Source organism: Suricata suricatta, chromosome 2, assembly GCF_006229205.1.
Source record: "Suricata suricatta isolate VVHF042 chromosome 2, meerkat_22Aug2017_6uvM2_HiC, whole genome shotgun sequence".
Lineage (NCBI taxonomy): Eukaryota > Metazoa > Chordata > Mammalia > Carnivora > Herpestidae > Suricata > Suricata suricatta.
In genome coordinates this window covers 89086671-89230849 of record NC_043701.1, presented here as the reverse complement: position 1 = coordinate 89230849, position 144179 = coordinate 89086671, and the positions used below count along the sequence as shown (strand labels likewise).

Here is a 144179-nt window from a genome sequence, read left to right as displayed (position 1 = left end):
TCATGACCACCTTATGATCAAGAGCTCGAGGATTTGAAATGCGTGGCATTGAATATCCAGGTGACTGACCACGGCATATCAAAGAGAAACTAGTGCCTGTGATGGAACATCAGTAAACCTTCCACTTGCTCTTTGGTTCTGTGAGTTATAATGAAAGTTCAATTTGGAAGAGACTAAAGAGAATATTATATATTGACCTTTAAAAAATCTTTTTTTGTTCCTTCTAAGTTTGTCTTATGCAAAGTTACTGTCCAACTCCTATGGCAAAATGTATATAATATAGTTAATGAAATTTCTTAAGATCCTTTAAATCAAATGGCCTCCACTTCCTCTCTTTTACCTCGAGTGGTACCACAACTCAGTGAGGGAGTCCTGGGACTTGTAACTTGTGAATTAACTCCTCCAAGATTGGTATGTGTGGCAAGGCTGTAAGAATGGCAATGAAATTTTAGCTTCTGTGAGAGGGTACTTATTTCCTTAATTTTCCATCTGCTTTATTTTCCAGGACAGAAGGAATAAGAATATTTTTGTTCCCTTTTAATTTTGAGACTCTATTTATTTTTGAAAATAAAAAAAATTCAGAGAAGCGGAATAATAAAAATGAGGAACATTACTAGCATTTTTATAACCAAGAGATAGCCACTACTAAACTTTCTGTGTATTACCTTCAAGATACATTTATTTGTAAATGCCATTGACCCTTGAGAAACATGAGCTGTGTGAGTCTATTTCTGTGCAGACTTTTTTTTACAGTACATAAAATTCCTATACATAAATACAGTACCATAAATGTATTTTCTCTTCCTTATTTTTCTCTTAATAACATTTTCTTTTCTCTAGCTCACTTTATGGTTAGAATACAGTATATAATACATAAAACATATAAAATATATGTTAATCAACTGTTTTATCAGTAAAGCTTTTAGTCAACAGTGGGCTATTGGTAGTTAAGTTTGGTGGGGAGTCAAAAGTTACACATGAACTTGACTGCAGAGGGGTTGGTGCCCATAACCTTCACATTGTTCAAAGATCAAGTGTATTTTAAAATTTGTATTTATAGGGGGGTCTGGGTGACTCAGTTGGTTAAACATCTAACTTTGGCTCATGTCATGGTCTCATGGTTTGTGGATTCAAGCCCTGTGTTGGGCTCTGTGCTGACAGCTCAGAGCCTGGAACCTGCTTCTGATTCTGTGTCTCCCTCTCTCTCTGTCCCTCACCTACTCGTGCTCTGTCTTTGTCTTTCAAAACTAAATAAACAATAAAAAAATGTTTAAAAAATTTTTGTGCTTACATGGACATGAAAGTGTTGGCACATTGTACAAACATGATCAAATAAATTTTCCAATCATCTTTCTAAATCCTTTTGTAATATTCTATGGCATGGTTGTATCCTCATTTATCACATAACTCCTCTGTTATATAATATATTATGTATAATTCAACTTTGGACCATTTAGTCAGTGCTAATCCTCTCCCTTAAAAAATACATTAAATTCCTATGCATAAATATTTTCACACTTGTCCTATTTTTATTCTTAACATAAATCCTTAAAAATTGAATTCTTAGTCCATGTGTGTATTTTTTAAAAGCTTTTGGTACATGTTACCAAATTCATTTTTCAAATGTCAACAAATTTATATTTCCCATCATTGTTTTTACTTTTTGTTCAGTCTGATTATAGAAAAATAGTATCCCATTCATTTAATTTTTATTTCACATACTTTTAATATATTATGATAGGTATGAGACTGGGACCTAGTGATATATGTTTTTTTTTTCTAAACGATTATCTCAAACCAAATATTTAATCCTATTCCCTCCTAATTCAAGTGCTCCTTCATTTTATTACAAGTATATATGTTAGGGTGTATTTCTAGATTGTTCTCTTATATTCCAATGACCTGTTTAATTCTTATGCTCATGTCATATTTCATTACTTAATAATAATATTAAATGCATTTTAAATTATATCTCAAATACACTTCTTTAACAAAATATTAAGATATATTCTTATTTGTTTATTCTTTTTATTTATTTATTTTGAGAGGGAGGGAGAGAGAGAGAGAGAGAGAACGAACAGAGAAGAGGCAGACAGACACAAATCCTAAGCAGGCTCCATGGCTCAGTGAAGAGCCAACATGAGGCTCAGTCTCCTAAACCGTGAGGTCCTTACTTGAACTGGAATCAAGTGTCAGATGCCTAACTGAGGCAGCCAGGTACCATTTATTTATTTGTTTATTCCTATAAGAAACTCTAACTGGGATATTGAGTGAAATTGTACTAAATTTATAGCCTCACTTGGCTCAACATCTTTGCAATATTGAGTGCTCACGTTGGTCATCCCTTCATTGAGGCAAACTTGTTATATCAAAATATATTAATTTTCAACAGGTCTTTCACATAGAGTCTGTTCCTTTTTGACATATATTACTGGGTATTTTGTTTTGCTTTATTCGGAGTGCCTTTTTTTTTTTTTAACTTTGTATTTCAGCCCCAGTTGGTTAGCATCCTCTGGAATATCAGTTTCAGGTGCACAGTGCAGTGATTCCGCAATTCCACACGACACCCGGTGCTCATCACAGTCGGTGCGCTCCTTAATTCCCATCACCTCCTTGACCCAACTCTCCCAGGCCCCTCCCCGCTGATAACTCTGTTTGTTTCCTATAGTTAAGAGTCTGGGCATGCTTGGGTGGCTCAGTCCACTGAGTGTCTGACTCTTGATTTTAGCTCAGGTCATGATCTCACAGTTTGTGAGAGCAAACCTTCGTGTTGCGCTCCTCACTGACAGCACAGCCCCTGCTTGGGATTCTCTCTCTCTCTCTCTCTCTGCCTCTATCCTGCTCAAACTTTCCCTCTCTCTCTCAAAATAAACTAAGTTTTTAAAAAGTCTGTTCTTGGGGTACCTGGGTGGTTCAGTCGGTTAAGCATCTGATTTGGGCCCATGTCATGATTTTGCAGCTGTGGGTTTGAGTCCCGCATCCGGCTCTGTGCTGACAGCTCAGAGCCTGGAGCCTGCTTCATATTCTGTGTCTCCCTCTCTCTGCTCCCTCTCCCCAGCTCATACTCTGTCTCTCTCTCAAAAATAAATAAACAGTAAAAAAATAAAATTTAAAGTAGTCTGTTTCTTGGTTTACCTCTCTCCCTTTGATTTGTTTCTTAGATCCCACATGAGTGAAATCATATGGTTTTGACTTATTTTGCTTAGCATAGTATTCTCTAGCTCCATTCTTGTTATTGCAAATGGCAAAATTACATTATTTTCTATGGCTGAGTAAAATATATATATAAAATATTCATTCATCAGTCGATGGACACAGGCTGTTTCCACAATTCAGAATTATAGATAATAATAACTGGTAACATTGAGAAGCATGTATCCCTTTGAATTAGTAGTTTTGTATTCTTTGGGCAGTGTACCTAGTACTGAAATTGCTGGATTGTAAATTAGTTCCATTTCTAACTTCTTGAGGAAACTCCGTGCTGATTCCCAGAGTGGCTGCACCAGTTTGCAGTCTCCCCAAAAGTGCCAAAGGGTCCCCCTTCCTCCACGTCATCAGCAACACTTGCTGTTTCTTGTGTTGTTGATTTTAGCCATTCTGACTGGTGTGAGGTGATGTCTCATTGTAGTTTTATTTGTATTTCTCTGACAATCAGTGATGCTGAGCATCTTTTCATGTTCCTGTTGGTCATCTGTGTATCTTCTTTTTTAAAAAATCTTATGTTTTTGGTTTTGTTTTGTTTTGTTTTTTTTGAGAGACAGAGACAGCATGAGCAGGGGAGGGGCAGAGAGAGAGGGAGATACAGGATATGAAGCAGGCTCCAGGCTCGGAGTTAGCTGCCAGCACAGAGCCTGATGCAGGGCTCGAACCCATGAACCGTGAGATCATGACCTGAACCAAAGCTGGACGATTAACCGACTGAGCCACCCAGGCACCCCTGTATGTCTTCTTTGGAACATTGTGTATTCATATCTGCTGACCATTTTTAATTGGATTATTCGTTTTATGGGGTGTTGAGTTGCATGATTTCTTTTTTTTTTTTTTTGTCTGAGAAAAAGAGACAGAGTGTGAATGGATGAAGGACAGAGAGAGAGAGAGACTCAGAATCTGAAGCAGGCCCCAGGCCCCAGGCTCCCAGTCATCAGCACAGAGCCTGATGTGGGGCTCAAACTCACGAACTGTGAGATCATGACCTGAGCCAAAGCCGGACGCTGAAGCCCCTGAGCCACCCAGGCGCTCCGAGTTGCATAAATTCTTTATATATTTTGGATACTAACTCCTTATCAGATATGTCATTTACAAATAACCTTTCATACTGTAAGTTGCCTTTCAGTTTTGTTGACTGTTTCCTTCGCCATGCAGAAGCTTTTCATTTTGATGAAGTCCCAATAGTTAATTTTTTCTTCTGTTGCCCTTGCCTCGGGTGACATATCTAGAAAGAACTTGATATGGATGATGTCAGAGAGGTTACTTTCTATGTTCTCCTATAGGATTTAATGGTTTGAGGTCCCACATTTAAGTCTTCAATCCATTTTGAGTTAATTTTTGTGTATGTAGTAAGAAACTGGTCCAGTTCTGTTCTCCCGCATGTTGCTGTCCAGTTTTCCCAACCCCAATCATTGAAGACATGGTCTTTTTCCTACTATATATTGTTTCCTACCTTGTCAAAGATGAACTAAACATACACTTATGGGTTGACTTTGGTTTTTTTTTAATTCTCTTCCATTGATCTTTGTGTCTATTTTTGTGCCAGTACCACTGTGTTGATCACTACAGTTTGTAATAGAACTTGAAATTGGGAATTGTGATGCCTCCAGCTTTTTCTTTTTTTCAAGATTGCATTGGCTCTTTGGGGACTTTTGTGTTTCTATACAGATGGTAGTATTGTTTGTTCTAGCTCTGTGAAAAAAGATGTCAGCATTTCTATAAAGAGCGGATTAAGCGTATAGATTTCTTGGGGGTAGTATACACATTTTAACAATATTTATTCTTCTGACCCATAAGCATGGAATGTCTTTCCATTTCTTTGTATCCTCTTCAATTTCTTTCAACCTTGTTTTAGAGTTTTCAGAGTATAGGTCTTTTATCTCTTTGATTAGGTTGATTCCTACATATCTTACTGTTTCTGGTGCAATTGTAAATGGGACTGATTCCTTAATTTCTCTTTCTGCTGCTGCATTTTTGGTGTATGAAAATGCAACAGACTTCTGCACAACAATTTTGTATCCTATCACTGTACTGAATTTGTGTATCAGTTCTAGCAGTATGTTGATGGAATATTTTAGGTTTTCTATAGAGTATCATGTCATCCCCAAAGAATGAAAGCTTGACTTCTTCCTTCCTGATTTAGATGGCTTTTATTTCTTTTTGTTGTTGGATTGCTGAAGTTAGGACTTGCAGTACTTCATTAAATACTAGTGGTGAGAGTGAACATCAGAGTGGGGTGTTATTTTTTTTCCTCAAAGCATTATTTGATTAAATGTAAGAAAATTACTCAGGGGCACCTGGGTGGCTCCATTGGCTTAGAGTCTGACTGTATCTCAGATCATGATCTCGTGGCTCATGAGTTCGAGCCCTGTATCGGGTTCTGTACTGACAGCCTGCTTCAGATTCTCTCTCCTCTCTCTCTCTCTGCCCTTCCCCTGCTCGTTCTCTGTTTCTCTCTCTCAAAAATAAATCAACATTAAAAAATTAAAAATAAATCAATAAGTGAAAGAATGTTATTCATGTAGATATATTTGTTTTGTATCCACTTTTTGTATTTATACATTGGTTTTAAACAATTTCAGTTGATTCTCTTTGGTTTCTCAATGAATAGTCATATCCTAAGTAAATAATTTTGGCATCCTGTTCTATGTCTCCCATTTCTATGAAAAGCTGCCACCCTCTCTCCACATTATCAAATGATCAAAAAGTTTAAACAGAAGCACAGACCAGAGGACATATGTGGACTGTGACCTTGAAGGGTTATCCCTTGTATCTTTCTCATGTCCAAATGCCCAGCATCAGTGATGAATTATTTTTTAAAGAAATTAAATAAATTCTATAGCTCTCATTTGATGTATTTTTCAAATATATTTTTTTTATCTATTAGAAACTTTCTGCTTATAGTTCAGAGTAGGCTTTTTATTTTTCTCTTATTCTTCAAGGCTTAATAAGTTCCTTAAGGATTTAAGAAGACACACAGCAAGCTGGACAAAAATGGAAAGGAAATCAGAGAAATCAGTACCCCCTCTGCCCTGCATAGAGTTTAGCATAGTGTCTGGGACAGACTTGGTTCTGCATAAATGTTAAAGAAAAACCACTAAAAGTCCTGGAAAAAAGCAGTGCAACTTCTTAAACTGACTTGGATTACTAAGTCTAAAATTAAAAGGAACTTCTAACACTATCATCTTCACTTCTGGGAGCAAGAGGGAAATGTCACTAACTGAAAGACTATCATTGATAAGAAAAGCATATAAAAACTCTGTTATCACTTTAAAGTGACAGCATTTGAGGGGAGCCTCAGTGGCCCATTTGGTTAAACGTCTGACTTCAGCTTAGGTCATGATCTCACCATTCATGAGTTGGAGCCCCACATTGGGCTCTGGGCTGACCTCTCAGAACCTGCAGCCTGCTTCAGATTTTATGTCTCCCTCTCTCTCTGCCCCTCCCATGTTTGCTCTCTTTCTCTTTCTCTCAAAAATAGATAGGCATATAAAAATTTTTTAAATGTTAAAAAAAATTGGCATACTGCTGCCACATTTTCCTCAGCCACATCTATAAGAACAAATAACAGCACTAAACAGTTACTGGGTTTAAAACTGGAAAATTACAACTGATGACAGATAATCAATTTCTGTTCCAAATCTGGAAAATATTTGTATTCATTTCTCCTTAAGTTTTATGAGGAAACTCTATTATTATTACTCCCTTTTTAGGCATCTTTCTCAAAGTGCAGAAAATTAACATAAGTACAAGGTTCATTGGACTTTGACTATATCATATAGCATATTTAATTCATTTCCTTTTATTGGCGCAACATAAGTTACTACTACTTCCATTATTTAGGAAATGTAGATAAATGATTCGCACTTCCATTTTGAAAAAAAAAAGTTATTTGAGTCAAGAGTTAGTTAAGAAAAATAAAATTAAATCTGACTTTTAGCATGTTTTACTATGGCCCATTCCTTTAGACAATTAATGCTTAGGCTTGATGATCATGATTTATTTTGAGATGTCAGTTTTAAGATCGTGAAGGAAAAATGTTCAAGGCAATGATAATGTCCCACTTTAAAGTTCTTGTGTTTCTGCTTAAGTGGTTATAATAACACATGCTGTAGAAATTTTCTATATTTATTTTAGAATTACTGCTATGTGCATATGCATTATTCTTGGTAGGATGGGCTTCTTCATATCTAGGGCGTCCCACTATGATGACTGATTATGTTCCAGCTGGTCTTTCTCTACTTAGGAATGAAATTTTTCACTAGAGTAAATTTAATCAGACAATCTTGTTAAATGTGGCACTGGTCCCAATCAGTTGAAAGTTTTAAAAAGAAAAAAATAATATATGAAAAAAGACAAAAGCTCCCGTCTTTAATGGCATGAACTTCTCCAGTGTGAGTTCTGAATTTGGACAGACTTTGAATCATGTCTTGAATTCATCACTCACTGGCTCAGTGACTTCAGAAAGCTGTGGAATACTTCTAATTCTTGGTTTCTCTAAGTTGGAGAATAGTATTAATAACTGCATGTTAGGCTTATCATGAGGGTAAAATGAGATACAGCATGTATGTATTTAGCCAAGTGTCCCCAGATGGTAAGTAGCAATAAATATTTCCTTTTATTGTTACTATTATGTTTCCTAACCAGCATCAAAGAATAATTTACAAATCAACTGCCTGCATCATTATCTCTTGAGATAACTTATTAAAACATGAGTTCTAAGTCTCTCTCAGTACTGTTTCAAGATCTGAAGGCTTGAGTCCTAGGAATCTGTATTTCTCAAGAAAATCCCAGGTGATTATTAAAGTTTTAAAACCATCATTTAACCCTGGAATTTTCTTTTATTATTTTTTTTAATTTTTTAAATGTTTATTCAGTTTTTAAAGACAGAGACAGAGCGCAATCAGGGGTGGGGCAGAGAGAGAGGAGAACACAGAATCTGAAGCAGGCTCCAGGTTCTGAGCTGTCAGCACAGAGCCCAACATGGGGTTTGAACTCAGGAACCATGAGATCATGACCTGAGCTGAGGCTGACGCTAACCAACTGAGCCACCCAGGCGCCCTTATTTCTAATGCTGTTTTCTTATCACATAGCTGTAGTTTTAAGTCACTCTTGAGTAATTCTATTGTTTCATACTCACAATACTCCATCTTCCTAGAGGACAGTAAATGAATATTGCTAGATATGTATTTAAAATGCCCATCCCCTGGGGTACCTGGGTGGCTCAGTTGAGTGTTAGACTTTGCCTGAGGTCATGATCTCATGGTTTGTGGTTTCAAGACCCGAGTTTGTGCTCTGTGCTAACAATTCAGAGCCTGGAGCCTGCTTCAGATTCTGTGTCTCTGTCTTTGTCTGTCTGTCTGTCTCTCTCTCTCTCTCTCTCTGCCCCTCCCTGCTCATGCTCTGTCTCTCTCTGTCTCAAAAAATAAATAAACGTTGAAAACAAAAATTTTTAAATGTCAATCCCCTCCTCTCCCACCTTCCCAAGCTCAGGGCCTTTCGTGACAGCTTCCAACTTCCCTGGAGTCTCCCCGATCTCCTTTCCTCCCTGCCCACGACCACTTGGATCTCTCTAATGCACTTATTAGGCACTCTTCCTATCAAAACTTTGAGCAGTTCACTTTTCTCTAAATGGTAACTTCTAAGACGCTGAATGTCCGAATTAAAGTCGTCAAATATAGCCCCTATCTCTCTTTTTGGCCATGTCTCCTGTCTCTGACACAGTATATTCCAATGAAAGAGAAAAACTCATCATTTCAAGTAACTAATTTTGCCTGCTTCAGTGCCCTTCCTTCAGTCAAGGAATGACTTTAAATTTCTTCCCGTTGAAATCACTAAGATCCCGCTCGAACATTACTTCCTCCCAAGAGCGTTTCCAAATCTTTCCAGCTGGAAGAGATTACCTCCTTGAACCCCTTAGTTAATAACACTCTTCCAACACTTAGATTTTTCTTTTTTGTATTATGTCCCCTGTTAGGTTTTTATTTCTTACAGACAAAAACACATCATCTCTTCTTCATCCCTCATGGTGCTTGACATAATTCTGGTCTTAAAATGATCATTCTAAAGTAACCACTGAATGAATGAATGAATGAATAGTAGTAACCTGTTGTTTGGCCATAACGGTTTTCTAGAGACACTCAACTTATAAAATATTTACCTTGTGGCCCTGTTTTTTTTTAAGCTTATTTATTTATTTTGAGAGATAGCATGCATGTGCAAGCTAGGAAGGGTCAGAGAGAGTGGGGAAGAGAATCCCAAGCACACTCCATGCTGTCAGCCCAGAGCCTCATGCAGGACTTAATCCCATGAACCAAGAGATCATGACCTGAGTCATGAGTTAAGAGTCAGAGTTTAACTAACTGAGCCTCCCGGGTGCCCCCCTATCTTTTGACATGTTTAATTACTCTGGGAACACAAGGCAATTCTTGCTTTATTGAATGTATATGGACCTTGGAAATCATCCATCCAACGCTAGCACTGCAGTTTAGGTATCTCAACCCACAATGACTTGCCCAAATCATACTGTTAAGGATGACAGTGGGTCCAGTTGGACTAGTTGAACTAGTTCTCTGTCCCAATGATTTATACATTTATTTTATCATGAATTAGTATGCTTACTTTACAGTTAGGTATAGTATATTGTATAAGCTTGTATAAGTTTATTGCTTCAGTAATGCTGTATCATCAACAATCACAAAAGTTTACTGGCACACAACAAGAAGCACTGATCCTCATGTGTAAGATTCTGTTGACTGTACTCCAGCTGAACTATGCTGGGTTCTGCTTGAGGCTGCAATTCATGTGGGCTCAGCTGCAGACTGACAGCTGGGTTCAGGTTTTCTACATGTGACTTCATATGGGGACCACATCAATGGGGCAACAGCTACCTGAGGCATTTCTTTCTTGGTTTGTCACAAGGTCTCAAGAATTAGACTGATCTGTGACATTATCATCTTTGCCCACATTCCATTGGCCAAAGAAAGTAATTTGGTGAAGCCCAGTATAAATGCTTCTGATGTTAATGGGGGGACCCCAAACTAACAGTGCAAAGTGTATGGATGCACAGGAAAAATAAGAAAAATTGAGAATAGTAATCTACCTACCACATGTTTCTTTATAATTAGATTTTACTATGTTTACATTTACATTTTATACCTGAAATATGAATGTATGTCAAAAGATACGATTATATGTATTCCTTGTAACAAGGGCAACTTGAAAAGAAAATAGGTAAAAATTTACCAATATGAAAATTTAGTTTCTATATCTCCATTACGAAACTGGAAAAAAAGTATATTCAATTTTGTCTTCATACTTGACAAAGCTTTTTATGATTGACCTACACTAAGCATTCTCTATTACTCATAGTTCTGTCAGCGTGAGAAATTACAGTGATTTCATTCATGCTAACAGTTTAAATAAGTAAAACTCTACTTAAAGATATTAAGGGATTTGGATTTTGCTTCCTATTTGCACCAGCAAACAGAAGAATGAAAATGTATAATTTTTAATCTGCAGTGATAAAACTTGTGAGAAAAGTGCTTAAAAGACAGAAAGTTCTAGGTGTGCTTGATTGGCCTAGTTACACATATGACCCTGGATTTGAGCTCAGGTCATGATCTCCCAGTTCGCTGAATGGGACTCTGTCAGGCTCCGCACTGACATCATGGAGCCTATTTGGGATTCTCTCTCTTCCACTCTTTCTGCCCCTACTCCATGTGCACTCTTGCTTTCTCTCAAAATAAGTAAACATTTTTTACAAAGATAAATTTTTTAATGATTACCCTGGTTGAATCTCATGCATGTGGCCTAAACTCAGTTTCATTAAACTCTTCCTTAAAGGAAACCTCATAAAGCATGTTTGTATAAAAAAACATTGCAGAGTATTTTATACATTTATATTGACTGCCATGTGAAAATGATATCATTAAACAAAATACCCAATTCCTTGCCTCCTTGAGTGATTGGCAGTGATTATCTATAGTCTAAGCAAAATATTATGTAAGAATACTTTGTTAGACTCTATTCAATCTTATTTCAGAAAGTTTACTACTTTGCTATGATATTTAATAAGATCTACAACCAAACCTTTAGCTATAGATTTTCTTACTAATTCTGGGATGGTCAAGGGTGCCAGGGTAGCTTAGTCACTTGTACAGCTGACTCTAGATTTTGCTTCAGATCATAGTCCCAGTCTCATGGGATTGAGCCATGCATTTGGTTCTGCTCTAGCTTGGAGCCTTCCAGAAGAAATAAATAGGCTTGCATATTGACTATGTCATCAGAGTCATGCTTGACTGAGGAACCAAGCCCTTCCCCCATCTTCCAGTCATCCTGTAAAACTCCTGGGTTCCTGTGTGGTCCTAAAGAGGCAGATAGATGTGGTTAAAATGACTAAAGTTGGATCTCTTACAAGCCAAGCAAGAAGCAGCAGCTTGGAGTCAGATTCAGTTTGACTTAATGATGAGAAAGATAATGTGACATTTATTGCTTGTCACTTTAGGAGCTAAAAATTATAATGGCAGCAAGTATTGAGCAGTTAAAAACTATTTGACAATGAAATATAAACACAACTGAATAATTAAATTATAATTATTTTCCTTCCCTCTAAACATCAAAAGGCCAAATTCAAACTGTGTGTGTGTTGTATGTGTATATATATATTCTAATAGAGTGAAGATAGTGTCATTGTTTGTAGAATGGATCATCGTGGATAAAAATTCTCTAGGATTTTTTAATGCACAGAGAAATGTAAAGATCTCAAAGTTATTTTTATAACCCTAAGGGGTAAAAATTTTTAAATTCAGCCTTTTTTCACACTTATGGATGTACATCAGTACACATTCAAGAGATTTGCCTCTACAAAGCTTAGTTATTTCAGGAGATAGGCCGGTGAACTTGTCAGCATGATGTAGTGGTGAGAAAAACATTCTACTGTGCGTCAAGTATCCTGACTCTAGTCCCAGTGTCTGACCTTAACTCTGTGGATGGGGTTACATTGCTAAACTTCTCTGGTTCCTAGTGATGTCATCTGTAAATTTAAAAGATGGTAATGAGAGATTCCAAAGCTTTAGCCAACTTGAATTTTCTCTTATACTTTTTCCAAATACTTCATTTTCCTGGGTTGTGGTCGAATGTCCTAAGAGCCACCATCTTCACTGCCATTCATGTACTAATATTGCCAGTTAAAAGAGTCACTCTAATGATTCTTTCATCAGCTAACAATTTCAGAATTCTCTTTTTTATTGTTTTCAGAGTCCATTTGTTTGTTTTTAATTTTTTAATGTTTATTTGAGAGAGAGAGACACACACACAGATCATGAGCAGGGGAGGGTCTGAGAGACTGACACAGAATCTGAAGCAGGCTCCAGGCTGAACTGTCAGCACAGAGCCTGATGCAGGACTTGAACTCACGAACCGTGAGATCATGACCTGAGCTGAAGTTGGCCACTCAACCGACTGAGCCACCCAGCGCCCCTTCAGAGTCTGTTTGAATTCCACAGCAAAGTGTCAGCACTATGACTTTAAACTCACACCAATATTTCAACAAAGGCAACATTACCCAACTCTTTATTCACAAGATACCCTCCAAGTGGTTTGATGTTGTTTCAAAGAAAATCCACAAAGGCTCCCTTATATTAAAATTATATAACAAAAATAAGTTGCCAGCATTGACGACACCTTCAAAGGATGAAACCTGAAAGTATTTTAGGCAATGCCAGTGTCTTTGAAATAAGCATCATCCTTAAATTTATATATTGAATTTAATTCACTAAATATAAGAAATGTATGCTTGTCTTATTTAATTTTCTTTCTTCTTTCTTTATGAAACATCAGTAAATTTCATTAATTGTAGGAGGTGCTAGGCTGAGGCAGGAAAGAGTATATATTTACATTGTTTGCTCTTCTTCTTCCAACATAATGATACTATACTTATATCATTGTTTAGAAAGGAGGCTTCATTTTCTGCATATGTACGTTTTAAACTGAACACAAGATTATACTTCAGAAATATAGGGAGACTGATGTGGAATTTCTGAATTAATTTTATAGGAGGTGAAAAGCAGTAGTTCAAGCCTATTTTGTTTTCTCACCACGTTGAATGTTTTCCTCTTCTTTTTTCTTTTTCTTTTATGCATTTTATGTTTACTTTATCTTTATTAAATTTAATACTAGAAAACTAAAAATGTATATACCTTGCAAGACTCCAATTAAGAAAAATAGGTGAAATACCAAAGCATATAGGAAGATGTAGTTATATTAAGCAAAAAAAAACACCCCAATATTTATAGAAATGCCAATTTCAATTAAGATTTCTTGAAAATGTATAGGTCTCAGAAGGGATAACAACTTAAACTAATAAAACATCAGAAAAGCTGCAAAATCATGCATATATTTTTTACTTTTTATATGAATTGACACATGTTACATTAGTTTCAGGTGTACAAAATAGTGATTCAGCCTCTCTATGTGTTACACTGTGCTCACTATAAGGGTAGCTACCGTGTTTCATAATACAATGCCATTACAATATAATTGACTACATTCCCTATGCTTTACTTTTATTCTCATGATTTACTCATTCCATAGCTGGAAGTCTGTATCTCGCATTCCCTGTCACCAATTTTGCCCATCCCACCATCTTCCTTCCCTGTAGGGAAGTTTGTTCTCTGTATTTTTAGGTCTGATTCGACTTGTTCATTTGTTTACTTATTGTTTTGTTTTCTAGATTCCATGTATGAGTGAAATCATTATGGTATTTGTATTTCTCAGTCTGACTTTCTTCACTTAGCACAATACCCTCTAAGTCCATCCATGTTGTCACAAATGGTATGATCTCTTCCTTTTTATGTCTGTGTAATATTCCTGTGTGTGTGTGTGTGTGTGTGTGTGTGTGTGTGTTTGTGTGTGTGTGTGACTGCTTCCTTGTCCATTCATCTACCAAGGGACACTTAGTTTGCTTCTATATCTTGGCTATTATAAAAATGCTTCAATAAACATAGGGGTGCCTATATCTTTTCAAATTAGTATCTTGTTTTCTTTGGGTAAATACCTAGTAGTGGAATTCCTGTATCATATGGTATTTCTATTTTTAAGTTTTTGAGGACACTTTTTACTGTTTCCCACAGTAGTCAAAACAATTAACCTTCCCACCAACAGCAGGAATTTTTTTTTCTCCATATCACTGGCAACATGTGTTATTTCGTGTTATTTTGTTTTTGCCATTCTGGCAGTTGTAAGGTAATATGTCATTGTGGTTTTGATGTGCATTTTCCTGGTGATTATTGATGTTGAACATCTTTTCATGTGTCAGTTGGCCATTTGCTTGTTTTGTTGGAAAAATATTTGAGTCCTCTGCCCATTTTTTAATGGGATTATTTAGTTTTGTTTGTTTTTGGTGTTGAGTTGTGTAAGTTCTTTATTTATTTTGGATATTAGTCCCTTATCAGATATATCATTTACAAATATCTTCTCCCATTCTCCATTTTGTTTTCTTGATAGTTTTCTTCACTGTGTATATCTTTTAACTTTGATGTAGTCCCAATCATTTATTTTTGCTTTTCTCCCCCTTTCCTTAGGAAACCTGTAGAATTTTTATGGTGTCAGATGTCACATCTAGGTCTTTAATTCATTCTGAGTTTATTCTTATATATGGTTTACAACCTGGTCCAATTCATTCTTTTCATATAGCTGTCCAGTTTTCCCAGGACCATTTATTGAAGAGATTATCTTTGCCCCATTGTATAGTATGGCCTCCTTTGTCGTAGATTAATTGGTCATATAAGCAAGGGTTTATTTGTGAACTCTCTGTTCTGTTCTATTGATCTATGTGTCTATTTTGGTGCCAGTTCCATACTGTTTTAAGGACTACAGCTTTGTAGTTTATCTTAAAATCTGGAATTGTGATAGGTCCATTCTCAAGATTGCTTTGCCTGTTTCAGGGCCTTTTGTGGTTCCACACAAATTTTAGTAGTATTTGTTCTAGTTCAGGGAAAAATGCTATTGGTATTTTGATAGGAATTATGTTGAATCTGTAGTTTGGGGTAGTATAAACATTTTAACAATATTATTTTTCCAGTCCATGAACATGGAAATCTTTCTATTTGTTTCTGTTGTCTTCAATTTCTTTTATCTGTGTTTTATAGTTTTCAGAGTGCAGATCTTTTATCTCCTTGGTTAAGTTTATTCCTAGATATTTTCTTTTATTTTTGGGAGGTAGAATGTAATAGTTTCCTTAATTTATCTTTCTGCTACTTTGTTATTGGTGTATAGAAACATTACTGATTTCTGAGTATTAATTTTGTATCCTGTAACTTTACTGAATTTGTTTACTATTTCAAATAGACTTTTGGTGAAGTCTTCAGTACTCTCTATGTGTAGTTGTACAAATCTGGACAGTTTAACTTCTTCCTTAGCAATATGGATAATATGGATGCCTCATTTCTTTTTTTTTTTTATTGGTCTGATTGTGGTGACTAGGACTTCTAGTATTATGTTAACTAAACATGGAGAGAGTGAATCTTGTTGTTTTTGTTCTTGATCTTAGAGGAAAAGCTCTCACCTTTGAGTATAATGTTAGCTGCAAAATTTCCATATGTGGTTTTTATTACATTGAGGTATATTCTCCCTATACCCACTTTGTTGAGAGTTTTTATCATGAATGGATACTATATTTTGCCAAATGCTTTTTCTAAACCTATTGAGATGATCATGTGATTTTTATTTTTTGTTAGTGTGGTGTACCACATGGTCATTTAAATTTGAATACATTGTTGAATAATGTTTTTTCATCCCTCCACATTTTATGTATATGCTATCATGTTGTACATATTTTTAAAAATTTTATTTATTTTGACAGAGAGCAAGCACATGTGTGTGAGTAGGGAAGGGGGAGAGAGAGGGGGGAAAAGAGAATCCCACCCAGGCAGGGCATTGCCAGTACAGAGTCTGACATGCGGCTACCATGATACCATGACCTGAGGTAGACTCAGAGGCTTTGCCAACTGAGCTACCCAAGTGCCCCATTTTATACCTTTTATTTATAATTTTCTTCTGAGGTATATTCCTCTGCCTACCAATTTTGCTTGACATTCGGTGTTTGTTCCTATAGATTAGGAAGAATAGATACTTGTCAATTAATTTTTTTTTTTGAGAGAGAGAGAGAGGCAGTGAGAGCAGGGGAGGGTCAGAGAGAGAGGAAGACACAGAATCTGAAGACAGACTCCAGGCTCTGAGCTGTCAGCACAGAACCCCATGCAGGGCTCAAACCCACGAACTGTGAGATCACGACCTGAGCTGAAGCCAGGCACTTAACTGACTGAGCCACCCAGGCACCCCTAGATACTTGTAAATTTAACAGAATGGTGTCTCTGTCTCTCTTGCTTTCTCTCTTTTTTCTCTCTTCCATCTCTTTTGCCAGTCTATCTTTTGTTGTGCATAAGCTGTTCAGTCAGCCCTCAGTTCTTCAAGAGGAATTGCTCTCTAAATAGGTATAATATAATGCTGTGGTCTATGAAGGAGGTGAGTTAACAGTGTTTCTACATCACCATCTTAGACCAGAACCCTTATTTATGATTTTCATTCTTAAAATGCCCTTTTGGGCTCAGAGCCTGGAGCCTGCTTCAGATTTTGTGTCGCCCTCTCTCTCTGACCCTCCCCTGCTCACGCTGTCTCTCTCTGTCTCTCAAAGATAAATAAAAAACATTTAAAAGTGCCCTTTCATAGAGGCATCTGCTAGACATGTGTCCACTGCTAACTGAAGACCCAGAATATCAAAGGGCCAGCATTCTTTCAAATTTAAAGATTTGCGATGTTTCCTGGAAATCCCTTCAATAACTGTACAATTACAACTTGCATCCATATTTTTTGCACCCTAGCCTTTATCAGTGGGGAATCTTTACAAGACTTTAATGAGACTAAAATAAAGGCATTCACTTAAATTCTGAATACTCAGATTTGTCTACAGGATTTGAGGACAAGAAAGAGAGCAGAAAGGGTAGTAATTCATTTTATAGTTAAGAAAACGAAAGCAAACACATTATTAAGTGAGTTCCATCAAGTTAGAGAGGAAGCAATGTCAAGTCTCAAACATAAAGAATCTTAAGCCATTTATCTTTCAGTTTTTGAAAATAAAGTCAGGATGATTGATTCTCTCCTTAATACTTTTGGCTACATTTTGTACTTACAGAAGTACAAGAATTGTTGACCTATAAAGAAACTTTTCACCCACTCCCTAAAGCAATAATAATGCATAGAGCTAAATACAAATATAAAGACCCCCAAGTAAATAATCTGTGCAAAACTTGTTTTGTGAAGTGTCTGGAATTTTTACATCACCAAAGCCCTCATTCTTGGTAGCCTTAACCCACAGAAAATAAGCTAAGCAGTCAAATTGTAGGAAAATCTCATATGAATAGACAAATATGTTGTAAATATTTTCCTCTGCCCCATATTTTAAAAGTGTTTATATTTATATATGTACATATTCACATATGCTTACCTAAAGTGTGCTTCTTTTCAGTCCAATTTATTCTTCTCAACTCTTTCCTTTATAGACCTAAAAATTATGCCCATATCCATGGCTTTAGTTAGAAACCAAACTTTTTGTAATAGTTTATAAACCACCTCCTGACAATATAAGTAGCCCTTTCCTAAATTCCATATATTTACTTTACCAAACAGGACATGCAATTTTCCCTTCTTTGTTATTCTTCCATTAAAGACATGCCACTTCATGGAATTAAGAACTTTTGTTGAATGCAAGCCAAGTATTAAAATGAGATTATGAACACCAAATATACGTACACATCCTACCCCTTTCATTTTTTAAAGTGTGGGAGAATCGAAGAGATAATAATTCATAGGAGAGAATTATGAAACATCTAAGCAGTTCTGTCCTAAGATAGGAGGGCACTCTTATATAGGTTTTCATTTGTATTTTTCTCCCAAAATATTATTTTATCATGAAAATGTTAGGAATTGGCTTGTATATACATGTTTCACTTCTTCTTGATACTGGTCATCTATTTAAGATTCTTCTTTAGAACTATGATATTTGCAGCAAATTAATTGGACGTTACATTTAGCTTTTCTTTCCTCCATCCTAATTTTTTCTCCCTATCTCCCTGCCCCCTCTTTTTTGTTTTCTTAGTAATAGCTAAATTGATCAGAGAAATTTAGAAAGGATTTGTGTTTGTAGAGTTTAGTGAAAAAATAGCAAGAAATTTTTTTAAATAGTTTTTATTTATATTGTAGGATTTCCTGAGTGTTTAAGTTTTGTATTTCTTTACACATTGAGGATCAAAGGAAGAACAGGAGATGGTCTCCCCATCAGCAGTGTCAGTCCAAAGAGTTGGAGCTATGAGATGGAGTAAGAGAAAGAAAAAAAGAAAGAAAGAAAGAGAGAGAGAAAGGGAACAAGAAAAAGAGAAAAGAAAAAAGAAAGCAAACAGGGGACATTAATAAGGGAGAAGTAAACTGGAAAAGTTATGAAGAAATAAAAATAAGTGTTAATGTTATTTATTATGTAGCCACTGTTTTAAGTATGTCATTAAATGATCATTTAAGCCAACAATAATCTTGTAAATTGGATGCTATTTTTTACCTGCATTTCAAAAGTATGGAAACAGAGCTTACAAATATTAAATAACCTCCTCAGGATCACACAGTTATTAAGTGGCCCCAGCAAGTTCTGAAATTAGGCAATCTAGCCCCAGAAATAGATCCTTCTCAATGTCTTCCTCCCTCCCATCTTCTTCAGTTGAATCCAACATATTTTTTTTATTATTATTGCTTCCTAGGCAAGAAGAAGTTTGTTTCTATTCTAAAAATCTCAGCTGCATTATCAAATTTTTTAAAAATAATGAGATAAATATGTATAAGCTGGGAGAAAGTGAATATAACAAGGAGCAATCTAAGTACTTGACAAAAGATAATTCCTTTTATCCTTTTATCAACACTGTGATGTAGGAATTTTATTTTCCCCATTTTGCACAACAAAATAAGGTACAGAAAGTAAAGTAACTCACCTCATGTCAAACAACTGCAAAGTAGAGATGCTAGGATTTGAACCAAGGCAGTCTGGCTCTAGAATCTGGGTTCTTAACAGGGGTTGAGTTGTCCGTGAGGCACATAGACACCATATTTTAGGAGGACACAAAAACGTTTTGTTTTGAATTTTTTCTAAAATCAGAAGTGAAAAATGAATATAATAACATCGATTATATAATAAATATAATGAATATAATATTGAATATATAATAATGATTCCTTATGCCAACACATACTTAAAATACAATAATATAATTTTATGTATGTATTTATTTTTCAATGAAGGAAACAGCCCATGAAAGCAAATGCATTCACGGTCCACAGATATCTGACTATAGCCATGTTCTTAGCTGTTATGCTCTGCTGCCCCTCATTAATGTCTAGATGACTTGGTGGCTCAGTAGGTTAAGCGTCTGACTTCAGCTCTAGTCATGATCTTAGAGGTCCTGAGTTTGAGGCCTGCATCAGACTTTCTGCTGTGAGCAGAGACTGCTTCAGATCCTTTGTCCCCCTCTCTCTCTGCCCCTCCCCTGCTAGCACTCCATGCTCTCAAGTATGTACCCTCTCTCTCTCTCAAAAATAAATAGACATTAAAAAAACAATAAATAAATAATAAAATAATAAATTTCACAGTCAAACATTCTAACAGTTTAGTTGTGGAAATAATTTTCTCCCATAATTACCTACTTATTATTTAGCATTCTATTTCCCAGTTAATGGCATTTGATCAACTTTCTAACCGAAAGGAATTAAGAAATATGAATCTTCCTTTTCATGCAGATATCACTTATGACTACTAAATCCCAGACTTGAAATCATAAGAGAAAGTGCTTATAGACATTAAAATGTAGCTGAGGTCAATTTCACAAAGCGTAAGACTGGAATCAAGCAAGTTATATCATTAGGCCTCATTAATTCCATGGAGTGCCATATATGGTGGTGGGGATGGGGGGTTGATAACACAGGTCTGAAAATGCTCTGAAAATTAAAAGGCAGTTTAAATATTGCATCCTGATCTGTACTGATGGCAGGTTTGTTACAGTCTACAATTATTTTACTTCTTAATGAATATCCGTGCTTTACTAGAGAAACAGTACTGTGTTATATTCCAGAGGTCCGTACCCTTTGAATGTTTTTCAGTATTCACTGTATTAAGGTGTGTATTTCTTTTCTTTGTTATGTAAAAATACGGGTTTCAAAGAAGAGATTGAGGGCCCATACTTTGTTTTGAGGAGTCAGGCTAGAATAGTAGTTCCCCACTTTCAGCTCACAGTCAAGTGCCTATATAGAAACATCTTTTCATGCATTGTTATAGATTGCATATTTATGCCCACCTCAATTCATATGTTGAAATCCTCCTACTCCAATATGATGGTATTAGGAGGTCAGGCCTTTGGGAGGTAATTAGAATTAGATGAGGTCATGAGGATAAAGCCCTCATGAATAGGATTAATGTCCTTATAAAAGTCGAAAGAATGCTTATTCCTGTCTGTGCCTTCTGCTGTATAAGAATGAATGAGAAGGTGGGAATTTGTGAACCAGAAGAGGGCTCTCCCTGGCATCTGACCATGTTGGTACCTTGATCTTGAGCTTCAGACCTTCAAAACTGTGAGAAATAAATTCTTAATGTTTATGTCTCCCCATGTATGTTTATTACAGCAACTTGAATAGACTAAATAGACTAATACATACTTTCCAACTCACCAGCGGTGAGATCATGACCTGAGCTGAAGTTGGATGCCCAACAAACTGAGCCACCAGGTGCCCCTTAAATGTTTTTTTAAAATGTATTCTTTTGTAAACTAATTTTATAGTCAAAGATAAGTAGTTCCCCTCTCCTCTGAAATCCACCCATCCCCACCTTTGCCTTTTTGTTATTTTTGGATTCTTATCTGATTAAAGACTGTTAGCTTTATGTTAAATCTTATGTAGGTTTTTTTGTTTTGGTTTTTTGTTTATTTGTTTTGTATTTTTATTAATCCCCAGTCTAAGAGAACTGATGAATTCCTCAAGTCTTTATAAAGAACACTCTGATATTCTAAGTGACAATTTCTCTTTCCTTGGTGAACTCACTAAGGCTTATAGATACCTCTGAGACTGAGACTTAGGGGCCTATAGATGGAAAAAACAAAGCTGGAGATTGGAGAAAGGACTTAGAAGAAGTGAGGTGGATGGAGGGAATCATTTGATCAATATTAATTGGTAACAATTTTCTAATATTCTTATTATAGCCTTTTCTTAGAAAGGAACATCTTTTATGTCCACACAGTGATATTGAGTCAGTATAATTAGTAGCCCTAGTGGTAGACTCTTTCTACCTGCTGTTTTGTTGCTTTGTTTTTGCTCTAATAATTTATACAAGCATTTCACAAACTATAATCCATAGAGCTTTAGTCCTATAAAATGTTCTGCCAGGGAAAAATATTAGATGTTCAAATACTTTTGGTAAGTTTAGCGTACTCTGTCTCAACCCGCTCCCCACCATTTCCATCTCTAGGCACTAAACCACCTCCACTGAGATTTATTTCACTGGGAACATTAGCATAAGGAACATTAGCATATTAAAGGCTCTGATAAGTGCCAAAGGGTTATTTGTTTTGCTTTATTTTAAAGTGATTTAATTGCATTCAACTCAGCTTTTCTTAAATTTCCCCCCCTGGCAACTTTTTCCCCCCCAGATAACCTCTATTAGTATTCCAAGATAATATCCTTCCCTCAGGACAAACTTTGGGAAACTGTGTTCCATATATTACGCAACCACAGTTGTCAAGATTACCCATTAGAAAGTGCTTGAAATCAGACTTGAGCAATTATTCAGCAACCATTTATTCATGGTCTTTAGGTGAATAAGAGTCAAAGGAGAGGAGGTTGGTGGCTCTGTTCCTCCATGTGCTGACTCTGACTGTGGGTGAATCCTTTCACTTTGTGGGCATCAGTTCCCTCCACTGTAAAGTGGGACCCTGATATTGCTGGGGCTGGACCGTCCTCAGTATGCAGTGGGAAAATCAAGCAGCCCATTAAGTGCCTAGTGTCCAGAGCAGAACTCACTGTTTTTTTTTCCCAGCCATCCCTTACCCTGCTGCATTCACAAATGAACAGTTCAAAATTAGCAACAACAACAACAAAATTCCAATAAAAAAATTTTTCCCGTCCAAGTTTTTATAAATTCTGAGAAAGTCATCTTCTTTACTCATCTTGGGTTAGTGGGGTACTAATTTCCATGGCTACTGAAAATGATTTTACAGGAGACTAATTGCAAAGCAGATCGCTTTTTTGAATAAACGTCCTTGAAAATGTCTCTTTAATTTCCATTTAATTGGAACAGATTCATCTGCTGTCCTTATTCATGCAAAACTCCCTTTGACATAACTTAGTTCTGAACTAAATGAGGTAAAGTAAATGATAAAACCTGCATCACTGCACCGACACATGAATACTGGGCTCATGCTCAGGCTCCACAACTGAAAAAGCCAGGAGAAGGGCACTCTGTGGCAAAGCAAAGCCGGAGAAGAAAAAAAGTAGAATTACAGGCCATGTCATGGGCATTCGGAGACAGGATTTACACAAGACAGTAAAAGAGTCCATCTTGGCTTGAACATCCTTCTACGTTAACTGTATTCATTCACGGTGTATATGGTACATGCTTAGTTCAAGCCAAGTTCAGTTCTAGGCAGGCTTGTAAAGAAAATAATCGTCTAGACCACTGGGATGCACCCTCCCTTCCAGAGCTTACATCTTGTGTAGGTGAAGGAGAGGGGACAGGTCAGGAAGCAAACAAAAACTAGGGGCACATATGTACGTATGTGGGAAATTTTTAAACAAGCTAAATCTATTACAAAAATAAAACAGATTAACGTGCACCAGAGACAGTGAGTTAGGAGATACATGGGGACATGTGATGAAAGACGTCTCTAAAGAGGAGTTTTGCTGTTACTGCATCTCTGCTTTAGTTTATGTTTTTCATATGTTGATGGGACAGACATGTTATCTGCGTATTTCTCATATAACACATTGCGTGTGGTACACTGTGATAACGAATGGCAAACAGAGAATTTAATATGAGGACATAAATTTAAACTGCAGGCTAAGGGTTTTAGTTTAGTTACTCCTGGACATATCCCAGTCCTAAAGTGTTAAATCCCTAAATGGTTTTGTTCCCTGAAGTCTGGATTTCCTTTGTGTCTTACTCTGCTCAGGCTGCCATTACAAAACACCATACAACAGAGGGGCCTGGGTGACTCAGCTGGTTAGGCATCCACCTCTTGATCTCAGCTCAGGTCTTGATCTCAGGGTGAGTCTAAGCCCTGTTGGGCCTTACCCTGGACCTTAAGCCTACTTAAAACACAATAACAAACAAACTACAGAATAGGTGCCTTAAATGACTGAATTTTATTTTCTCACAGTTCTGTGGAAATCCAATATCACAATGCGAGCTTGGTCCTGTTCTAGTGATCTCTCTTCCTGGCTTGGCTTTTCACTGTGTGCTCATAGGGTTTACTTGGGAGGTGGAAGACAGTAGAAAGGAGAAGGGAGAAGGGGCTTGTGGGGAGGGAACAAGGGAAAAAGAGAGGGATGGAGGGTGGGAAGAGAGAGAGGGTGAGGAAGGTTAGGAAAGAGATACTTTTCTCTTTCTCTTTAATCCCTTTTTCTTTCTCATAAAATCACCTAGTCTGTCTTGAGGACCCCACTGTCATGACCTAATCTAACCCTAATTACCTCCCAAAGGCCTAGTCTCTCAAGTGTATCACAGTCAGTTAGGACTTCAACACATGCACTTTGAGGGGGACATCAATATTTAGCCCATAACATTGTTTTAGCAACTTTAAAAATAGGATGTTTACTAAATCGTTCAAGTCATTGCTCAATTATGTGTAGAATAAGCCATGAATAAGATAAAGTCCCTCTTGCCCTAAAGCTGTAAATCTAATTGTAGACACCATTTTGCATAAATTAGAATGGCAAATGAATCTGTTCAGTGTGTGACAGATTAGACTTTTTAAAAATGTTTTGATGTTTATTTATTTTGGAGAGACAGAGAGAGAGAGAGAGAGAGAGAGCGAGCGAGAGAGAGAGAGAGAGCGCACCAGCAGGGGAGGGGCAGAGAGAGAAGGAGACACAGAATCCAAAGCAGGTTCAAGGTTCTGAGTTGTCAGCATAGAGCCTGATGTGTGGGGCTTGAACTCACGAGATTATGACCTGAGCCGAAGCCGGACACTCAACTGACTGAGCCATCCAAGCCCCCCAGAGTAGACATTTTTAAGAGAAAAAAGTTCTTATAGTAAGCTTCTAAATGGCCCCCAAATGACCATGGCCTCATGATATTCACAGCTTTGTGCCATCCCTCTCTCATGATCTTATTGGTCTGTGTGGCCAATAGCATAAGAACTGATGATTTGTCATTTCCAAGATTAGGTTGTACAAGACCTTGACCCCTAACTTGAGCTTTCTGTCTTTTGGATGATTTGCATCACGCCATCAGCAACCATAGGGAGAAATCCACATGGTGAAAAAAACTGAGCTATGTAGCCAATAGTCACAAAGAACTGAGACTGCAAACCCCCATGTGAGCAAGCTAAGAGGCAGATTTTCCTCTACATGACGGCAGCTGTAGCCCACGACTTGCCTACACTCTCAAGAGAGACCCTGAGCCCGGAAACACCCAATTAAGATGCTTCTATGTTCTTAACTGATAGACACTATGAAGTTATACTTGTAGATTGATTTAAACTGTTAGATTTGGGGGGAGTTTGTTATTCAGTACAGATAATCAGTGCAGCTCTTTCATTGTAGATAGTTTGAGAAACAGTGGTGTAGAGTATTCTTGACTATTATATTAGATATAGAAGGTTGAAGTAAGAATTAACTTGTTCTTATTAAGCATGGCTGGATGTGTTGGGAAATAATACCACTTATGGAACTTTAACAAACTAGAAGACCTATGGATACTTCTTCCTGCTGTAAGATCAAATTATCCAGAATCCAAGCACTGATATCTCCCATTACGTCAGGAATGAGTCAAATAACAAGAGCTATTTATAAAGAACGTCATGGCCTTTTCTTCTATTTTAACTGATAACACTTATTATTTTAAGAAATCTGAATAGATTTCAGTGGAAGTGGGTGTGAGAATGTGTGTTTGTACAGGAAAAAAATATCAGTTTTAACTCTAAATTTGAAAATTAATTTTAGGTCTTATCCATCATACACATACCTGAGGCAATAAAGTTCTGCTTCTGGAATGTCTTCCTGATAATGCCTTCCTTTATTGATTCAAATGATATTCATCTTTCCTAACAAAGGTAAGACTTTCCTTCATGAATAACTTCTTTTCTGGATGGAACACATTGCCCCAAAATATATTTGATAAACCAATAAGTACTGATAATATTTGACAGAATAGAAACAGAGAGTAACTTCAATTTGGAATATAAAAGTGAACCAAGACTAAAAACCTGAGTTTTATTTAGAGTGTGTCATGCAGATACAAAGAAGATTTGTAGCTCTCTTTGATGTGCTTACATGAAATGCCTGTAGTCAAACGGCTATTTTTAAACTTGAGAAGAAATTCAGGACAAAAGGAACATTTTAAATATAAAAGGGAATTCGGGAAGATCACAAAGAAGTGAAATCACTATTACAAAGTTCAAAGACACATTGTTCTTCAAATGCCAAGAAGCTAACTTAAGTATCATTGGTGACCCTCATTCAAGGGAGACTTTCTAGGTTTTAAGGAAGTTATGGATATGAGACCATTTTTTTTGGCCACCTTTTCAGAAAATGCTGTGGTTTGGAAAACTATTCTGTTTTACTTTCTTGAGACCATTTCCTCTGTTGTGCATTCTTGTCAAATAACATTTTCTGTCTCTTTCAACTATTATGCTAGACTTTTGGACTTTATAATGAGGTCTTTTATTTTCAATTTTTTAAAATATTTATTTATTTTTGAAGAAGAAAGAGACAGACTATGAGCAGGGAAGAGTCGGAGAGAGAGGGAGACATGGAATCTGATACTGGCTCCAGGCTCTGAGTGCTCAGCACAAAGCCCAGTGTTGGGCTCGAACTCACAATCCATGAGATCATGACCTGAGCTAAGGAAACTCAACCAACTGAGCCACCCAGGTGCCCCTATAATGAGATCTTAATATGAAGATCATTGGCCTCTTGTATCAGGCATCAAATCAGCCAAACAGCAGAGACCAAGTACAGGGTTCTGATGTGTCAGTCCCCTGCGTGAGCAGGATAAGTCTTGGAGACCGGGAATTGGCTCCCCGATAGATAGGAAGGTAAAAAATTGTTCTAAACATGGGTAAGACATCAGGCTGAGTGTTTCCAGGTGTCAAGGACAGTTCTAAAAGTTATCCCTAAAGTCATAAGGATATAACAATGGCATCAAGCCAATGAGGACTAACAGAGGTGAGATCTACTGTCTAATGTCAGAGTAAAGTTCCAACAGATAAGAAAGGCACCTTTTATGGAGTTCCAACTCTTCAGTTTAAATACATTAGCTCATTTCTTCCTCACAGCGATTTTGAAAAATAGGTTTTATATACATTATATAAATGTGGAAGCTGAGACTTAGAGAGATAAAGTGATTTGGCTTCTGTTGGAGACAGTATTCAAATCCATGACTTTCTGGTGCCAAGTTCTGTTACTACTACATGGTATTTTCCCCCATGTGGTTGAGTTCAACACAGCCATTGATTAAAAATAAGAATATCAGGGGATTTTTTTTTTTTTTTTTTTTTGGTAAGAGATCTAAGGGCATCTACTACAAACACTTAATTTAATAAATTTAAAAAATAGGTCACATTGATACAAGTTATGATTCTGAAATCTGTATTTCATATACTTTGCTTTTGGTCATATAAATATCACAGCCTTAGAAATCACAAGAATGTTTTCTTAAAAAAATCAGTTAAGCCAACGAATATGAAAAATATATGTAGTTGAAGACAGCTTTTAATTTTCCTTTTGACAATAATTTTAAGAGCAAACTTTAAAGTAAATATTATTTGTACATGAAGAATCAATCAGCCCTTTTCACTTGTCCAGTAAATTTTTGTTTTCAAAAAGTAATTGCTCATAACATTGCTTAAATATTTGAACTTTGTTTATATTTGTGGTGTAAGGCAGTTTGGCAGCATTTTATCCATTTGCTGATTCTTTCATCCTACAGCATGCATTAAACACCTTCTATATGCCTTCTATGACTAAGAACACACTTGTACTCAAGATCCTAAAGAGTTCATCAAATGAAGGACAGTATGAAACATTTATACATAATTTAGGGCTATGAAAAAATAGCAGCTTTGAGAGACCATAAGGAGTTCTCCTAATTCTACTTGGATGATCCTAATGGGATAAAACAAAGTCTTTCCAGGAAGACTTTCTAGAAGAGGTATTTTGTGAATATTCCTACCAATATCTAATACACATAAATGGTTAACTTGTTAGTGATTTAGATTGTTCTAAGTAATATAGTGTCCCAGAATAATAAAACTCCATTTCTGGAGTGGATTTTTAGAAAACTTTTTGCCTTTGTTAAATAACCTGTCTTTTACATTTGAGGAAAGCAGAGCAATCACACTTGTATCTCTTGTTGTGGTTTAGAAAACAACTCTATGAGTAGAGACTGGTGAACTTTGTTGTTGTTTTATCATTTATTTTTATTTTATTTTATTTATTATTTTATTTTATTTTATTTTATTTTAGCTATTTAAAGTTGCCAATACCATGCTTTCAGTTCTAAAAGATACGCAAGGTGTCTTCTTTTAAAGGAAGGAAAAGGATTTGTATTTTGTTCTTTGCTTATCAGTTATATCTAGTCATGTATTGCTTAGGAATTAAGACCCCTGACCAACTGCATATATTGCTGTTCTACAAATGAAAAGTCCTGGGTTCTTAAAAAACTAATTCTAATGTCAACTACTAATTCATCAATTCTTTTATTGAATTAAAAAAAACAGGATTATAATAGAAGCATATTGCAACAAACCATTGTAAGTAGTAGATGAAAAATTTAGTTATTTTTAACTTCAAACCTCTGTTCATATTACTGGGGGTGCATGTAACTAATAATAAAAGATGGATGTGTATCCTTTTTTTGATAAAAAGAATCAATATGTACAGGTAAACATAGTATCCATAAAAAGAAAAACAAAGTACAGATATATATTATACATTCGCAGTTGGCAGTGATATTGCCCCCAAGTGTTGAAAGTTGATTCCTGGAGGAATGCATGTTAGGTACTACAATTGTTTTTGACTCCACAAAGAATTACAGGACAAGAACTTCAGATATACAGCATTATCTGTGGGGTTAAAATTTAATGGGAGGCAGTTAGGGATTAAAAAAAGTCTGAAAAATAATGAAATAATGAAAAGTCTGAAAAATAATGAAATAATGAAAAATATTGAGAAACATATATATGTATGTGTATAAATATCCATATATGTGTATATTAGTACACCTTTGTGTACATTATTTTTTATTTTGAAGAAAAACAGGATATATTATTCTTCATATTCTGTCTCCTGCTTTGTTCACTTGACATGATATGTCACATGTAAATCATGAATGACACTTGCAAATACTTGCAGGGGTCAGGTGGGTAACACAACAAGAAAACCAGCGATTGGGGAAGAGTGTAGACCATAGAAAAACTGAGAGCCCATGCTCCTTACCCTTTACCCCTACAGGAGCAGCAGTAGCTCCAGCTAATAGTCACCATGGAAAAATTTGGACTCAATGTCATCATATTCTCTAATCAGACAAACAATACTGGAAGTCTGAATTAAAAACAAAATTAATGTTTATTTTTGAGAGGCATTGTTGGCGGGGGAGCCGTGGAGAGGGAGACAAGATCTGAAGCAGGCCCCAGGCTCTGATCTGTCAGCACAGAGCCCGACGTGGGGCTCAAACTCACCACCTGTGAGATCATGACCTGAGCCAAAGTCAGATGCTTAACCAACTGAGCCACCCAGGAAGACTGGGTGCCCCCATGGAAGACTGAATTTTAAAAGCTGATAGTGAATTCTCCATGAAGGTCAACACTATGTGGGTCAAGCAAAACATGTCTAATAAATATACAGCTTCCACTTTGGACTTTACTGGAAGTCCAACCCATGGTTTCTCAAGAAGGATTCAGAAACCAATTACAACAAAATCCCTTGCAACAGGACTTGCGTGTGATGGTCCTGCTGGGCCCCAGTTCAGGTCTGCTGAGTTAGAAACTCTGTGCATCAACCCAGGAATCAGAATTTTAAACAAGGAGTTTCTTTTACAATATCAGGTTTGAGGACCAAGGACGTTGCATACTTTTTAACAGCTACATAACTAGAATTGAACTCCAAAAACATGAAAGTTTCATACTTTGTTAAAACCATGTCCTTATTTATACCACATTTTCTTTATCCATTCATCAATCAATTGATGGACATTTGGGCCACTTCCCTATTTTGGCTACTGTAAATAATGCTGCTGTAAACATAGCAGGGTTAGGTGTAGGGTTGGGGTTAGGGTTAGAGTATGATGCCAGGAAGCTCCAGGAACGGATCCACGCATCAGTGCAGTGGGTACTCAGAGGGCTGAGTTGAGGGTGCATGGAAAGGTGCAGGCCAAGCTCAGTGTTTGGTTTGTATCCCTTTGTATTAGTGTTCTTGTATTCTTTGGGTAAATACCTAGTAATGCCATTGCTGGATTATAAGGTAGTTTGATTTTTAACTTTTTGAACAAACTCCATACTGTTTTCCACAGTGGCTGCACCAGCTTTCATTCCCACCAACAGTGCAAGAGGGCCTTCTTTTTCTCCAAATTTTTCCTAACACTCATTGTTTCTTGTGTTTTAGATTTTAGCCATTCTGACAGGAGTGACATGAGACTGCATTGTGGTTTTAATTTGAATTTCCATGATGATGAGTGATGTTGAGCATCTTTTCATGTGTCTGTTGGCCATCTGGATGTCGTCTTTGGAGTAATGTCTGTTTATGTCTTTTCCCCATTTTTAATTGGATTATTTGTTTTTTGGGTGTTGAGTTTTAGAAGTTCTTTATATATTTTGCATACTAACCCTTTATTGGATATGTCATTTGCAATACCTTCTCCCATTCCATAGGTTGCCTTTCAGTTTTGTTGATTGTTTCCTTCACTGTGGAAAACCTTTTTATACAATGGAATGTTATTTTGTCATAAAAAAGAATGAAATCTTGCCATTTGAAATGACATGGATGGATGGAGCTAGAGAGTATAATTCTAAGTAAAATAAGTCAGAGAAGGGCACACACCATATGATTTCACTCTGGAATTTAAGAAACAAAACAAGCAAAGGAAATACATAAGAGATGGAGAGGGACAAATCAAGCAAAAAGAATTTTTTTTTTTTTTAACATTTATTCATTTTTAAGAGACAGAGGCAGGGCAGGAGCAGGAAAGGGGCAGAGAGAAAGGGTGACACAGAATCTGAAGCAGGCTCCAGGCTCTGAGCTGTCAGCACAGAGCCTGATGTGGGGCTCGAATTCAAAAACTGCAAGATCATGACCCTGAGCAGAAGTGTAGACTCTTAATTATAGAGAACAAACTGTTACCGGAGGGATGAGTTAAATAGGTGATAGGGGTTCAAGAATGCACTTGTGAGAAGTACAGGGTGATTTATGGAATGGTTAAATTACTATATTTTATACCTGAAACTAATATAATACTGTTTGTTAACTAATGGGAATGAAAATAAAAACTTAAAAAACAAAACCCAAAACCATTCCCTTACTGATAGGCATTGAAATTGCTTCTAAATTTTCACCTCTATAAATAGTACTTCAATAAATGTCCTCATGCACATTGCTTTTATTTTTATAGAATTGATCCAAAATTAGATTATGAGGTCTAATTTTAGGATATAATAGGTATTGTCTCTTTTAGCCTCTAGTAGGTATTGTCAACTTAGTTTACAAATGTTGCAGAGAGGTGCCTAGGTAGTTTAGTGGGTTAGGCATTCAACCTCAGCTCAAGTCATGATCTTGTGGTTCATGACTTCCAGCCCTGCACTGGAATTCTGCTGTCTATACAGAGCTCACTTTAGCTCCAGATCCTGTCTCCCTCTCTCTGCCCCTCCTCTATGCTCTCTCTTTCTCTCTTTCTTAAAAATAAATAAGCATTTTTTAAAATGTTGAAGAAAGTCACTTCTGACCAGCAATATACAAAAGCGTGCTTATCCCAACACTGACATTCCTGGGTATTAAAACATTTTTTAATACTATTCATTTTTTAAATATATATTATGGTCTGACTCACAGGGCAGTTAAGATTTTTTCTAATTTTTCTTTTTCTTTTTTCTCTCCTTTCCTTCCTCGATCTATGCTTTCCATCCTTCCTTTTCCTCCCTCCCTCCTTCCCTCTCCCCTTCCCTACCCTTCCCTTCTCTCTTTCTTGAGAGAGGGAGAGAGAGGGTCTTCAGCAGGCTCCCACCCAGGTGACTTGGGGCTGGATATTATGACTAACCATGAGATCATGACCTGAGCTGAAATCAAGAGTTGAAGGCTTTAAAAGACTGAGCCACCCAGGTGCCCTGAGAACTTTTTAGTCATTTGTTTGCATTTCCTCTTCTTGGAGAGTTTGCACATATCCCCACGTTGACCATGGCGGGGTTGAGAGTGGGAGCCAACATATGGTACATAGTGTCTATTTCTTTGATACCCTTACCTTCTTCCTAGGCTCCAACCTCCCATCAAATCCCTGTTTTCTTTTCACAAGGAGCCCACTTAGCCGTTCATTATCTTGTACTTTTCTGGCAGGTCTCTAAGTTTTCCTTTGGAATTATATTCATTTATTTCCTTTGCACATCTGCCTACTTAATAGTCTGTTTTCTCCTTATCAATTTGATGTAGCTCACTGAAAACTAGGCCACTAACAATTTGCTTTATATAATATTTTTAAGAAATGAATTATGAAAGTTACTATTTTACTTAATGCAATTTAAGCATATTTAATTCTAATCATATTAATCGTTTAAAACAACTAGTATCATTTTTCTTTTTTGCATTTAGAAGCTCACTTTATTTAACATCATGCATTTTCAGTATAATGCTATAGTAAGTTAACTGCAGAAAAGCCACTAATGAATATTATTTTACTTTATTAATGCACCGCAAAGGAACTGTAAAGATTTAAGTAGCTTATATGAAAGTTAAAAACTTTCCAAACTTAGACATGGATTTTTTAGACATGAGGGGGGGTATCTTTCTCTCAAGAGCTCCTATTTCAAGATCCAAATGGGATTTCAAAATACAAGTAAATAAATGTCAAAGCCTCTTGGCCTCTGCTCTGCCATTCTTTGCCTGAAATCCTGCCAAAATGAAATTTTCCATTCAAGGATTGGCATTTACTAAGCTGATTTTTTTTTTTAAAGACTCACTTTCAGAAGTAGTGGAAATTCTGTGCAACTTTCGACGTTCCTCTCTGTGGACAGAACAGCTGCCTCTGTAGCCATTTTCCACAATGGTAACTTTTTCTGAAAAACATATTTTTAGTCCTTCCAATGTCTTCAGCAACTAGGTCTATTGGTTTTTTTCCTAGTGCCAAGCATAGAAGAAAAAGAGCAGCCAAACTAAAAGCTAGAGTTTCACTAGGTATGGCAGCACGAACAGGAAAGAAAAAGGACATGAGACAAAGTGGGAGGAAGGAGCATGGTCTAATAGTTCACTTGCTAGAGGGGCAAGTGAGATAAATCTCAGAAAAATGGTGCTGTCTCAACAAAACTGAGCTGTAGCGAGACTGGCTGTGTGCTTATTCACAGAACATCATTTTCAGTTACTGTTAAGATCAAATAGTTAAGAGCTGAGTGCGTTTATGGAATCCAAAGGGGGAAATATGGAGCCCACGCAGTACAAAGTAGTTTTAGGATTAGGGCGCCACTCTGTTTGCCAGTCCAGTGTTGGTGGGAAGAAGGGGCAGTGTTTGGGGAGTCTGTTCAAGAGTGAGGACTTGGGAAATGGAAACTAAAACTGTTAGCCAGCAAAATCCTGCAATATTCCTGAATGAAACTTTAAAAAGTTAACAAGAAACTGCGATAAATTTTAGGTAAAAATGAAAATGACAGCACGTTAGGTGAGAAAACTAAAATCCATATGAAATCGAACTGCTTGCACTTCTAAAAGCAATGGCTTGAAGCAGCAAGCGAGTTACTAGTCTGTCCTAGGCTTTCTCCCCAACGTACTTAATTCTCTAATTCTCGAAAAGCCTTTCACTGCTTTTCTCATAGGGAGTGCACCCTGAGATTATCTCCCTGCGAGGCTTCCTTTAATTTCCGACTTGTTTCTTTTCCTCTCGTTGTTGTCAGACCTAAGGCTCCTTTCCTCATATAGTATTTGTTCAGGGACGAATCACAGAGGAGGTAGCGAGGCAGAAAAAAGTTTTGTGGTTTGGGAAACTTGGGCCTTTGTTGTGTCATTTCCCTTACCCCTCCACGCCCCCAACCACGTGACCAGGAAAGGCCGGAATTTTGTGAATGGAGCTGAAAGGTGGCTGCTCGGGCGGGAGAAGCTCCGCCCCTTCCCTGAAGCGGCCAATCTCCTAACGGAGCGCTGCGGGGTCAGCAATAAACAACAATGGGCTGGGAACACACGAGACGTTATTGGCTGCGGCGAGAACCTCGCGGGGGCCTACCCCGAAACTCCGCCCCTTCCCGGTTGCCCTGGATACCCGTCCGGTTCTGGCCGCTGAGGTCTTTGGAAACTATTGCTCACGTTACAGAGGCTGGGTTATCCCGGGAATGCTGGGCGGCGAGACACCCTTGCTATTGGCTCTCCGCCTAATTGCACCCTCAGATTGTACTCCAGAGCCTTTATCCGGCTTTGAGAACCCGACTGTGCCCGGAACCCCTCTCTGGCCGTGGTTAAAGTGGAGTTCCCGCTCAAAATGCTTGTAGGTGCGCGCGTTTGCACCCGCTACTGTGATTTACTTACTAGTTTCAGGGACTGCAGTGTGGGTGTCCTTGTTGTCCACAGTTACTGGGTGTTTCCGCAGTAACACTTTTTGTGTTGTTTATTAAAACAATTTTTTTTGACCTAGGTATTTCCTCTATTTCCCTGAGTCCAGAATTGAATCTTGTGTGCTCACACTCTCATTTTAATGCGTTTCCATAACGTTCCATTTAAGGAACGAAACTTTATAGAAATTGAAAACTGCAGCACATTTCCCTACGGGCGGAACAGCTGCCGGAAACGTCCTTTGGTCTGGTCGCCATCAGTATCACAAGTGAATTTTAACCCTGGTCCCATCCCCATGGCCTCCCCATCTACTGTTGGGCTGAGGCTGCTTTCTAAGCGACTTTTTACCGCTCCAAGCCTCATAGGCGCGTCAGGGCGAGTGGTTTCAGAGTCGCAGCGCTCACTTCTTAACGTCCTGATCATTGTCCTTGAAACCCGAGCCCCATCACCACTCGCCCCCAACCCCCGGCTCGGTCTGTTTAAAAGCTGGAGAGGAAGTGAAAGCGTCAAGTACGGTAAGTGACACCCTCCGCCTTCGTGTATACATAACAAAAGCACAGGAAACGTTCGAGTCCCTAGGGTATCCGAGCCACCCCGTTCCCTCCCCGCTCCTCCCCACCTCCTTAGTGGACTGGAAGCACCTTGTCCCAGTGCACACGTGGAACACATTTGTTTTTTATACTTTTCTTCACCTAGTTTGCTCTGTGGTCCTGCTAATTCTCCTTCCCAGTATAACCGCTCCTGACAGGCAATTCCTCAGCTCCCAGGTGCTTTTACTCATAGATTATTTTACTGTCTCATGAACGATAGTGTCTTGTTTTACTTGAGGGGTGGCTGCTAAAAAGAAAGGTTTTTGATAAATCATTGCGGTGGAGCTGGATGTTGAAAAACGGGAAAGGAATTTGGGCCAAAAGCTTATTGGGGACGAGGCTATAGAGCGAGGTGGGCTCCTTATCAGGTTAAAAGTACGGGGGGCTGGAGATCTAGAGGGAGGTGATTCGTGGGACTAAGGAGGCAAGGGCTCCGCGGATCGTCCTTCAGAGTATATACCCGAACCAAACAAAAGTGCTTTGGGGAATCAGCCCAGTAGTGGACCAAACACACCAGTAAGGAGAACTAGCGACACATGGCTTCCGAGTCCCGGACGCCTTAACAATAAGCAGCGGGTTAGGAAGGCAGCTGATTTCCTCTGAGGCGTCTTCAGGCTGTGGACCCAGCGCCAGCCCGCAGAACATCCCTGTAGGAAGAGGGGCGCGAGAGATCCACGAGAAGGGGCAGCAAGCGGCCTGATTGACAGCTCGAAATCTGATCTTGTGAAAGAGACGCGGAGCCAATGGGAGGCAGCGATCCATCAGTTTGGATTGGAGGCCCCTGGAGGAGAAGTAGAGGAAAAACCACCGAATTGAGCTCTGTCAGAGGCGCTTTCGGCTTCCAAGGGGGAAGTGCTGGGCAATAATTAATGTTTTTATTAAATTTGGAGGGAATTTTTGCAGCCGTTCGCCTAGCGTGGCCTTCAGGTGGGTCTTTCCAACAACTTTTTATGTCTCTCCAGATAATTGCATGGTTGTGGATTGCAAAAACTATCCTTATGAAAGAGGTGTCTCTGTCTCTTTAGTCCCGTTAGGTGCAAAGCAAGTCTCGTTGATCGCCATTGCTAGTTTTGCACACGTTTGCGAATCAGAGCTGCCCGGGGTACACCGACCGCGCAGGGAAACATCGAGAGTGTAAATAAATACATCGCCTCTTGTTCGGATTTTTGCTACTGCCGAAAATATGTAAATTGTGAACTCTCTTGGCTCTCTTTGGATCCAGGTGAAGGAGGCTGTGTAGGGAGGGTTTTTTTTTTTTTTTTTTTTTTTTTTTTTTTGTGAATGGGACTCTCGGAGGATAATTAGCTATGCAAATTCAAGAGCTTCATTCATGATTTTTTTTTTTCTTTAGCCTAAAAGCCATCTTGTTCCCCTCTAGGTTGATAGAAGTCCAGATCCCGAGGAAATCTCCAGCTAAATGCTCAAAATATAAAACACTGAGCTGAGCTTTGCGAAGAGCAGCAGAATGGATGGATTTTATGACCAGCAAGTGCCTTACATGGTCACCAATGTGAGTGATCAGTTCGAAAGTTGCTGTTTATAAACTTGACTCCAACGGAGGGGAGGGGGGGAGAGGAGGGAGAGAATGAAAAGGGAGGGGGTAAGGGGGTTGGGATTGCAGATACTGTATCTGCTTTGTTGCCACTGTAGGGCGACTCTGCATCTAGAAGCCCAGTCTTCAAAATGAGCTTACCTTTCAGTGATTTGGATAAGGCATAGTTTTGTTTTTAAGACCTCCCCCCCCTCTTTTTTTTTCTGATTAAAGTGCCCAAGATGAGTGGAAGAGGAGACGGAGGGCAGCAGCAGCTGCACTCAAAGTTTTTGGCTGGGTTTGTCTGCCACATTGAAAAGAATGAAGTTGAGACTAATGCTGACACTTTTTGTTTACATGGGTGTTTTTCTTTCTTTTTTTTTCTCTCGACTCATTTTTTCCTCATATTTTTCATTTCACCACTCTATTTATGTTTTTTGTTTTGGGGGGTATCAGAGAATAAAACTCAGTGTATTGTAGTATAGCTTTGATCTAGCTGAAAACGACTTTAAGTGTGATTGCTTCATGTTGTTTTGATGCCGAGATGCCATGAACACAGGACTGATAAGTAGTACTGTGTTCACCTTGGCTGGGAACAACTCTCCCTGGTTGTTGAATTCTCAGCTTTCACTGTCAAATGAATGCAGAAAATGAAGATTAGATTGGATACTATGGACTTTTATTCTTCTGTGTAGAGAGAGGATCCAGCAGACTTCTGCATGCATGTGTTTCTGTGTGTGTGACATCTGAGGTTTACATTTTTTAAAGGATTTTTTCTTTCCCTTTGTAGAATCAGCGTGGGAGAAATTGTAACGAGAAACCAACAAATGTCAGGAAAAGAAAATTCATTAACAGAGATCTGGCTCATGACTCAGAAGGTGAGGTTTGATTTTGAGCTGAATTCCCCCCTCTTTACCTCTACTCCCCACCCTCATAAAGAAGAGGAACCCTTCAATCTTAGCTTAAAAAAATGTACTTTCAAATTAGTGCATTTAACTGAGACTTTTATTTGGAGCAATTACCATGTGACAGTTTGCATTGGAGGACATTTTATGGCCCTGTCACAAACTAATGAAAGAAGGAAATAAAACCTTAACAGTCACATCCTTCTTTTAATCATTCTTTTGTGTTTAAATACTGATGTCCATATGGCATAGAACTAATCCCATACACTCAGGTAACCATTTAAAAATATCCAACGCAGTGGGACATAAAGCAGTGATGTATACTACTTAATTTCTCCTTTTTACTTTATTAGAAGTAAAACAATATAAATGATTGTTTGACTTCCTATTCCGCTTATAGTGAAACAATATGCTATTATTAAACTTTTCATGGGTGATTTTGAGGACTACATGGTGAGATCATAATATCTTGTTTATAGGCCTTGAAGTGTTCACTGGATTGTAATTAAGGCCTAATTAATAATTATAGTAACTATTTGAAAAAGTAGATTACAGTTTTTTTTTTTTAATGCACTGCTGGGTAGGAGGTCAATATATTGTAAATTATTCCAGCCATACGGGAGCATTTATAATGAACTTAATCTACTAAGATTTAATTATCAAAGTTCACGTTGCCATTTTGATTAGGTATATTGAATTTTGAAAGCTAACTCAAATCTTCATCCATATTGGACACCCTTCTCCCTCCTGCTCTGACAGAATACACAGTTTTGGACTTGATAATAAACAGGTGCCAGGAAATTACTTCACTTTGACTTTGTAGAACCTATTGATGTGGAAATTTTCCTCTAAAATACTATATTTAAAAGTTGTCCCTTTTAGTTTTGAGGCACTGAACCTCAAAACATACTGTGCCATAAGAATTATACCGTGTTCTGTTAAATCTTTTAGATAAGGTCCCTTAGAGAAAAAGAAAATGACTTGCAGCCTTTCTAATCTTTCCCCTGCAAGAGACGACTCTACTTTAGAAAGGTTTATGTGGACAGACGCACCTTCACCTCAGCCTTTTTGTGAATCCTAGTGTATGTGTGTTTGGTATCATTGATCATATTTATTAGGTTATTTGTTCAAAAGGGGAAATCCTGCCTTTATTATTTACTTCACTAAAAGAATTTTTTAGAGAAGTATTGCTTACTAGCTATTACAATGGCAAGATCATTGAGCTATTTAAGTCATGAATCCTATTTTGTTTTTATACTGACTCCCCTCCCTAAATTAAACTGATATTTCATATCAATTTCATGACAGACATTTCCATTTAATGGAACCTAAAGGTTTTCAAATCTTTTGTTTATGTCTCTGACTTGTTTTATAGAACTCTTTCAAGATCTAAGTCAATTACAGGAAACATGGCTTGCAGAAGGTAAGGCAAAAAAAAATGTCTTTAAAAGGAGGGGCAAAGCAACTCTAGAAGGGGGGGAAGAAAGTCCTGAACTTGCTGTCTTAATGTTCAACCCAATTAATTGAGCTCTAAAAGAGCCACCTCATGTGTCATGCATACATTAGAGTCTCTGATGAGTTTGTCTTTGGGGACTCTGGGGCTGCACTACCCAGTGTCATCACAAATTACCAGGAGAAATTGCTTCCAGCTCACAATCACATCTGCTTTTGGCAAGAACTAATGCACCAAGACTTCAAGTTCTAAGCCTCTGTTCAGATTTTAATTGCAATTGATCAGGTTTATATTATTGTACCTCGAGAGACCTCCTAGAGCCAGAACCGGGCTTGCTGTTTCTTTTAGAGCAGCGCATATCATTATTTGGTGTTCTGGTGGAGGACTTTTCTGATGGCAGAAATTAGTTTCTCTGGGTTCATCAGGACGGGATGCTTCAAGATTTAAGTGCAAGTGTCTTCTTTCCACCGTGTTCACAACACAGAACATTAGGTGTGTATGCAATACGTAGGAAATCTATGGCTTTAAAAGAAATCTTTGGGGGATTTAAGGATTGAAAAAATGTTTTCTATTTGTTGCTATTATGTGATAGTTGCTGAAATTGATTTTTGCTTTTATGTCACTTTCATTAGGATTTATTTAATACAGCAAGGTGACACCTAAAGGCAGTACTTTTATTTTTAATTACTTTTTGGTAAAATTTTGTTCTGCAACCTATTGTATCTTTTATTGGGCACAACTTTATTTTACAGGAACAATGAGATAATGCTTTAATACAGTTTGATACAACTTGAGAAATGCCTAATGCTGAGGGACTTTTGTTAGTGTCCATAATTGGAAATTTTTCTTTCGGATTTGTCACAGTCTATGTGAAACATTAATTTTATCCTGGGATGTGTTTTATGGGGAACACAGAGAAAATTATACATATTTAAGCACTGAGTCTAATTTGTATTTCTTTCTGTCTGCTGTATGGATATGCAGTTTTCAGAACAGATTTTTAAGATTTGTTAAGAGAGGAGAGAGGGTCTCTTTAACTGGACCTCAAGTGTTGCTCCAGGTACTGTGAGGCTGACTGCAGTGTTTTACCAGGGGTCTTGCTTGCTGTTCATCAAGTTGCTGTTAGCATGTAAAATAAGTTTCTTTGTTTTGCTGATATTCTTGTTTTCTAAAAAGCATTTGCAATCTTTATAAATCTTTTAAGTTGAATAGCTTTCCTTGTAGTCCTTTGAAAGGGTGATTGAATTTGCATGTTCATAAAAGGTGAGTATTAATGGAAGTTTTAGTTACATTTAAAGATCATTTTGCTTGTCTCTGTAAATGAACTTTATTGCAATAGATTACTTAGTATTGCAACATAAATCATACATTAAAACGTAACTTTTTCCAGAAAAATTTGCACAGAGGTCCTTGTATTAACTTTGATCTGTTAGTTTTGCAAAGTTCAAGGTTGTGAGGACAGTACGTTTAGGAGGGCATTTGTTTCCTTGTCTAAAAGAATTGGAAGTATCTATTTTAATTTTTCTCGAAGGTTTGTTGGTTCTTAGATGTGTAAGTCTCATTGATTCCAAGGCAGTGCACTTGCTGGCAGACTTTGAACGTGCAGAGCAACTCTGTTTCTGGAATTTTCAAATGTGGGTTCTGTGACAGACACTTGCCATTTTATAACCAGTTTTACTACAGTGTCTTACTTTTGTTTTGTTTATTTGTCGCTCGGGTAAGTGATTTGAATAACTTATCCAAGTTAATCTATTTTAAAACTCTGCACTGCAAATATTCTTACCCACAATTATTAATGTACCTGTAAATCAGATCTGAAAGATTTAGCTTTATATGAAACAAACCTGGAAAATCACTGGTGTATTTGGAGGAACATGGACTTTACATAGAAAATAATTCATAAACCGAAATAAGTTAAGGAATTAATCCTCGGTGTTTTATTGAATACCCAGGTGGGCGCCTGTTTACAAACTATGGATAAGATTGCATTTTAGAATAATGCAAACAGCTTAAAAGAGTTTACCTTAATTTATTCTATCGTGATAGAAACGGTGTTGTTAATATGAGTTTTTAAATCTTACTAATGGGGAGTTCTTTTTTTTACTAGTTAATAGACTACACGTTTATTTGTACTTTTAGCAGTTCTGTATAATAATAATATTTGCTTTAGCATTTTAACTTATCCCACATCTTGAACTAAGAAGAGATCTTAAAATTACAATAGGTTATTTATAGTTAGTTTTGTCTATTTATGTCCTTCTGGATATCCACAAATTAAAACATTACCAAATTGTCAGACTTTGAACTGTTTCTATATTTCTTTTCATAATGCTTGGTAGCCAAGAAAGTGACTATGTTATTTTAAGGCATCTTGACCCTTTTAAAAAGGATCATGGGCGATTAACCAAGTTTCTCTCAAAGTTAGAATCCCCCTGGGAAGTTAAATAGGTCTAAAAATCTTACTAGATGTAAGAGTCAAGTTGTGTCGTATGAAAATCATGTTTTTAAAAAGTTACCAAAGCCCCTAAATACTTGGGAAATGATATATCCTAGAGTGTTTGTTTTTTCCTGTAAGAATTTTTATACATTAGATTCAAAGTGCAACATAGGGGTTAGTCATAGGTAAAAATATTTTGGATTCTGAAATGTGTTTTATGTCTAAGGACAAATTGGGGTAGATAAGGCAGGACTATTTGAAGGTGAAGGTTGGAGCCAGTATTTTCAATTTGCTGAAGTCCTCTAATTTAGGGGGAAGAATGGGAGTATATTTTAAATTTTAGGCAGGGATCAAAAATATGTTTGTGAAGAATATAACTTTATATTAGTATCACTTTTTAAGTACTAACACTGCAGTTTCAATGCTGTTAACATGTGTACCGCAATTTAATATATTCACATCTCATTCTGAAGAAAATCGGAAAGATATTTTCAGTGACCACAGTAGCACATCAAAATATAATGTGTCTATGTTAAATTTTGCCATAGCTGTTTTATATTATAATTTTACTATGTACAATTCTTTATTGATTCTTTGTCTTTTGAATTAGATTGCTACTGACAGAAAGGCAATTTCAATTACTTGATCTCATGAAATAATGAGTTCGTATATCAATGCTATCAACATCACAGTAACGTCTTACTCCTAACAACCTGTTTTAAGTGGTGCTTTAGTGATAGAGTCCTAGAAATTCTTAGTTAAAAAGGACCCTTCTGTGTGTTAGAAAGATAAATAGAAGGATATAAAATTGAGTTTAAAAAGGATTGCCATCTTCCAAAGTTGCTTATTACAGCTTACCTACCCACATAGCTTACAGAGAAACCGTAAATTTCCTATGTATCTAACATAAATACATAGCACCTTTTGAACATTGTTTTTGGTGTGGGTCTTGCTGTTCTTGAGGTTCCCTTTCATCAGTAATATTAAGGACAAAAGTCAACAGTGATTCGCTGACACAGGGTAGAATGTTTTTCAGTGGTGTTCTAGTAAGTCAAGTTTCCTGCAGCCCCCACACTTAAATCTAAGTTTTCTCTCCAAGAACAGCCTTTCTACACCAGAGGTTATTGCTTCCTGCAGATAAGGCTTCCTTTTTTTTTTCCTTTTGTGTTGAGTGACCTTCAAATAATGGGTTGACTTAACAGTAGAGATGTCTGCCTTTACTTCAGTGGCAGATACTAAATTTACATTCAAAGTAGTTTCTTATGAAGTCCCTTTAAATAATTGTTACTTGGTATAAGTAATGCCATCCACAATGCACAGTGCTCCTAATGTACTCATTTTTTTTTCAAAAATTATAACTGCTTCTTGTTAAAATGACACATAAGTTGGGATATGTGCACATTAATGTATTGTTTTTTCTTTTAAATGTGACCTGGCAAAAACCAAAAATTTTAAAAAGTACATTATGTTGTGTGGTTTACGTAAAAAAGGAAAGGAGAAGAAAGCATTAAATTACAGAAGTCCATCCTATTTCTTCGTGTTGAGCAAGAGTTCATGTGTAGGGGGGAGGGAGTGCTACCCCTCTTTTTGTTGTACCAGGAAATTTTCTAAAACACAAGAGCAAGACTTCTCATTTGGACTTGATTAAAAGATAGCAGGTAGAGTAAATGTATTACATTTCTGAATGTTTATTGGAATTCTATAAATGCCTTTTTATCTAGGGTCTTCTTTGCATTGCCCCCCCCCATGTGCCCCCTGAAACCCAAACTTTGTTTAAATAGAACTTGGATTTGGTATACTTTAGATAGAATTTTTCCAGAAGGTCCTAATAAGTGTTAATGAAATACTGCTTTTCTGGTTCAGTTACAAGAAATGTGTCATTTTTTTGAATTTCATAATATAACTGTATTCCCTTTGACCTGTGTACAAGCTGGTAATTAAAATGATAATAATAATAAAGTCAGACCTCGGTAATATTAGAGAAAATGGAAAACAGCTCTTAAGCCGTGCTTGTTTTCAAGTCCCGAGGTCAGTTTAGTGTTAGGAGTTGAAGCTGCTTTGGGACGAAAGACAGCTAAAACTTACGGTTTCCTTTTAGAGCATCAAGTATGAAGGATCTCTTTGTCATGCAGAAACAGCTCTCGCTCTTTTTGTCTCTTTAAATATGTTTATAGTACTGTATTAATTAATGCTTATACGTTGGGACAATCATTTTAGTTTTAAAAGCGGATGTGGTGTGAAGCCAGGCTTAGTGGCTTCATGATTATTTTGTTCCGTGGCCTGAAGCTTCATTCTAGGATTACACAGAATACCACTGTGCAAAGGTTGATTTTCTTGTTGTTTTACTTTTATTTAAAATAAAATTTAAGTTTATTCAGAGCAACTCATTTCTAATTCTTTGATTCAAAGTGAAATGCTACGAAGTTCAGCAATAATGTTTTCTAATCTCAGGAAAATTTGAATACGAGGCAAGAAAAACAAGGCATTTCTTTAATGATATTTTTCCCATCCTTTCTTCGTCTGTCTCTCTCTCCACTCTCAGTTCCTTCCTTCCTTTTCTCCTTCCTTCTTAGTTTTAGACATTTAGGTTTTTGTGACAAGTTACCCTATAAATGAAGCAGGATACATTAATCAGTCTATCTATCCTCTGTCTCTAGATTCCTAGATATCTAGATAGATTTAATTTTGTAAACTTGTCATTTATTTAAATGCATACCTTCCTGAATCCGAGCTGTATTTGAGATAGAGCAATAAAATGGATGTGTTTATTGCAAGTTCAAGTTGACTCGCTTTAGCTCTCTGGAAGGGTGTGACATGAAAAGATTGTGGTTGGGCCACATGGCTCATGCTGGACTGGGTTTTTGTGAATGGAGGCAGAACTCCAGTTTTGCCTGCTTGTCTGGAGGAATTGCTGGGGAGATCAGCTGTCTCATTCACTGGCAGAAAGAATGACTCATACATCTTCCGCCTTGTTTGGCTCCAGGTCATTGTTACAGTGAATAGAACTGGTTTTAATTAAATATTAACCCCTTTTATACTTGACATTTGTTCCATTTGTAATTTTCCCACTTTTTCTCCCCCATAGCTTTAAAAGAAAACTTCACGGACACCTAGTGTGTAAGAAATAGGTTGCCTGCAGCCAACCTTGGAAAATATTTAAACCTTCCCCTTTTCTTAAGTAATTATTATTTCATCTGAAAGTTCAGAATAAGCATACAGTAAAGGGACTCTATTTAAAAACTGCCCCCGTCCCCAGAAGTGTTAAGAAAGTATGTTGAAACTAAAAATGAGGGTTCGTGATTCTGTGACATCGGGATCATGATTAATGTTTTTGTGAGTTTGTTTCTCACAGTTTGTATTGCTACGCAGTGAAGAGAGAGAGTGAGCGAGCGAGAGAAACAGCAACTTTGGATAATAATCTAGGTAGAGCAAATAGCTGAGAGTGCAGATTCTACCCTTTTAAAGCTCAAGTCCTGAGACTTGATGGCAACTTGTCTATTAATGTGCAGTGAACTGATAGAGCCGCTCCAGCTTTTACCAATAAAATCCACGTGCTTAATCTTCTTGAAAGCCTTTTATTGGTCTTTTGGTATATACTTTTCCCCCTTGTCCTTTCTTACTCTTCCCCTTCCTCTTTAATTACATAGTGTGGGGAAACATTTTCATTTCCCAAAGGTGATTATTCCAAGCAGAGTTTATAATAGATAGCAGTGAAAATAGTATTTTTTTAAAGGTTGGCCTCTAGTGTTAATTTTCCACTTTGGGGTTGGTATGGCTTGCCACAAATCTTCAGGCAGCTGTAGTTTGCTACTTCACAGAATTCCCGTGAACTGAGGAAAAAAGGAAACGCATGATATGAGTGTGGCAATACTTTGTCATATTTTCCTTGCCCAGATCCAACGCGTGTTTTTCGTTAGCTGCTTTCCTTTTGCTTGAACTTGAAATTAGAAGTATACTTAAGCCTTTGTCTATTTAAGTAGCATGCTGCTTCATTTGGTCTATTCAGTTTCTTAAGATCAGCTTCTGTGAAAATGTGAGTCATATGTTTTTTGTTAAAATTCTGTAATATGTTCAGGCATAAGTGTGAAGTATTTATTCAGTATGTTAGAGCGTTAGAACAGAAATAGCAGTTCTGAAAGCAATTCTTATTCTTTTTACAAATTGTTATGCACCTATTTCCTATGTATTTGTGAAGTATAACTTCCAGCTGGATCTAAAATTTTGCGGTTTTTTCCCTCCGCAACACATCCCAACACGTATCACATCTCCATCGTGATTTTTACGTCTGTCTTGCAGTGATACGTATCACAGTTACAGCTTTGTCTTATGTGGTAAGGGCAAAATAATACCTGGCTTTTAGGACACTCCTACCGGCATATTCAGTTACAAATATATTTTTGTTACTCACCAGCTATTTTTAACTATTCCTGTAAAGGGATATTACATTTTTATGAGATTCTTGTAAATGTTGGCTTTTAAAAAGCATAGTAATTGCTGTGACTGATAATTTTGCATCTCACTAGTTATGTTTGTTTAGCTGTTGGTTTAGAAGGAACACCAAAACATGTGGCTATGATGGAAAAATGTGTAGAATCTGGTTCTGTCTACGTGCTGTTATTTATTAAACGGATATTGAAAACATTTTTGTATCTTTTTGGTGTGAAGACTCTACTATCATAACTCTGTGAGAAAAATGAAGCTTACTGTAATGTGAAAAATGTTTATAGTTAGAGAATACTAATGTACAAATTGTGGCTGTTTTTCTTTCTTTTGCAATATAATTCATGGGATGTGGGGATGTGTAACGTGCATTGTAATGACAGGAGGGGTTGTGTGTGTGCGAGTGAATAGAAAGAAGTGGGTGGGAGCTGAAAGTTTGGAAAAAATACATCACAGTTAGAATTCCATGTAATTGTCACAGAAAAAAACCTGTGTTATCACTTTTACACTGGGGAATAAAATACAGTTCAAATAGGTTAAATAATGTACACAGTACCCAGATAGGAAGTCCTAAAAGTATGATTTGAAGTTCACATGACTTTCGTTACCCAGGGTAGCAGATATTAGTGCAATACGAAGGGGGGAAACCTCTCTTCTTCTGTTATAGGTTGATCAGTTATAACTTGAAAAAAGTCCTTAACATTTTTGGTGACAGAGGATGGAATTTGTCTTTAAAAAGCTGATATGTTGGTTAACCGAGAATGTTAGGAAATAATTTAATGTAACATTGTATATATTTTAATACTTGGCAAGATTATCATTGTTTCTGCTTTTGATAACATGATAGAAATTTTATTCAGCTGGATATTGCCTTTTTAAAAATGTGACTAAATAAGCCAGTACAAAAGAATGCTTAATCCTCTTTATGTTGTATTTCTTTTTTATATAAAAAATTTTAATATAGAATTTCTTTTTATAGGGAATTTTTCTTAACTCATTCAACTACCAACCCAAAACTTTTTTTAGCAGAGTGATCCTGTTCACAAACATTCCCCATTCAGAGTAGGCTCTTTTTAAAAAATTGACATTTATTTTCATATGACTTGACTGAATAAAACGTTTCGGTATTCGATAATACTAGTAGGGTAACACTAGTAATCACGTCAGTGCTAAACTTAAACAGGGTAACTCCTATTTTTACCAAATTAAAAGTAACTAACTTCCATTTTATGTAGTGTGTATGTGAGCATTGTATATCTGTGTGTGTGCATGAAAACTTGTTTAGTAATATCCTAGTAATTTAGAATAGGTTATTTTGATGTCTAAATCAACCATGATGAAAATATTTTAGAAGTGAAAAAGTGTACTTGTGTTTTGATTGCTGCTGAATGCATTAAGCCCTTGCTATTCAGTATGTTTTTTCCTTTACTAAAAATAGGGAAGGTATTTGACATGAGGATTGATGAACTAGTGATATTCGTTTCTTTAGTATTGTATAGTTGCCAGGAAAATATTTTGCATGAAATGATTGAGTTTATTTTTATCATTTATACTTCACTATTATGACAATCACTAAAATACAATATTTTCTTATATATGACAAAATCAAAGACAATGCTTTTTTTAAAAATAAAATTCTGTCACCTCTTTTGGCCAAATTGATGTCAAACATTTTTAATTATGGCAGTCTGATTTGCAATAGACCGAATATACCCAAAGCAGGCGTTTCTGAAAAAGCAGAGGGATGTGTGTAAGTGCACATCGTTTGGAAGAATTGTGTAGTTAATTTCAATGGGCTGCTGACGCACTGGCGTGGGGGACTTGAAATACTTCCTACTTCATTCTTGCAAAGAAGCACTGCCGCTAATAGAAATCCTGTAGCCTCTTCTATTTTGTATGTCTCTTATTTCCATCTGGCAGGTGATAGAGGAACCACAACCGCCCCAATTATATTTCGACATAAAATGTTTTCCAGTTGACATCAATGGTTGCTTCTATTTTCCCTCCCAAGTACGGCTGTCAATACCGTTTTAAATAGGAGCTCACTGGCAAATAATCATAGGTTTGATCGGAGCCGTAAAAGATCTTATGTGAAAGATCTTACTTGACATTCCTTATGCGTTGGCAGTTTCTCTCTTAATTTTTTTTTAATTTCTTTTTTTCTTCAGCTCAGGTACCTGACAATGATGAGCAGTTTGTGCCAGACTATCAGGCTGAAAGTTGTAAGTATAGTATGACGCATCTCTTGAATTTTTCTGTCTTTCTTGTTTCCTTCTCTCATTCTTTCTCTCTGGTTGGTTTCTACTTCCTGTGTCTGTTCTTGCATTATGTTGGTACCTCTCTAGCTTTCAGTCATGAGGTGATTATATTTGTTAAGTTATGACATCAGCAGAGTCCCTGTATGATCTGAGCAGAGCTCCAAAGAGTAGCTAAGCAAAACCGTTTTGATTAAAAGATGGTCCTATTCTCTGTATTTGGTTAATATCTTTGAAGAAGAAATAGGGTGAAGTGTTTACTTCCAATTTTTTTGTTATGTTCACGAGAGAAAGTCTAAATGCTGATGGGAGAAAGTTAACATCCATGTGAGAGTATTTATTGAATAATGTATCCAAATCTGTTGGCTCACATTATATTACATTCATGAACTTTCACCTGCTTTGATTTACTTTTTACCTTCGTTCTCTGCTTCCTGGTTACAGTAACACAAATGGAAGTAGCCCTTGGCTTGTCTTAGGATCCCTTCCGGTGTTTCTTTCCCTGAGCCTTGCTCTAGAGTCTGTGGGAGAATGCGTAAGTTGTGATTCAAGGGAAGCTCTCCTCTCCCGAATCCGAATTCCCGAGTGAGCATTATGCTTGTGTAAACGTGGCTGCCTCAGGGGTTCCTTCTCATATTTATGTTTTGCCATTCTACCAACTAACTGCAGCTGTTGACTTGAGGTGTAAATAGTAAAGAAAGGGATGTAAATGCCATCTTGATAATGAAACTGACCCAATAGGTTTTCATTCGTTAGTACCCCTTAAAGCTCTAACTGGTTTCACTTTTTCCAGATCGTTGACAGTTTCATAGGGGGCATTATCAATAGCAGCCAGAGAGGTTTCTGACCTTGAAATTTATCAAACCCATGTTCTCACACCAATATCGCACATCTTATACCTCTGTGACTTTGAGGAAGAGATGTCTGTAAGCCATGTTTTCCACTTTTATGTTTGGTACTTTAAATTTCTAGGTGTCAAGAGTTGGGAGAGGTTATATCCAGATTTTCTCCCATGTTTTAGTTCAGCTCTATTAAATATATTTTTGGTTTGATTGTGGTAAAATATTCATCACAGAAAATTTACCATTTTAGTTATTTTTAAGTGTGCAGTTCAGTGGCACGCATGTTGTTATGCAGACTTTGACACTGGCCACCCCCAGAACTTTCTCATCATCTTATACAGAAAGTCTGTGCTTACGTATTGAAAACTAACTCCCCACTGCCCCCAGGCCTTGGTAACTGCTCTTCTATCAGCTTGATTTTTGATCTGAGAATTTTGTGTGCCATTTAATGTCTGAATATAGTTATTAGAGGTCAGTTTCAAGAAACCTATTCAACAATAATATACAACTAATTAGAGAATCTTAGAAATTCCCAGGATGATGACAGCTAAGGATGCTGGCTAGGCAAGATTTTCCTTTCTTTACAGTGTGGGAAGGGAATGGTCACATTTCTAGCATTTCTCTTTCTGGACATTTGGGTTCTTTCTAAAAGTTAAACCTGTCATCTGAGTGGGAGAATTATTCTCATTGAGTCATTTTACATCTGAAGAAATTAGTAATGATTCCAAATGCTAGGGTAACATCGCTACCAGGAAAAAAAATTTGTCCCTTTTCTAATGTGATGTCCTTTCAATTTTTCAAATTTTTGACTCTTTCCTTTCCTTGGACTCTCTCTTTTGGTCCACAATGGGGAGATATTTTCCTTTCCCTCTTTACTACTTTGGTAACTCTTTTTCACTCCACTCATCTTCCTGCCTTTCTGTTTCCCCAGGATTTTGCTCTTATTTTAACATGTGCCATCCCTGCGAGGTCCCATAGAACTGACTGTGATGATGGCAATAATCTGCATCTAAAGCATTTGGTATTATAGCCACTAAACACATTGCTCACTGAGTGTATGAAACGTGCTTAACGGGACTGAAGAAGTGAATTTTTTTGTTTTATTTCATCTTTATGAACTTAGATATAAATAGACATATGTGGCTATTGGCTCCTGTAGTGTCAGTTTTGTGTAGTGATGCCTTCTACATAATTATCCCTGACCTGGGTGTCCCCTCTGCCCCCCATCTACTGGGCATCTTCACCTGATCCACCACACCCGATCCTTGATCCTTGTACCAAATCAGAAAAATGCAACATCTCCTGACTCAACCCTCAGCTGTTAGCTTGGCATTGGCATAAAACGCTGTCACACATGATATTCCCTAGACACTTTCTGCTCGGCCACACCAGTGTGGAAATTATTACAGTTTTTCCCCCTCTCAGAATCTCTCTTCTGCTTCTGTGGCCTTTCCCAGTTGATGACATCATCATCCAAGCTGAAAATCTTTTATCTTCAATCCCTGCCAGTTCCTTATTGTACACCTCCAGTTGCTTTCCTTACCAAGTTGTTGATTCTGCCTTTCCAAAATCTCTTCTTTTTGTGGTCTCTACGTCTCTGTCTTTCACTCTCTAATTTCACACCCACATTCTGCCTTGACTGATGTAGTGTTTAAGGGTTTCGATTGATGTTCTTGCCTCCAGTTTTCCCTCCTCCCAGTGCGTTCTCTCCGGTGGCGTAAACACGTAGCTGTCTAACCTTGTTAATTTTCTCCTTAAACTTCCTTCAGAGCAAAGTCCTCCAGAACATTATTCTACAATCTGGACCTTGACTTGGCTGTTTCAGTTTTAACTTTTGCCATCCCAGCACCTGGTTCCTCCTTATCTACTAAGCTTGAGCCTTCTAATTTTTCAGTTCTCGAAACAGATAAAGCTGTTGTAGGTCTCTCTGTCTTTGTACATGTTGCTCATTTTGCTTTATGAACTTGTACTTTTGCTTTGCGGTATTGGTGGACCTCTTACTCCAGACTCAGCTTAGACTTCATTGCATTGAAGTCTTTCCTGACTTTGTCTTGCCATCCATACCCTGCAGAGTAAGACTTCAGAGTACTTTGTAACATTTTAGATACATGTCTTTCTTCGATAAGACTAAATTTTTGGAGGATTAAGAGCATATCTGCCTAGCAAATGTAGAAGCACAGAAGGTAAAATGGTCACCTTAAATGTGATCAGCCTCTTAGGACTTTTTTCCTCCTAAGTGTTTTCAAAGTCTTAGTTCCCTTCTCAAGGTAGAAATATATGATCATGCCTTAAAACAATAGATGTAATCTCATTTTGGAAAAACATGCTAAAACCATGATTATTTAACCAAACATTTTCAGAATGGTGAAGTTTTATTTTTCTTCAGTAGTGAATATTTATGACTTAACAAATATGGCTCTGGGACTTGTGAATAAAACACCTAATGATGAAGGAAACTTCTAAACAGAGGTAAAAATACATCTGAAATAGTCTAATAAAAAGGAAATGGAGATGTGCTTTATATCACGTTTTCACTGACTCAAAAGACTGTTGTTCAGAAGTTGGTGAACAGCTAATTTCAATGTTTATTGAGAATAGAACAAAAGGAAATGATTTAAAAAGAGAAATAGTGTATATGAATTAAATTCTAAGGATTTCTGGGGGGAGGAGGTCATCAAATGTTGAAACTGAATGGTTAGATAGTCTGCTAAATGCCCTATACACATGTCTGATTCTTCCCTGGGAATGCTAGGTGGAGCAGAGACCTCCTATCTCTAGGAGTAGAAAGAAACCCACCCCCTCTGCATGGCCCATCTACAAATTCTGTGGGGCTCTTTTTTTTTCAAATGTAAATAACCAGATTTCCTTACGTACCTCAATCAAATAAAATGCTTCTCATTTTATTGTTTTAGCCCTTTGGTAAATGTAGATGAGGAGAATGAACAGCAAAGTGCCCTCACCACTGGATTACAGAACATACGTTTGTCTGTAGTGTGTAAGTCTACGTAGGAAAGTAGGGAACAGAACATTCAGAAATGGTGAAAAATGAGATTAAACCATACACTTGGGGCTTCCCTAAAAATATTTCCAAACATTCTTTATTTTTACTTCTAAAATATGTCCATTGGAAATCTGGAATACAAAGATCTGTAGCTTGTTCTTAATCTTTTTGAAGGGTGCTGACTTTTGTAGCACCTATAGAGACTTTGAAAACAAATGAAAAACTAAAAACATAAAAAACAGTCAAACCAAACAACTCCCTACAAGTCCATCCTGGGAAGTGAATAGAGGCTAAAAGGTTACTTGGTCTAATAAATTGTTTATGACTTAGAAACAAATCTTTCAGAGCTCAAGACACTGCTGAAAAAAGCCAAATTACTTTAAGATATGCTTTATTTAGTCCAGAGGAAGTAGAATTCTGCCTTTACAGAAAAGAGAATTTGAAGAATATTTAGAAGGTAAATTATCTTTCCAAATTAGATGCAAATCTGTATGTAAACTGAATTTTTGTAGATTATGTGTTTTAAATTTAATACATTAATAAGCTTATATTTTAAACCACATACTTTACATTTTAGTTGTAGCATTCATCTTTTGAAACCTCCTGCCTCTCATTTTTTTTCATTACAATAATATGTTATAATTTTTCTAACTAGTTTGTGTCCATTTGGTTATATTAGTTCCTTTCAGTGTTTTCTCTAAGTGATTCACATGGTAGATGGTGTTCCCATTTACATTTTACCTCTTCCCAAACCATTCCCAGGGGTAACACCAGAGTTATGCAAAAATCCCCAGGGGCTAGGTCTTTGTAAGTGTACTCCTTTCTCTTATACTCAAGAAAGAATAGTAGAATGCGATTCAGTTAGAATAGTGTCATTAAAGGAATAATAATAACCTTGACTCTGCTATGCTTGTGAATCACAAAGCAAATATTAGAAGTTTGCAGGTTGTATACTTCATTTGAAATTTGTGACCCAGCAGTGGTGACCCTCTAATACGTGGGTGATACCTTGTTTAAATAAATAAAAGTTGTGGCTACCCTTCATTTTCTTATGAATTAAAAAATTTTTTCAAATTACTATTTTGGTCCATTTTGCAGATACATTGGGTGGGGTGGGGGATTAACAGATTACTATTACAAATCTGTTTTTTTAAGAAACTGAAGTCAGACAAGTCTATGCAGACCCTGACTGACTAATTTCTTTTTTTATTAACACATCCTTACCCTGGATTGGGAAGTTCCATACGTAGTTTTTGTTTCTCATTTTTCTGCTTTTCTCTCTTCTTGTGCAGTATTGCTTTCTACACGTATAGTGAGTACTATATAAAAGTTTGCTTTTTCTTTTTTAAATTTGCCTTTTATTACTAATTTTGAAACTTTTCTGGCCTGGTTCAGTTTTTGGACATGACTGGACATTTCCCAATGCCTGGGAAGACATCTTTTTTTCCTACAGCTTCTTTTACCAGAAGGTGAGCATACATTCAAAGAGGAATTCCATTTCTGAGATTGGAGAACATGAGTTTGTTACTGTGCTTTGTTTTCTCTAAAAAGAATATTGGGGCATTTTTAAACATTACACTACAGTCGGACTCAAACCATCCATTTCTGGGATGCGTAGCCTCCAGCCTTCCTCATCCCGGGTAGTCTGGCTTGAGATCCAAGCGGTCGCCAGCGCTTGAAGATTCTGTTTCCTTTGTGTCAGGCTTTTGTTTCACTTGATTTGGGCTTTTTTTCTTTTTTTGTCTTTATATTTTATCAAAGCAGTATGTTCATAGAGTAGGAAGAAAACACAAATAAGATGGTTCCCCACTCTCTATGGGCAACCTTATTTTTTAATGCCTTTTCATTTGTCCCGCATGTTAAATAATATTGTTGCACTGCAACTTCTTGACTTATCAGTTTTAGATTTTATCTGGCACCCCATTCGGGAAGATAAGCATTTGAAATGTGTTTTAATTTGTTGAAAGTACTCAGGTATGTAATTCTACAGGAATCCAGTAATCTTACTCACACTTGAGAATGAATAAGCATTGTTTGGAAAGCCCGTTCATATGCGGCTTCATGTTCCGTATCTTAGGAGAGCTTGACTTTTAGGTCTGGAATTGGGCCCCGAGTTTCTAATGAGCTGCTAGATTCTGATCATGCAGGCTTCCTATGCAACACAAGGTTAGACATTTTGCTTACGTTGTCATTTTCTTACTTGTGCAAGAAAGGCAGCAGCTTCAGGCTTTTGCAGTTAAGTTTAGGATGGGCTCTACTATTCATAAACATATACAATTCATAATGGGATAGATGTAGTTTCTGGAAATCTTTATATAAGTAATACACTGTCCTTTTGTTATTTAAATACACCAGGATACTGAAAATGAAGTGTACAGAAAAATGATCTGATTAAAAGAGCCCCTTAATTTTTGTCACTTTGCTAGAATTATTTGTATGTTCCAGTTCCAAAGATGACTTTCTACTTCTTTTCTCTTACCTTTACCTCGAGACAGTCATTGCTCACTGTAGATTCCGGTCACAGTAGTAGAGTCAGTTCTAGTGTGTAAGGGGTCTTCCCCTCACCAGAGGACAAAGCATCGGCGGCCACACCCGGTACAGGTGCCTCCACTGGGGATTCTCGTCATCAGACAGTCCACTCTTCCATTGATCTTGCACATCTGCCTTATGCTTGTCACAGCTTAGTGTCCAGTGGTGACCTTGTGAGCGAAACAAACAGTTTGATGCTGGATTATTTCACCAAGAACATATTTTCCAAATAAAAACAGAAACCCAGTAGAAAAAAGTTACATCTTATAAGAAATTTTGCTTTACAAAACCTCCTAGAACTCTATCAAGTTCATCAGAAGAAATAAGCTCTAAATCATACATCTTGGGCATGTCAGGTAACCTTTGTTTACTTGTCTGTAAAATGATAAGGAAATAAATAACCTCTCAAGCCCAGAACACATTATAAGTATGGCACTTTTTCCCATTCACGGAAAAAAGAAAGGATAACATCTAAATATGGTGAATGCTTGCTAAATATAAATAGGTAGACTTTAGAAAACCCACAATTAATGGGGAAATATATGTAAATAGAAATTACTGTAAGTGACTATATACTTGTAGCTAGAAATCTGCATCAGTATTAATCAGGTGTGTTCTGGTAGATTCTTTTCAAAATTTTTGGTTTATTATCAACTCATTCTTTCCAAGGTGGATAGTTCAGAGTGAAAACCAAAAGACAAACACTAAACTGTCCACAAGACTGAAGTTTGGTCCTTTGTTATAGCTGAAAACTGAAATTATATATTTTACTCCCAAGTTTTTAGCTTTTTCTTTCCTATTTTATATATCCTCTTAAATTTTGCATTTAGTTTAACACATTATCCTAGAAATTGACTTCAGTAATATGATCAAAGGAAGTATGCCAATAAATCCTTTCCATTTACTCTGCCTATAATTAGTAACAAATTATTTTGAAGCAAGTTATCTGTGCCATCTTTGGTTAAACTTAAATTAATATATCATTATGCAGTTACTGGACTTACTAGGCTAAAAGCCTAAATAACATTCGTTGAAAAGTTTATATAAGGGATGATAGTGGAAAATTATTTGCAGAACTAAATATTTTTTTAAATGTTTTAATGTTTATTTTTGAGAGGCAGAGATAAAGCACAAGCAGGGGAAGGGCAGAGAGAGAAGGAGACACAGAATGCAAAGTGGGCTCCAGGCACACAGCCACACACGGGGTGTGAAACCATGAACCGTGAGATCATGACCTGAGCCGAAGTTGGATGCTTAACTGAGTGAGCCACCCAGGTGCCCCTACTGAGCCAAATATTATATTCCTTGTTCCAGTACTTTTAATATATGTACAGTAATGAATAAACAAAGCAAATACAACATTTATTAGTATTTGCAAGTAAGGGCAAAGCAGTCATGAAAATAAGTACATTTCTGGACCACCATTTCATAAGAAATATAAATTTTATGAAGTCATATATAAAGAAGGAAAAATCTGAGCTAAAGTAGTGCATGTGGACCTTTATGTCATAACTGTGTGTTTAGTATTTTTATGGGCTTTTATTTTTATCATTTTTCCCCATTTTCCCCCTTTTATGACATAAACATCTAGTTAAGAATCATAGTGCATATTTGCTTCTTTTATTGAATTTTCTCATACTGATGGTTTGCACTATGTCTCAGTAAGTAAAATGGTTGGTTTAATGTGGTTGAGTTTCTTCCTTTTTGGTGCCAAAACCTGGGAACAAGCCAGCAGTGGTTGCTTTTTAAAAATCTAATGAGTTACACCCCCAACAAGCATTTCTTGCACTTGTCAATAGCTGAGGATGATGTTAACTCAAGAACTCAGTTATTGACAGTGTCTCAGAAATGGCTAGATTAAAATCTGGTTTATACAATATCTAATTAAATGTTCACATAGAAAAAGTACCTTAGTGTAATGGTTTTACCTTCAGTCTATTATTTAAATCTGAAGTTTAGCAAAGAAAGTTCATTTTGCTGTGGATGCCATATTGTTAAGCCAGTCAGAGGTTTGTTTCATAGTTACTCCAAGTTTTGGGTTTACAATCACATTAGGGGTGATTTTAGATCGTGTAGAAGAGGTTTGAATTGTGATTGCTCCTTTATTTATGTCTTGCTACAGGGAAGTCATATTCATCTCTCTGTTTGCAAAATTGGAATGATTGTATTCTTCCCAGTATGAGCCATATTCATTGGTTTCTTTGATTGAAAAATATGAGTAACAAATCTTAATAGCAATTCTTATTTTATGTATGAGATTTTAGTTTAAATTATTTACTGATACAAATGTCCATAGTTGTATATTTTTATTGAGGATGTTAAGTAGATTTATAAGACTCAAAATATTTATTCATTTAATGAGCAACTTTTGAGTCTATTATGTGTCATGTTCTGTCTAGACACTGATAGTACGATGGTCGACAGACAAGAAAAATAACTCTCCTCTCATGGAACTTACATTCTAAACTGCATGTAAGCGATAAGTAAGATCATATTCATCCCATGTCAAGGGACTGAAATTGTTATAGGGGTCACTGTGAGTGCATAGTCATTGTGTATTCAGATGATGATCTACAAAAAGCACTCTGCTCAAAGGTACTGTGATTGGGCTTGCCAGTGGACTGCTGTCATTGCCTGTGTTTGCACCTCTTTTAGCCTATGCCTAAATTCCTGTGATAGTGACTAAGAAAATTATCTTCCGTCTTTTAATAAGTCATGTACTCCAGTGGCAATTATTATATATGCAGAATATTGACTTACCCTACTTTTTGAGATCATACTCATTCATGAATCATTTCATTCATGAATATCATTTATTCTTTGCTTATCTTAGTGAGAATTAATGAATTCTATGTGTTTATAAATGCTAAATATACATCTCTATTTTAATAATATTTAAGTTGGTTTATAGAGGATGGATCATGTCCTACACATCTTGGTATAATTCACCTGTAGGTATTCAGTGAATTGAAAGAATAGCTTCTTGGATATTTAGAACCTTAAAAAATGCTTTAAACATATGTATGCACAGGTGGCTTATGTCATTTGAAATCTAATGTAACTTATCTGCTTTTATTTTTCCATGTTTCAGTTTTCTTAGAGGAATAATGGAAAGCCATTTGTATTTATGTCGCATTATCAGTGATCAGTTCTTGTTATCAGATTAGGGCTCTCTAATAAATATTATTTGATGCTCTTATCTCACGATACATTTTCCAGTTATCTCCACTTAACACGTATACCCTGAAATAACTGCTATTTTACCCCTTTCTTATAGAAAGAAACCTAGGACATAAAATTATCAAATAACTAAGGCATGAGGTGGTTGAAATTATATAGGTTGGAGCTGCAGCTCATACTTGGATTATCTGGGGAGGTCTCCCTTCTCAAGGGCCAGTACTCAGTCTACTTGTAAAAGTTTCACAATCGTTACTACTCTTCTTTTTTTTTTTTTTTTTAACTAAGCTGTGTACCCAACATGGGGCTTGCAATTATGAGCCCAAAATTAAAATTGCATGTTCCACTGACTGAGTGGAGACAGATCTAGAGACAGAAATCTTTGACCTGTCCTTTGTATACCAACTGTTACTACTTTTAAAAACAGTCTTCACCACTAACGAAGAGTGTTCTTCACACAGGGCATTGATCTTGTTATTATTACTGCTGTGGATAAAATTCTTCTCAAGGTAGAGAGAGACAAAGAGAACCTTCCCATAGGGGTTTGTCCCAAGAAAGATGTTCTGTGAACTTATTTGAGCTCATAGCCATGGGAAAGGAAGGTGTGAGTACTGGGTTCTTAGGAGGGGTTCTGCTTCCCATCTCGGCTGCAGAGCTTGCCTTTCCCCGGTTCGAAGATTTTCTCTTACTTATTCAGACTTTGATAGAGATTCATGATACATCATGTATTTGCCTGGTGCTTATTATGTGCCATTTTTGACCTGAAAAATGTTTCTGAGGTGTAAGTTCCTCACTGCGGGAGAAGAACCTTGTGGGCAAATGATGTAGTAGTGGCAGCAGCAGAAGTATTAGTATTGGTACTAGTCAGAGTAGTAGGGCTTATGGCCTCCCCTAAGTAGTAGTAAATATTCACGACAATCCCAGAGCTACAGCTTGGAGAGACATTATAGATTAATGATATCAAAACTCTTCGTTTTAAAGCTGAAAAACTGAAGTCCAGCGAGGTTATTTGGCTCTGTGATTTGAAACTTGTGTTTTGGAAAAATCACAAATAAGACTTTTTACAAACCTAGATTCTTTCACTTATTAGTGACCTTTTCTTTATCAAATATTCTATTTGTCCCACTGGAGTAGGAAATATTTTTCTCAACCATTTTTTTGTTAAAGAAGTTACTTTAAGCGTTGCTACCTCATTAATAGAAATATATTTTTTGTTGTAGGAAGGAATGGATACACTTAGATATATCTTCATGCCAGGTTTTTGTGTATCCACTCTATCAGTTTTAATGTGTTTGTACACAATCACAGTTTACTGTTCTTTAGATTTTTTGCCCTAATTATGATCAAGACCTAGAACCAATACCCAGTCTGGGTAAATTTTGATCAGAAAGAAATCTTTCCCCCTTTGTCCACTTTTCCCTCTAAACTTTTTAATGCTGTTACTTTAAGGCCCAAACATTAGGTTTTCGTGGTTTTCTTTCAGCCACAGATTAGCTAGCAAAGGTTCTGTCACATACTATTAAGGCCGCTGAACTTGGGTAAAAATGGCTCATTCCTATCAAGATATATGGATAATATTGAAGTGTTCACTTCAATAATGTTAGCTTTTCCTTTGAAATGGCAGTCATGCTGTGAAATGAACTTTTACTGCTGTTTGAGGTTGTTTTTCTCCATCCTCATGGACACAACAGCCTTATTATGTTGATTTGATTTCACTCTGGTTCTTGGCACTGGGTTAGAACGTCAGGTGACACAGTTGTCTCAGCTCACGGGTCTGCTGGGAAAGCCAAGTAACTGGATGTCATCGCTCTGTTTTTCTGGGTCTTTTGCCATCCTGAGTCTCTCCACATTGTTTTCCAGTAGGATAATCAAACCCTGTATTCCTTTCTGAAAGCTCTCCTTACATTCACTGTTTTATTGCAGATTAAAGGCCAGTGCATTAGAAGGTTATCAGCTAATCAATAAACTTCAGTCACCTCATCTTGTGATAAAGCTGTCCCATTGATCACAAAGTGAAAATTTAGGCTCTTGGCCTTTAAATGGCAATTTCTGAAGGTTTGGATAATGTGCTTATGGAATGCATAGACCTATCCATTTATATATATTTAGAGGTAGTTATCTGAAGTACACATAAGGAGACCCACATAGCCAAATGGCTCCTTCTGTATTTTGTTTAAATATTCCATTCTTACTGTTGTTAAATGTTTTGTCAAATTCTAATCATCAGCAAATCTCCCACTCCTACCTTCTTTCTCCCTAAATATATAAAACCTTTCTTTCTTTTTTTGTTTCTTCTTTTTTTTTGGTGAGGACTGGTTTTAAAATGCCTCCTAAAGCCTTAATGCAAAATCGTAGTAACTGGAAACATCGTAAAATACACACAAAGTCTGGGATTATGAAATCAGAAAAAAAACACTCTTATTCGGATATTAATTCTGTAGTTTAGTGGATAACAGTTGTAGCATCTAAAGATCTGGCATCTTTATTTTGGTAGAATGCAGCCTCTTCGGTAAAGAACCAGAAAGCTTTTTTTCTCATAAGGAAAAATAAGTTTAGATCATGCACCTTCAGAGTGCCAGGGATTGTGCTACATGCTATGGAATGGAAGATAAAAACAACAGTAGTGACACTACGAATCTCTTTTTTTATTTGCTTAGGCATTTAGAGGTCATAGCTCGTCTTCACATCCCTCATCTCATTCGCTTTTCACAGCGGCCTGGGATGGCAGCAGAGCGGACGAGGCTCACACGGGCTCCGTCCTGTAAGTAGTGAATGGCAGACCAGGACTCATTGGGCAGCATTTGCTCTTGTCCACGGACAGCACATAGCCAGCGGTGGTCACCACTCATTTATTGACATGCTATGACTCCACAAGTGGCAAAAATGCATGTAAATATTTTTGCCCAGAGGCTGTGCACAGAGGTATAAGTCTGTATGTTCGTACGACATAAACTGAGGAAAAATAAAACAAAAATATTTCTTATTTATAAATGTCTTCTGACATGTAACGTGATGTAGAAAATAAGACACTTATGGAAATCTAGGGTGGGTTAGATAACCCTGTAAGTTCCCGATTACTCTATGAAAATCTTCATCCTCGTGTTTTGGATTGTACAAGTGTGGTTCAGTTCTGTGTATACATAAGCCTCAGTTTCAGGAATCCTGAATGTTTGCTTAACAAAATAATGGTGCTCTCAAAAGAGAATTTTTAAATTGTGCTCGGGACACTGTTTGTCTATAAGTATCATAATTAGGTCAGAAATATTTGCTACTAATATGCTGAAGTTAGCTGAAGATCACATTTGACACTGGATCTCATAGTGCATTTTAAATATCTGTTGCTGCTCTTACATAGTATTCACGCTCAAAACACTAAAGTCGTGAGATGTGGAGTGATGGCATTCTCTCAGGGGACTGAGAGCAGCAGCTGCATACGAGCAAGGGGTTGGATCGTGGACACTGGAGTTCAGGTCTCTGCCATTCAATAGTATGTGACCTTGTATAAGCAACTTTGCATCATGGTGCCTCCTTTCCTTCCCTATAAAACAGGGATAATAATGTTACCACCCGCTAGGAAAAACTTGCATATCACACACACACACACACCCATATGTATAAAGTTATGTGTGTCTGTATGGAATATAGTAGACATGTATGTTTGGACATAAAAGGAAATGGTACAAGCTTTTATTCTACATATATACAAATATATATGACATATACAAAATATATAATTTATACTATAATTTTTATTATAAAATGCATTCATTTTGATCAGTTTACCTTTTTGTTTTGTTTTTTTCATACTTGGAAATGATATCTATACCTATAAGCATAATGATACTTATAGGCTGTCTCTCTACATACAGTAAAATAATTGTAAGAATAACTTGACCTTTTTCCGTTGATTACACTGTGCAGCTCAGTACCTATTCACAGCGACACTGTCAGAAGTGTTTGTTCAAACCTTCTGTTGCTTTGACCGTAGGGTTTATAAACAGAAAGTTGAGCTGAAAGCATTTGGTACTTCTAATACTGGCCCGGGTATAGGATCAGTTAACATCTTATGTTTAAGATTATGGGTTATGAATTCTGATTGATCGAGGACACTCTAATTTGTGGGTCTAGCAAAATTGCCTGCATTTTCAATGTTTTTGTTGATTTCGAAGTTCATGTATTCATTGAAAATGAAAAAAGTGTTGATTTTTCAATTAAGATGCAACCTTTACAATGCAAAGCAATAATAATTACAGTGTTCACTCAGCTCGAAGAAAAAAATTTCACTAGTTAAATAGCAATAATCAAGATGAGAACTGTATTAGAAGGGTGCTAATTTTATGATCATCTCCTATTTAAATAATAAAAATTAATCCATGGGACCCTTGCTGTAACACCACTTGTGGCGAAATGATATTTGACTTTAGAGATGGCCTTCTGGAAGCCCACATAAAAGCAATTGGTTGATTAAGTTGTGAATGACCTAAGACCAACTTTATAAAATAGCTTCTACTCCCATAAATCAAGCATTAATCAGTGGTTGGGCTTCTACCAGACTAGATGTGTTTGACCCAAAGTATTTCATGAGGATTAGTGTTCTCATTCTTATAAGGTAACACATCCTTATATTTTTAGCTTCCATGGAAAATCAAAAGCCACATGAAGAAAAATTCAAATTGAAGAATTGCAACAATTGCCTCTGCATGCTAAATGTAAGAAAAATAGATTCTAGCTGTACCCAAAAGAAATACTGCTATTACTAACCTTAGAGGATTGTTCAGCCCTGGAGAAAAGATCTTGAAGTAGCTCTAATCAACTAATATATCTTCTCTCAATAGGTATACTGAATAAAATCAACAGGTGACCTGTTGGCTTTGGAGGCAAACTCATATAGGTTCAGTGCTTCGTTCCATATTTTATCATTTTTGTGGTCTTGGGCCAGTTACCTAACTTTGTTGAGCCTCTTATGTAAAAGTTAGGGAAAGTAAATGAGTTGATATAATTATTGAATGAGATCTTTTATGCCAAAATTTTGGTACGTAGGCTAATAGTTGATAACTCAGTGTTCTATAAAAGTAAGACATTGGGGGCGCCTGGGTGGCTCAGTCAGTTAAGCCTCCGGCTTTGGCTCAGGTCAGATCTCACGTTCGTGGGTTCAAGCCCCGCATCAGGCTCTGTGCTGACGGCTAGCTCAGAGCCTGGAGCTTGCTTCAGATTCTGTGTCTCCTTCTCTCTCTGCCCCTCCCCCTCACATGCTCGGTCTCTCTCTGTATCAAAAATAAATAAAACATTAAAAAAAAAAAAGTAAGACATTGTCAGTGTATAGTTAACCTCTATACTGTTTTGGGGCCAGAGGATTTTATAAGCTACGGTTTTCAAAATAGTAACACCAACAATATGGTTAAAACAAATTCAAAATGATTGCATTTGATTGATTTAGCAGTAAAAGGATGTGGTTTGTGATGTCTTTTCCTCTTCCTACCAATGCTGCTAATATATCTTCTCTCAATAGGTATCCCGAATAAATTGTTGTCCAAAAAGTAAACATTAAACTTCTTTCCATTTTGTTCCAGTACCAACTCAAAAGGAGGAAATACTACAGTTGTGGCAGCGTATACATTACAAATTTGTGAAAGACCTCGTTCTTTTTCTAGTGTGTATGGAAGATTGTCTGTGCATAATGTTCTCTAGGAAACACTCATGGCTGTTCATAATTCATGTTAGAAAATAATGGTTCAGCAGATCAAATGATTTTTAAGCCATGTGTTTTAGTTTTCCATTTTAGAAAGTGTATAAATTACTTGTATAGTTAAAAATCCCAAGATAATAGATGGATATCTAAGTATTTATTAATTTAGGATACAGTTCTTATACATTAAAAAAAAAAATGCCTCCCCGAACCCAATAATCCCTGACTTCAGAAAGCATACTGAGATGTTGGAGGAGAGAGAACATGCTGGGGATAGTTAAGATACAGTAGAGCTGGGGGTTCACACAGTAGCTAAGAGTGTAGGTTCTGACATCATTGCCCCCCATCTGCTATTTTCTAGCCGGGTGACTTTGCTGGGTCACTTAATCTCTGAATACTTCCGTTTCCTCTTGTACGGAGAGGCTCACGGTAGTAAGGCCACCAGAGATGTGGAACAAGGATAAAAGAGGTCAGGACATTTACAATTATGAACACCACTGTTACTACATTATTAAGAATCAAAAACCACTTGACTAAAATTAAATGAATGTTAGAGATAGTAAATTCTATACTTTTTTTTAAGAGGTCAACATAGGTTGGAATAGTTGAGAATGGCTTCATGAAGAAAATGAAACATGCCCTGAACTGGAAACTAGACTCATGAAATGGTAGAAATGAAATGAACCCAGAGATTATCTACCCAGTATCTCTGTATTTGATGGATAATAATAGCTAATATTTGCATAGTGCTCACTTTTTTGTGGATCCTCTTCTTAGCCCTTTATTCCTTTATGTATCTAGTCTTCACAATAACCTTATTTAGTAGGAACTATTTTATGCTTTTGTTCAGGTGAAAAAAAAATGAGGCCCAGAGTAGTTAAGTGGATTGTTTCTTGACACACAGCAACCAAGTTGTAGATCTGACTCTGAAGTTTACACTCTTAACAACAACTCTTCACCTGTTGGAGATAAAGCTGTGCACCAAACATAGGTTGCTTAGGGCTAAACAGTTTGTCCGAGGTGACAGGAAGTTAGTGCCTGAGTAGGAGTCATAGAAGTGGAACTTAATCCTATAATTTTCTTAATCTAATTTTCCATGGAACTGTCCTCACCACCCCTCAAGTGGCTCTTCACTATTTATGTGACTTACACAGTAATGAAGGGAGGACCCATTAGATGGGATAAAGACCAGGTGTTAATTGCTATGAACTAGGCAAGTGCCTTCTCTGTCCCCCTAGAGAATGACAGCAGCATTTGGAGATAGAGATGCGTGTTGGATAGTGGTGGAGATAAAGTTTTATAGGTCAGAGAAAGTCAGATTTCATGAGTCAGCACAAGTTAATCACATTTATTTGGGATTTATCCTAAGAACAAACGGGCCAGCCTGGAAATTCCTAAGCATGAAATTTTTGATGTCAGATTACTCAGGAGGAGAAAGTGGAGAGGAAAAGGACAAAGGGAATGAATATAAAATGCTTTTTGGGAGGGGGCGGGGAAATGTGTTTGAACCTATAAGCACACTGTAGTTAACTATATTTAAAACAAATAACATACTAAATAATGCACATATATCGGACAGTTTATCATTATGTTCATGTAATCTAATGTGGTAGCTCAAACAAATGTTCACTGGCCAAGAATTTATGTATGCATTGTAAGGAAAGACTCCTTTTAAATCATGCTTTATCTGATTTAATTTTTTATCCCTGTGCACACCCTCAATTTACAAAGCTCCTATTAACTTCAAAGGGCAAGGAAGAGAATGCAAACCAGGCCTATTATGTTTGTGATCACACAGTTGTTTTCCAGGTGGTATCCATGTGTTCCTCCAAAGTTCATTTCTATTTGCACACATGGAAGGAGAGTAGAAGGACTCTTTCATCTTCATATTTTTCTCGTTTCTTGGCACTATCAATTACAAAGGAGGACTGTATAAATCTTCTTTGTGTGTTTAAGTGCTAATGTAAGCTGTTGCCTATATCATCTGGCTGCAGTATTTGACACAACTACTGGTCACCTTATATATACATGGAGTTACAGCAGACCCATTGGCAGAGCTCTGTGTCCTAAAGAATTAGATTGTCTTTTAGAATGTACCATTCAAAGGATACGTAAAACAGAAGCCCATTCTACACATGAGTTTCCTATACTGCATCTTGTTGGTAAACAACTAAGGGGCTTGAAAGAATGCTGTTGTCCTTATCATCATCTCTAAATTATAGAGAAATGATTATCCCTGTATAACCTGTGACCTATAGCAGGCTTGGTAATATGTGTTCATTCACGTGGCGTGCATTTAACATCTAAGAGTCTTAACAGGTTAAATTTAAATGGTGCTTTAGGTTGACATAGCAGTAAATATAGTTTTGACTGCTTAAAAGAAAGCAGTTAAACATGAGCATACATTGTTTGGAGGTACCACTTCATTGAAGAATAGGGATCCATTTATGTATACCTTGCATCTAAATTTTAAAAACCTGCAAGGATTAGTGATTATCATATTTAAGTAAAATTTATGTGAAAATAATATCAGGTAATAGAATTTACATCCTAGTTAGTGCATCTGTTTATCTTGAGTAACATAAAGACTTGGATTGTGCAAGGATTAGTATTTTGATGTTACCACAAAATGCTCTGCCCAAGACAGATGTAAAAAGATTCGTAATCTTCAAATATTATTACCTACATGCTACTGTTTTCTATTTCCGATAACACCTGTACAACCCTGCTACCTAGTTATGCTCTATATTTTATGTTTAATGGGGTAATCTAATTTCCCCTTATCTGCAGTTAGCAAGTCACAGTAAAAAAAAAAATACATTGGAATGTTGCCATGACACTATTGTTATGAAGCCAAATTTAGTAACTGGTGAGTTGTCTTGGTTCTCATCAGACAGGGCTTGGTTCCTGAAGGATCACAATGATCTTATTATAAGGAGTTTTCTCCCATTATGTGGCCTCAAGAATGCACTTGGGGATCACACAGGGGCGAGGCTCTAGAGTCGGAAAAGAAAAAGAGAAAACAGGCATCTTTTGAACTACTAGCTAGAAAGTTAACATCAAAAACTCAGTAAAGTGTAATAAAAATTTAAGGATCATTTTTTACACATTTAAGAAGGATTTCTGGGATACTTTAAAAAGAGTGAAAGTTAAGAAAATGTCTTTGGTTACAAATGTATATAATTAATAGTGGCATAAAACTTGATTTTTATGTTTTGAGCTATTCTAAGGTGCCTATCAACCAAGTCAAATGGATTTTGTAACTTTAAATAAATACGTTTTAATATAAATCAGTTTGCAGGGTAGAGAGATTGCACTTAAAAAGTTGTACATCCGTGATTGAAGTACTTCTTGATAAGTGCTCATTGTAGAGTGTGTGAAGGTGGACAGGAGCAATCTCTTAAACTTCTTCTGAGATACTGTCATCAGATTTGGGTCATTTGTGATTTGTAACATCCAACTGTTATGCCAGTTAAAAATTACAGATATGTTCCATTAGTAAAAAAATAATTTTTAATCTAACCTATAATACATTTTTAAAAACATAGTCAAAGGGAGCAATCTATTAAAAAATGAGTACATTAAATCTCAAAAAATACTTACCAAATGCTAATATAATTCTAAAAGTCTGTTCTAATGACAGTTTTCTTGGGATTATAGCCTTTGGCTATGGAAATGTGATCTGGGTATACACCCACCAATCACTGACATTGGCTTCATACAGCACACAGTCAAATCAGTTTATTGTATAGTCGATCTTTTGTGATATTTCATGGCCATGGCTAAGCCTATCCATATTTCTCTTGGTTGGTTTTCTTTATTACTGTTCAGTTGTTTGCTTCTTGTTTTATTGGTGAAGGCTGGCCTTGTGTCAGTAGACTTTATAGTTCATTATTCTGATATCACTCTTGAGCTGTAGATGTTTTTCAATTAATATTTATTGTTAAGAAATGACAAATTTTGATTGGCATCTGGAGGCAGTGATGGCTTTGGCACAGTGTAGGAAGCAAACACTGGTTCTTAGCTGTGAGTCTTTACAAGAAAGTCTTCAGGCTCCTGGGTAGCTCAGTCTGTTGAGCATTTAACTCTTGATTTTAGCTCAGGTCATGATCTCACAGTTCGTGAGTTCAAGCCCTGTATTGCTGCTTGGGATTCTCGCTTTCCCTCTTTTTCTGTCCCTCCCAACCCTCTCCCTCACTCTTTCTCAAAAACAAATAAGTAAATAAAGTTAAGAAAAAGTCTCATGGACTTCTATAAGAAACCTTGGGTAACATCAAGACTATCTGCTGTAATAAAGGATAAAGTGCACTTTTCTAGATGCTGTATAAAGGATAAAGTACACTTTTCTAGATGTTTCTAATATTCATGTACAATTTTTCTCCTTACAAAGAATCTTTTGGGGTTAAAAATGTGGCTTCTTAGTCGTAGTCTTATTCTTACATCTCATGTATCTCTCATTTCCTTTTGGGGGATTCTGAATCTCATACAGTTAGATGAACATGTTTTAAGATGGGCAAAACAGTTTGTGTAGAAGTTTTTCTAGAGGAATGGTGATTCCTCATGGAAACTGCTCTAATATACGTTGAATTTAATATTACAAGTTACTTTTAGAGAGAATTCCAAAATTTCTTTTGGGGAAGAAGTTAGAAAAACTTTGTGCCAAATTAGTAGTTGGTTTAATTTTTTAAAAAATTTTTAAATGTTTATTTTTGAGACTGAGTGAGACAGAGCATGACCAGGGGGAGGGGTAGAGACAGAGAGAGAGGGAGACGCAGAATCCAAAGCAGGCTCCAGGCTTCAAGCTGTCAGCACTGAACCCAACATGGGGCTTGAACTCGCAGACCATTGGATCATGACTTGAGCCGAAATCAGGTGCTCAACTGACTGAGCCACCCAGGTGCCCCAGTAGTTGGTTTAAATATACTGTTTGTAGGGTTTACCCTAGCTCGTGTTCACAGATGTAACAGTTGAGGCCCGGTGACAGTTTCTTTTTAAGAACATGTTTATTGTCAGGAAAATTGCAAAGTTTCCTGTCTAATTATTATATCTTTGTTATTTTGGCAGCCTGTAAAGTTTTTATTGGCATTTACTAAAAAAGTACCTTTTTTTTTTTTTTTTTTTTTTTTTTTTTGGTGCTAGCCAGCCGGCTTTCTTTTTTGGGCAAACTTTTGTAGCTCTGGTATTCAGAACGTATTTACAACTTTATCTGCTAGTGGGATCTTTCTGAACAAGGAGCCAAGTGGCTAATAATAACTGAATTGATCTCTATCATGTCTTCGGTAGGGTGACATCAGAATGCCCACAGGTGTACCTCAGCCACCTGAGTGTTGCTTCCGACTTATCCAGTGTGTTATTTTGGTACTGAAGTGTTCAATTTTAGACCATGTAAATCACAGGCTCTTTTCACATATAGCCTGGAAGAAAAATTATGAATGAAAAGTGAGGATTCACTCACTTGAAAGCAAATGGAATTTTCCAAGCAGGGCAGGTTCACCAAATGAAAATGAATTGAGCTTTTCCAGGGGGTACATACTAAAACAAGTAAAGCACAAACATTCCGAGATATGGAACACTAATAGAATGTTATTAGACTTTTGAGAGGGAGGTCTGTAGATTTAAAATTTCAGTTGGCTTGGTGGTGGCATTCATTCTGCAGGCTGAGCACCATTTTTCTTACCTCTGGGCTTATTTAAAGACTTCAGATCATGCTGATGCATGTGAGATGAATTCTAAATTTAGAATTATATTGCTTTCGTGCTGAAGAACACGGTAATAAAGTCATTCAAGCAAGTATTTGCATCACTAATTACTGATTTCATTGCTTTTAAAATGGGCAAAATATTTCTGAAGGGGTGATGATTTCTCATGGAAACTGGTTAAAATATTTTACTTAATTTCATAAAAAAATTATTTGCATACCTGCCCTTAGTGAGTGAAACTTACAAAACCTAGAAACTGCTGGTCTTTTTAGTAATTATTATTCCAAAGTGATGACAGGCATATTAGTGATTGGAAGTCTTTGGCAATGAGATACTATCTTCATCTTGTATTTTTATGTTACCATGGTCTATGGAGTAATTAATGTACAATTTTAGGTCAGAGCTCCTGTGTTTGTGATTTAATAACAAAGGAAAGTTAAAGATCACATTTATTGTGTCTTACTTCTTAGTGAAATATCTCTGTGTGTTACCATCCACATTGATTACTTTCTACGATTAGCCTTCTTCTTTTCTGTATCAGTTGATTGCAAGAAATACATTTACCACTCTGCCCCCGACCCCGAACTATGTGTGAGAGAGCTATAGAGATGGTCTATGGAGGGTGGCATTCTAGGGTTTGCTCTGAGGAAGGCCAAGGATGCAGGAGAGAGGATGCCCACCTTTCACCTTTTCTTCCAGTGGGAAGGGCCTATTTTTGTGGTTACACCGTGGTCAGGACAGGGCACTCTTGGTGTCTGGGTGTTATGCAGGGCCCATCTGCCAGAGCATTCCTGTAAACACCTTGATGCTACACTAAGAAACACCAGGTAGTGACGGGATATTCCAGCCTCTCCTCGGCTGGAAACAATAAGTACCGCCCAGTCTTTTCCAAATAACGTTCTCTATTGTTTGAAAGGAATTACAGAATTACTAGGCAGAGAAGTCATACTTATTTCTGTAAGTTTGTAGGGCTTAAGGAATATCCATATTCAAGCAGAGTGCAACAGGTTCTGCCCAAGAGGTGTTTTCCTTAGGCATAAAGGTCATAATCAGGTAATTAAGTAGAGCCATTTTTGAGAGGTTACAGATTCGGTTGGGCATCTTGATTCAGAACTTTACCTCCTTTTATTAGATCTGTTTTCTCCAATAGCTGCAGCTTGTTCAGGTTTCATTCCTGCCAGCTGGATATGAAGCGCTGTATGTTTGGGCTCACTGTACAGAATTGGTTTCCAAAAAAATAGTGTCGTGCTGTTTTCCATCTACTGGACCAGTAGGGGTAGGAAGATCTGATTTGCAGCCAATGCAAAATGCAAACTGATTCGATTTGGATTGTTCATACATAAGGCCTTCCTTTCTCTGTTCTTATCCTTTTCCAGATGGAAGGACCAGTTTCCTCCCAGGGCACTTTCTCCTGGCACATAGTCTGTGAAGACGGGGATCATTTAGTGCCATGACCACTCATGTACTGTTAGAGCAGGATTGGGCTTTAAATTTTAGAGGAACAAATCCATGCAGTTTTGTACTTGGTCTCTTTATTTGTCAGTTAAAGTGCTTTTGATGCTTTTAAAGTTAGCAATATGACTCTGTGTTTTGATTCTGCTTTGTGCTTTATTAATATAATCACATATTACCCCCATCACCTAGAAAGTAGGTGGTCCATGAAATACATTTTAAAGAATCAGGCATTTTTAAATGCTAACATATTGCATGTACCCTTTTCTAATGTGCTTTATGTACCCTTCCTTCTTGAATATAGTAGATTACACCTGATTTTGTTTTTCATGACGATAAAGGTTCATGATCATAAATTTCAGTGACCACTATTGGCGAAAAGGTGGTAATACCCTCAATTATTAATGAGGTGTGCGGAGTTCTTTGTGGACTCAGAATATTATGCCTTTTGGATTCTTATATCAAATCTTTACATTTTCCTCTTCTCTCCGACATTTGTAAGCAGGTTCTTACTCCCAGACCTGAAACTGTAAAGCTACCAAGAAAGTTTGCTTAGTCTCATGCGTTCATTGTATAGATGGGAACGGAAGCCCAGAAAGGGGTGCAGTTTATCCAGGATCACACAGCTAGTTATGGGTGAGGCAGCAACTAGGTAGATATTATAGTTGACTCTCAAGAAGTGTGGGGATTAGGCATGCTGAGCCCCTGCACAGTGGGAAATTCATGTAGAACATTTGACTGCCCAAAACTTAATTAACAATAGCCTACTATTGATTGGAAACCTTAAGTTGTGAGTCGATTAATACGTATTTTCTAGGTTTTACATATCACATACTATATTCTTACAGTAGATTAAGGTACAGAGAAGGAAGCGTTAAGAAAATTGTAAGGAGGAGAAAATACATTTATACTGCTGTCCTCTATTTGTCAAAAACTCCAAAGAGAGGTGCACCTGCATAGTTCAAACCCGAGTTGTTTTGAGGGTAAGCTGTATTTGTTTCCTCACCCAGTGCTCGTTTGGCCTGCTGTACTGTGTGCTTTCAACTTCTGTCAGAATACATTTTCCTTACAGAGTCCTCTCCATATATAAATATCTTGCTCTTAGTGTGTAGTTGATGGGCACAAAATAAAATTAGGAATGGGGTGAACTCAAAAAAGTAGCGAAATAATAGTCTGATGGCTGGAAGTCGTATTCTTGCAATGTCACGTTACTTCCTTGAGTCTTGGTTCGTTCTCTCTGAAAGGAAGTGGTTGAACTAATAATGGTAATAACTAACATTTACTGAGTATTTACCATGTTCTAGGTACTGTTCTAGGTTCTCACATGCATCACTTCATGTATTTCTGACGTACACGCCATGAGGGAGGTCTCCTATTACACAGGGAGAAACTGAATCACATGAGTAGTTACTCAGGTTACCAGAAGTCATTCAGCATGCAAGTAGCAAAGCCCAGATTCAGCGTCCATGCTCTTTACCACTATGCTCATTTGTTTCTGAACCAACTGTGTGCTCTTTTCTAGGTGTTATGTCCAGTGATTCTGCATTTGAGTGATAATAGCACCGAAAGCTAACATTATTGAGCATTTACCGTATACTTTACACAGTGTCTCATTAAATCATATCAGCAACTCCATTAGGCAGGTCCTATTATCATCTCTTTTTGTTTTATATAAATGAGGAAACTGAAGCAGAGAAAGGTTACCTGGCTTGCCCATTCTTAGAGCTGGCAAGGGCAGTAGGAGATTTGCAACTAGGCTGATTTAAATGTCGGTTACTTCTGCCACTATCCCTTATTGCCTGAGAACACTTGAATACTGGAGGATCTAAGACAGAGTGATTTGAGTTCTATAATATTTTTGTTGTTTAGAGGTGATGTGTGTGTGTGTACGGGCATGCACACATGCATGTATATATCTACACGTGGAAACACCTGCACTAATGGTTTCTTACTTATAATTATCTAAACAATAGGAAACTGGCATGCCAAGCATCTAAGTGAATGAAATGAGTTTAGCACAAGAGCAACTCAGGTGTGGAGTGGTGGGGTTGGTGGGGACTATAGCCAATAGGAAAATGGGTATCCTGGCCAAAGGGCCAGCTGATAATGGGCTGAGCCAAGTGTTTTTCAGGCTGGAAAGTGGACCCAAGTGTTGCTGGATCTTGTGTTTTTTCCTAGAGAAGCCAGAAACTTGGATTTCTAAACTAGAAAGAGATTTTGAAGCCGATTTGCAAAAGATCCCAGTAAGAAATGATTTGAAACCATCCCACAAGCCAAATGGAAACATTGGCAACCTCTGGTTTAGATCATCAGGGCCGAGAGTTGAATGACCTTCAGATGAGTAAAAGTTGGCTGCATCTCCATCGCAATGCTATTTTTGAAGAGAAGCTCCACGGGCCCAAACCCAGAACATTTGTCCATTCTGTTCTGTCTATTAAGATAGCATAATGGCACCCTGCAATGTAGAGAGGGTTGATTAAGTGTACTTTTAAGAAATAACTGTCTTGTGAGGCTGTAACATCATCAGAAGGCTTTACCCTGTAAGATAGTGAGGTTTTCTGGCTTCTGACTTCAGCACTGCCCTCAGCACTGGTTTCCGAGTCTGTGGACCTCTGATTCTGGATGGGGCCGTGAGGTGCACCATCACTGTCCAGACTTGTCAAAGTACCTCTCTTTTATTCAGAAGCATCCGTGGCAGGACCATTCAGGGGTTTCTGCAGTAGAGTGTGCATACACTGAGAATGATAGGAGTTTGGTATTTTGGGGAAACAATAGTTTGATTCCCTTTTCTGAGACACGGATGAATTCTCTGAGCTCAGTTCTGGTGTTCATACTGCACAGGAAGTTCCTTGCAGGTACAGGGTATTAACTTCTGGGAGCCAGGTAGGAACAGACCGACAGCCATTTGCCTTCTTCTAATAAAAGGAGCTTGTCCTTTTTTAAATATTTTAACCCAGTTGACTTCCACTTGTGATTCCTTTAGTACAATAGATTCTGGGCACAAACACTAGCTCCGTCTCTAAAACTGGATCATACCTAATGTCCTCTATAAATCAAAAATTCTTAGATTCATAACTAGGGGTGAGAGTTTTCCTTATTTTGCCTTTGTGATTACTACTAAGCAACATCTTCTGTATTGTCAGAAGAGTGTCAAAAGGCAAATTAGGTTTGGGGACTAGCCCAACTGATAATATTCCTTTAAAAACATTATGTCATTTAAAGAATATTATTAGAGAAAAAATAAATATCACCTTGCCATGCTATGGTCTGAATTCCTGTCTTGGAAATATTACAGTGGAATGTATTTCCAGAAGCTGCAAATAATGGAAAATCACGAAAACTTGAATCAGGGTCCCTGTCCTTAAATGTGTTTCAGTTTGCATTTTGATAGCAGTTTAGAAATGTTATCGCTTGTTTTGTCACAGACATAATTCACATCTTTCTTCAGGCACTGTAAACAAGAGAAATGGTTTAATGGCCCCATAAAGGCACTCTGCTGATATCTGAGATTAGGCCCTTTAGTAATGGATGTTGGTGTGTGTATATGTGAGTGGTGTGTGCACACCGTGGGGGTGGGGAGGGTTTAGAAGAGGTAAATGTACTGGAAAAGAATCTGTGAGAGGCTCAGATGCAGCGGAAGTGCCTCCGTTTTTCTGTGTGTCTTGGAAGATGGATTTACGGAGCATGTGACACTATTATCATTATTTGTATACCAGCCTTCCCCTTTGCTTCTGGAATTTAACTGAGTACTAATTGAGGTCATTGCCACCCATTTATCACCTGAAATTGAAATGATATTAACTCAAGTGAATGCTTTTCATCTAGCGAGGGTATTCCAAACTACATATGTTTGTGTAAAAGGCTGCATGCATTTTTCATGCCATGCTTGTATCTGGTCTTAAATAATCTAATTTATGGCTACCATTTACTTTTTCCCATTTTTACAGAGTTTTTGTTTGTTTTTTGTTGTTATCATCATTTTTAATTTGCTGCTATGGCCAAGAGAAAGTTTTTTTTTTTTTTATGAGCATTTTAGTGTCTACAGAATGATTTGTTTTGACTTTCTCATTTCTATTTTGTAGACAAGTGTAAAAAATTATACATGTTATACATACCCGTGGGCTATGTAAATGCCTTAAAATTCCTGAAAGAACATAAATTCGTTAGTGTTTTAGAGGCTCAGTGTCATGTGATTTTTCATCATGTTTGTGTGTGCCCCTGTAAAGTGGCTGCATGAGGTTGCCCACTTGGTTTGCGACTCAGTGTAAACAAAGCGTTAATAAAGCAAAATCAGGTGGCCTTTGTTGACTAATTTACCTAAACCCTATCATAGCCGGTGTCCTGTTCTATCCATTCACTTTTATGTTTTCTTTCTCTTCTTTCATTGTAGACCATAATGTAGAACAGGGATCAGCAAACTCTTTTTCTGTGAAGGATCAGACAGTAAGCATTTTAAGCTTTGCAGGTCATCGGGTTTTTCACAAACAGTCCAGTAGAACTCAGATCGGCCCTGGCCTATATCTCAAAGATTGTGTGGGACGGTGTTCCAATACAACTTCATTTAGCACAACAGGTGGCAAGCCCCATGTGCCCCGCGCACGGTAATGTGCCAACCCCTGTTCTGGAACACCGTTCTAAAGCAGAAGTTTTGAGCAGATCAGAAATCTCAACATCAAAATCAGGAGATTCTCATAGAGGCTCTGTATTTCTAGGGAGTTTTTGTTTTAAAACGGTATTTGTGAAAAATTTGCTAAAAAGCCACAGATTTGATTCGAGGATATGCTACTACTTAGTGAAGAAGTAGTTAAAAATGTGATGTGTTTCTCTTCCCAGAGTGATTGTTTCGTACTCACAGAAATTGCTACTCTATTTCACTCTTAGGATAAGAACTAGAAGGAGAGCAGAGTGAAAGGTCAGGGCCAAGGCAACTTCTCATTGTAATTATATCCAGTGTCCGCATGGAGAAGGGGGCCTATCACTTGTGACATTTTGGTTACCAGACTCTAGGGGAAGCTTCAGATGCTGGACAGTAGTATTTTTCCTTAGTGGACTATGAATGGTGTGAATTTTTAAATGCTTTTGGTCACAGTAATAAATTGAAAGAAAGTAGAATGCCTAGAAGTAAGCATGAATAGTCTGAGAAGTGTTTTAGATAGAAGTGCACAAATATATTATTAAGGTCATGTATACATAAATATGCATTACACACACGAGAACTAATCAAACTTAAAGGAGACTGGGTAAATCCGTATTAGAGAAAACACTTTAAATAACGAAGTAAAGCTCTAATTGGACTTATCTATGAGTTCTTGATGGTAAGACTGTGTCTTACTGTTTATTCTATAGGTTTATATTGTTTCCCTCTCAGCATGGTGTAGTATCTGGGCCATAGCAAATGAATTAATTAATGAAGGAATGACTGGATAAAGAAACACCTGATAGGTTACAGCGGTGCTTTTGAGGGAAATCATACTTGTGTTTATTCAAAATAAAGTTCAAAGATCAAAGTTATAGCCAATATTCTAGGGCTCTTAATTCTTATCCTGTTGTAAATTAGTCCTAGGTCTTTGGATAGGTATTAAGTTTAACTTTTTTATGCATTTTGAAAAAACAATTGCACAACTGGGAGGTATAATAAAGATACTTCTGGTCTCGAATGATGAAAATCAAATAGAGTAGGTGAAAATTCTTTGAAAATTTGGTAATAACTGTGTAAATTTTGAAGATTTGTTAAAGAGAGAGTTATAGCTAGTGTTTTTTTTTTTAAATCACAATTCTAAATTAAACCAGAGTACCTGTGTAGCTCAGTCAGTTAAGCGTCGACTTTGGCTCAGGTCATGATCTCACTGTTCATGAGTTTGAGTCCTGTGTCAGGCTCTGTCCTGACAGCTCAGAGCCTGGAGCCTGCTCCAGATTCTTCTCCCTCTCTCTCTGCCCCTTCCCTGCTTTGTTTCTCTCTCTCTCAAGAATAAATAAACATTAAAAATTTTTAAGAAATAAATTAGACCACAGTTCAATAAGGCATCATTTATAAACATTATTTTTCTTAAATGTATCAGAAGATATCATCATCTTCACTATAGAAATATAAACAGAAACTTAATTTATAAGGTGTTTATTCTCTGTACTAACACAAACCAGTCTGTTATAACAAACATGTTCTGTTTTCAGTATAATGGTACAATAATGTTCCAATGTCATGATTGTTTAGGAAATTATTCTCCTATGAGTAAGTTTTTAAATTCATTGTTTTCATCTATATTTGAAGGTGTTCAAATGTAATTTGAACCAAAGACATGATTATATATCACCCTTTTGCACTTGGAAAGGTGGAGGGCATTGCTTTGTTCCAGTAGAATGATGGCAAGATTTTGCCTTTGTTCTAGAATATAGACAGAAATAAACTGAAAGCAAGATGATACCTTGACATTCATAGTTCTAAACTGAAAACAATTAATGGGCCGCCTGGGTGGCTCAGTTGGTTAGCATCCCACTTCTGCTCAAGTCATGATCTTGGAGTTTGTGAGGTCGAGCCCCACGTCGGGCTCTGTGCTGACAGCTCAGAGCCTGGATCCTGCTTTGGATTCTGTGTGTGTGTGTGTGTGTGTGTGTGTGTGTGTGTCTCTCTCTGCCCCTCCCTCGCTCATGCTCTGGCTCTGTCTCTCTCTCAAAAGTAGATAAACATCAACAAAATGAAAGAAAGAAAACAATGTTTAATGTAGGCAATACTTTATGATGAATACCATAATTCCAAGTAAACTTCTAAATGAAGAAGTGGTTAAGTTTATTTTGCAAGTGCAGTTTTAAAAGTCTTGGTATTTTGGAGCTCTTAAATTTAATAACCATTAGGAGAACTCAGTCATCATTAGTCAGCCTTAAGGTGTGGTTTTAAAGGTCATGGCTCCATCAAAGAAAAAATGCAAGATGCATCACTAGAGTATTCTTTCTGCTTCTCCTAAAGACCTGGCTGTTCAGAGGAGTTGGGGGTCATAAACGTTTGCATGGAAACGCGTCTGAGGAATGCCTGAGGAAAACTTCAGATTTCACGGATAAATTTTCTGAACTGTCCAAAGTCAGGGATAAAGACATAACCTAGAATTATTTGAACTATCACTTCTTTGTAAATGAAATGAAGGCGTTAACTCACCTGGAAGAAGGAAAGGTTCACTTTAATTAAAACTGCAAACAATGCAGATGCATGTTGTTCTCTGTTTCAGACGCAGCAAGGACAGTACAGTAAGCGAAATGAAATGTACCTAGCAGCCTCGGCAGCAGGCTGGAGCCCTGTTCAGTGAAAGTAATTTAATTAGTGTTGATCATGACTCCAGATGATGGTGATTTGATAAGGAATAATTTAGTACTTAACAGCCTTTTACATGCACCAACTCCATGTGGGAAGGTAAAGCAAATTGCACAAAATGAATGTGCTGCTTTCACTTGTGCCTGTGCCAGTGAGCTGGAAAACTGCCTGTTAGCAGGCGCTCAGACTCTCAGCCCTGTGATGAAATACCCGACGCGCACTCGGCTCAGCCCGCGCTGGTGGGAGTCTCTGTGCTCTCCTTATTTAAGAATAAATAGGAGAAGTCACTTTTGTGACATAGAATCTGTAGGAAGCAGGAAAGTGAAAACGAGGAAAATAAAGTCTTGTGGGGTTCTTGTGCAAAATGTTGGAGATCATCAGGTTGGCTTCTTTTTTTCCTCACGGCAATTAAAAAATAGTCCTAGCCAACTCAAATTCATTGGATTACTTATTTGGCTGAGGAGTAGAAAAAAAATCATAGTTCTGAGGGCCCATGAGGATTAAGAGGCCCACACACATTGGATGTGCTAGAGACACATTCATGTTACAGAATGCTGGGAGTAGGGAGCCCTAAACTTCTGGATTTCGAGAACCCGTGAAAATCCTCAAGGGTGGACATCTACGGAATAGAAAGACGTTGATCTTCTATTTTCTTTTTTTTTTAAAAGTCTTTACAAGTACTGGATCTATTTCCGTGCAGCGCACAGTGGATCTAGCTATGGCCAAGCATCACAGTGGATTTGAAATTAGCCCACTTATGAGAAGCACCGAGACATTTTTATAAGATGCAGGATTTTGATATGGATCCCAGTCTCAGTGAATCATCATTTTGAGGAGTGGTGTATTAGCTTGCTTAGGGCTGCCGTAACAAAGTACCACAAACTGAGGGGCTTATTATCTCACCGTTCAGCAGGCTTGAGGTGTAAAATGAAGGTGTTGGTAGGGTTTATTCTGAGCACTGTGAGAGAGAAGCTATTCTGTGCACCTCTCCTGGCTTCTGGGGATTTGCTGGCAGTCTTGGCACTCCTTGGCCTGGAGAAGCATCACCTCGTCTCTGCCTTCATCTTCATGTGGTGGTGTCCTGTGTGAGGGTCTCTATTTCCTCATGTCCTTTTTTAACAAGGACATGACTTGGATTGGATTGGATTCCACCTGATGACCTCATCTTAAGTAATCTAAAGAAGGTTATGTGCTCAGGTGTACTGGGGTAAGGACTTGCATGTGAATTTTGGTGGAGGCACAGTTCACCCTATAATATAGGAGGTGTGAGAGTGAATCCCTGTGTTTTTCAGAAGCACCTGGTTAAATCTGATGACTGCTCAGATTGGAGCATCCTAAGTTTAGGAATGAACTTCTCTCTGCTCACACTGTGGGGATCCTTACAACCTTTTGTGTACAGTGTGTTTGGGAAGCTCATGGAGCCAGTCTGAAAGCAGTAGAGCTACAGCTTAGTATTCCCACTAAGGTGGATCCTGCTTTTTCTTCTAAGCTGGTATCAGTAGACTCTTTGATAGGTTGCTACTGTTAGGCTAGCCGCCATTCCTGATGGGACCCCAGACTTGTCATTCCTTCCCTGACTCACCTGCAATGATTTATCCTATTGAGTTAAAAACAAAATCACATTTCCAAGGACACATTCTCTGTTATCTCTGCTGGAACAGAAGGCCAGACATATTCAAATATTTTAAGTTGTGTAGCATTGCTTGACACCCTTCATATATTTTTAACCTTTTAATTGAGATATGTATTCATTATAATGTGAAATTTTAACTGCACAGTTTGTGATTTTTCCATATGTATATGTTCATGTAAGTACCACTTAGAGCAAGATATAAAATATTCCTGGCACTGGAGCAGATTACTAGTGCCCTTTATCAGTAATTAACATTCTATCCATCAACAGAAAGGAATTCTTCCACTATCAGTTAATTAGGTCTGTTCCTGAAATTCAGTGCTAAATAGTCTTTTGTGCTTGACTTCTTTTATGCACCTTCACATCTAGGAGACCATCTATATTTCTGCATTTGTCTGTGATAAGTTCCTTGTTGTTCCTGAATAGTGTTTCATTGCATGAATATCACGTGAATTAGTTCTCCATTTTCCTTCTACTGAACATTTGAATTTGTCCAGATTTTGCTATTTTGAGTCAAGCTGCTATAACATTTTTATACATATCTATTGGTGAACATATGTAGTGCCTTCCCTTGGATATATACCTAACAGTGAAATCACTGGGTCATGGGGTTCGTTTATGTTGAAGCCTTGGTGGATACTGCCAAAACATTTGCCAATGTGTGTGTATCAGTTTACACTCTCAGCAGCTTGTATAAAAGCTCTTCTTCCTCTAGGTCTTCTTCACAACTTGGTAATGTCAGGGCACAGGAAGTTAGGTGCCCTTGATTTTGGCTCAGGTCATGATCTCAAGATTCATAGGGTTTGTCTCTGCAATGAGAGCATGGAGCCCGCTTGGGATCCTGTGGCTCCCTGTCTCTCTGCCCCTTTCCTGCTCATGTGCGCGCACGCTCTCTCTCTCAAAATAAATAAATAAACTTAAAAAAAACCTTGGTAATATCAGTCTTTTGCATTGATTTGCATTCTAGTGTGTGTATGATAATTTCATGTGGTTTTATTTGTATTTTCCTCATAAGTAAAGGTGTTGAATACCTTTTTATATATGCTTTTTGTTGTTCTTTTGTTTGTTTTACCATTTGGATGTCTTCCTTTTAGGGCTACCTGTCCAAGACTTGCCTACTTTTCACTGGGTCCTTGGTTTTGTCTTATGAACTTCTAATGATTCTTATTATGAGCTTTTTGTCCAATCTTTTACTGAAAGCATCTTCTTGGGGTCTATAGCTTACTTTGTAATCTTTTAATAGTGTTTTGAGGAAGAGAGGTTGTTAATTTCAGTGAAGCAAAATTTGTAGGTTATTTTCTTTTATGGTTGAGGCTTTTGCTGTCCTGTTCATCAATTTTATCCCCCCTCATAGTACAAAGATTTGCGACTAGTATTGGATATAGTAGTCTGTGATATATCTGATATTTTGATAAATACAATGAACTTTGCATCTTATTGATATTTATTCTCGAGGCCTCACCTATTCTTATTCATAAGAAGTAGATCTGCTTTCTCAGGTGTAATGATTTGGTACTGCTCTGAGTGATAGATTGAGTTCCTGATGTGTTACTACTGCTTTTTCTTAGGAAAATGTAAAGCTCAATACATAATCCCAAGTCCTAAACTTGGGGATACACATTTTTACTGCATATGTTCAAAGAAGTAATAAATAGTTGGAAACTGTTAGGAAAGCCACAAATGTATGGTTGCATCATACAATATTTGTTATTCTGAGAAGTAAGTACCTTATAGACACAAACACAGGCAGAGAGTTTTCTTATACAATGTTGCTTTAAATCTTTGGACTTTTTCATGTTTTAAAAAGTTTTTATCATGCAGATTTAGGACTTAGTTAGAAGAGAATAATGTAATGAACTCCCACCTACTCATCAATCAACTTTTAACATTTATCAACATTTTTCTAATTTGATTCATCCCTCATACCTCATTTTTTCCCTAGACTATTTTGAAGAAAATCCCAGATACATTATTATATTTTGTAAATACTTTATGAATCTCTAACATTAATTTTTTTGTATGTGTATCTGCCATTCCATTATCACACCCAATAAAATAAATGATAATTTCCTAAATATCTAATAGGTAGTCCATATGCAGATGTCTTATTTGCCTTTAAGTTGCCTTTTTATAGTTGTTTAGGCTTGTAGTTAATAGTTTTAGTAGGATTCACATTAGAATCCTCACAAATCCTCATGTTCTTAAATGTCTTCTGTCTGAATGGTTAATAAATTATAACTTCATAGAGTTAATGAACATGAGTACTCTTGACATTTGAAAATACACGTAATTTTTCCTTTGTTTCTATTTCTCTACTCTTTACTTTGAGTGGGCATATTAAATTCACAGTACATCAAGGGGAAAAACTTTGAAATAGACCTTTCAGTGAAATTATTTTATTACTATTTGTTAAGTTTTTCCTAGCTAATTTAGGTGAGGTTTATTTATTTCTTTGGCAAACGTATATTCTACAGTGTTTCAGATGTTTCTTGAGTGTCATTGAACATCTCTGTCAAAATTATGTACATATCCAAACAAATGGCATATATTTGCCCATAGCCTGATAGTTCTTGGTATCAGATTATTGTGAATTGTACGTGACATTCAAACAAGTGCACGTGTATAATGCCGTAATGTTACAGTCAAGATCGAATGGCAGCAAAACCATGAAGTTTCTCTTATTGTCATATCTGTCTTTACTGAAACAGACTTAATATTTTGTGATGTTTCTTTATTTTGAGAGCAAGAGAGAGTGCATGTGCACATACATGAGCAGAGGAGGGGCAGAGAGAGAGGGAAACCTCTCTCTCGGAAAATCCCAAGCAGGTTCCACACTTAGGGGGGAGCCTGACACAGGGCCCAAAATAGGCTTGATCTCACCACTGTGAGGTTATGATCTGAGACAAAATCAAGAGTGGGTCTTTCACCAACTGCACAACCTCAGTATTTTGTTTTTTAATTCCAGTTCTCCTATGAGTTAGAATAAATCTCCAGAATGTATTTTTCTTGTGTTTATCTCTTGATTAGTCATATTTGTGCATATTGTACATGAAAATAAAATCCATTCTCATGTCTACTTTCCTTTATCTTTTTGCTAATTTTTCATTTATTACTAACACTTTAATTATTCTAATAGGATCTCTAATTTTCAATTTTATGTATAAGAATAAAAAAATATATAGTGTTATTTGTTTATTAGCTTTAAAGCTATGACTCTTCCCAAACATACATATTTCCTCTAGAATTCAATTTTGCATGATCCTTGTAATATATTAAGCATTAATACATATAAGTATAACCATTAGGTCATATGAAAAAGGAGAAAGTATCATTTGATATAGAAGAATTATTTTATGGTAGATTACATGTCAAAAATATTTTCAGATATTTATCCCATTTTATCTCCCTGCTCTGTTAAGCAGATAGGCAGTTCTTTTACCTTTATTTTATTAAGGAACATTGACCTCAAAGATGTTTAATTTTTTTGCCCAAATTATCATCAGTTACCATGGGACCTGCACTTGAATTTTCTTTATTCTAGCCTAGTTATCATTCCATTAAACCATTATTATTGATGGGTTTGAGATATTTTCCTCTCAGTAATGCTTAAAATTATGTTCCAGTCTTCACTTAATTCTTGGATAACCAGTTGTGTTTTTCCTTCTTTAATCACTGGAATTTTTGGCAATGTTTTTAAAGCTCTGAAAACTGAGCTTCTAGATTGTTATTATCAGCTAAGCAAATTATAATTGATTCGCTTGAAGTAATGAGAGAGAGTTCAAGCACGCATTCTGTTATACAGTAAAAGCAGAAAAAGTACGCAGAGATTCTCTGTAATCGTTTCATCCACGAAGCTCATTAAATGTGATTTTTCTTTGCTATGTAAGTTAATATGAAATGTTAAGCCCATTTCAACCAAGCAAAGTAGAACCGATTACTAACTGCATTAATTTCTAACTGCATTTCATTTTTGTGGTATTTTTGTTTTGTTTTCTAGTGGCTTTTCATGGCCTACCACTGAAAATCAAGAAAGAACCCCACAGTCCATGTTCAGAACTCGGCTCTGCCTGCAGTCAAGAACAGCCCTTTAAATTCAGCTATGGAGAAAAGTGCCTGTATAATGTCAGGTAAAGCAGTCATGTGTCCATGTCAAGGGTGGTGGTTCTCACTAACACACAAAGTCCAGAATAATACAAAGTCTCAAATTATATTTTATGAGTTCTATCTTCAGCATGTAACAAAGCTAATTAGGTAGTGTGTTCAGCAGAACTCTGAGGAACCGTACACCATCTGATCACCCACTTTGAGAATCATTTTAAGGCAATAATTTTCATCCGCATCGTTAGTTGCTTTTCTCCTGCAGTGATGCATCCTGGTCTGAAAAGAGGGTCTTCCTTGGCATGAACAGCTATTGAAAGTTCTCATTAGAATGAATGCATTATGCACTTTAGATAGAGTCTGTAGAAAAAAAACGAAACATTTGGCAGGTCTGAGCAGTACATTAGTTATCTGACAGGCTTTGCAGATGATCTATAAGATGTGTTCACGGAGAATTGCAATAAAGTTGGAATTTTATAAGGCTCAGCACAGACTATTACCTATTAAAAAGCCAGTTGTTCCTTTTGATGATAGTAAAGGGTGGAGCAGTAAAATTACTTTGTTCATTTGTTAGAAGATTTGATAACATATATGTTCATTAAAAACCCTTCACAGTAAATTGCATTCTGCTACTTTTCATATCGGGCCCTAATTGCATAAGGCAAAGTTGGCCGTGTCTACTGAGTATCATTATTCTCAATTACAGTAGATACTTAGTTCTTAAAAGGAGTTCATTTGGAAACTTATAAAAATGATTACAAATATTTGCAGTTATGGAAGTTACATAGATTCAGGTTCGTAATACATTACGATCCAAAGGAGCCTTCTCTATTCTCATATATTCACAACATGTAATGTTATATCCAAGATATATATGATTCAAGAAACTCAGATTTGTGCAATTTCATGGCAGCTGACCAATGTTGGGATATTCTCTTGCTGTCTGTTCTTGCAAATTTGTCTCTTATATCTGTTTTTCTAGGAGGATCACCAGAGCCTGAAATTATGAGCCAGCTCACTTGAAACTGCAAAGCTTTTATAAAAAAAAAAAAATGAGATGTTTTGTAGAAGGCATTAAAGTTTACCGAGTTCAGTTAAAGTAATATTGATTGATCTGTCCCTTCTTTATAGTGTTTTTAATGTTTGCATTTTCTCTTGAAGAGTACCGCATATTCACAAAATAATTACTTAGAGTAATGACGAATTTTAAGTTAATGGACCAGGTAGATAGGGAATTGTCATTCTATTTCCACAGTGATCAGAGGTGCGGCTGTGAAATTATTACTGCTTTGTATGATGTATCTGACATTCATAAATTAATGGTAAATGCATCACCTGAATATTTTCATGTTCTTGGGGACCAGTAATTTCCACAGTGATATATAGATTAAATTCTAGTACTCCCATATCGGTACGAACAATATAATCCAATACAGTATTTCATGGGGAAAAAAAGTAGCATCTTAGGGCAGAGGATGTATCCGTTTTTTTTTTCTTTACACGGGAATGAGACAAGTAAACTAATTTGTAAAATAAGTAGTTTCTCATTCAGAAATATTGGTAAAAGATATAGGTAGAAGCAAACATAATAGACGTATCAACTGAATAAATTATTACATAAGTTAATCCAAAAAGAATGGTTTTTTTTTTAAAGGAAAAACTATGTATTGATGATGGCTTTTTATTTTGAAGGAAAACATATTATTTTAGCCTCAAACTGTCTTCTTTATTTAGAAATTTAAGTAAAGTTTATTTTTATTTATTTTGAAAGAGAGAGAGAGAGAGAGAGAGAGAGAGAGAGGCAGAATCCCAAGTAGGGATGTGGGGCTCGAACTCAGGAACCTTGACATCATGGCCAAGGTAGAAGTCAAGAGTTGGATGCTCAACCAACTGAGCCACCCAAGCACCTCCCTATCAGAGACATTTTAATTTTGTCATTACTCTTTATTATCCATGGGAAGAAGTTAATGCCAGGTATCATTTATTTTATATAAAAAAATGAAAATAAGGCATTGCCTTCTTGAAATTATACCCCAAATAAAGACAAGGTAGGAATGGTTTCCATCTTACAAAACTGAAGTTAGTTTTACGTAAATATGGAACAATGACAATACCAGAAATATGCAGTGGTTTAGGAAAGATCTATCCAGCTTCTCAAGGAGACATCAGATTAGATATGTCAATAATTATTTCCATAATTCCACTGCTATCATAGTGCTTTTCCATATAATAAGCTTTTTGTGTAAGTATTAAAATACACATTTTATGTTTTTAAAAATTTTTTAATGTTTGTTTATTTTTGAGAGACAGAGAGACAGCACGAGCAGGGGAGGGTCAGACAGAGAGGGAGACAGAGAATCTGAAGACAGGCTCCAGGCTCTGAGCTGTCAGCACAGAGCCCAATGCGGGGCTCGAACCCATGAACCGTGAGATCATGACCTGAGCCGAAGCCGGACGCTTAACCAACTGAGCCACCCAGGCACCCTACACATTTTATATTTATTCTGATACCAAGTTATATATCAATTATCCTGTTTTCTTTTTAAGTGTGTGTTGATTCTGAACATTATGTGTTTTAGGATCATAAAACCCAACACATGTAAACTTCTCCTTTCCTTATGACTTGAGTCTATAATCTTTTCTTGGGTTGGAAGAAAAAGTGTTTAATCACTCCAAAGAAACCAATGTTCTCTTTTCTTTTGTTCTTCGGGTAGTGCCTATGATCAGAAGCCACAAGTGGGAATGAGGCCCTCCAACCCCCCAACTCCGTCCAGCACCCCGGTGTCCCCCCTACATCATGCATCTCCAAACTCCACTCACACTCCAAAACCTGACCGCGCCTTCCCAGCTCACCTCCCTCCATCGCAGACCATACAAGACAGCAGCTACCCCATGGACCACAGGTAAACAGCAAATACTACATATATATATATATATATATTTTAAAAATGTTTTGAGCATCTTGAAAGCAATTTCTATGACCAGTTCCTAAGACCTATGGTAGATTTAAGATGAGCATACTAGTTTTGCACATCTTTGCAGGATATTTTTAGAAAGAGCTTGCTGCTCTATCTATAGTTATAAATAATTTGTGGAGAAGGTCATTTATAAACATTCCTTTTATAAACATTTAAATTGGTTGCTAAAGTGGAAAATTAATCTATATACTGACATTTGAACATTTCCCTTTCGCTTTGCCTGAATTAAATTGCCTCACTTAAACTTTAAATCAGATCATCCCATTTTTATGAGCATATGTGTGTACTTGTTCTATAAAGTTAGGAGACTAATTTTAGTAGGTGGCTTATGGAATTAGGTTCTTTACCTTACATTGAATGGTTTAGCTGTACATAGTTTTGCAGAATAGAACTTATTTGATTAAAACTATTTTCCATCCTTTCCAAGTGATGAATATTTAATATCAGTAGATGCATGACCCTGGACCCTGGATCTCTCTGCTACAAAGTAGTAGTAGAGAGATAGAGGCCGCATTATTATTAGAAAGAAGGAAGACAAGAACTAGAGCATGGAGCTAGGGAGGATGCTCTGGTGGATAATTCTGGAGTCCTTGAGATAAATTCATATTTAAATAAAACACAGGCATTCCTTTGCACTTTGAATAATACACCTTAAAACACAGGTTGATAGTATATGGCATCCATCATTTCCTTTCTACTTTGTACTCATAGAGAGCCAGTGGCATGTAGGGAAATGTTTAGCAACAGGCTTCATGGGAGAAAAACCAGAAGGCCTTGTGTGTAGCGTTTGATGAACCTGTGACATAAATATTCCCACTCTGAGCCATCATTGTGACAGCCCTGAACACAGAGTTGGAAACACACATGCAGTAGCACACCTCTACATAGCATCTCTACCGTACAGATATCAGAGACGTAACCTCCAGAACATAATTAGTAGCAAGACATAGTAAAATAATTAGCAGGGGATAAATTTTGAATACTTCTTGCCTGTGTCTTTAGTATAATTTTTTAAAAAGTTATAAATTCACATCACCTAATTCTTAATTATCCTGTGTTTAACCATTGGCTCACAGCATTTCTGAAAATTTAACAATAAGCCAGAGCAAATTGGCTCTGACACTCCGTTATAAAAATAACTCAGCTGGAGGAATCCTCTAGATCAGCAGAGGAAACCAGAAGATGTGTCACTGGCAACTTTCTGAGAATAAGGGAATACTCAGTCAGATCAGCTTTTTATAGGTTATTTAATGTGACTCAATCTCAAATTCACTTAAATCTTTTTTGGGATGATGGATAAGATAAAAGCAATCTTTACAGTGTGAAATGAAGCCGTAACTTTTCTACCTTTGTTCCCATCGCTAAGTTCTCTTGTACTCTAGTTATGAAATGTTTCCTATAATCTTTCCCTTCTCACTCTGTAGACTCGAGACCGTGTCAGAGAGTAATGGCATGTGCATCTGTGTAAACAGTTTTGTAAATACAGATGAAAGAAATCTTATTGCAGGGTGGGCCATTGAACAGATGCACATTGTGCGGGACTGAAAGGGAGAAAGAGTCCAAACAAGAAAAGCAAGTTTTATTTTGTCCACTTCTGCTGACTCTGCCCCGAGTTCTCGACGCTGTGGCTCTCACACTTGGAATGAAGGCCGGCCGCAGAGATGGTGTCGTTGGCTGTTTGTGCAGAGTAGTTATTTCTTAGGGAAGGTGACTGCTGAACAAGCAGGATGCCCATGTTTAGGTGACCTAACTCGAAGTGCTGTAGCCAAATCCATTTTAGTTTCTCTACTTGAAGTCAAATATCTGAGACTGAGAACAGCCGGCCCGGAACTATAAGAGGGAAGCTCGGGGTCTTTTCCCACTGCCCCCCCACTGAGTTTTGAGGACAGTACCAGCTGGCCAATCCCAGGAAAATCTCTGGAGCCGTATGTTTCTGAGGAGGATTTCTTGGAGGGTTCTAGCCAACAAATGACAGTCCTTCGGTTATAAATGGCAGATTTGCTCTGGGAACAGATCCTTTCTCCAAATAGCCCCCTCCAGGCCGGGCACCCCACTTCACTCTGGGAACGCTCTCTGGCCAACTGGGCTGCACCCTGCTTCCTTTCCTCAGGCTCATTCTGTTCTCAGGGCCAGCCCTTTGGCACTTGTTCCTGAACCCACTGTGCCGGAGCCCTGTCTCTCTTTCTCTGTTTCCCGCCACTTATGCACTGTTTTTCTGTATCCAAGAACCATCAGCTTGCTCTCCTTACCCATCAACTCTCTTCCAGAAGCTACTTACCATCACTGTACCTTTTTCCATTGCCCAGTGCCTCATACAAATGGCACGAGGCACTTGTGTGTTTGATGTATACGTGGTCCTCAGCAAGTACCCACTAGAATCAGGTTGAATTGTACAAACAAATGGCTTGATTCCTTACAAAGCTTTTTAGTATAAGTATTATTAACTTCCTTTTAAGGCTTCACACACGAGCTGGTTTCTTATTTTAACCTCAAGTTACAATTTTCTGATTCACTCCTTGACAGTTCTTAATGATAATTTCTGTTTCTTTTTTTGGCTAATGAAATAAGCAAGAGAAGGGAAGTGAATGCAGTGCCAGTCAGCCTGTTTTGCAATATCTGAGTTTCTAAGTTTATTTTCTGCAGGTGTAGGTGGAATTTCAGTGCTTTCTATGGCAGCTGGGAAATGTAGAGTTAAATCACAGGCTAGAGAAGAAGGAGCGTTTGTAGAAAGGCTAAAGCGACTGCATTGCCATTCTTTCACTTTTACCTTATTTTCATTTAACATGACCCAAATGGAATGTTAACTTTCCAAATTCAGGTCTCAGGAATGCTTTTAGTGTAGTGTAAGGGGACGGTTCGTGGGTTTATATTTATGCATCGAGGTGTAGGGTGGGTTATTTGTGAGCAGTCTTGGGGCACTTTTAAATCTTTAATTAATCCACCTCTTTGCGGCAGGTCAGTGATCTCATGGATGAGAATTACAGAATGGAACAATCATGTAATTAGCCCGTCATTACACAGCATAACCAAGAAGGAAGGAACCTTGGAGTCACTCTCAGCTTCTAGCGAGGCCTCAGAAACTTCCTCATGACCTAACAGCACAAGCTGTCCCAAATCTATGCAGCAAATACATCTTGTTTCTGGGTTGCTTCCGTGTGCTGTATCACGCTGACTTCCAGTCAGTCTTATATTTTGTTTGAAGCCATTGGAAGTGCATGTGTGCTGTGCTGCTGTTGCACAGGAAAGAGTGGTCTTTTAAACACTAGCTTGGAGCACCTGGGTGGCTCAGTCGGTTAAGCCTTAGACTTTGGCTCAGGTCAGATCTCACGTTCATGGGTTCGAGCCCTGCGTCAGGCTCTGTGCTGACAGCTGGCTCAGAGCCTGGAGCCTGCTTCTGGTTCTGTGTCTCCTTCTCTCTCTGCCTCTCCCCCTCTCATGCTCTGTCTCTCTCTCTCTGTATCAAAAATAAATAAAACATTAAAAAATTAATTAAAAAAATAAATGAAAACCAGCTTAGATTTTAGTCTCTGGAATATTTCCTTTTAATTTCTCACTAGAATACAGTGTTATTAAGTTGTTGAAGACTTAAGAGTCCTGCCTGTTTGCGAAGAGGGCCATTCCTCTCTTGCTTCCTCAGTAACTGGTGGTGAGGGATGGAAAACCAAAAAGTAGGTTAGTAAAACCTGGCTGATTTTTGGTAGGTTTGTTGATTGGCTTGCTAACAGAATTAAGAGACACAGGATGTGGTTTGGAATCAGATTCGCTGTGTTTTTCTAGGTTTTTTTTTTCTTGTATATAATTATATGAGACTCTCTCAATATGGAAATTTGGTAAATGATCCCATTTGTTTAGAACTGGGCATCTTAAAACGGTTAGGGTGTGTGTTTCCTCAAAATAGTATGCTGCTCAAAGCACACCTTTCACTTGCCTTAGTGTTCCAGAATGGTACTGCTGGAGACTAATTCTCAAGGGATACAAGTCCTATTATGATGTAAAAAACCACGATGACCCAGGAAAGAGAAATCTAGTCTTTGTGAAAGAGTTACACTTTGGGTCAGTTGATATCATGCTCATTAACAAAACAGTTAAAACTTATACCGGTATTGTAAGGAGTATTCCTTGTTATCCTTTTATTTAAAACATGCTCTCTTATTTCCCAGATTTCGCCGCCAGCTTTCTGAACCCTGTAATTCTTTTCCTCCTTTGCCAACAATGCCAAGGGAAGGACGTCCTATGTACCAACGGCAGATGTCTGAGCCAAACATTCCCTTCCCCCCTCAAGGCTTTAAGCAGGAATACCACGACCCAGTGTATGAACACAACACTATGGTTGGAGGTGCGGCCAGCCAAAGCTTCCCTCCTCCTCTGATGATTAAACAAGAACCCAGAGACTTTGCGTATGATTCAGGTAGGCCCATGCTTTAAGTTACGTTTAAGACATCTTTACTTGCTTGTCACTTTGATTCGTGTTGGCATCAGCTTGCGTCACTCATGACCATTTGGTGTGGAATCTTTCTGATTTTATCCCCTCTTTGAATCTTTCTCTGTTTGTGAAGTTGGACTGTCAAACCATTTTGGCTTGAGCTCATGGTTAACATAGTGTCTAGAAATGAAAGCAGTCCAAAGAAAAGTATAGTTTGTAAAATTAGGCAGACTCTCAGTCCAAAAGAGTAACATTGCCATTCTTTGGATTTGAGGTTTGCTTTCCATTTTGCTACTGTAGTGTTATTTAATAGTGGTGGTTGCAGAAAGTAATACTGTTCTGTATTGGCTCATTTACTGCTTATAATTGTTTGTTTTGGTGGCAATTTTCCAGTGGTCCAGAAGTAATGATTCTTACACATAAACAGAGGAAGAGCAAAAATACAATATCTGAGTTTCAAAAGGGTTTATTCATAGAGTTTAGCTTTGGTCTCACTGAGGCAGAAATTCCCCCACAAAGTAATATATCAAGATGGAGAAAGGGGGGTCTCCTGCAAGTAAGAAATGTACACTGGTTACGAATATCACCCCAACACCTGACCTTGAGACTCGAGAAGAATTTCTTAACTCCTTTCCACCTGTTTCAATCTCAAAATCAGCATGTCTGCTTTTCAGGCATCTCAGGAATTGAAAAAAAAAAGTTTGAAATAAAAGCTAATGCTTATAAGAAGGGCACCATGTTCCTACAAAATACTATTAATGTTATTGTAACTGGTGAATAGATGGCTGTGGACTTGGAACTACCTGAAAACAGTGTCATTTCCTCTTGATGCAAAGTTATGGGTATTCTTGATGAGAAACTACTGCTTCTCTAGGAGTAACTCTGCTGAGTTTTTTTATTACTTCTACTTGAGGAAAGAATATTGTCCCTAGTTTGAGTAGTTAGCCTGCATAAAATTACCTGCTCTGTTACAAACTGCTCTCAAAGCTCAGCAAGGGGGAGCCCTATGACTGAGTCTCCCTTTGGCCATCATTCTTCTGTGGGCCAGGGGTCGAAGGGGTTAAGAGGAATTGCCTCCTCAGAGACTGTGCCTCCACTTGTAGAAAGAGCACCAGCTACCAAGGACGCATGAATTCCTGGCCTGATTGGCCCTACGTCCACTTCGATGCTCAGCTTTCTTAGGGCAGATCACGTTGCTTCTGTGGACACGTCTGGATCCAAGGAAGCAGCTTCCTGTAGCCATTGGTGGAAAATGAGGATGGAGCTTGGATGTGCTTGTGTATGAGGCCCTCGTGGTGTAGGTACATGGTACATGGGACAGTGCAGGGTGAGGGGATGGGACAAGAGGGAAGATGGGGCAGGCCAGGGTCTGAAGGCTGGAAGCTGGCTCCATCCCGTCCTGAGCCAGTGCTCATCTCCGAGAGTTCGCCAGATTCTAGGTTTGACTTGGCCTTCCAGGCTATCAGTGATATATTTCATTCATTTCAAGGAATGGGAGGAGAAAACATACTTATCATCTGTTTGTTAGTTGGTTTACAATCTTAAAAATTTAAACTTGGGGCGCCTGTGTGGCTCAGTCGGTTAAGCCTCCGACTTCGGCTCAGGTCAGATCTCATATTCGTGGGTTCGAGCCCCGCGTCAGGCTCTGTGCTGACGGCTGGCTCAGAGCCTGGAGCCTGCAGCCTGCTTCCAGTTCTGTGTCTCCTTCTCTCTCTCTGCCCCTTCCCCTCTCATGCTCTGTCTCTCTCTGTATCAAAAATAAATAAAACATTTTTTAAAAAATTTAAACTTATGACGTGAGGGCTTTTATTTGAATGCTTGCCTCTCAGGCCCTGTCTTTTGCAGACTACAAATACCTGAAATGCATCAGAGGGGTTTCGGGTTAGAACTTTTTATATTTGTCCATAGTTTATGTCCATAGTTAAGAACGCTTTAATGCATTTTATTATACATAGAATTCATTTTTGTCTGTAAACTTCGAGTCCTTTTAACAGATGTTGTCTTTTTTTCCCAAATTATATTTTGGGATGTTGTCTTTTTTTCCCAAATTATATTTCAAAAACTACCGTTTTTTGAAATCACCATGATTTTAAGAAACTTTACATGGAAATCATAAAATAGCCCAAATAATTTGTTTGAAAGGACTTATAGAGGTTAGCATTTAGAGAGTATCTCTGTGTGTTCTAGAAATATTTTTATATGTATAATTCATAGCAAAGTTGATATGAAACTATTTTGGGGGGCGCCTGGGTAGCTCAGTCTGTTAAGCATCCAACTTTGGCCTAGAATTCGTGATTTGTGAGTTCAGGCCCCACATTGGGCTCTCTGCTGACAGCTCAGCCTGGAGCTTCAGACGCCGTGTCTCCCTCTTGCTCTGCCCCTCCACTCACACTCTTTTTCTTTCTCTCTCAAAAATAAATAAATATTAAACAAATTATGAAAAATTTTTTTGATTCTGTAGTTAGCTCCATAAATGTATCCTTTCTTCATATTTATGGGATAGGTAAAAATTATGTATAACATGATGTTGAACATGTGTAACTCTTCTTGAGGAAATGTGAACCAAACAAGAGCGAAACTTAAATAATTCAGTGAGGTAAAAAAGAAAGAAAAATAAGCTGGTTGTATAGGATTTGATTGTATTATTTGTGGGCCATACATATGAACTTCAGAGTCAGTCACTGTCCGACCTTCAAGCACAGATATAGACTAAAAAGCATGGTCCATGTGTTAGCTCAGGCTGCTCTGATAAACTACCATTGACTGGGAAACTTAAACAACATGCATTTCTCAGAGTCCTGCAGCCTGGGAAGGTCCAAGATCAAGGTGCTAGCAGATTTAGTTCCTGGGAAGGGCCCTGGCCTGCAGATGGCCACTTTCTCACTGTGTCCTTCCGTAGCAGAGCGAGGAAGAGAGTAAGGGAGCTCTGATCCTTCTTCCTCTTCAAGGGCATTGATTCCATCATGGGGGTCCCACCCTCATAACCAAATCCAATCCTAATTATCTCTGAAATGCGGGCCCCGTCTCCATATATGCTCACAGTGGGCATTAGGGCATCTACAATGAATTGTGGAGGACATAATCATTCTGTCAGTCATAGTTCAGTATCCAATCTAAATTTATTTTAACTGTTAATTCGTTGTTGTTGTTGTTGTTGTTGTTGTTGTTTGAGAGGGAGAGGGAGAGAGAGAGACAGACAGACAGACAGACAGGGTATGAATGGGGCAGGGACAGAGAGAGAGAGGAGGGAGAAACAGAATTGAAAGCAGGCTTTGGGCTCTGAGCTGTCTGCACAGAACGCAATGTGGGGCTTGAACTGAGGAACAGGAGATTCTGACCTGATCAAAGTTGGATGCTTAACCAACTGAGCCACCCATGTGCCGTATCCAGTTTTAAAAGTATATGAGGCAAGCCTTTTGTGAAGTGTACATTGTTCTTGCAAATGACTTGTAGGACACTTGTTTAATATTTGAGAAACTGTTTATATTCCTTTCTACCCTCCAGATTCTCTTGCAGATTGCTAAAACTATACAGCACCTCTGAATGCTAATTTCAGTATTGCTGATAGGATACAGTTCTGTTTTGCTTGAATAGTTAAGTTGCAACGTTGGAGCTTCTTATTGTGGTCTAAAAGAATGTTAGTAACAATGTGTAACCGGGGCCCGTGAATAATTAATATGCAACTATCAAAGTGTATTTCCCTGGCCACCAAGCTGCTGGACCGAGTTGACACATGTGTATATGTCGTACATTGCAGTCCACAAATATTACCTCCAGATATTTTGTTTCGTTGTCATTACTTCTTTCATCCTTGCTGAGTGCACATTAAATAATCTTTTTAGGACATCTAATGTGTTTATCACTGGATCATTGATTTCTTGGTTCACTTACTGATGTTGAACAAATAGGACATTAGGAAATAGTTGACATTATTTTAAAACAATGCAAAAATGCTTCATAGTTTACTTAGCGTTTATGATCCAAAGGTTTTCCTTTCAGAAGGCCTCTAGAACTCTTTATTACTTAATTCAATATAACATAAATGTTGTGAAAATAAAAGGAACTTTGTAAGTGAAAAGGCAGCATGATTATGCTCTAATAAAGCCTGACATTAATTATGACATGGGAAATGGAAGGCCTATTAGTTATAATTATAATTACAGGAATGCAATTTCAACTGCCGAGGATTCAAGTTAAAAAATGCAAAATATTATGTTAGTTGAGTAGAAATTTTTATTCAGGAGAAGAGAAGAAAACCTGGATCAGAAGACACTGAGAAGATTTTTTTTTAAATGGCATTTAGGGCCAATTTGGTGAACCAGTACAGTCTGTGTGATCATCATTATATTATGATATTAAATTCTAAGCAGTTACATCTGTTATTGTTTTTTTTTTTCTCTTCTTCTTGAATAGTGCTGCACAAACAGTACACAGGATTTGTGTTAGTTGTTTGGTTCCTCCTGAATCCAACGTGGTTTTCCCTTTTTTGCTTAATGGCCAAGTGACTACATGAAACAGGTTGAATATGCATTGAGCACTTCAGTGGAGGTAACTTAATGCAGTGCCCCATTTTCATAGAATCGTAGTGACTTTCTCATTTTCATGCATGCACAGGAGGTTTTGCCAATTCACAATGCTGAACAAGGCACATATTTTATATATTCATAGCAACATAGTTCATTGTAGTTTGTGTTTGTTGATTGGTTGGTCTTTTGTTTCTTTTTTTCTTTCTTTTTGGTAGCTTTTAGGGGTAGTATTTTTAAGGGGGTGGTAGTTACATGAAACTAAAGTTTGGCTCAAGAAAATATCAGCATACAGTGTTCATATGCTGTGAAGATAATTTCACCCTGGAAATTATGTTAAGGAATGAAAGATACAGTGAATGGGTGAGAGGGAGAAATGTTAAAAGTATATAGCAGTTGTATGGTAGTTACAGTACATACAGTAGTTATGGTATGTACAGTAGCTGTAGAATAAGTTACAGCTTTCCATAACAAAAATATCATGCAAAAGTCAGCTTTTGGAGAAAAGTTTAATGAAATGAGAGTTGAGTAAAAAAAAATACAGATACACCAACTGACTCATGCAAAATAAGACCCAATACAGACATACACAGCTTAAATTTTTTTTTTGACATTTATGTATTTATTTTGAGAGAGACAGAGAAAGTGTGAGTGGAGGAGGGGCAGAGAGAGGGGTAGACAGAGAATCCCAATCAGGCTCCCTGCTGCTAGCTCAGAGCTGGGTGTGGGGCTTGAACTCATGAAATTTTGTGATCATGACCTGAACTAAAACCAAAAGTCAGACGCTTAACCAACTGAGCCACCCAGACGCCTCATACATTGTGGCTTTATATGTGTGATGATATCCTAAGCAATGTCTGTTTTACTTCTGAAGTGTTTCGCATTTTAACAATGCTTAGGTACTACTTACCTAATCAGACAGAAAATAATTATTATGTTTTAAAATATCAACCCATTTGGAGGTTGAAGAAGTATCCAAATTAATCACATCAGTTCTTTACGTGGAAAGAATGCTAAGTAAAGGATTATATTATAGTCCCGCAGGCTGCAAACCTACCTGGCTTGCTATTATTTTGTGTCCAGGACTGCCGTAGAGGTGGGAGCAGAATTAATAGGCTACTTAGTGGGTTTCTGGTTCATCCCTGCTCAGTGTTTGCAATCCACAATTAGTACTTTGTTCCGTTGCACTATGGGGTATATTATAAAATGTTAACCTAGGAGTTGATTGGAGGGCAACACATTAATGAGATGTTTTTAACCCCCAGGACTAAGTAAAATAAAAAATATTTTAAATATTTAAAAACATTAAGCTAATTTACTCTAATTAGTTTAAAAGATGCCTCCTGGGCATGTGGTGGAGCAGTTTAAGAGCTGGAGATGGGGGCACCTGGGTGGCTCAGTCAGTTAAGCATCTGACTTTGGCGCAGGTCATGATCTCACGGTTCGTGGGTTCGAGCCCCGCGTCCCGCGTCAGGCTCTGTGCTGACAGCTCTGTGCTTCAGATTCTGTGTCTCCCTTTCTCTCTGACCTTCCCCTCCCCATGCTGTCTGTCTCTGTCTCTCTCTCTCTCTCTTTCTCAAAAATAAATAAAAAACATTAATAAAAAAAAGAGCGGGAGATGGATACGGGAAGAAGAGAAGTTTCAGGGACATGCTCCAGTCAGAGAGTGTGAGGCAGTGTGTACAGTGAGCTTCAGGAGAGGAGGAAGTAGAAGTAGGGGCTTGTGGAGAAGGCTGAAATCATGTGTTTCCTGAACAAAGTGTTTTCTATTTTTTAATGGTATGTTTTAGGGCCACTCTGCTGGTACTGATAGGGCTTTTCTGCACTTTGGAGGCATGCAATGAAAATGTGGTAAGCAAATGTTGTTATCCCTACTGCAGATTTGGAAATTGACCCAAATAGTTGTTTCATAGAATTATAAATGTTTGAAATCATGCAAGTTCTTGGAGATTGCCTAGTTCACATTTTTTCTCCCCACCCCAGTTGCGCAGATAACACTCCTGAGGCTTATCTGTGTCACCTTCTCTCCAGATATGCAGGTACTTTGTGAAACAGCTGACCTGGAACCAACATGTTCTTAGTCTTAGTTTAGCACTGTCGGTTTTTCTCACACAGTTGTCCAAAATACAGTGCTTTAATCCACCATTTGTTACCTATGTTATTGATTCTATGGTCTAATTTTCAGATTAAGATTTTCTATGGATTTTAAAAGCTCTCTCTGATCCAGACCTGTAAAAGCATCTGCATTGAGACCTCAGATAATTTAGGGGTTTACTTTTTACGTTAGATGGTCCCCAAATTTTATTCTAATTGTTAGGTGCTCACTCTTGTGAGATAGGAAAATATAGACCTCCGATGACATTTAGGAGTAAATACATTATATCTCCTTTTAAAAATATAGAACATATACATTGTCAAGGGTTGAGATTTTCAAGGAAGTGTTTTTCCCTCATAGGTCTTCTGGAGAAGGCTTAGTAATAATTAGAAGGAAAATTTAGTTAATTAACACCTTTTTCAGCTCTAAACTGCCTCGATTATATATAAACCTTGAGTTTACCTGTGCCTTCTTATTGGGTATTCCTTTTTCTTTGTTAAAATTTTTTATTTCTTGGGGTGCCTGGGTGGCTCTGGTGGGAGAGTGTGTGACTCTTGATCTTGGGGTGATAGATTCGAGCCCCATGTTGGGTGTAGTGATTACTTAAAAACTAAAACCTTGTAAAGAATTTGGCATTTCTCAGACTTAAAATTTCACTAGCCCAGTCATGCTCAAACTTTTTTCACGTGAATCCATTTTTCACCAGAAAGCTTATGAGGGATTGCATTATGTAACACAGATACAAGGAAAGCTTACATTTGGAAGAATAAGGTGGACCTTTTCCATTCCTCCTTTTTTATATCCGTTATTCACCCAAGCAACCTTTCCAAGTTCCCCTATGTCCTTCTCTATCATGTTAGGACTTTGATAAAGGTCAATAGACAAACCTTTACATTTAGAGAATGATTGTCTGTGTTTAGCATGTAGAAAAAGGACACATCAGCAGAGATGATGAAATAAATACTGAAAATATGTTCACCTCATACTAAATATGTTAAAACTAAGATTTTGTTCAATTTTCATCTGTCAAAGCTGACACATATGTCTGGTTACTCATGTAGGCCCAAGCTGGCACTTTAGTCAAGAGAGTTAAATATAAATACTCTTGGATTTCTAAAATGGCAAGAGAGGAATATTTTTCCACTGTCATTGTTATTCTGTGTTTTTGTTCTGTTGGTAGCTACTCATCTTGGTCAAATAGTAGGAAAAGTAGTCAAGTAATTCCTACTGCTGCTTCTAGTGAGCCTTGTTTTGGATTCCCCTTGCAGAGTTTATAATAAGGTTTTAATGTGGAAGTTATAGGTTGAAATCAGGGGATAACAGAGCAAGACAACATAATTATTTTCTGTGGCCACATAGAAATATGAGTAAGTGCTACTTGATGTGTTAGATGATCCTTCAGGAACTCAATCAGTTGGTCAAATTACATAAAACTCTTAAAAAGCGAAAACAGAAGAGCAAAATTCAGAAGGCTACAATTATGCAGTAGTATCGCTATACTCTTAGTAGACTAATTTTGTTACTACTGGAATAGTATCTCAGAAATATTGTCATCAGGGTTTATTTGAGAGAGGGAGAGGGAGGGCAGGGTCAGTGAGAGGAGAGCGAGAGCGAGCAAGCGAGCGAGAGAAAGCGAGAGAGAGCGAGAGAGAGAGAGAGAGAGAGAGAGAATTCCAAGCAGGCTCTGTGTTGCCAGCACAGAGCCCTCTTTGGGGCTCAAACTCATGAATCATGAGATCAGGCACTGAGCTAAAATCTAGAGTCAAGACACTTAACCAACTGAGTCGCCTAGGGTTTATTATCCTTTTAAATGATATTTTATGATTTATTTACAAGAGGAGATAATATTTCTGAGAAATTGACTTCATGCACATTTACTAATACATTTTCTTATATCTTTTCTGAACAATTAAGTTACACATAAGTAAACAACCAAACATATTGTTCAAGAAGCACAAGGAATGCAGTGATTACAAAAGGAAACTGTTGAAAAATGCTAATTAAAGTCAGATGGAACAGAGGGAATAAGGACTCCTGATCCTTATTTTGAACATCCAGGCTTTCCCTAAACTAGCGGCCTTCATCATCTCTAAAATGGAAGGTCCTGTGATAATCATTATAATTTTAAAGTTTACAAATATGAAATATTACATTTGAAAATATTCAGCTTAATTTCATCTTATTTGCATATCCTGGAACCACTTTAAATAGAAGAATATTGGACTTTTCTTTAAGCCTGAATAAAGAGTATTATTTAGGAGTTAATAATTCAGTATATGTTCACTCTCAGAGGTCTTGCCTGTGTTCCATATTTTCTCTGGATGGGAGATTATAGAATTCCATATGATCTCCCCACCTGGCTATGTCAGGCATTTCAATTTTGAATTCTGAAACATGTTGGTAACTTTATTTATTCTCTGCTATTATACTTACCAGATATTAGAAATCCAGAGATAAATATTAAATTGTCTTTATGTCATAGTAGACAGTCCTTCACAGGTTTAAAGATGAGAGTTAGGCTGCTTTTTTTTTCCTGTTTCTTCTCATTCTCTCTTCAACAGTCATGGTAAAGATTTCATGAGAAATTGTTTAGAGATCTATACAGAGATTGTTGACTGCAACTGTTTTTCCATATGGCTTCAGATCACTGGAAGAGAGAAATGTTTCCTTCCCTCTGGAGTCAAGGACCAAGTTACAGATGGCTGATAAAACCTATTATATGTTTAACAGTGTTTGGTATAGGACTGACTCTTCACAAATCATTCCCATAATTGCTCATAAATAGCTTTTTTTCTTCTAAAAACTCTAGATGTTTTTAAGCATTACCATCTTTAGTAATTTCCAGAGCAGCGATGATTATGGTTCCATGAACTTTGGCTTTTTGTACCTGATATTTAACACTCCCAAAGGCCAAGCCTTGGCCCTATTCCATTAGTAAGCATCATTTGCCTATGGTTACATTTTCTCCTGAAACATGGCAGCTCATTTTTTTTTCCCATCCTAACTTTAAAACTATTGCTTCAAGAAATTCAACTGCAGAATCACTTGGGAATTTAAAGGAATGAGCTATTGACCCTTTAGGAAATATTAACATTCTGTCTGTTTCTCTAACATCCAAAGATAATTTTCTTTTCCTCAGCCAATGATTTGTAGATGAGTAGATCATTTAATCTCTGATTTTTAGGTGCTTCAATTGTGAAAAGTGACGGTGATGTCTTCCTAATTGATTTTGTTATTACAGTAGAGGTCAGGGATTGGCCTCACAACTTGACTTTGCTTTCTAGTGCCTAGCATGCCTCAAATGGATTTTCCTCATTCTTCTGAGTTAAAATAGCAAATCTCCCAAAACAGTACTCTGGGCCACTCTATCGCTTTTGCTAAGAAATACTTAAATATGCTCTCAATCTCCAGTTACAGTAAGTGGCATTGGCTAGTGATTTGATTTGAGAATTGAGACCATGGTCTGGATTTACTCTTTATGCATTAACACAGGTCAAATGGACAGGGACTGCATTTTAAGTCAGTAATGGAAGGCTGAAGGCTGTCTTAAACCAATCATATCAGTTTTACCCATGACTGATTGATCCCTGGGGGCAGAGCCCTGTAAGCATTTGTCTTACATGAATGGACTCTATAGAGCCTGGAGTTTCATTCATAAAATGGAGACTGAAAGGAAACACACACACATGCGCGCGCGCGCGCGCACACATACACACACACACACACACACACACACACACACTCTTCGTCTCTGGAATGTCCATTTATACAGAGCTGAAGGGTGTAGTGTTCCATCAGCTGCTGCTTTTGCCAGTTGACTAGAAGTAATGATTAATGCTCATTGGTCCTGCCTGCATGTAACCCAACACTATTTATGGCCTTGCAGTGTTCCTAATGTATAGTGAATGAGAAGACAACATTCTCAAATCAGAAACATAAACAGGAACTGGTGGGTCTGAATTCCATTCAAATATGTCATTTCAGCCACACAGTGTTTGTCTAATTTGGATTTTTACAGGCAGGAAAGGGGGAAGGGAGGGATAATCTGCTTGTGAGTTGTACTAGCATCAAAAAAGGGAATTAGAAGGGGGAGGGGAGAGCACTTTCATAGTGTGGGATTTTTAGTGTCTTTTTAAAGAAAACCACCAGGAAGCTTAGACTCAGAACTATAAGTGGACAAAATGAACATACAACTGTTTTTACATGCGCAACTAAGATTTGAAATTAAATGGTTTAAGGTTGCATGTGTGTGTGTGTGTGTGTGTGTGTGTGTGTGTGTGTGTGTGTCTGATTTATGGATGTGAACAAGCGAAGTAAGATATTATTTTTTGAATGCATCTGAGTATATATTTTTAGGCTTAGGGTGTTGTGACACAATTTGTTTTTGCACTTAAAGGATTTCTGTTTCTTCAGTGAGTTGAGTATTTCATAGTTTAGAGGAAAAGGGAGACATTTTATGTCTATTAAATACTTTTGCCTAACACATGAGTAATGTAATTGAAACCTTTTCAAGGAAGTTTTGTCACCTTAAATAGATGATTATTGTTTTTATCGTGTGTGTGAGAGAGACTCTGGAAAATTTTACAAGGAGAGCTATTCAAAGATAATTGTGCTCATATAATTAAACACAACCAAATTAATACACTGTCATATAAACTAAATTAAACAATACCCCATAATTTAAAAACAACCAAAACAAAACTCAGAGAATGACAAGCATGTGTTACTGTGATTTCTTTACCCTTCTCTGAAATTTAGAGAAGTACCTTTGAATTCTCCATCCTAGTGACCTTTCTCTTCACTGTGTGGGCCTCCACGGCACACGGCTTCGTCCACATGTTTTTGTTATTCTTAGCCTTCAAAAACAAAACCACCCACTTTGTATGACACTGGAGATATTGTCCTGAATTCTGCGCCTGATGACTGTTTACTATCTTTGTCGTATCAAGTATATTTTGTTGCCTCTTTTGTCTTCAGTTTCCTTATTTATAAAAAGGGACAAATAATGCCTTTACCTTTCTGTTTCTGTAAGGATTAGATAGGATGATGTTTGTAAAGTTACTAATATATAAAGTACTAGGGGTCCAGGCAATAATAAAGGATATCTGTAGGTATGATTTTATCGGGACTTCTAGAGATTTCCTAAAAGGCTGCCAGTCCTCGGATAAGAAGCCGTTATTATTTCTCATATTTACAAATACCCTTTTGGGGGCTGAAGGAGAGGACAAAGTGAGAAAGAGATTCTTATGTGAAGACCGTCCTCTTGTGCAAGACCGAGAAGGTACTGAACAGTTTTGCTGTCTTCAACATAGTGAAGTCATCATAGAGAACTCAATACTAGTCTTATTCATGTGCAAAGCAAGTAGAATAAGTATCTGAATATTGCAGTGATCTAAGGAGAGATAAAGGGAACACAGCAACTCATGATGTGTTTGCTTCAAATCATTCAGACTCCAGAGGGGAGCAATTTGGTATCAGACCTCAGCATTAACACTTCTACCTCTTACAGAATTTTTTGTGGCCTCACTTTAGTAGCTCATGGCATCTTTTCCTGCATTTTCTTTTACATTTCTCATAATTGTCAGAGTAATACCAAATACCAAATACCATAATACCAAATAAGCAGAGTTACACTTGTGCTTATATTTCCTATCACTTCCATTTTGTTTACAGCTCTAACTTCATAAGCCCTCACGGGCCTGGAAAACTTGTAAAATTGTCAGCCTGCTAGATCATATAAGCTAATCCTAATCCTGTTTGAATCTGGTAATTATTTGTGTAGGATACTGTTCCCCCAAAATGTCGATGCTTTTAAGAGAAGTTTGTGTTTCATAGATAGGCTGTTTGATACTGTTCTTTCATGTTATGTAGCCTTTATGTTTTAAAAGTATCTGAATGCAGATAAAAGCATTACTTTAAAAAATATTTTACATATACTTCGCGAGGCATATCAAGACCAGCACAGTTCTCTTTCTGTCCTTAGAGTCTATTAACAGTAGATTTCCAAGATGTGATGGAAAAGAATATTGGTGCAGACTTTATGTAATTAACAGTTTACTAAAACCCCCAGTGAAAAAGATCCCATCTAGGTGTGAATGAGGTCATACCAAATTCATCACTGCCTTCTTCAGATTTCAGCTAACTCCACCTCTTTTGCCTTTTTTATATGAGGTTCAGCAACTAAGATGTTACATCCACATAGGGCTTTTGTAAGCCAAAGAGGGCTTACATAAGCCAAGTAGGTCTTATAAAACGTGATCATCATCATCATCATCATCATCATCATCATCATCATTATTATTTTGCCATCCCAGTTCCCTTCTTTCTCAGGTGAATTCAGATGCTCATCCTGGGTCTTATTTTTAGAGTTAATTACTTTTAGATTCATTCTATCATAGATCCTATGGGTGTAGAAAAAATACATTCCCCTTAGCATCCTTTTCAGAAAACTTTATAAAATATGATTTTCTCGATTAGCTACATGAAATCTGTTCATGGGGTTGGTAGAAATGCATAGTAAAAGGCTGCTAGACTAGGGTATATGTGAATGTATTTGCATTTAAATACATCTTCATAAAGCTCCTGTTACTTATGCTCTCTAGAAAATCTTTGGATTTTAAACACTACACCAGGAAATGGGGAGAAACAAACAAAACAGTAAAACATGAAGTTCATGACAGATAAAATTTTGGCTAAATAATTCATAATGCACATCTTTCTTGAAGGAGATTAACGTCATTAGTTCTTGCAACAATGATTTCCTTAGATAATAGATACATGTGTTTTTGAAAAACTTACACACTTATGCAGGCACTGAATGGTACACACAGGTACACATATTTTCACTAAGTACCTGATGATTTCGGATGCATGTCTGCACACATATTTTAGCCCTGGACGTTTAATGTGCCAGGTTTTCCACCATCATCAATGGTTAACATACAAATTTAGGTTGACTTGATTTTGTCAAATCACTTCCCCAAGGAATTTGTCTAGTATATGGATATTTGTTTTTAAGATAGCTGCGGATCTTAAAGGCAATTTTAACAGTGTTACTAGAGGGGAAGATGAATCAAATCGGATAGTTTGGGGTGTTTGTTTACTCTTCTTCTTAACTGCCCCTACATTAACTAGTGCATTCAGATGACAGCTGTACTTTGCTGCTTTGAATCTTTGTAGTATATCGATCGTCCTCCCCCGAGCTCATCTGTGACGAATTACAGCAGTGTAGTTTCTGCAAGTTGGTGGGGCCCATGCTCCTGTCATGTCCTAGGTTTCAAAATAATACAAAATCCTTTGTGTTAAATTAACTTTACACAATTCAATTTATAGATAAAATTTAAAACTTTTTAAACCAGAGTCATATAGCAGCAAATATTAGGGCATAATACTATAAAAAGGAGCTCAAAAGAAGTACCTCTGAATATTTTGAAAATGTAATGGAGCTTTTCATTTAAACCTGAGAAGCCATAAGTTTATAATGAATTTTAAACACCATGAGTTAATAGATTTATGAAGAATATCAGTGAAAAAATATACAAATAAGCAACAAATCAACCTTCTCAGTAGGTAATTGTGTTAAGAACTGCAAATTAAGATATAAAAATAATTTCACTATGTAATTATTTTTAATTTAAAGTACTATGGTTAACTTTAAACACTTGTTTGGGACACTTAAAAATAGTTTGTTATTAATGATAAGCACCATAGACTGAATCCTTTACTGTTTGCACAGAGTGAAATGTTGTACATATGGTCCTCCCAGCAACCCATTGAAGGGTATCACTTGTTCCCATTTTACAGATGTATAAGTTGAGATGTTAAATAACTAACAAAATGTCATACTACCACAAAAATGCCAGAACCAAGGTTCAAAACTAGATCTATTAAAGGACAAGGTGCACATTTATAGTCACAGTGCTGTGCTCATGATCCTAAAATTATAATCTCTAGACACATAATAGAACAGCATAAATACGCTGTCATAGTAACAGGTGTGCATAGGTTAAACTACATTATATTATCGCTGCTGAATTTTGTAATCTTTATCTCGTGAGAAAACATGAGTGTACACATATGCAGAGCTTCCATCCCCTGCCACAAAACATTTGCCTTTGAAGTCACCGCTTAGCTAGTTTGGATCTTGGTTGAGCATTTAGCAAAAGTTAAAATGTAATGCCAAACTTCATTGGTTGGATTTTTTATTAGATAAGGTAGAAATGAAAGCAGCAGGCAATTTAATTAGCAGTAATTTTTCTGGGCAAGTCATTACTTTGATGAACTTCAGAGCAATGTTTATGGCTCCTAATTAACCATGTTAGTCATTTGATTGAATAATCACTTTGGAAATGTTTCTACAATTTGATTAGAGTCTGACCCACTCTGATAGTCATAAATTAACTGATACCACTTTAGGATAACATGACTTTAGTTACTTTAGGGGAATAAACTCCTCTTAGCTGTATTTCATCAGGCTTCTCTGGCCTGTACAAAGGATACCGATTTTAAGGATGGACTGGATTTAAACACTGCTAGCCGGTGTCTCAGATTCAAGAGCTAGGTATTAATTTTGTTTACTCTGGAGTATAATAAATAGTATTTAGAGTGGGAAAAACACACTTATATTCTTATACATGTGGGTTTTTTTTTTTTCTAAGTTGCCATTGCTGTTTTTCTTAGAACTTAGATCACAAGCTTGCCTCTGGAACTGTAATGGAGGTCCTGGCTTTAGCCTTGGTATAAATTATTAATTTATTATGGATTTTAAATCAGTATACTTTAAATGTCATAGAATAATAAAGAGAATTTATGAAAAATATTACAGAATTAGTACAAGAAATAACAAATCAGCAAGGTCAGTAGATACATGAGAATTCATGAAATGATCATCAGATTCTATCTTTGATGTCAGATGTCCAAGATCATGCTTGTTTTGTATTATGTTAGAGTAGTTTCTTTTTTTTTTTAATAAGATGTCCCTTCAACTTTGAGTAGTGGGTTCCTTATAAGTACTTGCATTTGCTCTCCTCCTCTCTTTCTTCCCCTCTTGGGAGGAAAGACTACATTTAGTCACACTTATATATAATAGAGTTTAATCTATATGTTTTCCTCTGGCTGCCGTCAGAGCAAGCCAGCTGTTTTTACAGCCACACTCCAGCTGGCCAGCAGTCAGGAAAAGTATTTTGCGGCAGGGTGTCAACATTGGTACAACAAAATCCTTACCTCTAAACAGCTGCCGAGCTGATGGCAGAGTCATTAACACTGTCCCTCCTAGGCCCAGCTGCTTGGAGGGTCCTATGCCCAGCAATAAATCAAAATAACATTAAAAATTAATTTGAAGTACCACTGGTTAAAAAGTATGGATGAAGTGGATTGCTAACTCTTTGGTAATCTAGAGGTTCAACCACTCTGCAACCCCGTGCTAAATCTCCTGATATCAAGAAACAGGGTGAACTCTGTCTTTTGTACAGGTAGAATTCTATACTAGATAACATGTCCTATAAAGAAGGCATGGTACACTAAAATGTTTGATCATGAGTTTTATGCTGTTTTCAACTCCTAAGCTATTGATTTCTACATACTTTTAAATGTTACTGCTCTAATGAATCACTAGTAAGATCTTTTTGACTAGGGGCACCTGGGTGGCTCAGTCAGTTAAGCATCTGGCTCTGGATTTCACCTCAGCTCATGATCTCATGCTTTATGAGTTTGAGATGGTGCAGAGCCTGCTTGGGGTTCTCCCGTTCTCTCTCCCAATGAATAAATAAACTTTAAAAAGTTAAAAAGTATTTTTGACTAAAACCACATCAACTCTTTTATGTGCAAAACACATCTCACGTTTGGGTTGATATTAATCACCAGGCACATTTTTAAAAAATCAGATACACTTTAAAAATGGAACATTCCAGACTAAGAAGGAGTGACCTCTAGGCCAAATAAATGGTGCCGTTTATCTATTTATAACATTAAATTCTATGAATGGATAGTTAAGAAGAGATGAAGGTCTTTAGATCCCCACTCTTTAAAGTGATCTTTATTACCTGTTCAGAATTCATGTACTTACTACTGATGGTGGAATGGAGGACATACTCATATTAAATAGCAAATTTGTCATATGTGTTTTATAAGTTTATTTTTATATGTGTTGAAAGTTTCAAACACTTGAGTATACATATAGAAGATGGAATTAATGTAGTCACATACGTTTATACACCCCCATAGAATCTGTATATGTTATATGCAGACTTTGGCCCAGGTTTGTGGGACCCAAAACATAAAATTTGGGGAACCTTCTCAAAGAAAAAAAATGAAATGGCATATACAAAATTAAGGGCAGGACCTCAGGAGGGACGCCTGTAAGTGGTGGATCCTTCCTAAAGTTACAACTTCATTGACTTCACAACACATCGACCCCTGGTCAAGTAAGTGCGCTTCTATATTCAGAATCAAAGAACTTGGACCTGTAATGGACATTAGATGACATCTGACCGCACCTTTGTTTTATATAAACTTAGCCACAGAATGGGTTTTCTAAAGTCATGTCACTTTCTTAGTAGTAAAGAAAGGATTTGAATTTTAATCTTTTGTCTCCTAATCCATATTTCTTTCCTTTTTCCCATCCCTAACCTACTAAACATATTAAATACACAGAGCCGTCACTGTGTCTCAAGTTTAACCATTAGCCAGGTTTATTTTTTCACTGATGAGTTAACTTGGTCAGGTAGACAAGGCCTCACTCCTAGGGCGATAGTGGTATCTGCTATGACATTTTGGGATTTCTGTTTTATAGCCTCATTGGTGTGGAATATGACCTGTGTGCTTGACAAAATTAAAAGCTAGTGATACTTTTATTTGGGGGTGAAAATAGCAATCACCTTAAAAGGCTAGAATAATTCTAAGAGATACAGCAGTTTTGGCATTGAATTAATAATTTCTACCAGTGTTCATGAAGTAAACTGTGAGTGGGTCTTTGTTGATCTTTGCTCCAAATGCCACGGGATATACATGTTTATTTCATGAATGTCCCCAAAACGGATCTTAACTCATGACACCATTTGTTTCTCCGGTGCTCTCCTATTCATGTGGGATTGCAGGAGAGCAGCTCTTCAGTAAAAGTGGGGAAAACTGTGAATTCACATGCCTGTTGAAGAGAATCCGTGTTTACCATTTCTTGTGTGGGCCCTGCCTGAAATGTTAACTCCGTGTTGACAAGCTCTTTCATGGAGACTCATGTCGTGTCGGTTATTTTCCTCTCTGCACTCTGTCCACTGACAACTACACGTTTCCAGACTTCTCTTTGACGGGTGTTGTTTCTTCTTTCAGAAGTGCCTAGCTGCCACTCCATTTATATGAGGCAAGAAGGCTTCCTGGCTCATCCTAGCAGAACAGAAGTTAAGTTTTCTATTGAAATTCTTTGTAAATCCTGTCAACATCACATGTGTTACGGATACAATCATTCGATTATTCATTATCTTTTATGAGAAAAGTCACTGATGTTCCATAAAGCACTATTTTACAACGTTATCTTTTTAAAGTAAAAGGAAGATGTTTCAGGTCATGTTATCTTGAATTTGGTTGTTAACATGAGTCATGTGCATACAAACAGCTGAAAAGCGGATTTCTGTGTTCTCTTTTTTTGTTTTTTTAATGACAACAAGCACATTCTTTCCAAATAGAACATGTGCTTTATAAACTAGCCTACCTTACTACTCTCAACTGAAATGTATCTTCTAGGAATGTCAGTTTTTCTTTACAGACCTAAGTCTCTGTTTTGAAATAAAAGGCACTAGATTTAAATATATTTGCCTTTAAATATATTGGATTTTCATTTTTCAGGCAAATTATAGTTAAGAATGGAATTTCACATAAGAGGCCGATGGAAGGAGCTTTTATTGTGGGTGTGTTCATGGTAACCATGGCAGGAAAGCTTTGATCTACGGGACTTTGATACGTACAAAGGAATGAATAAAAAAGATCTTCTCTGGATACATTCCCTATTAAAGTATTTCTGGAAATGTGGGCGTGGTTCTTGACATAAACGTTCTGTGTCCTCAGGAAGATGACATCAATGCATGCTTTGATATTAGGTCTAATATTGGTTGTTTGGTATAAGTGATCTTGGTTAAAGTAAATCCTTATATTTCAAGAAGAGTATAATGAACTGATAAATCAAAAGTATTTGAGACCATAAATTTTGTGGAAATGTGATGTAATTATTGCCAATACTGTTGTTAGTATTATGTACTCACTGTAGAGACCGATACCTTTGAGAAATGAAACCGTGATTAAATTGTATGAAATTTCTTACTGGGGATCAAAGACAACAACAATTGGTGAGGGTCACAGTCAATGACATGTGGGGGAGAAAATGACTGTTAAAGCTGTTGATGTATTTTGCCTTTTTCCCCCCCTGTAGTCTTAGTTTTGTTACAGGAAAAAGGAAAATTGAAAAAAGAATTAAACTGTCTTGTCTTTTGAACATGACAACATGAGAAGGTTAGCCTAGCTAAATATTTCTCCCAGGAAGTAAGGGGTAAACTGAATGAATGTATTTCAGTTTATCAGGATAATCATGTAAGGTAAATATAAGTAATTCATCTTGATTTCCCTATTGTCTCATGAATAACAAAACTTGGGAGAAAATGAAAAAGGAGATGTTGATACACTGTAATTTCTAAGTTCGCCAGTGTTTACCGCTCTGTGCTTGGGTTAGTAATGATATAAATGTCTGTCCTATATCACTGTGTGCTAAGTATAGTTCCAAACTTGCGTATTTTAAATCCTTATCCTCACAACAACCCTTTAAGATAGGTGATTTTTTGTCATTCCCATTTTGTCGGTGAGGGTACAGAGACACAGAGGCTAAATAGTGTGTCTACTGTCACAGAGCTGAAAAGTGGCAGAGTCCTTTTCTACCCCAATTTTTGTGTTAATGGCTGTATTTTAAATTGCTTGTGAGTTTGATTTCTATCATGAATAAATGAATCCTATTTCTCTCCACAGGCTGTATGTTTGAAAAGGGCCCCAGGCAATTTTATGATGACACCTGTGTTGTCCCAGAGAAATTTGACGGTAGGTTTTTCATTGTGTTTCAAGTTTTAATTTTTCTAAAAGGGAGTGGAGAGTTCACCCTCAATTCTCCTGAAAGAAGTTGACATCTTTACTTAAGATTTCTATGCGCATCGTGTAGGATGACTTCAACTCTTGTTAAACTTTACTTTTTGTAGTCTCTCTCTTTCTTCCCCTATTCAAAAGTTTGTTTGTTTTATTCTTTTGTCCTAGGAGCGATCTCATTTTTAGAGTTATAACCAGAGTATCATTCTTGCTGAGCTTTGTGTTGAGTAAGAGGGGTCTTTCCATTGCCCCGCTGAGCACATGCAGCTTGTTCTTTGAGATTTAATGAAAGCTGATCCCATAATTAACAAAGCAGAACAGAAAGCATGCTACTGTGGATACACAGATGACTAATGCAGTCTTCTTCCTTTTATTGTTCCTGAAAAGATGCATTATGGACACAGAAACAACATAGCTGCCCATTTAGTTAGTGATTGTTCTTTTTGTTTTTCCTCCCTTCCCCCCTCCCCCAAGGTGTTCATTCCTAATGTGCTATTATTTTGTAATTGCTTAAAATGGAGTCAGGAAAGCATTACGTTTTTAATACCACTCTCTATTCCAGTGAAAAGGTCCCAGATTTTAGAAGAGAGTGTCAAGTTCAGTAGAATTTCTTTTTTTCTCAACCAAGGTGGCAGAAGTCAGCATTTATGCGAAAGCCTGGGTAAAAAGTGAACAGTTAATTGATTTAGTGGTTCTTCGGAGTGGTCTCCCTATTTCCTGCTTTGATTGTTTAACAGGAAATGAGCAGCGACCCTCTGATTAGCTGATTGCACAAACTTTGGGGATCAGGGCTGTAATGACTTGGTAGCTCTTGTAACTTTTTAATTGTCATTATTTAAACAGCAAAGTGCATTCTCAGATTGCTGCTACATCTCTAATTAGTTGCTTGAAGACTACTCTGTTGCTGAGGTTTTTTGCTACTCTGGTCCTTCACAGAAGGAATGATAATTTTGGGCAGATCTGTTTCCTTAGTCTTCCTTTCAGTTGCTAAATTCATTGAAGGTCACAGTGTTAGGCTCCAGTAGAGTCACTTTTTTGGCTTTCTTCTAAATAGATAATAGTTTTAAGCATCGAGGTTCAGCCATGTGATATATGCAGAGTGTCACAATTCTTAAAATACAGCGTTTTCTCCTCAAAGCATAAAGCCTTTTCTCTTTGGAATGACCTTCATCAGGTTTTTGTTTCTTCTTTTCTTCATTCTAAGTTTAACATTTTAAGAAATCTTGATTATCAGGATGGACATATAAGGAACAAAAAATAGCTCAAAACTATCAGTAGGATTATGACATTATCTAACAGGTCTAAGTCACATTAGTGTTTAGAGAACACTATCTATCTTGATTATTCATTCCCTTTGACTTTTAATTATTTTTCAATTTTGTACTAAGAAAACGTTTTTTGAAGATAGTATTTATTACGCTTATATTTGGGAAGGAATAGAGAACAAGAGAAGAGAAAAACAAAGGGTTATTATTTTCATTGACAAGGCCCGTACAGTCAGTCACATTTAGAGGCAGAAGCAACCTAGAGATTATAAAATTTGACAGTGTTTCACTCTCTCTGTATAATTGCTCAGTTACCCCCATGAAAAAAAATCGTGAATCTCAGAAGGAAAAACTGAAATAAATAAAACTGTCATTGAAATCAATATGAAGAGACACTTCTGTATTATCTGGCTTAGACCAAAATGACATAATGACTTTTAGCAACTATTGACCGAATAATTTTATTTTGGTTATGGTTTTTAAAGTGTTGTTCATTTTGTAATTATTTTAAGAGGTGTGTTTTTGTTTACTAACCAAAGGAAAGTTTTAAGAAGCTACTGGTTTGGTCTGCTTTATAATTCACACTCACTGAATAGATTAGCTTCAATATATTCTGTCTGAATTGTTTCTATAGTGTAGAAGAGAAATTCATGTGTTAGCAATGATATGTTCGAAGGGCCCTAGGCATTCATTCCCCAGGGTGACCAATTCCACATATTTTGCGGGTGGTTGGCTAGAGGTAGATGTAAATAATCAGGAGCTGTGGCTGAATTTTTGTTTGTTTGCTAAAAGCAAGATAATTGACCATATTTATGCCAGAAGAACTGCAATACTAACACCCGTATTGCTGTAATCTACTTAATAGGTTTTTACACTATGTATAAATAACAAATAAATTTAACACAAAGCAGTCTTTCAGGATTAAAAATACGGATTTACAGAAAGCTCTAGTATATATGTTTTCAGATTGCACTTTGAGAAAAAGACCAGCAAGCTAAATTCACATACGTGAAATTAAAGCAAGAGATAAAGAAAAACAAAGAAATTTTTATTTGCTGCCAATTAAGAAAGCTGTAGTGCCAGCATGAAAGTGTGGAGAAAGGATGGTATGATGATAATCCAATATGCCCTGATTTCCCTATGAGACTTTCCTAATTTATATAATGTACAGATTATTTCATCCAGCATTTAAGATGCTATTAAATTTGTTTCGAAATATTTGCATTAAAATTTGCAATAGTTTGTCTAGTGCAGGTCAATGAGTATTACAAATTACAGTTTGCAGAATTTAATTTGTGCAAATAAAATGCCCAGAGCTTAAAATTGTTTACTCCCTCTTCAGTGCTGCTTAGAGCAGTGAATAATGTCATTAACAATAAAAGGGAAAAGAAGTGTGTGATAAGATGGAATGGTTTTTAAATAAATGAATGAAAACAAAAGGATCGTTATACAAAAACTTTGTAAGTAAATGACATCCGTGGATTTATCCTGCACCTGTGAGCATTTGTTTCGACCTTTCTATGTTATATGTAGTTGTTTGTGTGTACGTATTTTAGATTTACCGCAAATCCTTTCCTTGTTTTAAAGCCCCATTTAGCAATAACATTACATTTCACAGACACCCCTAAAGTGGTTGTGTTTTAATCATTTTGGTGATTGGTTTAATGTGAATTTTACGTAAATCTCATCATATTGCTAATAATCGAAACTTGAAATTTTTTTAATTTAGGAGACATCAAACAGGAGCCAGGAATGTATCGGGAAGGACCCACCTACCAGCGACGGGGGTCACTTCAGCTCTGGCAGTTTTTGGTAGCTCTTCTGGATGACCCTTCAAATTCTCATTTCATTGCGTGGACTGGGCGAGGCATGGAATTTAAACTGATCGAGCCTGAAGAGGTGGGTTTAATAGATTTTTGTTTCGAAAACAGATAAGTTATAGTATTAAATAAACATATATTGTCAGTGTGCCAGAAAATTTTTTGTTTAATTTTAAAACTTCGGGGACACCTTCTAAATTAGAAGGTGGGCAAAGGAAAAAAATGTAATCATTTAAACTAAGAAATGAAAATGTTGCACACTTTTCCAGTTGAGTACCATCCTGTGGAGTTGATGAAGAAAACCAACTAGAACATCATAGGCATGAGACTTTATTCAAGAATGCAATGCTTGGGAAGTCTCTAAAAGAGCATCCGAGTTGGGGATGTTTGATGACTTTTGAGGAACTAAGGGTGTATCTGGTGAAGTTCCACTAGTTTTGCACATGAAGGGATTGTGCTTGAGAATTAGCATGTAGTATTTGAATAATCTTAATTTTGTCAAGGGGTCAGAAAGGGACATCTCGAACCCAAAGTCATGTGCAAGAGGGAGTGGGGGACAATTGCTGGGGGGGAGGGGTAAAGGCACACAAGAGCCACAGTAGAAAATTCTCATTCCTTAAGAGATGCAGGCCTAGTAGGGACATTGTTACTCTTTGATTGTCGGTGACATCTTTTCTAGTCAGCTGTACTGTGTACACCCCATTAGAAGGTAGGGATGAAGTATAAAGTGTCACCATAATACCTAAGAAATTGCGAAGTGAGAGAATTCTAGAGAGATAATATGGGTAAATGGAACACACTTTCAACTAACTGCTCCCCTTTCTTACCATCGCCCTTCCCCTGATCCCCATGCACAGGCAAAAGGGATGTTTTCCTGAAGAACTTCTCGGTTCAATTTTTATTCTCCCCAGGTCTGGCTTTAGGCTTAAAGCTACTGTAATTATTATAGCATAACCTACCAATTGCATTTTGGACCTCTGTAGAAAGGTGACTTTTGTATGAAATGCTTGTGTCTTAATAGAGATGCTTTCTCTGCTACTCTTAAAATTGACTTTAGTTTACATTAACCACAAAGGTAATGGAAGACTTTCAGTTAACATGCCTGTGACTGATCATTTTGGTTGTAGGGTCTAAATGCCTCAGAAAAGTCAAAAAATTTAGTAAGATATCCAGCTATTTTTGAACCCAAGTGATTAGTTTCACATAGACGGGACGCCTGCAACCTAGGCTAATGGGCCTGCACGTCTTAAATTTTCTGCCCTTTGAAACCATGTATTCATTTATAATCAGATCTCATGTCCTAGTTTCATATCCAGAAGATAAGTCACCTTTCTTATTTAAGAGATTATCTGATTGAGATGTGTAGTTGAAGTTTGAAATAACAGGAGTTGGTTAGTGTATTTGTAAATCTACTTCAAATAATAACTAGTGCTTAGAGGGTTAGTTTTGCATCTCCCTTGCTCTATATCAAACACACACACAAATCTGAGAATTTGAAAATATTCATTGTCTAGTATGGGCTAAATGTTTGAGTATTTGAATTTCCATAGTGTGTCTCAAGCTTAATTTGGCTGTCAAACGAAATTCATTTTTATGTAGATAGACTTAAATGATGTAAGTTAAAGAACCATAAAAATGGGAAGCACTAACAAATTGAGACTAGGAACACTTAATGTAAAGTAACTTGAAAGCTCTTTAACATGATCAAATGTGTGTTGTTCACCTCATCAAACACGTTAATAATCACTGCAAGAGTTGGCTTATCGGAGAACAGAATACCTGCAACAGGAATTTATATCAAACAGTTATTTCCCGCTACCTGTGACCAAAAAAAGGGAGCAGAAGCAGAATTTTGTTGTTTTTTTTTTTTTTGCCATGTATTTGTTGAGGTGGAAACATTACTGAATTATGTTGATAATTATTGACCTCTTGAGAATAAAATTCTTATGAATGAAATTAAGTTCTCTTTTTAGCAATTGTTGACTTTCATAGTGATTATGTTGGATTAAGTAGAATGAAAGACTTGAACAGAGGACCATTAACTTCCATCACATTCTGAATTTTTGTGATTTTTAAATGCAGGACATAAATATAGTTACATCTGTTCAGTATAACAAACAAACATTTAGGTACCTTTTCTGTAGTGGACTCATAAAGTAGAAGAGAGCCAGGTAATTCAGAGTTAATAGACTTTTTTTTTTAATGTTTTTATTTTTGAGAGAGAGAGAGAGAGAGAGAGAGAGCGTGAGCAGAGGAGAGTCAGAGAGAGAAAGAGACAGAATCTGAAGCAGCCTCCAGGCTCTGAGCTGTCAGCACAGAGTCTGACACGGGGCTCAAACCCACAAATCGTGAGATGCCCAACCAACTGACACCCCTCAATAGACGTTTTCTCAGCAGTAACCAACTCAGTGGTAATTGTTTAGTAAGCACTAAGTCTCCTAAGGCAATTATTTGAATGAAATATAACATTTCTTTTTTTAAGTTTATTTTGACAGAGAGAGTAGTTGTGCACATGCAGAATGGGAGCAAAGGGAGAGAGAGAATTCCAAGCAGGGTCTGTGCTGTCAGTGGGGAGCCCGACACAGGGCTCAGACTCACATACTTGTGAGATCGTGACCTGAGCCAAAATCAAGTGTCAGAAGCTTAACTGACTGAGCCACCCAGGGCCCCAAAACATCACATTCCTGCTGCTGCTGTGAGTGCTTTTGTAATTGCTTCCATTAGGCAATGACTGTGCCTATTAACTTTCTTCTTTGGAAAGTGTTCGAAATTTCTTTTAGCCTCTGTGGCCCACAGCCACCCTCTTTCTTATGCTACACAGTAGCTCTTGGAGGATCTATGTCAGACGAGCTCTAGAAAGGTTCCTCTGAAGCCATCCTTGCTGGAATTGCTCAGAGGTTCCATTTCTTTCTGGAAATGTCATTTTGTAGTTTACAGTATTGCATGAGACTATACCCCCAAGCTGATTATCTGCTCAGTGTGTTTGGCTAACTTTAGCAAGCACATGCTCTTTAATATTTTTCTTTTTGAGATATATGAGATAATGAGCTGTTATTTTCAAATTAATCGTGGATCCTAGGGAATTGTCCCAGGAAACAATTATTAACATATAGTAAAACATCTCTAGGACTCAGAGGAGAAGTCTTTCAAAGATAATTCAAACTCCTTGATCTGAAAGAGTTACCAAGAAGTCTGAGACACAGGCCCTGATTGTGGTTTCAAGGCTTAATGTTAAATGATTACATGTGTTTTTAAAAATAAAGAGTAATCTACTTAATTCATTTGACAATAGGGGTGATTTTTATAGCACAGTTGCCTTTTCAGTTTCCTCACTGATTATTGAAGTTTTCACCTGAAGGAGTATTCTAAGGAAGTCACCGGAAGAATTACCACCGTTGCACCTACTCCTTGTTGCAAGTGCTGCCTTGGCTTATAGCAGTGATGGGTGGGTCCTACATGAGGGCTGAAAGGGCTTTTTTCATTGGTGGTTGGTCTCACCTATCCTGGAAATGACTAATAATATCTGTTAACTTTATGTTTCAATCTTTTTTATTTTTATTATTGGGGTGACAACATTCAACATGGCATCTATCCTCCTATTAAGTATTTAATATAGTCCTGTTAACTGTGAGCGCCCTGTGGTAGAGCAGATCTCTAGAACTTACTCATCTTGCATAACTTGTCTGCATCTCATAGGCATATTGGTATGTCATACTTCCCTTTATGAATGCGACACAGAGTCAATTAAAACAGCTCTAAGAATCAGGGCACCTGGGTGACTCAGTCGGTTAAGCGTCTGACTTCGGCTCAGGTCGTGATCTCACGGTTCGTGGGTTCACGTTGAGCCTGCTTCTGTGTCTCCTTTCTCTGCCTTTCTTCTGCTCATGCTCTGTCTCTCTCTGTCTCTCAAAAATGAATAAACATTAAAAAAATTAAGAAAACAGCTGTAAGAATAAATTTTATTGTTTAAAAATATCTACTAATACCCAGTTGTACTGAGAATTACCTGGCATCCTCAAAGTCAGACTCTGCTTATGGTATCAAAAAATCATCTTTTTTTTCTCCCTAAAGACTTCCATTGTGTTGTCTTCAAGTTGATTGCAAGTTCTTTTTTTTTTTTTTTAACTTTCTAGGGGCATCCTGGTGAGTTTTTAGATGAGAAGCATTTATAAATGAAAAAGTATTCAGAAGCCATTGTTTAATTTAAGGAGATATTAATAGTTTATTTTCAAATAGTTACAAACAGAGAGGAAGGAAGGCAAACCACAAGAGACTCTAAAATACAGAGAAAAACTGAGGGTTGATGAGGGGGGGGAAGGGGAAAGTGGGTGATAGGCACTGAGGAGTTGGGATGAGCACTGGGTGTTGTATGTAAGCGATGAATCATGGGAATCTACCTCCAAAACCAAGAGCACACTGTATCCACTCTTACTTCACCAATGTGACAATAGATTATGTTAAAAATAAATAAAATTAAACACACACACACACACACACACATGAAAAAAATGTTTTCATGTCCCTTTCAGGTTTGCATGCTATTCACATGCTGAATCTCTTTAAGATTTGCTGATGTCCATTGTTCGGTTTTTAAAAGGCATTTTATTTAGAAAGAATTGCTTTCGTTTCTTACTGCCATTCTCCTATTTCACTACTACTTAGACAACTTCATTAAAATGAAGTTTATCTTTGGATAATTAAGGTGTACTTGCCTTGATGACCATTTGGGTACGTCGCCGTGTCCCTATCACATCACAGCTCTCTGCTCTTAAAAAAGTATAGGAATGCGTGTGGCTAAACTGCATTGTATGTTTATTCAGGGAATACAAATCAGGAAGGTAGAAAATAGCATGGATCAGTATTTTTAAAAGAGAGAAAAAAAACAAACCCCGGGGAAAAGGCCATTGCTAATAAAATGGAGGAAGACAGTATGATCTCTCTGAAGCGCCTTCTGCTTTAGTGTATGGGACATAGCGACAACTTGGAATCTCATGGAAATGAAGGAAAACACTAGCCCTGTCGGATAATGCTCTCTTGGGGTTGCCCAGGTGTGCACGATAGGTGCAGAGTCTGCTCAGACTAATAAAATACGGAAATGAATGAGAACATGATTTTAGCTGGGGTAGCAAATGCAGGCTGTGCTGTTCTGTGTGATGCTTCAGCCGGCCCAGGGCGGTGGTGATGCGGGGGATACGTGGAAGAAGGGGGTGTTCTTGAAAAACCCTCCTCTGCCAGATAAGTTGCTTCTCCAAAGCCACATTATAAAAACTTCTGAGATTTTTCACTAAACAACAAAGTCGACATTCTGCTTTAGAGATTTCTGTTTGTGGACTCATGTACATACATGGTAACCTTTTCTACTTCCTTTTTATTTTTAGTATCCAATTACTGTTGTCTAAATGAATGCCTAATTCGCCAGTTTAGTATTGGTTACAGTTTTATTCTGACGCTGCTTCAGGCAATAAAAATTATTTGCAGTTCAGATTATGAAGTTTTATAGTGTTTCCTCTGCTGCACATAAAATGCCGTTTGTTCATCTTTTGTTTAGTATCAAACAGGGTAATTTTTTCTTTAGTTTATCACAACCTCAAAAAAACACCTTTACAAAGAGATCACTAAGCTATTCTTGGGTTTTATCTGAAAAACCAAGAGGGAAAAAACAGACCGTATATATCAGAACGGGAAACTTGCCTCATCTTGGTGAATCGCAGCCTGTTTGCTCCCTTTGTAAACACATCCCCTAATTTCCATTTAATTTTGTAGCCAAAACAATAGTGACAAAGAATTCTATTGTGAAGTTTCAGAATGGTCACTGCACTGCACGCCTGGCTAAAAAGCAGACTAGGACACAGGAAAATTCAGATCCTGATAGCGTTTGCCTCTTGACTTAGGTCTTTAATTTGGATGTGTTTTTGGAATTTTGGAAGTAACTGATTAATTCACCAGTGTTCTATGAAATACCTTGATAAGGCAATGCTTAACACGACAATGTCATTCTGTTTTGGTGGCAGGTGGCCCGGCGTTGGGGCATTCAGAAAAACAGGCCAGCTATGAACTATGATAAACTTAGCCGTTCGCTTCGCTATTATTATGAGAAAGGAATCATGCAAAAGGTGAGCAGCTAAAACAGCATTAAAATTCATTGAAATGTTGCACATTAATCTGCATGTCATACTTTAAAAGCCACATATCATTTCATTGCTGAAGCAAGGTTTTCACTCATTTTAACATATGCTTAGCTCTTGGTTTTGGTATTACAAGCCTTTCTATTTATAAATTCCTGGGCGTTATAGACCAGGGTAATAATATCATATAGAAACTACTAGACATTCTGGCAGTCCCGACTCTACCGTATTTGGTAAAAAAATGTTTCAGTACTAATATTCACGTATATCTTCCAGAAGTTCTTGGTAGCCCACTACATTCCCCACAATTATATAATTTAGAAATGCTTTTATGTATAGATTCCGAAACAAACTGAATGCTTACTTTTTCCCTCCTTGTTCTGATCCTTAAAAACATTCAGAACATTTCCTGTTCTGAAAAATTTTTTCTTCTTGTCTGAGATCTTGCCTGATTTCAGCGCGTGACAGCTTAGAATCCCAAACCATCTATTAAAAATAAGTATTTGATACTATTTCATTGGTGAATGAAGTTAAATATATTTTATTTCATTTCAAGTGAGCTTCTCTTAGTATTTGAAAGATAAAGCACATTAAGTCCATGTAGAAGAGATTGTAAAATTGTTGAAGGGAATGAACTGATAAATAAAGATAAAACACTGGATATTTGTTATTTTTAGATCCTTCAGCCTTGCGTGTGTATTCATTCCAGTTGTGTAGACTGCGAACCAAGTTTATGATTGATCCATTGTGAACATTACTGTTTTATTATGCATCCTTTGTTCATGTTGGGGACACAAACATAGTTATATATTCCACACTGTGGCTTATTTTTATGCCACTCTTGGGGCGCCAGGGTGTCTCAGTTGATTACGTGCCTGACGTCGGCTCGGGTCATGATCTCACAGTTTGTGGGTTTGAGCCCTGTGTCGGTCTCTGGGCTGACAGCTCAGAGCCTGGAGTCTGTCCTCGAATTCTGTGTCTCCCTCTCTCTCTGATCCTCCCCTGTTCATGCTGTCTTTCTCTGTCTCTCAAAAATAAATAAAGAAAACATTAAAAAAGTGTATACCCCTCTAGTTATGCCAGGAAAAACTAAACCACTTGCTACGTGAAACATACTGGAACAGAGAGAACAGTATCACTGAGTTCTTAGGCCAAACAAATCGGTGCCCTGAAGTTCACCAGCTCAGAAGTTAGAATGCCAGGATCCTTGAAAGATAAGGCTGAATCCATTTCTCATTTCCTATTTCCCTGAATCTCACCTTCAAGATATATAACCAATCAGTACATGCTTCCCTGTGTTCTCCATCTCATCCATAGGGTCTTTTTTATTCCTCCCTTCCTCTCACCCACGCCTCCTGTCTGCAGCAAGACCCTGTCATTTCCCTCACCACGTCCCGAGTGCCGGCAGTGCCGCAGGTGCCCCGCAGTCCTGGGCAGTGTGCACAACAGTCAGGGAAAACGCAGCTGGGGTTTAGGTTTGCATGCTGACTTCTCAGTGGATCACCTTTTGGAACAGATTCTTTTCCTGCTCAGTGGTGGTGGTTTTACTTCTGGAAGTTGTTGTGATCATTAAGTGAAATAAGGCACTTAGACCATTGTGTGGTGCCTGGCGCAGTAGAAGTCTTCAGCGAATGGTAGCTCCGAATGCCACTCACGCCCTGAAGCCCGTGTAAGCTGAGACACGTTTGGCTTGTGTGTCTTGACCATTAAGTCTCCTATTCAAGGGAGCATTCACAGAGAGCTAGAAAGTAGAAGGTCTCTAATTACACCTCAGCTTTTAGACATAGTGTGTGACAGGTTATCTCTAGGATGTCACACCAGGTCTTAATTATTCTCAAGGGTGTCAAGCTTCTTATTACTAATATCGCCATTCCATGTTCCTATTTATTTATCCGATGATCACATATACGATGTTTTTACCTCTTATTTTAATAGACTTATAAAACAAGATGCTGTCAAAATATCAAATAATGGCATAAGTATTAAAACACAGATTAAAATAGGGTTGCTCCTCACATTTTTCCCTATTGGGATGTAATTGCCAAAAGAAACTGCAACTATTTTATCTCTCAGCAAAATAGGACAGCAAAATGTCTGTATTTTCTATGACACACCTTTTGGGGTGTTGCCACGTAATGTGAGAAAGCATAGGCTGTATAATGGTGAAATATGCAAAATTGAAGTCTCCTTGTAGTCAGCACATAAACGAAGGCTGTTTACAAGTTTTACAGACATATTTATTCTTTTTCCTCATATGCGTTGTGATTCTATTTGCTGCTATTTGACACTTGTGTGACCCCTCATTACTTCACTGATATGGTCCCCTCTTCTAGAGCCACTTGCCTTCTGAATTTTGCATAACATCTATATCAATCCAGTGGTTAAAGTAAATTTTATCAGAGTCACTTAGGGAAATTATGCTGTCCTTTAAAAAAATATGATATAGAATTTTATATTTCAGTGTGTAGTGGAAAATGTCTACATGGCCACACTTGTGTAGAAACTTAAAATTATGATACTCTGGTTTCTCTTCCGATCATATAAACTTAAAAGTATGTATGTATGTGGCATACATCAAGGAAAATTAAATGGAAAGATTAGAGAATAAAAATAATCAAATGGATCTAAACATATAAAAAATTCTGATTATTTCAGTAGTTCTCAAAGAAGAAACGGTGGAGTGTGGATTCAGACTGTACATCCATGTGTGTACTTTTGTTTCAAAACTTAGAAATGCCTAGACAAATATATGCAAATATTTTAACAATGGTTATTTCTTGATGATATAATGATAGATCATTATTTCTTTTGGTTTGATGCATAGTTTTAAATTTTCCTCCAGTTTCCCTGTGTTACTTCTGTGATTTTCAAAGTTAACACATAATTGAAATATGTAGTCTTTTAAACCACAGTTCAAAAGATACTTCCTTGTTTAATTCATCTCCTGTAATAGTCATGTTCTATCTCAGCATTGCAGTTTGGGTATACTTCATGTACAGTGTTTTCTACATTGTAATTGTATTACTACTAATAAAAGACATTATTTCCCTTGGCAGTTATCAGCCTTTGTTCTAAGCTCTGTGGCATCTAACGTAGTCCGATGCATATAGCAGCAGCTCCAAAAATGTTTTTCGTAAGAAAAATAGCAGGACACTGTGAGTCAAGGCAGACTCCTTAAGAGGTTTCATAATCTTGATTGTGTATTGTACATTTTAATTCCCCATGGTGATTTATCAAATCATTTCTAATTATAACCAATAGCAACAGGTTGGATAAAAAAACCTACCAGTAGCCTAGAGCACATACCTCTTTTTCTGAAGCTCCAAACCAAACAAAGAAGCCAAATAAATAAATGGCTCTGAGGTATGCAGGCCATTTATTTATTTCCCTCAAAATGCTTTGAGTAAAGAAACTAAAGGAAAAGTAGGATTTCATATCTTAGCTTTGCTTCTTAGATTGCCTGTTTTTATATTTATGGCAACCCACCTTTAGGAAATTAATTTCTTTTTTATAAAGGACAAGTAAATAATGCCAGCTCCTCTGTTTGAGATGCAGTGTACTAGAAACTTCCATCTCAATTTTACAGGAGGCTTTCCATAGGACCCATTCCCGCCTTTATTTCACAAAAAAATAGGGGGAACTGAGAGCAGATTCAGAAACATGTCTAAAGTTATAAAATCTAATGTTCCCTGTTTTCATACCTAAGAATATTCAGATTATTTGGTTCCTCTAAACTGGTTCCTCTTACAAGCTAAAAAAAAAAAAATCAGGACAAAAAAAATGTTCTAAATCCCGAGTCCAAAACACTAGTGCTCTTTGGTAGTTGATTCATTTTTTTCCAAACAGATACAGATAGTTTATAAAGCATGAACTTACTCTTCTCCTGCATCACAAAGCAAATAGCAATGCCTTTTTGATTCATAGGAACCCAGAGATATTGAGTAATTTTCACCTTTCTAAAATTATGAATCTCTACATGCACATGAAAAGTTACTGTCAATGTCAGCACAAAGAATCGTATTCATGCACACACCCTCACCCTCTATCCCCAACCGGCCCTGGTTTTCTAGAACTTCAGTTTTGTTTGCTAATGGAGGTGGGGTGCACATGTGTTTCACTTCATTATTGTTTATAATTTCCTAGAGAAACATTATTCTTCCAAATTTAAGTTTGGGACATGTCATTCCTTACAAATTATGTTACTTCTCCTTTATTTCAGGCAGCTGTCACATTGCTTTTTCTCATTTCCTCCCTATGCATTGTGTATTTTAAATTCCTTTCACTTTTTTACACCTCTTACTTCAATCTGACACTTTACACACATCCTTAACTTCTGTCTAATGCATCCTGCCTTCATTTTTAAAAGTGATGCACCCAGGATAATGCTGTCTTCTTGATCCGTCTTTCATTTAAATAAGGCTATGCATCTTTTGGGTTTTCTTTTACATGAAAATATACAAGTGCCAAAAAAAAAAAAGAAAAGAAAAAAAATAATAGTTCACCCTGTGATTCAGCGAGTCACTAGTCTAGTCTTATTAAGATTAGGAACACAACGCATTTTTCTTTTAAGGTTTAGAAGTTTAATTTTTATACGATTTCAGAAGTGGGAGACATTAAGAGGGAGACAGTACACCTTAAAGACCCAGTCATTTTATAAAGATATTACCATTTAAAACAAAGGAAAAAATTTCGATGGGGGATGCCTGCATGAAGTCATTGACTCCCCCCGCCCCAATAACAATGTAAGTTTTGTTTTATTTAAAACAAGCAAACTGCTAAGTTTCCTAGCTGTGCCTGGAATGAATGTTGTGATTACTCAAGGTCGCATTTCCCTCTTTTGGACTGTAGTTTATTCCCCAAAGTAAAAAGGCTTGTTTTGTTTTGTTTTTTCTTTTTACGGGTATCTTCTAACATGTGCTTGCTTTTCTTTAGTAATTCATCCTTTCTGGTATATTAAACCAAGTTTTTATTCTTTTGTTTCCCTGCTCTTTCCTGTTTGGCGATGGTAGAGCTCGGAATCCTGTTGAGGTCCATTAACAAATAACATTACATCAGTTTCAGGTGTAAAACATAATGATTCACTACTCCTATGTATCATGAAATGATCACCACACTAAGTTCAGTTAACATCCTGCACCATACATAAGGTTGGGTTTTTCTCTTCCGTGTTTCATCAGGTGGCTGGAGAGAGATATGTCTACAAATTTGTGTGTGATCCGGAAGCCCTGTTCTCCATGGCCTTTCCAGATAATCAGCGCCCACTGCTGAAGACGGACATGGAACGTCACATCAATGAAGAGGACACGGTGCCTCTGTCTCACTTTGATGAGAGTATGGCCTACATGCCAGAAGGGGGCTGCTGCAACCCCCACCCCTACAACGAAGCCTATGTGTATTAACACAAGTGACAGAGAAGGAGGGCCTCCTCACGTGTTTCCTCGTTTTGCAGGATGCAGAGAATCTCTGAGTTCTCTTCAATCTTTGATTTTTGTTGTTTGTATTTTATTTTTAAATAATAATACACAAAAAGGGGCTTTCCTGTTGCATTATTCTATGGTCTGCCATGGACTGTGCACTTTATTTGAGGGTGGGTGGGAGTACTCTAAACATTTATTCTGTGTAACAGGAAGATAATGGGTGAATGGGTGGGGGAATACGGGGATTACTTTTTACTTAGGCTTGGGATGGGGTCCTATGATGAAGCTATATCCTGTTTATTTGATTTCATAACAACCTAAGAAAATGTTCATTTTCTCTGGGTATCTATGGTACAGTTAATTCGCATTGTGTAAATATCCACTTGGAGACTAGTAGCCTTGGGCATTTTCCCCTATCATTTCTGAGTCTCTGCAAAGTGTACAAAAAATTTAAAAAAAAATTAAAAAAACAAACAAAAACAAACAAAAAAAACCTACTGTAAATGGCAGTTTAATTGTTAGAGATGACTGGGTTTGCACCTGTTGTAAAAAGGTATTTAGAGATTGCATTTGCTGTTTTGTTTTGTTTTGTTTTGCTCTGTATATGACTCACAGAGGATCACCATAAAATGGGTAATTCTCTCTGAAGTTGAGTGATCACCATGACTGTAAATGAGGGGCACAATTTTGGACTCTGGCTCCAAACTGAGTCACAGGCCAGTAGCATTACCTGTATCTGGTGCCACCCTGCTGTTTAGACACAAATCATACTGTCGTTTAAATATTTTGAAGCCCGTTTCAGTTAAATAATGATATGTCATGGTCCTTTGAGATCTTCATTTAAATGTTAAATCCGGGATCACAATGAAGCAAAAAAAAAAAAATATCTGTCTCACTTCCTACAGTACATAAAAAGACATTATTTAATCGATAAGAATTAACTGTACTAAATCACATATTATGCTGTTCTAGATACAGCAAGCACTCCTTAAGAAAAATATCCAATACACTAAATAGGTACTATAGTAATTTTTAGACATGGTACCCATTGATATGCATTTAACCTTTTACTGCTGTGTTATGTTGATAACATATATAAATACTAGATAATGCTAATGCTTCTGCTGCTGTCTTTTGTGTAATATTCTCTTTCATGCTGAATTTACTATGACCATTTATAAGCAATGCAGTTAACTACAGATAGCATTTCAGGACAAAATAGATGACTCAAACCATTTATTGCTTAAAAAATAGCTTACGCCATGCTATGCTATAAGCAGCTTTTAGGCACATTGACAAATGAAGAGTAAGCTTCAGCTTGCTAAGGGAAACTGTGGAAACTTTTGTAACTTTTGGTGAAATAGAAAATTATTTGCAAACTGTCAAAGAATCTGAGGAAGTTGCTGTATGACATAGTGCTGGCCCTGATACTCATCATCTTGTTTTGGACACTTGTGTAAATGTGATTGGATTGTTTGAAAAAAGATTTAAAGATTTAAAGTTTCGAAGGTTTTTGGTTTTGTTTTGTTTGCATTTGGAAAAAATACTGAAAGCAGAATATGTTGTTTCATTCACCTTGGAAAAAAACAAAGTAAATGGTGTCATAATATCTTTGAAAAGCTTGCTGAACCATTCAGACAAGAAGCATGAGTTTTGTTCAATCCATCAATGTCCCGGAGGAACGACATTTTTTAAGAGTCTATAGTGAAATGTTTTAAAAAAAAGTCCAACACACAAAGCCAAAATGAACCTATAAAAGCATTTCTTGATGAGTCCAGGAACGATGGTTGAAAGATGATTTCCTGGCTACCCGTTTTCCAAAATGACGCACATCACAGCGCATGTACCTAAATTGAACAGTAATTGGGAAGCCCACATACCGTAATCCATACTACTCACGGTTAATCCTACAAGAAGATCTATTTTAATTTCAACGTATGTATGTAACCTGTGACTTCAATGATTGTTCTGCATATACATTATATATCATTAGGCCCATTATGGGTTAATATGCCTTAAAAATGAGAATTTTTCCCCCTACTATGCTCATGTGGCCATTTACAGCACTTAGAATAAAAACAAATTTTAAAATATTCAGCTAAAGATTTATTGGAAAGTGTATTAACACATTTGGAGAAATTGAAGGAGAAATTAAAAGTGGGTATTTAAAATAGCACCTAAATGAAATTGTATTGAGGATTCTTTTTTTTTTTTCTCTCTTCCTTTTTTTCCTTTTTTCCTTTTAATATTCTAGTTCTAATTTCCCATTGGGAAAGAATTGGGCTATGAGTTATCTTAATGGATCAACGGAAGAACTGGTATTAATTATATAATATTCAAGGACAAACTATTTTTCTGCTTAAGGTAGTGACTCACAAAACAAAATGAGTAATTGGCCAACATTAAGAATATTTCCAATACAGGATTCAAATGTTGCATTATAAACTCTTTTGGGAAATGTATCTAAAGTTCTCTTTTTTTTTAAGTTCTGTTTTTATTCTACTTTTTGTTTGCTTGTGTTTTTAGTTTCAGATAGATTAATAAATCTGGCAGCTGATTTCTGCAAGATTCTTGTGTTTTGAATTTCTAATTAAAATTGGCTATTAGAAATCAATTAAAAATATAACATTTTCCTTCAACTTGGTAAAATAAATGAAAAGAAATCTCTCCCCTAGTGTTTGCTGCCTCTCAGTGATGACATGCTGTTACCCAACAGACTAATTACAACAAAGAATGGTATATCCTAAATAAGTAATGAAAAAGGCCTTTTCTTAAGTTATGCCTGTGAAAAATACTGAAAACTAAAAATCCACAAAGCTAGCAGAGCTGAACAGTTTTCTCAAATCACATATTGGAGGTCATTTATTTGAATCTCCTTTCTACAGATTGTTTTAATTTCTTGTGGCTGCTGTAATGAAGGTAATGGTTCAAAACTACACAAATTTATCCGTTCATTGTCCTGGAGATCAGAAGTCCAAAATGAGCCTACAGGTGCTAAAATCAAGATGTGCGTGGAGGGCTTCTCTTAAAGGTTCCAGGGGAGAACCCCATTCTAGCTGCTGCTACTTTTAGAGGCTACTGACATTTCTGACTCCTGGCTCCTGGCTTCTCCCTCCAATCTGTGTTTCTGTGGTCAAATCCCTCTTTTCTACTGAAGTCAAATCTTCCTCTGCCTCCCTCTTCTAAGGACACTTATGATTGCATTTAGGGTCCTCACAGATAACCCAGGAGGATTTCTCCATCTCAGGATCTTTTCTTTGTCACACCTTTGAAGTCCCTTTTGCCAGTATCATTTATAGCTTCCCAGGATCAGGACATGGAGGTGGAGGAGCACGGAGAGGGTACTGTGATTTTGCCTATCACCTAGATGAAGACACCATAGTAAAAATACTGATCGATTTACCTATAAACAAAAGTTTTGTTGATGGAGATAGGGTTAGAAGTTACTGAAAAGCATTTTTGTTTACCACTGAAATAGGTTTACTTTATTCTGCATAAATAGTGCTAAAAGCATTCTATTAAAGTTTACCTATTCCAATAAAGGATCTGGCAATCACATCAAATTATTACATGATTCAATAACCCCTCATGTAAATATGTGATGAGAGAAAAGAAAGTAAGGTGTGATAAATACAGAGTAGTGGCACAGTTAATTCTGTCTTCCAAGCCAGACGATATATTTTTAAAATAAATTTCTTTTTGTGCTAATATGAGTGATTCCTATATGATCTTAACATCTGCAAGGGATTACTATTAGGTAAGAATTTTAGAGCATGTCTATTACTCAAAAGAACAATTCTAAAATATGAGTCAACTTATCTTCATATGACAAGGAAAGAAATCTATTATCCACTTTTATAGCATTTAAGCAGATCATGGGAGTTTCTAAAATGAGCCCCTTTGTCTAGGCAACATTTTAAGAGCTTATAATGACAAAACATTGCAGAGAAGGCCATTTGAATGTTCATACTCGATATCTTAGAAGAAGTAATATTTAAAAATAAGTGAATGAGCTATTTTCCAGTGCAGTTTGAGAGGAAGAAGAGGAAAATAGAATTGTAAAAACAAAATAGAGATCAGGTAAAAAAGAAAAAAAAGAAAAGAAAAGGAAGCTAATGAACATTTTAAGCAGTTGTGGTAAGAGTTCCATAGTGGCTAACATTCCATAAAATATCAGTGTTCGACATGATGCTGAAGAATTTGACCCACTTTACTCAGAACACAACTAGTATTTTTAGGGCTTGACTTAATTTTTTTTTAGCATAAGACACATTTAGAAAGATTTATTTTAAAAAGTTTATGGGAAAATATAGTTTAAGAAGACACTGGACTAGTGGGTACCCTTATAGAAGTAATGATTGTAGAATGATCAATTATATATATGGAATAGCTATGGTTTATGAAGTCATGTAAGGTAGCATTTTGTGGGGGTTTTTTTGTTTTTGTTCTGTTTTTATTTTGCACATAGACTGTAATATTTTTATTTGCTTCCATTCTAACATTATATTTGTTTCTATGGAGAAGACATTTTTAATTCAGTTGGATGTATTGAAATTATACTTACAGTTTGAGAAAACATGCTATGACATTTGTGATGATAGTAAATTAAATATGCTAAAAATTTAAATCTAAAATAAAAGCCCAGAAACTGAAAGCATGATCGTGATCACTGTGGAATATGGCACATCTAAAAGTAGTAGATGTCTAAATTTTTTACTTGCTTCTAATCATTTGCATCTAAATAATTTGAATCATTTAATGTCTTTAAAGCACTTGAGGAACATCTTTTCTGTCTGTCCACTACTTCCCATGTATTCTCTTTCTGGTAACTTAGTTCCCCAGGACACCTGCTCAATGTTTTTTCATTTTATGTTCCAGTCTCTGTTAATACATTATTTCACTTAATCCTGTCAGCAACTATATCAGGAAGGAATCTGGGGACAGGGACTCTAATTATTTCAGTGATTCCCATGTGCCACCCAGTGTGTCTGTGTGACCTACAGGACTGCCTCTATCACTAAGGGCTCTTCTTGGGGAGAAGCTGACTCTCATGGGAAAACAAAAATGTTGTGTCAAGATGTCATGTGATCACAGGCAACTTCATTAACTCTTCTGTAACTTGGACTTGGCTACTTTCTTGATTTAAATTTCTAATGACTTAAAAATGCATGTAACAATGATTCACATTTTGCTGAAATGCAGTCTTACTTAAAACATTTCTTTAACCATTTTTGAATAGTCTTTATAGAAAAATCTGGAAAAGAAATCAAGTGCCATTTAAACAACAGCATCAAATGATTCCCACCCCCCCGCCAGCCTTGAAACATTTCAAAATCAAAATGATTAAAGTACCACTATGTTTTTGTTTTTTTCTACCCAAGAAGCATACAGTTTAATGCTTGCAAAAGAGACAGATGTACTGATCAAATTCGTCAGAAAGTTGTAAACACTGCCCCCATGATTTATGTTATTAGACATGACTTGTGAAAGTAATAGATTTTCCAGAAAACTTTTAAGGCACAGTAAATTTGAATTTACATGATTCAGAAGGAGCAAAAGACAGAATTTTAAATTAGAAAGTAGAACTGAAAGCATAGAAACTATAAAGAAATCTTAATTTGTTAAAATGTCACATTACTGTGAAGTGAACTATGACATTGTTATACATTTTAAATCTTTGGATAGTTGGTAAAAATATTTGTCCTATAGTTTAATGTGAATATTTTTCAATTTTTAAGTTTTTTTAAAGTTTATTCCTTTTTTGAGAGAGAGATATGGTGCGTGAGGGGGGGGGCACAGAGAGCAGGAGACACAGAATCAAAAGCAGACTTCAAGCTCTAAGCTGACAGCACAGAGCCCGATGCAAGGTTTTAACTCACAAACCTCAAGACCATGACCTAAGCCAAAGCCAGACAGTTAACCAAGTGAGCCACCCAGGCGTCCCAAGTTTAACTGCTAGAAAAAAAAAAAAAACAAACCATAGTGAGAAAAAAAATGGGAGGGAAAAAAAAGTGCATGCGGCACTACTTTTTAAACTGCAGTCTAAAATGCTACCCTACTTTTAATACTACAGATATAGTTTACTTTATAATAATCATAAATATTGAGGCACCTGAGTGTCTTAGCTGGTTAAGCCTCCAACTGCGGCTCAGGTCATGATCTCAGGGTTTGTGAGTTTAAGTCCTGCATGGGCCTCTGTGCTGGTGGTGGGGCGCCTGCTTGGGATTCTCTCTTTCCGTCTCTCTGCCCCTCCCCTGCTTGTGCTTTCTCTCTCACAATAAATAAATTTTTAAAAAGTAATCATAACTATTAAATTCTTTAATTTTCTATTTTAAAAATGTATGTAACCTAAAACTTACCATTTTAACTATTTTTAAGTGTATGATTCATTGGCATTAATTACATTTACAATGTTGTGCAACCACCCTCACTATTTCTAAAACATTGAGATCATTTTATTCTCTTTGTTAAATTTATTTATTTTGAGTGAAAGAGAGGAAAGAGCATGCACCAGCAGGGGAAGGACACAGAGAGAGGAGAGAGAGAGCATACTCAGCAGGCTCCGCACCACCAGCACTGTCACGAACTTTGAGATCATGACTTGAGCCAAAATCAAGAGGTAGGCGCTTAACTGAGCCACTCAGGCATCTTTTGATCCTTTTATTCTTAAAGTATTATTTAAAATTCCACCGGAAGTACTTTTTAAAAATCTATTAGAATTTAAAAAGTAAAAAATGCAGCCATTCCTGCTTTCTAATGTTTCATATCACTTTTAGTTTCTTTATTAATAGGTTGCTCTTGGTTTTACTCTGTAGTTTAATAGCTTTATTAAGGTAAAAAAGTAAACAGGATGTATAAACACGATTACCATGAAGCCCCAGTTAGTGTTGCAGGGAGAAAAGGTCATTTAGATAACCAGCTTATTGACTATTTAGAAAATAACTCCATTATTTAAGTGTACATTAAAAAATAAAAAGAATCCTTTTACACAAGCCATGTCAAGCAATGAACTGACATTTTGCATTCTTTTTAAATTTGAAGTGACAGATTTAATTAACATCATAAAAACACAAATATACTCTTTAAGATAGTGATAATTTCAGATAATTTTTTAAAATTCAGGGCATCCTAGTGTCTCAGTCGGTTGAGTGCCCGATTTGTTTTCTGCTCAGGTCATGATCCCAGGATCGTGGGATCATGGGACCAAGCCTGGAGCCTGTTTAATAGTCTCTCTCTTTCCCTTTCTCTGCCCTCTCCCCGACTCATGCCCTCTCTCTCAAAAAAAAAAAAAATCACAAACTTACCAGTTTCAATAATAACATTTAATTAATGATACTGAGTTGTCAAGATAAATGGGCATCTCTCCACCACCCTCTCACCATATTATTAAGTCTAAACACTAATAGCTTTCTACATTAAAAGAAATAGAATGTTTATCTCTGACATTCCAAATTTCTTATAATAGATTCCTTTCAAAATCTATTCCTTGCAATTTGGAACTTAGTCACATAGTGAATAAGGTGGCTTGTTTAGAATCATTCACTTATGGAGTAAACTCATGCTTAATTATTGAAAGGTAGCATGTGAAGAGATAAGATCATATTATTTAATTTCTTCTCACCTCTATAATCCTAGACCCAAATGTGATAATTCTAATTTTCTTTGTTGACTGTTACTGGTTTCATGAAGATCTTGTAAATAGTAAGCATTACAAATAGCACATAAAATTTCCATTCTGATTATTTTGCGTACTTACTGCTGAAATTCAGTACTATGAAAATTATGAAATAGAATCAACTGAAAAATGACTTCTTCCTCACAATTTACGGTTTATTTATTTTCACAAAAATTTGTGGTTATGTGGAAACCCTGAGGCAGTATTTCTAAAATCGAAACAAAGAGAAAAATGAAAATAAATGTCTGGATAATTCAGATCCCAAAGGAGAAGTACGTTGCACACTGATTTATTCATTGACTGAATATTAATTCATTCATATTAGAAGAGACTTGAGATGATTCATTTCAATTTGTTCAATGTTTGGAAATCCACTGATTTAATCTTTCAAAATCCTCAACTATGAATCTTCCACAAATTGGTAGTAAACACGGCTATAAATCAACTGATTGTGTATTTTCTGCATTCAAACTTTTATAAAAGTGCCATTCCATAGGTGAACTATATGAAACATATAATAAATCTAAAAAGCAATCCCTGTCCTCAAACTAAATAAGACTAACCCATGTAAATCTAACATACACTTACGGAATTACATGATGTGCTGTATCATTTAGGCTAAAATAATCTATTATTTAGTTTACAGACTCTGCAAAAGAAGTGTGGTAAAGTAGCTGTAAGAATGTTAGTGACAGTAAGAATCAGGGATACTTTTATTCAAATATAATGAGGATACAAGGTCAATCATGCCTATTACCATAAAAAGAAGCACTTAATTAATTACTAAGTGTAAGTTTATGTGGCCCATAATGCAGGAGAATGTTGAAAATTTATAAATCAAGGCAGAGCAGACCACTGACTCATTAACTTCTGGACTGCCTTGATCCTGAACATCTTGATTAAAAGCATTTATCAAATGCCCACTTGCTGCATACGTGTACATACTGGGATTCCTCACCACGTTATGAAGTGATTATTGTGTTACTTTTGGTTGGTGGTTTAATGGTTCCAAGCAACAATAACCACCGATGAGGAGGTTTCAAAGCTGAGAGGCCCCATTTTGTAGACACTGTGGCTTTCCTTTGTACCCGTGCTGATGACTGGCCCCCTGTCCCCACCCCACCATTGAGCTTAAAAAGGTCAAGAGAGGAGTAAAGCATCCTTCTAACTTGGAGTTATTTCCACTCTTTGATGCATTCCAACTAATAATCGCAGGAGCAATGACTATTTTATAACAGATGGCTCAGACAGTGATACCTAAGAACTGTTTTGATATGAGAATAGTCTTTGTTTGCCTGGCACAACTCACCCTTGCCCTGCATATTATTAACAGTGCCCACGTTTCACTTGTTACCTGCACTCTATATCAGAGAGCCTGATTGTAATGCTCTTTTTGGGTTGCCTCGCATGATGACCTCTGGTGATTGAATCATCAAACCATCTCTCCAGGACAAATCTACTTGACTGGGAATCGTCCCTGGACCTGACGGAGGTAACCTCCCCACTCCTCAGACCTGTGGTGACTTGTAGTATTTTTATCAAAGCATTTTATTTAATATTCCTATATCTTCTACTTTATCATCCAGAGAATGGTGGAAGGTTATAAGCATTAGGGACCTAGGCATCTATCTAGGTGTCTGTGGAGCCGAACTGGAGAGATTTTAAGCTTTATGAATTTTAGATACGTTCTTATGAAAATGAATGCACTGTGACTCTACCTGTTTTAAGTGGAAAAGGAGCTTAGGAGCATAGTAAGATGGAAAAACTAATGGATATGTTAAAGATCTAAGCTTTAAAAAAAGTTATAGTAGTCAGTAACAATGATAAATCTGTTCAGGTCCCCAATACTGAAATCAGTTATTACCACTGTCTTCCCATTCTTGGATCACTTTACGTAAGATTCAGGAGCCCAGGAGAGAAAACATGAGTTGGCCCTTGGTTTGTGTCCTTAGCTTTGCCTGTAAAAGGGCATGGCATCTTTGTTACAGCCCCATTCAGTCCCTGCACGATGCATGAGCAGTAATTCCCTCAAGTCACTGGAAACTTAAAAAGAATCAGAATTGCCTGCTGGGTGTCTAGTCTTTTTCATAGTCCCTAAAAATAATATTATCATTCATCTTCAGAATGGGAAACTGCTGAATATAGAATATCCTTTTTGTGCTACTCTTTCCTTCAAAAATGCTTTGATTCCTACAGGACCTTAAAGCCTGCTCATATGGTACATGGGCGTAAAAGCTGTAATTACCAAGACATGGAAATACTTACTCAGTCCTCGAAGAGGATAATTTAGGAAGGATAAAGATGAAGACAAAAAGTTATGCCTCTAGGACAGGTACTTGGTTAGTGTCCCATACTGAAGAGCACAGACAGGAGAGTTTATGCAGCAGAAATGTCTCAGGTTCGGGAGACTACAAGTTTAAACTCGAGGTGCTGGCAGGGTTGGTACTTTCTGAGGGTTGGATCTATTTCAGGACTCTCCTTGGCTTATGGTTGGTCTTTCCCCCCCATGTCTCTTTACATTGTCTTCTCTGTGATTCTACCCTTTTAGCCAATCTCTCCTTTTCAGAAAGATGTCAGTCTTATTCAATTAGGGCTCACAGTAATGACCTCAGTTTTTGGTCTCCTCTGTACAAATCCCATCTCCAAATAAGATCACATTCCAAGGCACTGCAGTTAGCAGTCCACATGCCTTGTTTTTGGAGGGAGGCCACAATTTAACCCATAATAAGGATTTAAATTATGGTCAAGTGAAAACTAAAGAATCCATTAAAATGAAATAATTATCATTCATTAAGTGTGAGATTCAGACTTAAGAGATAAGTTACAACTATCTTTCTTATATTACATGATGAATATGGATAAAGACATTGCATAAATAGAACCAATGCATTGCCTTTTATTCTCAAAGGTACTTGAAATAAATTTTATCCTCAGTGTTCTTATCCCTCCACCGATTACCAACCAAGTACTCGAAGTAAAATAGGAATAAAAGGATTAGTCACATAATAAATGTAATGAACATCTGATATGAAAGTGCAGGGATAACCAATGGGAGAAGCACTAGGAAGGCAAAACAAGAAAAATAGTACCATTGTAAAACTTGTATGTTCTCCCTTTTCCCTGGTATTTAGGACCTAGGAACTAGTGATGTGCCAGGAGAAAATCCATGAACAAAAACACTATAGACTTTTCCGAGCTAAAATGAGAAGTTAGATGAGGAAATTTGTGTTGAGCACTACTTATCATTTAAGCACTATTGAGCAATAAGCAGCATGGGTTTACACAGAACAAATCATGCCAAACAAATCTGATTGCTTTTTTTATTGAATTACAAGATTAGTGGGTGAATGCAATGTGGGAGATGTAATACATTTGGATTTTAGCAAAACATCTGATACAGCATCTCATGAACTCAAAAGTGAATTCACATAGTCAGGAATATTAACACCGGTGTAAGAAGTGGAAATTAAATGAAGGATTGCAAAGAAAAAGAAGTAATAATCAACCGTGATATGGCAGCTTGAGAACACATCGTTATAAGGTGCTGCAGAGATCACAGGATTTATTCAGTACATATTAACATTCACATAGCTTTCTCAAGCTTGGTGAAAAGAAATGGGATAAAAGATTCAGATGTACCCCATCATTTGAGACAGTATTTACAATCAATCGAGATTTAGTGGGAGAGAATAGATTTGGTCTCAAACATTGACACTTCGGAAAATAGTTACCTATGTCACTGGATCACTTAATTCACTTAATGCTCTAAGTTTCTGTGATGCTGTTGTTCTTTGATCTTTTTCTGTATCTCTGGACAAGCCAGTTCTTTTTCATCCAATCTACCTGGACTTCAATGAAGCATCCACCAAGTAGATAGCACAAGTTCTTCTGGGTCCCTGACTCTTCAGTCTTCAGGAGACTTGAATTCTACTGTGGCGTGTGGCCATCATTATAGATACTGCCACCATAGTGCAGGTTAAACACCATACCTAATGAAATAAATAGAAAGGAGTAGAAGCATCCCAGTGAAACTCATAGTTGTTGATTCTAAATTGGGAAATATTGCTAAAAGCAGTGAGGCCAGTAAAATGACAGGGGTGCCCTCGCACAACTGGGAAATGCTTATGTCAAGCACCCAGGTGACTCGGGGAGGAGAAACATTCAGCAGTAATGCCAGACGATGCAACAAGATGACAGGAAACACACAATTCACAATGTATTTACAACATCAGCTCTCACCCAAGAGATGTTACATAATGTTTGAGCTATTAGATGAGTTGGAAAAGATTTATCAGTTTCTGAATATGGTGCTTAAAGTCCCTTCAAGAAGACTGAATTTATTCCCTTTGGAAACATCCTTCTCTAGAATAGCAAGAAGGTGCAGAGGGAAATCATAGGATAGCAACAAAGAATCACTGCAAAGTAGTAGGATGGGCTCATGGTGAAGGATCCAGGTATGTATGGGATTGTTCAAGGGGAAAAGAACTATAGCATTTGTCTGGAGAAGTATAACATCTGTTGTGGAGAGTAGCAAAAGAGAATAAATATTTTGTGAAGGTCAGGAAAAACACCCAACTGGAAAAAAATTGATAATAAATAAATTTATATCCACATTAGTAAAAATTAAAATCCTAAGAGATTGAGGACACTATATGTCTGAGAAATAGTCTTCAAATTTCACTCTTTGATTTAAGAACTGATTCAAGAATATGCTATAAACTTAGAAATGTAATGGCTTTCAGAACAAGGATTTGTTAGGTCATGAGAATGTTCTTGACAAACACATCAACAACCTATTTGAATAAAAATTCAAATTCGTATATACTCAGTTTCATTTATTCATTAGAAATATAACTATTGAATGTGTCCCTCCCTCCCACCTGCCTCCCTGTCTGCCTTCCTTCCTTCCTCCTTTTTTTCTTTCTTCCTTCTTTTTTTCTTCTTTCAATATAATTAACTTGCATATTTTAAAGTAGTTTGTGTGATCTAGTGTTCTCCACCAGAGCAGTGAACATTTAGGCTAGACAAATCTTGAGCAAGACTCTGCAGTACATCAGAGGATGTATGGCATCAGGCACCCCCAAGACACTACCTGTTGGTGAGACCTCCAGTAACTCTAACAGCCAAATGTCTTACACACACAACACGCACACTTCCAAGTGTCCCTAATGTCACCCCCACCCTCCACGAAGCTCAAAAATTTTTTAAAAATTAGGATTATTTATTTTGAGAGAGAAAGAGAGAGTAAGAGAGGGAACGGGGCAGTGGGAGAGAGAGCGAATTCTAAGCAGGCTACATGTTGTCAGCACAGAGCACGACTTGGGGCTGGAACTATGGGATCCTGACCTGAGCCCAAACCAAGAATTGGATGCTTAACTGACTGATTCACACAGGTGCCCCCAAAGCTCAAAAAATGTTCTATAACTAACCTTAGTATAAAAGCTTACTCTGGTGAACCCAATAGCTAAGGTTTCCACACTCCAGTTTATTTCCATACCATCTTGGGAACTCAAAGATGCCTGCTATTGTTCCAGGGTCCAATGTCCCAAGAGGCTTGTATCAGTTTTTTCCAGGTTGGGTTAAGCGGCTTGCACAAACAACATTTCCTTCTTTCTCTCTGTACATACCCACCACGGGTCAGGTGCAGTCCTGCTTCAGACTACATAGTGATGGTGCAGTTGCAAGCCAAAACACTGCTGGTTGTTCCCACGTGGGGGAAAGGCATGGTAACCATGTGCTGGCTCTTGGAGCTTCTGCTCTGAACTTACTAGCACTTCAGTTAATAGTCACTGGCCAAACAATGTCACTTAGCCATGCTTGAGTTCCAGAAAGTGGGACTATATAACCTTTCTGCGGGGAGGGATATTTAATATGAGTGAACAGACCACCATTGGCCTTTACTATTCTTTTTGAATTTCAAGGAAAATAATATTGAAATTCATCATAGTGTTTCCCCAAGCAGAAATGACACAATTAAAGGAGATAAAAGTGATATTCACTGATATTCACAGTAAGAAATTTAGGAAAATATGGAACAGAGATGTTTCCTGGAGATGGGAAAATTAAAATTGCCATTCTAGAAACTGTCTCACTGACTTCCCTATTACTGAGATATTTGTTTTTCTGTGTTTATAAAACATAATTTGTAATTACTTCAGCACATACTTATTCAACAGGCTCTGGAGATGACAAAAATAAAGAAGACACAGCTCCTTCTCTTGAGGAGCTCACAGTCTAGTAGGTAAGAATGAAACAGATAACTGACTATAATTCAGTATGTGAAATTTTGTATTATAAATATCTAATAAGTATTTGAGTACAGTTATGAGAGCAGTTAATCTTTCCTAAGTGTGGATATGGAGACATCTTTATGGATGAAATGATATATGACCCAAGAATATAAAAATTTGGTGGACAGTTTCAGGTAGATAATAGGGACTGGCAAGTGAGAGGAAGAGAGAGAGAGAGAAAGAATGAAAATCTGGGACTGTCAGAATCTTCTGAGAAATATGCTTAAGACATGCACTTCAACCTCCCAACTCCCAGTGACACACAAAGCTGGGGCACATTCATTCTTTTTTCTTGAAGTTTATTTATTTTTGAAAGAGAGAGAGAGAGTGTGTGAGGGAGGAGCAGAGAGAGAGGAGGGTGAGAGATATTCTCAGCCTGAAGCCCAACATGGGGCTTGATCTCGCAAACTGTGAGATCAGTCATGACCTGAGCCAAACTGTGAGATCCTGACCTGAGCTGAAATCAAAAGTTGGGTGCTTAACTGACTGAGCCACCCAGGTACTCCAGGACACATCATTCTAATAAAGGTTTTAAGATGATTGCACCCTGAGCCTAGATGAGCAACACAACCATTCCACATTATGATCTATTGAAACTACGTTCTTCAACAGTAGGATCACTTGGGATTTTGTTTGAAGATAAAGATGCCTGAGTTTCAGATTCAGTAGGTCTAGGATAGGGTCCAAAAATCCTAATCTCATATGATTCAGGCTATAGGTGATGTGCTGACTTTACATGGGATGGAATATATGAGGAAGCATGCCTGGGATTGAGGGATTGAGAGAGGATGAAACCAGAGTTTGAAATTCTTCTCTGGCAAGATAAAGGGTTCAGGATGTCTACAAATTTGGGGGTCACTATTCTGCCTACAACATGTGTTAAAATTTATAGACTGTAAACCAAAAGGAAAAAGTCCATTTTTACCTTATGTTAATTTAATTCATAAAATAAAATAAGACTCCAGTGATTCTTAATATAAAGCACATTTTAGAAACTCAGCTTTTGGCTAGGGTGAGTTGTCAGACTATGAGGCAGAGGGTGAAGAGTGATATTTTGGTCTTACAAATGTTCTTTTGTAGATATGTGTAGGGTACATTGGAGCCTATCAGGAGTGAAAGCAAGCTAATCAATTAGGATGCAATTAGTTGATGCAAGAGATGGATGAGGACTGTAATTAGACCCTGGAGCCTCATTTTCTAGCAACTGTGAGTTCCTCTGGGAAAAACCCAAGAGAAGGGCCCTAGGTTTGTGCTCCTCGTCCCCCACCCAATATTATTGTCCATTTTCTATGTTAAAAGCACAAGATTGTGGAGAATATCATCTTTATTTCTGTTCTCAAGGATATTTCAATGTGATGTCCCTAAATAATAAAAATAAATAAACCAGGAAAGGGTGTATGGGAAGGTTCTCAGTGCATGGTTTGGTCTAGAATAAGAACAGTGGTGTCCTGGTGTAAAGAGACTGCTTTTAAATGCATCACCAGTGATGCTGGGGGAGATCAGCATATCCAGATTGAAAGAAGCCGACAGAAGGTCTTTTAAATTCTGTTCCTCAAATCAGCCCAATGGTAGCATTGGGGTTCATTTATAAATGACAGAAGAAGTTAGATGGACAGGTCTATTTAAGCAGTTACTCAGTGTTGCAGCTTACTGTAGAATACTGTTCAGGTCTGAAGATTGGGAAGTGGAGGTGTGCCTTAACTCTTTACCCATCCTGAGCCACCAAATTGCTCTGATAGAAGATTCCAGAGTTGTGGTTTGGGGGTTTCAGCTTGAGGAAAATGGCTTTTTGTGCATTTTTGAATAGAGTGTCTTTGAATATATTTGGAGATGACCCTTAATACATTATGTATGTATGTAATGAAAAGAAGACTCTGACTATCCAACATTGGAAAATTGGTTAAATGCAATAGAAAGTTAATCAAAATTCTATGCGGACTGTATCTTATACAGTAGTGTTGTGCCAGTGTTAAACTTCCTGATTTTGATAATCGTATTCTATTGTGCAAAAGAATTTCCTTGTACTTAAGAAATGAATGCTGAGAAGGGTAAAGACGATTTTTGCAACATACTTTGAGATAGTTTAAGCATAAGTACATGTAAGTACACACACACGTACACACTATGATGAATGATTGAGACCAAAGCGCCCGGAGGCTCAGTCAGTTGAGCATCTGATTTCCCTTCAGTCATGATCTTGCAGTCCATGAGTTCAAGCCCTGCATTGGGCTCTGTGCTGACAACTCGAAGCCTGGAGCCTGCTTCAGATTCTGTGTTTTTCTATCTCTCTGCCCCTCTCCTGTTCATGCTGTGTCTCTCTCTGTCTCAAAAATAAACATTAAAAAAATAAATGTGACTAAATGTTAACAGTGAATTTGGGTGAAGGAAATAAGGGGGCTCTTCATAGTATTATTTCAACCTTTATGAAACTTGAAATTATTTCCAAATGAAAAGTTGAAAGAAAGCATAAGAATACTACATTCCCTTGGCTAAAATTATTCAAGGATTAATTTGTGACTGCAAATGGATCAATTATAATTCTTCCTATAACTTTTCTATAATGATCTAGCATCAAAGACTATCTTTGGGGGGATCACAGTACTGGAAGATACAAGTTTAGAACTTCTTATGAAGTCATAAAATATTTTTATTTGGCAAACTTCTTTCCTGCTCCATGGGATTTTATTAAGGCTGCTGCAGAATTAGATCCTTGACCCACCTTCCTGATCTCAGTGTTTAATTCAAGGATTATCATGAGACCAAAGCCAGGTCACTCAGAATATTCTCCAGTGCTACACTGGATGGCTGTTTCTTGCCTTTGGAATTTCAATGCTAAAAAAGAGAAAAATTAGAATTGCTTGGTTCCATATTGCTAGGCCTCAGAAAGACACTTTATTTGCAGCAGGAGATAAAGAGATCAAACATGTAAAATAAAGCATATCTGAACTAGGAAAAAAATGCAAAAAAAATCTATAAGTATTTCTAACTCCCTGGGTTCAATGTCTGAAACCCAAAGATTTGAGTCCATACTTCCCTATTATAATAAGCCATTAAATTCCCTATACTTTTAGCTTAAATTAGTTTATATTCGGAAGTTGTTGGGTTGAATACTTCCTATTTGTCAATTATGTCAAGTTGGTTAATTATGTTGTTCAACTCTTCTATATCCTTTCTGATACCTGCTTGTCCTATCAGTTGCTCAAAAGCTGTTTTAAGTCTCTCAATATAATTGTAAAACTATTTTTCTTATAGTTCTGTAACATTTTTCATTATTTATTTTGAGGCTATGAGGTATGTACAAACTTAGTTTAAAAAAAATTTTTTTTTATGTTTTATTTATTTTTGAGAGAGAGAGAGAGAGACAGCATGAGCAGGGGAGGGGCAGAGAGAGAGGGAGACACAAGATCCAAAGACAGGCTCCAGGCTCTGAGCTAGCTCTCAGCACAGAGCCCGATGCGGGGCTCAAACCCACGAACCATGAGATCATGACCTGAGCCGAAGCTGGATGCTTAACTGACTGAGCCACCCAGGCACCCCAGAGGTATTACAAACTTAGAACCATTATATATTTTTAGTGGTTTTACCCTTTTATCCCTATGAAATGTCTCTTTGATCTTTAATAATGTGTCTTACATCAGAATCTTCTTTGTCTGATATTAGTACAGTTTCAAAATCTAAAAATATAAGATGTTCAATAATACTGTGAATATTTTATGTTTAATTTTTCTGAATTGTAATATTGAAAGTATATCTATTATAAGTGGTTATTTGAATTTAGTTTCTTTAAAGTATTTTAAATTCATTTACTTGTTATTTCAGTTTACTTTTACATTTAATGAATTTCCTTCTATATTTGTGTTTAAATCTACCATCTTGCAATATGTTTCCTATTTCTTCTGTTTGACATATGTATATTGCTTTCTCCCTCTAAGCCTTCTTTGGTTTTATTTTTTATTTTGTTTGTGTTTAAATACTAAATTTGACACCCATTAGCTTGTTAGTTACACATTCTTATGCTATTTTTACTATTACAACATTCCTTGACATATTAACATCTACCCTAGAGATTATAACACTCTTTTTCAGCTGATTAAAGTCAAATATGAATGAATTTTCTAGACAATACAGTGACCTTTATATGCCATATATATATACATATATATACATATATATACACACACATATATATTCATTTATTTAATGTTTATTTTGAGAGAAAGAGAGTGCATGTAAGGGAGGGGCAGAGAGAGAGAGAAAGAGAGAGAAGGAGAGAGAGAGAGAGAGAGAGAGAGAGAGAGAGAGAGAGAGAGAAACAAATCCTAAGCAGGTTTAGAACAGAGCCAGATGCAGGGCTCAAACTCACAAATCATGAGATCATGACCTGAGCTGAAATCAAGAATCATACGCTTGACTGAGGCACCCAGGCACCCCCTCTATATATGTTTTATAAACATAAAACATTTTATTTCTTTTATACTGTCAATATCCATGTAGGTTTGCTTATTACTTTCCAAATATATTGCTTTTACAAATATTTTTCCTTCATCTCTATGTTTCTCTCTTTTATCAATTTTATCTTTATGAAGAACTCCCTTTAGAATATATTGAGTAAGGGGCGCCTGGGTGGCTCAGTCGGTTGAGCGGCCGGCTTCAGCTCAGGTCTTGATCTCACGGTTGTGGGTTCGAGCCCCACGTCAGGCTCTGTGCTGACAGCTAGCTCAGAGCCTGGAGCTTGCTTCAGATTCTGTGTCTCCCTCTCTCTCTGACCCTCCCCTGCTCGCGCTGTCTCTCTCTGTCCCTCAAAAATAAATAAAAGACATAAAAAAAATTAAAAAAAAAAGAATATATTGAGTAAAACATAGGGGCATTGAGGGTGCCTGATCAGAAATGAATATAGCCCTCTTCCAGTGGATGCAGATCAGGGATAATTTATATCTATGTCTAACTCATTCTAGCTGAGAACTTGCAGCAGTATCTGGGTTGTTGTTAGGGTAAATACCCATAGACCTCTCCTGGTTTTTGACTTTACAGTAGCCTCCTGTCCTTGAGTTTTGGCCTCAGTTCCTAATTACCTGTTAAACTCCCAGGTCTCTATTGTGGATGTATAGACTGAGAACCACATTGCTTTCTTTCTGGCACTCGACTTGCCTTCTCCATGGCCAAAACAGCATCATAGGGATGAGAATAA

General features: G+C 37.0%; 1 protein-coding gene and 1 long non-coding RNA gene across 5 annotated transcripts in view; one reads left to right on the top strand and one right to left on the bottom strand.

Annotated features, from left to right (window-relative positions):
* The window catches only part of LOC115306895, a 20635-nt gene extending 1254 nt beyond the window's left edge, over positions 1-19381 (bottom strand). The window contains exons 1-2 of the long non-coding RNA XR_003915486.1: positions 19239-19381; positions 17711-17767 (exon numbers count right to left, since the gene is read on the bottom strand). This is a non-coding gene — a long non-coding RNA (uncharacterized LOC115306895). The remainder of the gene's footprint in view (positions 1-17710; positions 17768-19238) is intronic.
* A 16131-nt stretch (positions 19382-35512) lies between these two features.
* Positions 35513-129107, top strand: ETV1 (ETS variant 1). 4 transcript variants are annotated; one of them, XM_029929642.1, is made up of 14 exons: positions 35515-35756; positions 35855-36051; positions 36208-36339; positions 37151-37238; positions 38641-38688; positions 47764-47817; positions 83167-83296; positions 85982-86170; positions 90406-90653; positions 108609-108677; positions 110289-110357; positions 113394-113563; positions 119496-119597; positions 124787-129107. In XM_029929642.1, exons 3-14 carry the CDS (start codon positions 36295-36297, stop codon positions 125006-125008), a joined length of 1434 nt encoding a protein of 477 aa, XP_029785502.1. In that variant the 5' UTR covers positions 35515-35756; positions 35855-36051; positions 36208-36294; the 3' UTR covers positions 125009-129107. The 4 variants fall into 4 exon arrangements, with proteins under 4 accessions (XP_029785508.1, XP_029785502.1, XP_029785506.1 ...); XM_029929648.1 differs by lacking the exon at positions 108609-108677 and having other exon boundaries at positions 35513-35756; XM_029929646.1 differs by lacking the exon at positions 38641-38688.
* Positions 129108-144179: the final 15072 nt, after the last annotated feature.

What these genes read in the sequence shown, in the direction of transcription:
- ETV1 (XM_029929642.1), top strand. Translation starts at nt 36,295, where the DNA reads ATGGATGGATTTTATGACCAGCAAGTGCCTTACATGGTCACCAAT. An exon ending in TCTGGCTCATGACTCAGAAG is followed by an intron (nt 37,239 to 38,640) that starts GTGAGGTTTGAT and finishes CTTGTTTTATAG; the next exon opens with AACTCTTTCAAGATCTAAGT. An exon ending in AAGTGCCTGTATAATGTCAG is followed by an intron (nt 83,297 to 85,981) that starts GTAAAGCAGTCA and finishes TTCTTCGGGTAG; the next exon opens with TGCCTATGATCAGAAGCCAC.